At 40.8% G+C, this 144179-nt stretch overlaps 2 protein-coding genes and 1 non-coding gene across 26 annotated transcripts; 1 reads left to right on the top strand and 2 right to left on the bottom strand.

Moving 5' to 3' along the window:
* The first annotated feature begins 5470 nt into the window (after positions 1-5470).
* LOC127697364 (inteferon-activable protein 208-like) lies at positions 5471-32831 on the top strand. Of its 17 annotated transcripts, none has more exons than XM_052200452.1 (10): positions 5473-5727; positions 9602-9886; positions 10855-10961; positions 14059-14891; positions 15018-15066; positions 15319-15550; positions 15677-15933; positions 27748-28164; positions 30260-30448; positions 32525-32831. In XM_052200452.1, the coding sequence occupies exons 2-10, from the start codon at positions 9622-9624 to the stop codon at positions 32603-32605; spliced, it is 2430 nt and encodes an 809-aa protein (XP_052056412.1). In that variant the 5' UTR covers positions 5473-5727; positions 9602-9621; the 3' UTR covers positions 32606-32831. The 17 variants fall into 17 exon arrangements, with proteins under 17 accessions (XP_052056411.1, XP_052056412.1, XP_052056409.1 ...); XM_052200449.1 differs by having other exon boundaries at positions 15018-15172; positions 15299-15550; XM_052200448.1 differs by having other exon boundaries at positions 15018-15192.
* Positions 32832-38954: 6123 nt separating this feature from the next.
* Aim2 (absent in melanoma 2) lies at positions 38955-98672 on the bottom strand. Of its 8 annotated transcripts, none has more exons than XM_052200473.1 (9): positions 98257-98672; positions 97266-97363; positions 80769-80966; positions 54303-54426; positions 51551-51832; positions 46621-46772; positions 43910-44332; positions 42551-42739; positions 38955-41654 (listed from the first exon to the last, which is right to left on the bottom strand). In XM_052200473.1, exons 5-9 carry the CDS (start codon positions 51810-51812, stop codon positions 41559-41561), a joined length of 1122 nt encoding a protein of 373 aa, XP_052056433.1. In that variant the 5' UTR covers positions 51813-51832; positions 54303-54426; positions 80769-80966; positions 97266-97363; positions 98257-98672; the 3' UTR covers positions 38955-41558. The 8 variants fall into 8 exon arrangements, with proteins under 8 accessions (XP_052056433.1, XP_052056432.1, XP_052056430.1 ...); XM_052200472.1 differs by lacking the exon at positions 80769-80966 and adding an exon at positions 57257-57332; XM_052200470.1 differs by lacking the exon at positions 80769-80966.
* Positions 98673-127237: 28565 nt separating this feature from the next.
* Trnar-ucu (transfer RNA arginine (anticodon UCU)) lies at positions 127238-127311 on the bottom strand. The gene has a single exon. It is a non-coding gene; the product is annotated as a tRNA-Arg (tRNA).
* Positions 127312-144179: the final 16868 nt, after the last annotated feature.

Here is a 144179-nt window from a genome sequence, read left to right as displayed (position 1 = left end):
GGTTTTTTTCTTTGAGTTTGTTTATGTAGTGGATAGCATTTATGAATTTCCTTATATTGAACCATTCCTGCATCCCTGGGATGAAGCCTACTTGATCATGGTGGATGATCGTTTTGATGTGTTCTTGGATTCGGTGGGCAAGAATTTTACTTAGTATTTTTGCATCGATATTCATAAGGGAAATTGGCCTGAAATTCTCTTTCTTAGTTGGGTCTTTGTGTGGTTTTGGTATCAGCGTAATAGTGGCTTCGAAGAAGGAGTTGGGTAGTGTTCCTTCTGTTTTTATTTGGTGGAAGAGTTTGAAGAGTATTGTTGTTAAGTCTTCTTTGAAGGTCTGATAGAATTCTGCACTGAAACCATCTGGTCCTGTGCTTTTTTTGGTTGGAAGCCTATCTATGACCCCCTTCTATTTCTTTAGGGGTTATCGGTCTGTTTACATGGTCTAATTGATCCTGGTTTAATTATAGTAATTGGTATCTGTCTAAGAAAATGTCCATTTCCTCCAGATTCTCCAGTTGTATTGAGTACAGGTTTTTGTAGTAGGATCTGATGATTTTTTGAATTTCCTCGGTTTCTGTTGTGATATCTCCGTTTTCATTCCTAATTTTGTTAATTTGGATACTTTCTCTGTGTCCTTTGGTTAGTCTGGCTAAGGGTTTATCTATCTTGTTGATTTTTTCAAAGAACCAGCTTTTGGTCTTGTTGATTCTTTGTATGGTTCTCTTGGTTTCTACTTGATTGATTTCAGCCCTGAGTTTGATGATTTCCTGTCTTCTCCTCCTCCTGGGTGAATTAGCTTCTTCTTGTTCCAGGGTTTTCAGTTGTTCCTTTAATCTTCTAGTGTAAGCTCTCTCGAATTTCTTTTTGAAGGCACTCAAAGCTATGAGTTTTCCTCTTAGCACTGCTTTCAATGTGTCCCATAGATTTGTGTATGTTGTGCCTTCATTTTCATTAAATTCTAAGAAATCTTTGATTTCTTTCTTCATTTCTTCCTTGACCAAGGTATCATTGAGTAGAGTATTATTCAGTTTCCATGTGTATGTGGGCTTTCTGTTGTTTTTACTGTTACTAAAGACCACTTTTACTCCGTAGTGATCTGATAGGAGGCATGGGATTATTTCAATCTTCTTATATTTGTTGAGGTCTGTCTTGTGACCAACTATATGATCTATTTTGGAGAAGGTACCATGAGGCACTGAGAAAAAGGTATATTCTTTTGCTTTGGGATAAAAAGTTCTATATATATCTGTTAACTCCAATTGGTTCAAAGCTTCAATTAGTTTCATTGTCTCCCTGTTTAGTTTCTGTTTTCCTGATCGGTCCATTGGTGAAAGTGGAGTGTTGAAGTCACCCACAATTATTGTGTTAGATGCAATGTGTACTTTGAGCTTTAGTAAAGTTTCTTTTATGAATGAGGGCGCCCTTGTATTTGGGGCATAGATGTTAAGGATTGAGAGTTCTTCTTGTTGGATTTTTCCTTTGACCAGCAAGTAGTGACCTTCCATGTCTCTTTTGATGACTTTAGGTTGAAAGTCAATTTTATCTGAAATTAGAATGGCAACTCCGCTTGTTTCCTGGGACCATTTGCTTGTAGAATTGTCTTCTAGCCTTTTACTCTAAGGTAGTTTTTGTCTTTGACATTGAGGTGTGTTTCCTGTAAGCAGCAAAATGTAGGGTCCTGTTTACGTAACCAGTCTGTTAGTCTATGTCTTTTTATTGGGGAATTGAGTCCATTGATGTTAAGAGAGATCAATGAGTAGTGGTTATTGCTTCCTAACATTTTTTATTTTAATTTTATATGTGTGTGGTTATCCTCTTTGGGTTTGATGAGAGAAGGTTAATATCCTGCTCTTGCCAGGGTATAATTTCCCTCATTGTACTGGTGCTTTTCCCCTATTAACCTTTGTAGGGCTGGGTTTGTAGAAAGATATTGTGTAAATTTGGTTTTGTCGTGGAATATCTTGGTTTCTCCATCTATACTAATTGAGAGTTTCGCTGGGTATAGTAGTCTCAGCTGGCATTTGTGTTCTCTTAGAGTCTGCATGAGTTCTGCCCAGGATCTTCTAGCTTTCATTGTCTCTGGTGAGAAATCTGGTGTAATTCTGATAGGTCTTCCTTTATATGTTACTTGCCCTTTTTCTCTTACTGCCCTAAGTATTCTTTCGTTGTTTAGTACATTTGGGGTTTTGATTATTATGTGACGGGAGGTATTTCTGTTCTGGTCCAGTCTGTTTGGAGTTCTGTAGGCTTCTTGTATATTCATGGGCATCTCTCTCTTTAGGTTAGGGAAGTTTTCTTCCATAATTTTATTGAAGATATTTGCTGGCCCTTTAAGTTGTAAATCTTTACTCTCATCAATACCTATGATCCTTAGATTTGGCTTTCTCATTGTGGCCTGGATTTCCTGGATATTTTGGGTTACAAGCTTTTTGCATTTTGCATTTTCTTTAACTGTTGAGTCCGTGGTTTCTATGGTATCTTCGGCATCTGAGATTCTTTCTTCTATCTCTTGTATTCTGTTGTTGATATTTGCATCTATGGTCCCTGATTTCTTCCCAAGGTTTTCTATCTCCAAAGTTGTCTCCCTTTGTGCTTTCTTAGTTGTTTCTACTTCTGTTTTTAGATCCTGAAAATTTTTGCTCAGTTCTGTCATTTGCTTGTTTGTGCTTTCCTCTAATTCTTTAAGCGATTTTTGTGTTTCCTCTTTAATGACTTCTGCCTGTTGATCAAGGTTCTCCTGTATTTCTTTAAGTGATTTTTGCGTTTCCTCCTTATTGGTTTTTGTATTCTCCTGAATTTCTTTCAATGATTTTTGTGTTTCCCTTGTAAGGGCTTCTAATTTTTGATCCATTTTCTCCTGAATTTCTTTAAGTATGTCCTTCATGTGTTCCTGTACTAGCATCATGACCAGTGATTTTAAATCCAAATCTTGTTTTTCTGGTGTGTTGGGGTATCCAGGACTTGCTAATGTTGGAGAATTGGGTTCAGATGCTGCCATAATGCCTTGGTTTCTGTTAGTAATGTTCCTACATTTGCCTTTAGTCATCTGGTTCTCCCAGGAGTTAGATGGTCTTATTGTCACTGGCTGGAGCTTCAACCTACTGTGGATCTTTAAGGTTATTTCTGCAACACTGGATGGCTGGGTTTCTTCTGGCACAGATTATTGATATGCTGGCTTCCTCTTTTGTGCCTTTGTAGCCCTTCTCAATCTTGCCTCAAGCAATGCTATACTTAGGTTGTCAAGGTCAACCAGGTGTTCTCTGTCTGCTCTATTATGAAGGGAAGAAGTTGTGGTGGGGGTCACTCCCTCTGTTGATTCTCACATAGAACACAGGTCCTATGAAGGACTGGCTTGCAGATGAACCGCCTATGTGCTCAGTTCCTGAGTGCAGGCAGACCCCTGGTGGTTTGCACCACCAGAAATCTAAAGCTCAGGGTGTTACAGTACCTAGAGATCCTTTTGTGTCACTGCAGACAGTGAGTTTGGCGGCTGGGCTTCTCTCCTTCTACAGCTTCCTGGGCAGGACACAGGCCCTGAGCCCAGTGGGCTGGCAGACAAAAGCCGCCTAGGTGCTCAGTTCCTGAGTGCAGGCAGACCCCTGGCGGTTTGCACCACCAGAAATCTAAGGCTCAGGGTGTTACAGTACCTAGTGATCCTTTTGTGTCCCTGCAGACAGCAAATATGGCTGCGGGGCTTCTCTCCTTCCGCAGCTTCCTTTTTTTGTCTTTTAACTAAGTTTCTTTCTTTCTTTCTTTCTTTCTTTATTTATTTATTTATTTATATTAGATATATTCTTTTCTATTCGATATATTTTTACTTATATTTCAAATGATTTCCCATTTTTTAGACCCCCACTCCCCAAAAGTCCCATCAGCCCCCTTCCCTCCCCCTGTTTTCCCACCCAACCCTTCCCACTTCCCTGTTCTGGTTTTGCCCTATTACTGCTTCACTGAGTCTTTCCAGAACAAGGGACCACTCCTCCGTTCTTCTTGTACTTCATTTGATGTGTGGATTATGTTTTGGGTATTTCAGTTTTCTAGGTTAATATCTACTTATTAGTGAGTGCATACCATGATTCACCTTTTGAGTCTGGGTTACCTCACTTAGTATGATGTTCTCCAGCTCCATCCATTTGCCTAAGAATTTCATGAATTCATTGTTTCTAATGGCTGAATAGTACTCCATTGTGTAGATATACCACATTTTTGCATCCACTCTTCTGTTGAGGGATACCTGGGTTCTTTCCAGCTTCTGGGAATTATAAATAGGGCTGCTATAAACATAGTGGAACATGTATCCTTATTACATGCTGGGGGATCTTCTGGGTATATGCCCAGGAGTGGTATAGGAGTATCTTCTGGAAGTGAGGTGGCCAGTTTTTGGAGGAACCGCCAGACTGATTTCCAGAGTGGTTGTACCAATTTGCAACCCCACCAGCAGTGGAGGAGTGTTCCTCTTTCTCCACACCCTCTCCAACACCTGCTATCTCCTGAATTTTTAATCTTAGCCATTCTGACTGGTGTAAGGTGAAATCTCAGGGTTGTTCTGATTTGCATTTCCCTAATGACTAATGAAGTTGAGCATTTTTTAAGATGTCCATCATTTTCATCCAGGTGTATCAGCTGACCCTGAGAGTAGACTGGTTACCTAGCTATGACTATCCTGTTTTGTAGACCAGCTGGCAGGCTCACACACCATCATCTGCTGCCTGATGACATTTGTTCCATCTTTCAGGATTACAACAATCCTTAATCCTTGAATTCTCCTTCCCAGAAAAATGCAGCAGGACAAGCATTGTTTCAGTCCATAATATCAATCAAATCTCAGAGATTTCCCACTGTTTCCAAGGCTCCAGGGTACCCTGTGAATGTAAAGACACTGGGGAAGCAACAACTTCACCACTGAAGGAGGAAAGCTTAATTCTACAATCAAGAGGAGGAGGAGGAGGAGGATAATGCCAAATGCCTTTCTATTTATTTGAGGTTGGGGCTTAGAGTTGTGTGTTTGTAACATTATGTTCTGGCAAGTCAGGTCTTGGGAACTACTAACAGATGCATAGATGCTACAGGAATGGCTTAACCCAGAAGTTTTTTCATCTCAGATTCTCCTTAAAACCTATTCACATGCAGCTGGCAACTGACACAGCCAAGATCTCCTGATGCTGCCTCTATCCTGAGCAGGAAAGAAAGAAGTGGTTGGATGACTTGACTCCTTTGGTCTATGTGTTTACATTCACTCAAAGGAATGAATTCAAAGGAATTTCTAGGGACCCTTTTGTAAGCTTGTAGGACATGATGATTTTAAATTTGATTCGTGCTCCTATAAAAAATCCTGAGTGTAATTAGCTCTCTTTGACTTTTTTTTTTTTTTTTTTTTTTGTAATTGTTTACAGGAAGAAAACCCTTGAGTTTCAGTATCTGAAGAAATCGAAAGCTATGCATATTATTGAAAGAGATCTCACGTTTTATCACTCCACCCCACAAAATAGTACAGGATGAGATACCCAGTACCTCTCAGTCTGAGTAGTCTGCAGTGACTCAGTCTCAGCTTCTCCCTCTGTAAACACTTCATTTTCTCAGAATTTTAGGAGAAATTCTAAAAGAATTCTAAATTCACTTTCTAAAAGATTTACTAACACACACACACACACACACACTCACACACAAAATCAGACACTGCTTCCGACCCTGCAAAAGCTGGATACCACTGAAGAAATTTCTGAAGAGGTGAGTCCTACTTCTGCTTTCTGTGAAAAGTAGATGCTCTGTGAATACACAAGACTGCAGGAGAAATCCTTATTGATCTGTTGGTTGAGAGAGAAGGAAGCCAAGCTGGTGGCTGTTACACTGAGCAGTGAATCTGCAGAATCTGGATTCAGGTCCTTGGCCCATGAAGACAGCAGGCACCCTTATTCCTCCTCCAATAAGACTGAGCTGAAAAGGGGCTTATTTCAGATTATAAAATATGCTTTTTAGAGGTAAGTCGGGATAAGTGAGTAAGGAGACCAGGGCTTTAGTTTTCTTGGCTGGAGAGTGCTTAGAACCTGGTGGTTGTGGTGAGTGGCTGGGCAAAGGACAAATTTGTGACAGGCAAAATTGCCATGAAGTGATATTTGGTGAAAAATGCATCTAGATAGCAAGCTGCATTATCTAGTATTGCAACAGCCTAAGGACCAGTGGGCTCATGTGGTCAAAAGTGTCCCAGATTCACAGTGATTGTAAACATGGAGTTTAATGACGTCAGAAGCACATTAAATGGTCTTCATTCACTTCTTCATCAAGTGGATAAGGTGGTATTGAAGACATCGTGAGACTGTATCATCCTGAAAGTTAATTGCTCTGGATTTTTGTCATTTTAGGTTCTTTTTGATTTTGTTTTCTGGTGGTAAGATGTAGAAAAGCGTTGGAGAGTTAATTAGATATACATGTATACTTCAAACTTTTAGACTATTCTGAAGACCCTCTGTACACTGTGGCGGCTCTATTACCTAGGTTTATTAATTATGCTGCTCAGACTTTCTAGGATTTTACAAAAGTTACAACTTTGTTCATTTAGAAATTAAGATAAATCAAGCATAAAAATTTGGATTTTAAGTTATTGTTAGACAATTATTAAAACTGTGATCTATTTCTAGGAGGTAAACTATTGTCATTTTGTTGGTTTTCTGATAAGAATTTTTATTTTTAGTTCTAATTAAGACAATGCTAATATAGAAAAATTGGCTCTTATTAGTTACTATAAAAAGGATTTATTTTAAAATTTCTACCTTTAGTGCATATCTTAATGGTAACATTTAGCTACATGTGTTAAAGAAAACTTGACAAAGGATGTTAATTAACCGGTTATGCTGGTCCTGTAGGGTAAACTGAGGACACATTTTTCTGGCTTCTATTATGGGACATCTATATTCCCTTTCATGCCTTCTCTTTATAACTAGTGGCTGACAACCAAAGACAAAAAAGCATTACTGCAGTTAAGTTGTTTTTCCCCTCAGGGGCTCTGTTGAAGTCCTTCCTGTCTCTCCTCTCTCTGAGGAGAGTTTCACTTCTGCAGCAGAGGCTCCCCCCCCCCCACACACACACACACACAGGCAATGTCAGTTTTCACCTTGCTTAGGTTTTACTCTGAGGAGCTCCCAACTGTACATACCATTTTCTTATCACACTTCCAAGAGCTCTTCCCTGAGCATTAGCTCATCTGAAACAGCTGAGGTGCTGATGCCAGAGAACACTGTTGAGACTTTCTTCTCTGGGTGTGAATTGGGCTCCATTCAAACACTCATTCTCAGCTTTTGTTGTAGGTAGGCTCAGTGGAGGGTACCTCTTTGCACCATTGGGGATGACTATACTTTGATATCTTAGATTTGCTGACTGAAGATGGGTTTTAATGTAAATACCTAAAATACTATACTACTGAATATTGTTGAGATCTGGATCATTATTACAATATTTAAAAATTAATAATATTTCAACAGCAAAGCATGAGCATTTACATGTAAACAGAGTATATCAAATGTATCAAGATCTCCTATCATTTCTCATCCGTTTATACTTTGACATAGACTTATTGTCAAAAATCATAAAATAAATGCAACCTTCATATTTTTTAAACTCTTATGGTTTGTAGTATCTTAGGCCATTGTAATAGAAAAATCATCCCACTATTTTGCTGAAAGCAGATTGCTCTAGAGAATATGGTCTTTCACATGATCTGATCTTTAGTGTTCTTCACTGTCGATGTTGTTTTACTTTGTAGACTTGCCTTTCGTCCTCTGAACCTTGTCTGCCTGACAATGCTGTTCAAACAAGTTAATAGTCCAAAAACATTTAACACTCTGCTTAGAATATTACACACACACACACACACACACACACACACATACACACTGGAGACAGACAGACAGAGAGACAGACAAAATAACCCATAACTAAAATGACTTAAATTTAATCAAATATCAGACTTAATCCACCCTTGAGAGTTATCAAGGATATACAGAAACTCCTAATCATATGTAAAAGAGGAAGCTTGGTCTAGTGTGGGAATTTTGGGAGTTTCCAGAAGGCAAAAATCCCAGTTGACTCCTAAAGGTTATCATTAGATGGCACACAGAGCAAACAATGCAATAGTGATGAAAAGGACACCATCTACTTCACAGAGCACAGTAAGGGAAGGAATGCTGGATATTCCAAAGTACCTCATACATGGATATAAAAGAACCATATGTAAAAGAGGCAGATTATCCAAGGACTTCCAAAGTATTTTAAAAAGTAAGAATTTTTTTAAAAGAAACTGGTCAGCTATTAACTTATTTTAGCAGCATTTAAACACAGCCGATACGGAGAAAACTGGCAGTACCAGCAAAGAAAACCAACTTAAAACGTCAAGCCTAAAAGGAGAAAAAGTAAGTAAGTATTGAAATAATTCCCTCCAGTGAATCCTGCCATCTGGCACTAGAAAGTACTTAGCAAAATGGCAGTACTGTGGACACAGAAAGCAAGGTCTAACACCTGGTGAGATGGGATGCTAAGGGAAACTGCTTAACAAAGAGCCAAGTGGACTAGAGTCAGTGCCCTGAAAAGGTTCTTTTATATCCATGTATGAGGCACTTTGGAATACCCAGCATTCCTTCCCTTGCTGTACTCTGTGAAGTAGATGGTGTCCTTTCATCACTATTGCATTGTTTGCTCTGTCTGCCATCTAATGATAACCTTTAGGAGTCAACTGAAATTTTTGCCTTCTGGAAACTCCCAAAATTCCCATTGTAGCCAACAACCATTCCTGTACATTGAGCGAGCACGCAGACCATTTACAGATAAGCCACTTGAGCATGGGCAAGTCAGGAACTTACAAGGGGACATCTACAGGCAGGTTCTAGTACCAATAAAGACCGTGTCAACTAACCTGGACCCCTGGGAGCTCCCAGAGACTGAGCCACCAAACAAAGAGGCTGGTCCAAGGCCCCTGACACATATGTAGCAGAGGGTTGCCACTGGCCTTAGTGGGAGAGGATGTGCCTAATCCTGCTGAAACTTGATGCACCAGGATGGTGTGGATACCAGTGTGGGGACGGGGAGGTTGCCTTCTCAGAGGCTAAAGGGAAGGAGGATAGAGGAATGAACTCTGTGAGGGGGAACTAGAATGGGGGACAACATTTGGGATGTAGATAGATAAATAGATAGATAGATGGATAGATGATAGTTAGATAGATAGATAAAACAATAAAGAATTGTTAAAGGAGGGAAAAAAAGAATGGGGAGAACCAAGGTCCAGGATCAATATGCAATTGGGAAAAAAAGACCTGGGATTTCAACCTTCACAGCCCATACTCTATACACTGTAACTAACGGTGATTTCCATGCTTTCCCATAACCACCTTCACTGACCTCACTCAGCCATCATCATCAATAGGGAAGAGTTTCTTGGACATTTTTAGTAACCAAGCAGTTCTGCACTCATTGTTTCCCACAGTGGTGCAGTTAATAACCAATGCTCTTTTTCTTCACATGCACATGTCATGGGTCATTTGCTCACCTAGACATAGCCTGTATTTTAAATTATCCCTTTGTGTGTGTAATTCAGTCTACTGTTATTCTCTTGTAGGCTTATCCATTACTTGAGAGATGGTGAATCACTACAAGAAAATTGTTCTTCTGCACGGATTAGAATATATGAATGACTATAACTTTAGAGTACTTAAGTCCTTGCTGATCCAGGACTTAAAACTGACTAAGAAAATGCAAGATGATTATGACAGAGTTAAGATTGCTGACTTAATGGATGAAAAGTTCCCAGAGGATGCTGGATTGAGCAAACTGATAGAAGTATGTGAATGTATTCCTGAACTAGGAGATCGTGTTGATATACTTAGAAAAGAGATGGAGAAAGGTAATGGAGAAGCAGTCTGGATACCCACTTTATCTCTACCCTCCCTAACCTTGCTAGATCCTTGCAGTGATCACAGCTAATATGCCTCTTCCCCAGTGTGTGTATCAGGACCTATAGAGTGGCATCACTTAGGGAACTCCTTTCCTACAAAGAACTGTAATGGGTTTGGAGGTAAATGTCTTTGGGGTGGGAGAAGGAAAGAAGACAATAAAAACAAAAGCTGCTTGTAGACACAATAGCTTCCAATATAGTGGAGTGGGTAGAGAATTACAAAATAAAAATTTAATGCCACATGTAAAATTCCCCACAATTCCAAATTAAGAAACACCATCATTAATATGTCTTCCGGCAACAGGTGTGAGCTGACATTTAAGTAGAATCCTGAATCTAAGAGATGTGAAGTCCTCTTTTATAAAGTTACTGAGTCCAAAATAAATGGAAACAAACATGGGCATATTTCCTCACAACTGAAAATCGTAGCACTCAGTTGACTTGGACAGAGAGATCTCCAGTTTAAGACTAGCCTGGGGTTCGTGGTGAGATCCTGTCTCAAGAAAATAAAGAGCCCAAAAGTTCACTGTTAAGCCTCTGTCACATGCCAGAACTGGTTACATCTTATTCCTCTGTTTCTCTAATTTGGGGTGACCTATAGAAGATAATCTGTCATATCATTATGCAACTTTTATGTTCTTAAAAGCAAACTATAGGATAAAAGAGCTGGTGTGGGGCTTGGTTGGAATGCATAGAAGTCCCCAAGTAGGAAGAGTGTCACATCAGGTGCTCTTGAGCAGAGTTCCTGTGTCTGTATTGTTGGTGGCAGGGGCAGGAAATATATTGAGACAGAAGCAGGAAGCAAAGACATGAAATGGACTTCAGCTTCCAACAGGACATAAAATGTCTTCCAACAGGACATGAAATGTCTTCCAACAGAGCTTCAGATATTCATTGTCTTTTCTTTACTTCATCAGTTGAAAGTGAAACCAAAATAAAATCTGAATCCAGTACTCTCCCACTTACCTCCGACATGATGAAAGTTTGGGAAGTAGCACCAGATATGACGACATCTTCATCAGAGGTACACTGTCTCAGATCTCATTGAAAAAGCATCCACTAAGCTTGTTCTCCCCAAAACCTTTCTCTGAGTACTTAGTCTAAGCCCCTCATGTGTGCCAAAGTCCTAGCTGAAACAAATTGAGAGGTGAAGATATTCATAATTTCTGGTCACTCATTTTGTTTTAAAACTGAAGGATTATTGTGTACTTTATTATAATTTTGCACTATGTAACAAATACATAAAATCATTACTTGCTTTATGAGTATGTATATGTGTTTTACATACATGTGTGTGCATGATATTGTTGATGTCAAAGGAGGATTTCAAATACGTTGCTTAATCACTATCTGCCTAACTCCTTTGAGATAGAGTCTCTTTCCGAACCTGGAGCTATTCTGGTAGGTAGCCAGACTCAGAGACCATCCTGTCTATGCCTTTCAGAGTGCTGGGGTCACATCCGGAAAGCCCAGATTTTTATGTGGGTGCTAGGATCCGATCTTAGGTCCTCATGTATGTGCAAGTATTCTTGTCCCGTAAGTCACCTCTCCAACCCCTCACTCTTCCTTTTGAAAGCATTTGCAAAAGTAGCAATCAGTTTAAGGATATGACCTTCCAAAGCCTATTAAAGGACATTAAACTCAACTTGTACTTTCAAAATCTAGGAGTTCTCCTGCCAAAGAATGTGCATAGAGTAGTGATGTGCGTGAAGTATTTCTGTTCCTGTACCAATTGATCCTATGCTCTTCTCTGGCCATTTGTTCAGAAAGTGCAGTTCCCACAGAATCAATAGATGCAGAATCCAGTAACATGGACTTAATTATCTAGGTATTAAAATCATTGTTCTTCATACAATTTTAAAACACATGGCAGGGACTGAGGACAAAACTCTGTAATAGAACCTAGCTTGGTTCCATTGGACATATTTCCTTTGGACAAAAAGGGGGAAATAAACTACAGAAAACATGAGGCCTCCCTAATTGTATCATATGACTAAATCAATCATACACTATCAAATGCATCTATTAAGACCTCAGGGAGAACCTTTGGCTCTTGACAAGGTATACGTTGTTAAGAAATAATGATCTTAACAGGCGATATATATGGTAGTTTCATTTAGCCAGGGTTATCAGATAATTTGGTCATTTAAAACACTTTATCGTTACATATTTTTATAAGAGATATGATGGGGCAAGCATTCCACCTACTGGTGAACTAACTACAGCATGACTGACAGAAATATTAACTCTATGGTCCATTCAGTCAAGAGACTCCAGACTTCACAATGATAAAAATCTTGAAGGAGCTTAGCATCCAATCTCCCACTTAGCTTATTTATTCAATGTAACCATCCGTTCTTTTAATGCACCCTCACGAAACCCTGACTACCATTTACAAATGGTTACTTTATTCAATTCTATCATGCCAACAATCTCTAGATGACCAGTGTTTTGTCATTTTAATTATTAGAGTTGCATTACTTGGAATGTAAAATCAATACGCACATCTAATTATCTGTCTTCATTAAGTAATGATAATATGATTAAAACATATCTAAGCCTGAAGAAAAGGTCATAAATAATCAGTTTTGTTTGGATGACATCAACTATTTTATTTAATTCTTTTTTCTTTGTTTTTGTTTGTTTGCTTGAGCAAAGACTTTTTAATGACTATATTTTACAAATACACTGGCGAATCATGCATTGGAAGTGATTCTGGGCAGCAAATCCACACACTCCTTTGCAAGTTTATATAAGTATATTTAAGGCCCTAAACATATGTATTGCCTTATGTATACATGCTTCTTATATGCGTGATTATATTTATGTATGTAGCAGTTTCATTTAACCAAATATAAAAGATCCTGTTCTCAGCCTGGCAGACTCTCTGACACAGAGATCCCCGGAAATCTCTCCGCCCAGTTCACTAAAGTCCCATGGCAAGTCGCTGTCTCTGGCCCCAAGCTTCCAAATTCCTGCAGGCTGGGGTGGCCCCTCCCCATCCCCCGTAGCCCCCCCCACACACACACACACACACATACTGTACTTTTTCTCTGGAACCCAGCTGAGTTGCCTCGTGGAGGAAAACACCACACAAACTTAGTTTAGAATCAACAGGTAACACAATCCAGCCGTTGGGCGCAGCAGCTAGCATCCTAATTTGTAAGCCATTCTTTTGGTTTTTTATTCTTTTTTTTTTTAATTTTTTTTATTCAATATAATTTATTTACATTTCAAATGATTTCCCCTTTTCTAGCCCCCTACTCCCCGAAAGTCCCGTAAGCCCCCTTCTCTTCCCCTGTCCTCCCACCTACCCCTTCCCACTTCCCTGTTCTGGTTTTGCCCTATACTGCTTCACTGAGTCTTTCCAGAACCAGGGGCCACTCCTCCTTTCTTCTTGTACCTCATTTGATGTGTGGATTATGTTTTGGGTATTCCAGTTTTCTAGGTTAATATCCACTTATTAGTGAGTGCATACCATGATTCACCTTTTGAGTCTGGGTTACCTCACTTAGTATGATGTTCTCTAGAATTGTTAACCTAAGCAGATATTTAAATGAGCCTAGACAAATAATCAGCTGAGCTCCACTCGATCTCCAGAAAATTTAACTCTGTGGTCCAATATTTCAGGGAACCTGTTACACAGTTATAATCAGATCACCTGAAAGGTTGGTGAAGGGGATTCTTGTGTCCCCAAAAAGAGACAATTTGAAGTGGTTTCGTTGGGAAGCTGAGGGGAGAAAAATCCACAAACGGGAGCCAGTTTTGCTGTACTACGGCTTGAGTCCCATGCAATAACTCTAAGTCTAATAATACCAGGCTACCTTTTCTCAGTTTTATAAGATATGCAGAGTCAGTATTCCGAGACAGACCAGTGAAATTTAGTGCCCACGTTTCTAACATACATTCTGATTAGCAAGAGAAGGGGCTAGGTTTATGAAGCACCTACATGCAATCTAAAAATGCCTTGTGCAGCCCATCTGGGGTGTGGTAGGGACAATGGAGCACTGGCAGAGGCAGAAGTATTTTTAAAGGGGAAAAAGACAAAGATGTGTTTGATCTGATTTTTTGAAAACTGTTTATTAGGATACAAAAAACTTTTAAAAACTATTTCCTTTCAGGAAAGCATGACAGACACTATCCCTGAATCATGTGACACCATAACACAGTTTTTGGAGGAAGAGCCTAACTTTCCAGAACTTTCAGCAACCAGCATGTGCCCATCTGAGCGTGAACCCGTGACTCCTCAGAAGTTTCCAACAGCAACCTCCAACAGGCTCCAGTCACCCTTGGAACCTCCAGAAATATCATCCACCATATTGGCAACAAAGGGAACCCCAACACTTTCTTTTGGTCACCAAGCTACTCTGGAGTTTCCCAAAACAGAGCCCAGCAATGTCCGGGCCTTTCAGATGACTCGAGCAATAATGACGAATGATCATAATAGTCCTCAGGTGCCTGCAGCGGAGGCAGTATTCAGCAGTTTCAGTAAATCTCATGTGACCCCAGCAACAGTGCCCAGCAGTGCCCAGACCTCACGAATGACTCCAGCAGCAAAGACCAGTGGTTGTAATAGTTCACAGGTGTCTGCAGCAACAGGATCAAACAGTTACAGTACCCCTCGGGTTACACAGGCAACAGTGCCCAGCAGTGTCCAGTCCCTTTTGATCCCTCGAGCAGCATTGCCCAACAGTGCCAAGACCTTTCGACTGACCTCAGCAGCAATGACCAGTGGTTGTAATAGTCCTCGGGCATCTGGAGCAAGAGTACCTGTCCATTACAGTAACCCTGGGGTGACTCCAGCAACAGTGCCCAGTGGTGCCCAGACCTTGCGACTGAACCCAACAGCAATGACCAGTGGTTGTAATAGTCCTCAAGTGTCTGCAACAACAGTATCCAGCAGTTACAGTAACACTCGGGTGACTCCAGCAACAGTGTCCAGCAGTGCGCAGACCTTGCAACTGACTGCAGCAGCAATGACCAGTGATTGCAATAGTTCTCGGGCATCTGGAGCAAGAGTACCTGTCCATTACAGAAACCCTCGGGTGGTTTCAGCAACAGTGCCCAGCAGTGCGCAGACCTTGCAAATGACCCCAGCAGCAAAGACCAGTGGTTTTAAAAGTCCTCAGGTGTCTGCAGCAACAGGATCCAGCAGTTACAGTAACCCTCGGGTGATTCCAGCAACCGTGCCCAGTGGTGCCCAGATCTTGCGACTGACCCCAGCAGCAATGACCAGTGGTTGTAATAGTCCTCAAGTGTCTGCAACAACAGGATCCAGCAGTTACAGTAACACTGGGGTGACTCCAACAACAGTATCCAGCAGTGCCCAGACCTTTCGAATGGCCCCAGCAGCGATGACAGGTAGTTTTAATAGTCCTCAGGTGTCTGCAGCAACAGGATCCAGCAGTTACAGTAACCCTCGGGTGACTCCAACAACAGTATCCAGCAGTGCCCAGACCTTTCGAATGACCCCAGCAGCAATGACAGGTAGTTTTAATAGTCCTCAGGTGTCTGCAGCAACAGGATCCAGCAGTTACAGTAACCCTCGGGTGATTCCAGCAACCGTGCCCAGTGGTGCCCAGATCTTGCGACTGACCCCAGCAGCAATGACCAGTGGTTGTAATAGTCCTCAAGTGTCTGCAACAACAGGATCCAGCAGTTACAGTAACACTGGGGTGACTCCAACAACAGTATCCAGCAGTGCCCAGACCTTTCGAATGGCCCCAGCAGCGATGACAGGTAGTTTTAATAGTCCTCAGGTGTCTGCAGCAACAGGATCCAGCAGTTACAGTAACCCTCAGGTGACTCCAACAACAGTATCCAGCAGTGCCCAGACCTTTCGAATGACCCCAGCAGCAATGACAGGTAGTTTTAATAGTCCTCAGGTGTCTGCAGCAACAGGATCCAGCAGTTACAGTAATTCCCCTCAGGTGTCTTCTGCAACAGTGCCCAGGAGTTTTCCTGCTATGCCCATGTCTCCAGCAACACCACTCAAGGTAATGATTGGCAATTCTCATAATGTAATGATGACAAAATTTAACATAATCTTAAAAGACCTTTCCTTTAGCCCTCTCTTGTTGAAATAAGTCACTTGTCTATTTTAAACATGTGATTTGAGGTCCTTCCCTAAATTCGTTTTATACTCCTCTTATGCTCTGCTGCTTTCATCTTTATTCATTTATTTTTTACCATAAGTGTGGTATTTCAGTGAAAAATGTGATGTAGTGATATACAATGTGTGCTCAATGATTTCCCTTTTTAATTTTTAATTAAACCAATGTCATCTTAGAAAACTTAGGAAAGTAGGTAAAAAAAAATAAGTTTTAAATGATCTAGAATCTCTTTATAAAATGCCACATTTCTCCATCTAGTTTTGTCTTTTGTTACATATTTGCAGAATATCCTTCACATACCAGACTTATGTCACAATTCACACAATTTTCTGTAGTGTATGTTTTTAAAATTTATTTAAGTGGGCTTGGGGAATGGCTCAGTGGGTGAAAACACTTGCCACCAAAGTCTTACAGCCTGAATTGGGGTCACCAGAACCCATGCAAAAGCTGGCTACAGGAACATCTATGTGTATAATCCCAGTGTGCACCAAAGCAGAGACTGGAGGCACTGACAGAGGAACTGCAGAACCTCACAGACCAGCTTGTGAGGCAAGCGCAGTGGGGAACCAGAGAGACCCTATCTCAGATAAAGTAAAAGGTGAGAGCTAACATTTAATGCTGTCCTATGATCACAGACAGACACACACACACACACACAGAGAGAGAGAGAGAGAGAGAGAGAGAGAGAGAGAGAACATACAGAAAGACAGACAAACACAGAGACAGACAGACAGATACACACACACACACACACACACACATACACACACACATTCTCCCCAAGCATACCTGGTACACAAAATATTTTTAAAAATACTTAACATGTCTTTAACTTCCATTCATCAACCAATACAAATTTAAATAAATTTATCATCTGAAACATTGCAATAGTTCATACATTGTAAAAAATAATCGTGTGTGGTTTGGCTTTAGGCTCTCTCCAGTATTTTCTATTCCTACAAACACCAAGAACCTCTGTCCTTTCTAAAGAAGTATATAGCATCTGCTCCTGAATTCCTATGCGCTTTTTGGCAGGTGTTTCTAGCACTATTCTGAGGTGCTACCTAAGTCACATTGGGAATATATTTCCTAAAGTTAGAAAACATTGGACCACATTGACAAAAAGTCACAGTTAAGCCCCACCATTCAGGGGTTTCCAAACCCGGTCACAGCAAGTGCTATTGGTTTATAGCTACCTCCCTACATCGGTCTCTAGGTTTCCTGGGATTGTCACCATTCTTCTCCATTTCAGTGTGTGCTCCTGAATTCAGAAATGATACAGAGTAGCTAGAGGTGGTGGCACACACCTATATTTCCAAAGGAAAAAAAAAAAAGACTGGTGGACCTCAGTGAGTTCAAGGCCAGACATGCTGATCATGCCCAGGAATACATATGGAGACCTTGTCTCAAGGAGAAAAAGAAAGAGCTGGGGAAAGAAAGAAAGAGAGGGAGAGGGGGGAAGGAAAGGATGAAGAAAGGAAGAAAGGAAGGAAGGAAGGAAGGAAGGAAGGAAGGAAGGAAGGAAGGAAGGAAGGAAGGAAGGGAGGGAGGAAGGAAGGGAGGAAGAGAGAGAGAGAGAAAGGGAGAGCGGAGGGAGGGAAGAAAGGAAGGAGGGAGGGAGAAAAGGAGGGAGGGAAGGATGGATAGATGAAGGGAGGGAGAGTTGCAGGGAGGGAGGAAGAGAGAGGGCTATGAAGTCTGTGGAATACTGTGGGGACAAACAAGTGGTCAAATAATACTTTCTTTTTTATTTTAATTTGTTTTTTACTTATTGAGAAGGGATGTAAAGGAAAGTAAAAAACATTTTATGATAAAATTAAAGATTTACATGGAAATATTTCAGATAAACACGTTAAAATTGACAATTTTCATGAAAAATTAAAGAATAAAGTGGTAGACATGTAAAACATTGCTAAATAAATTGAAATATGGGATAGAAACATTTTATGATAGAATTGAAGATTTACATGGAAAATATTTCTGATAAAATTGTAGAAAAATGTAGAAAAACATGTTAGAATTGAAGATTATCATGGAAAATTTTAAATAGATATAATGGTAGGCATAAAAGTATTCGTAAGTTGATTAAAAGTGGAATTAAAAACACTTTCTGAACACCGAGATCGGCGGCGGCGGCGGCAGCAGCGGCAGCAGTGGCTGCTCCAGCTGAAGGGCCATCAGCAGTGGAACCAAGGCGTCACAGGGACCAGTTAGGCCCTGCGCCCACGACCACTGACCTTCGCTGACCAGCCGGACAGCAAGCAGCTGCAGTTGTGCGGCGCCTTTCCTGCACGGAGGCCACTTCAGAACTCGGCCTCCCACCAGTCAGGAGAGGAGGATCCATCTTGGTTCCGTACTCCAGGAATCGGACAGACTGAGATCAGTCTGGGCGGCAGCATTACATCTCCAAGTCCTGCAAGTGGCTAGCTGGGCTTCCGGGCGGCCAGCTGGGAGAAGTCAGTGTGCTCCAGTGAATCCAGCGGGCCCCAGCGGGAGCCTTCGGGTGCCTGCTTTGGGATCTGAACAGCCTGGGCAGCAGCACACTGTCTACAAGCAGTGCAGGAGGTAAGCTGTGCACCAGAGGCCAACTGGGAAGGGGCAGCTTGCACTGGTGAGTCCAGCACTGACAAGATAAACTAACACCAGTGAGATCTAGATGGCAAAAGGCAAACGCAGGAACGTCACTAACAGAAATCAAGGCAATATGGCAACATCTGAACCCAATTCTCCTCTACCAACATGTCCTGGATACCCCATCACACCAGTAAAACAAGATTTGGATTTAAAATCACTGGTCATGATGCTGGTACAGGAACACATGAAGGTCATACATAAAGAAATTCAGGAGACAATGGATCAAAAGGTAGAAGCCCTTGCAAGGGAAACACAAAAATCATTGAAAGAAATCCAGGAGAATACAAAAGCCAACAAGGAGGAAATGCAAAAAACACTTAAAGAAATACAGGAGAACTTTGCTCAACAGGCTGAGGTCATGAAAGACGAAACACAAAAATCTCTTAAAGAAATACAGGAGAACTTTGGTCAACAGGCTGAGCTCATGAAAGAGAAAACACAAAAATCTCTTAAAGAATTACAGGAAAACACAAACATGCAAGTGAAGGAGCTAAGCAAAACCATCCAGGATCTAAAATCAGAAGTAGAAAGAACTAAGAAAACTCAAAGGGAGACAACTTTGGAGATAGAAAGCCTTGGGAAGAAATCAGGGGACAGAGATACAAATATCAACAACAGAATACAAGAGATAGAAGAAAGAATCTCAGATGCTGAAGATTCCATAGAAACCATGGACTCAACAGTTAAAGAAAATGCAAAATGCAAAAAGCTTGTAACCCAAAATATCCAGGAAATCCAGGACACAATGAGAAGACCAAACCTAAGGATTATAGGCATAGAGGAGAGTGAAGATTTACAACTTAAAGGGCCAGCAAATATCTTCAATAAAATTATGGAAGAAAACTTCCCTAACCTAAAGAGAGAGATGCCCATGAATATACAAGAAGCCTACAGAACTCCAAACAGACTGGACCAGAACAGAAATACTTCCCGTCACATAATAATCAAAACACCAAATGTTCTAAACAAAGAAAGAATACTAAAGGCAGTAAGAGAAAAAGGCCAAGTAACATATAAAGGAAGACCTATCAGAATCACAGCAGACTTTTCACCTGAGACTATGAAGGCTAGAAGGTCCTGGGCAGATCTCATGCAGACTCTAAGAGAACACAAATGCCAACCAAAACTACTATATCCAGCAAAACTCTCAATCACCATAGATGGAGAAACTAAGATATTTCATGACAAAACCAAGTTTACCCAATATCTATCCACAAACCCGGCCCTAAAAAGGATAATAGGAGGACAACACCAATACAAGGAGGGAAACTTCACCCTGGAAAAAGCAAGATAGTAACCTTTCATCAAACCCAAAAGAAGTTAAGCATTCAAATTTAAAAAATAACGTCAAAAATGATAGGAAGTAACAATCACTATTCCTTAATATCTCTTAACATCAATGGACTTAATGCCCCAATAAAAAGACACAGACTAACTGAATGGATACGTAAACAGGACCCTACATTTTGCTGCTTACAGGAAACACACCTCAGGGTCAAAGACAAACACTACCTTAGAGTAAAAGGCTGGAAGACAATTCTACAAGCAAATGGTCTCAGGAAACAAGCTGGAGTAGCCATTTTAATATCAGATAAAATTGACTTTCAACCCAAAGTCATCAAAAGAGACCCTGAGGGACACTTCTTGCTGGTCAAAGGAAAAATACAAAAAGAAGAACTGACAATCCTGAACATCTATGCCCCAAATGTAAGGGCACCCTCTTTTGTAAAAGAAACTTTATTAAAACTAAAAGCACACATTGCACCTAACACAATAATTGTGGGTGACTTCAACACTGCACTTTCCTCAATGGACCGATCAGGAAAACAGAAACTAAACAGGGACACAATGAAACTAATTGAAGCTTTGGACCAATTAGATTTAACAGATATATATAGAACATTCTATCCTAAAACAAAAGAATATACCTTTTTCTCAGCACCTCATGGTACCTTCTCCAAAATCGACCATATAATTGGTCACAAGACAGACCTCAACAAATATAAGAAGATCGAACTAATCCCATGCCTCCTATCTGATCACTATGGAGTAAAAGTGGTCTTCAATAGCAACAGAAACAACAGAAAGCCCACATACACGTGGAAACTGAACAATACTCTACTCAATGATACCTTGGTCAAGGAAGAAATAAAGAAAGAAATTAAAGACTTTTTAGAACACAATGAAAATGAAAACACAACATACCCAAATCTATGGGACACAATGAAAGCAGTGCTAAGAGGAAAACTCATAGCCCTGAGTGCCTCCAAAAAGAAAATGGAGAGAGCATACACTACCAGCTTAATGACACACCTGAAAGCCCTGGAACAAAAAGAAGCTATTTCGCCCAGGAGGAGTAGAAGGCAGGAAATCATCAAACTCAGGGCCGAAATCAATCAAGTAGAAACAAAGAGAACCATACAAAAAATCAACAAAACCAGGAGCTGGTTCTTTGAGAAAATCAACAAGATAGATAAACCCTTAGCCAGAATGACCAAAGGGCACAGAGAAAGTATCCAAATTAACAAACTTAGAAATGAAAAGGGAGATATAACAACGGAAACTGAGGAAATCCAAAAAATCATCAGATCCTACTACAAGAGCCTATACTCAACACAACTGGAGAATCTGGAGGAAATGGACAATTTCCTTGACAGATACCAAATACCAAAATTAAATCAGGACCAACTAGACCATCTAAACAGTCCCATAATGCCTAAAGAAATAGAAGGAGTCATAGAAAGTCTTCCAACCAAAAAAAGCACAGGACCAGATGGCTTCAGTGCAGAATTCTACCAGACCTTCAAAGAAGAGTTAACACCAATACTCTTCAAACTATTCCACAAAATAGAAACAGAAGGAACACTACCCAATTCCTTCTACGAAGCCACAATTACGCTGATACCAAAGCCACACAAAGATCCAACAAAGAAAGAGAACTTCAGACCAATTTCCCTTATGAACATCGATGCAAAAATACTCAATAAAATTCTTGCCAACCGAATCCAAGAACACATCAAAACGATCATCCACCATGATCAAGTAGGCTTTATCCCAGGAATGCAGGGTTGGTTCAATATACGGAAATCCATCAATACAATCCACTACATAAACAAACTCAAAGAACAAAACCACATGGTCATTTCATTGGATGCTGAAAAAGCATTTGAAAAAATTCAGCATCCCTTCATGCTTAAAGTCTTGGAGAGAACAGGAATTCAAGGCCCATACCTAAACATAGTAAAAGCAATATACAGCAAACCGGTAGCCAGCATCAAACTAAATGGAGAGAAACTTGAAGCAATCCCACTGAAATCAGGGACCAGACAAGGCTGCCCCCTTTCTCCTTATCTTTTCAATATTGTACTTGAGGTACTAGCTCGGGCAATTCGACAACATAAGGAGGTCAAAGGGATACAAATTGGAAAAGAAGAAGTCAAACTATCATTATTTGCAGACGACATGATCGTCTACCTAAGTGACCCAAAGAACTCCACTAGAGAGCTCCTACAGCTGATAAACAACTTCAGCAAAGTGGCAGGTTATAAAGTCAACTCAAGCAAATCAGTGGCCTTCCTATACTCAAAGGATAAGCAGGCTGAGAAAGAAATTAGGGAAATGACCCCCTTCACAATAGCCACAAACAGTATAAAGTATCTTGGGGTGACTCTTACCAAACATGTGAAAGATCTGTATGACAAGAACTTCAAGACTCTGAAGAAGGAAATGGAAGAAGACCTCAAAAAATGGGAAAACCTCCCATGCTCATGGATCGGCAGAATCAATATAGTTAAAATGGCCATTTTGCCTAAAGCACTATACAGATTCAATGCAATACCCATCAAAATCCCAACTCAAGTCTTCACAGAGCTAGAAAGAGCAATTATCAAATTCATCTGGAACAACAAAAAACCCAGGATAGCTAAAACTATTCTCAGCAACAAAAGGAAATCTGGGGGAATCAGTATCCCTGACCTCAAGCAATACTACAGAGCAATAGTGTTAAAAACTGCATGGTATTGGTACAGTGACAGACAGGAGGATCAATGGAACAGGATTGAAGATCCAGAAATGAACCCACACACCTATGGCCACTTGATCCTCGACAAAGAGGCTGAAAACATCCAATGGAAAAAAGATAGCCTTTTCAACAAATGGTGCTGGTTCAACTGGAGGTCAGCATGCAGAAGAATGCGAATTGATCCATCCTTGTCTCCTTGTACTAAGCTCAAATCCAAATGGATCAAGGACCTCCACATAAAGCCAGACACTCTGAAGCTAATAGAAAAAAAACTGGGGAAGACCCTTGAGGACATCGGTACAGGGAGAAAGTTTCTGAACAGAACACCAATAGCGTATGCTCTAAGAGCAAGAATTGACAAATGGGACCTCATAAAATTACAAAGTTTCTGTAAGGCAAAGGACACCATCAAGAGGACAAATCGGCAACCAACAAATTGGGAAAAGATCTTCACCAATCCTACATCAGATAGAGGGCTAATATCCAATATATATAAAGAACTCAAGAAGTTAGACTCCAGAAAACCAAACAACCCTATTAAAAAATGGGGTACAGAGTTAAACAAAGAATTCTCACCTGAAGAACTTCGGATGGCGGAGAAGCATCTTAAAAAATGTTCAACTTCATTAGTCATTAGGGAAATGCAAATCAAAACAACCCTAAGATTTCATCTTACACCAGTCAGAATGGCTAAGATTAAAAATTCAGGAGACAGCAGGTGTTGGAGAGGGTGTGGAGAAAGAGGAACACTCCTCCACTGCTGGTGGGGTTGCAAATTGGTACAACCACTCTGGAAATCAGTCTGGCGGTTCCTCCGAAAACTGGGCACCTTACTTCCAGAAGATCCTGCTATACCACTCCTGGGCATATACCCAGAAGACTCCCCACCATGTAATAAGGATACATGTTCTACTATGTTCATAGCAGCCCTATTTGTAATTGCCAGATGCTGGAAAGAACCCAGGTATCCCTCAACAGAAGAGTGGATGCAAAAAATGTGGTATATCTACACAATGGAGTACTATTCAGCCATTAGAAACAATGAATTCATGAAATTCTTAGGCAAATGGATGGAGCTAGAGAATATCATACTAAGTGAGGTAACCCAGACTCAAAAGGTGAATCATGGTATGCACTCACTAATAAGTGGATATTAACCTAGAAAACTGGAATACCCAAAACATAATCCACACATCAAATGAGGTACAAGAAGAAAGGAGGAGTGGCCCCTGGTTCTGGAAAGACTCAGTGAAACAGTATTCGGCAAAACCAGAACGGGGAAGTGGGAAGGGGTGGGTGGGAGGACAGGGGAAGAGAAGGGGGCTTGCGGGACTTTCGGGGAGTGGGGGGGCTAGAAAAGGGGAAATCATTTGAAATGTAAATAAATTATATCGAATAATAAAAAAAAAATAATTTATAACACCAGTAAAATTACTGGTATGAATATGCAAAAAAAAAAAAAAAAAAAAAAAAAAAAAAACCACTTTCTGATAAACTTGAAGATTTACATGGATAAAATTGTAGAAATATATAGAAAAACATGTTAAAATTAGAGATAATCGTGGAAATTATATAGATAAAATGATAGGCATAAAGATAAACCTAAGTTGATTGAAGGTGTAATTATAAACATTTTCAGATAACATTGAAGATTTACATGGAAATATTTCTGGTAAAATTCAAGAAATAAATAGACAAACATGTTAAAATTAACTATTTCATGGAAAATTTTACATAAAGTATAGTTGATGTATAAACTCTTTCTAAATTAATTTAAGGTGGAATTAGAAACATTTGTGATAAAATCAAAGATTTACATTGAAAACATTCTGATAAAATAGAGGAAATATATAGAAAGACATTAAAATTGAAGACATTAAAATTATCATGAAAAATAATGCAGATAAAATGATGGACATAAATGAAATTACTAAATTAATTAAAAGGGGGATTGCAAGCATTTTCTGGTAAAATTGAAGATTTACATGAGAGATATTATGTTAGTCTGTGTCTTTTTATTGGTGAGTTGAGTCCATTGTTGTTAAGAGATATTAGGGAATAGTGATTGTTGCTTCCTGTTATTTTGGATGTTATTTTTATGTTTGTATTGGTATCTTCTTTTGGGTTTGTTGGAAGAAGATTACTTTCTTGCTTTTTCTAGGGTATAGTTTCCCTCCTTGTGTTGGCATTTTCCATCAATTTTCCTTTGTAGGGCTGGATTTGTGGACAGATATTGTGCAAATTTGGTTTTATCATGGAATATCTTGGTTTCTCCATCTATGATGATTGAGAGTTTAGCTGGATATAGTAGTCTGGGCTGGCATTTGTGTTCTCTTAGGGTCTGTATAAGGTCTGCCCAGGATCTTCTAGCTTTCATCATCTCTGGTGAGAAGTCTGGTGTGATTCTGATAGGTCTGCCTTTATAAGTTACTTGACCTTTTTCCCTTACTGCTTTTAATATTCTTTCTTTGTTTAGTGAATTTGGTGTTTTGATTATTATGTGCCAGGAGGATTTTTTGTTCTTGTCCAGTCTGTTTGGAGTTCTGAAGGCTTCTTGTATGTTCATAGGCATGTCTTCCTCTAGGTTAGGGAAGTTTTCTTCTACAATTTTGTTGAAGATATTTACTGGGCCTTTAAGATGTAAATCCTCACTCTCTTCTATACCTATAATCCTTAGGTTTGGTCTTTTCATTGTGTCCTGAAGTTCCTGGATGTTTTGAGTTACCAGTTTTATGCATTTTGCATTTTCTTTGAATTTGAGCCAATGTTTTCTATGGTATCTTCAGCACCTGAGGTTCTTTCTTCTCTCTCTTATATTCTGTTGTTGATGCTTGCATCTATGACTCCTGAATTCTTTCCAAGGTTTTCTATCTTGAGAGATTTCTCACTTTGTGATTTCTTTATTGTTTCTACTTCCACTTTTAGATCCTGGATGGTTTTGTTCAGTTCCTTCACTTGATTGTTTGTGTTTTCCTGTAACTCCTTAAGGGTTTTTTGTTTCTTCTTTAAGGGCTTCTTCCAGTTGACCCATGATCTCCTGTATTTTTAAAGGGATTTTGTGTTTCCTATTTAAGGGCTTTAACCTGTTGACTGATGTTCTCCTGTATTTTTTTAAGGGTGTTATTTAAGTCTTTCTTGAAGCCCTCTATCAGCATCATGAGATACGATTTTAAATCCAACTCTTGCTTTTCCAGTGTGTTGGAGTATCCGGGACTTGCTGTGGTGGGAGAACTTGGTTCTGATGTTGCCATGTGGCCTTGGTTTCTGTTAGTAGGGTTCTGGTGCTTGCCTTTTGCCCTCTGGTGCTAGTTGGTATTCTTGTCTCTGGCTGGAGTTTGTTCCTCCTGTGGGCCTGTAAGCCTGTGTCCTTACTCCTCTGAGTTCAAAAGTGAAAGCACTGCTGGGAGATCTCTCTCTCTCTCTCTCTCTCTCTCTCTCTCTCTCTCTCTCTCTCTCTCTCTCTCTCTCTCTCTCTCTCCTTGTGGGCTATGCACAGAAGACTGTGGAGTTTCCAGGCTCCCCGGTGCAAGGGCTGGAAGACTTCTGTCCCAGCTGCTCCACTGATCTTGGGCCCTGTGTTGCTCCTAGCTGGGTCCCCTCTAGAGAGAAATAACACTTTCTATTCCAAATCCAGGATTCTTCTCCAGGCCTGATCTTATGCAAGTAGAAGAACTTTTTATATATATATATTTTTTTTATTCGATATATTTTTTATTTACATTTCAAATGATTTCCCCTTTTCTAGCCCCCCACTCCCCGAAAGTCCCGTAAGCCCCCTTCTCTCCCCCTGTCCTCCCACCCACCCCCTTCCCACTTCCCCATTCTGGTTTTGCCAAATACTGCTTCACTGAGTCTTTCCAGAACAAGGGGCCACTCCTCCTTTCTTCTTGTACCTCATTTGATGTGTGGATTATGTTTTGGGTATTCCAGTTTTCTAGGTTAGTATGCACTTATTAGTGAGTGCATACCATGATTCATCTTTTGAGTCTGGGTTACCTCACTTAGTATGATGTTCTCTAGCTCCATCCATTTGCCTAAGAATTTCATGAATTCATTGTTTCTAATGGCTGAATAGTACTCCATTGTGTAGATATACCACATTTTTTGCATCCACTCTTCTGTTGAGGATACCTGGGTTCTTTCCAGCATCTGGCAATTATAAATAGGGCTGCTATGAACATAGTAGAGCATGTATCCTTATTACATGGTGGGGAATCCTCTGGGTATATGCCCAGGAGTGGTATAGCAGGAACTTCTGGAAGTGAGGTGCCCAGTTTTCGGAGGAACCGCCAGACTGATTTCTAGAGTGGTTGTACCAATTTGCAACCCCACCAGCAGTGGAGGAGTGTTCCTCTTTCTCCACACCCTCTCCAACACCTGCTGTCTCCTGAATTTTTAATCTTAGCCATTCTGACTGGTGTAAGGTGAAATCTCAGGGTTGTTTTGATTTGCATTTCCCTAATGACTAATGAAGTTGAGCATTTTTTAAGATGCTTCTCCGCCATCCGAAGTTCTTCAGGTGAGAAGTCTTTGTTTAACTCTGTACCCCATTTTTTAATAGGGTTGTTTGGTTTTCTGGAGTCTAACTTCTTGAGTTCTTTATATATATTCGATATGTAGAAGAACTTCTAATCTGAATTATTCAAATCAGCAGAACCCTTGGGTTGCTTCCAGTGGCTGCCTATCTAAGTGTTTCACAAGATGGTACTGATTTTGTGTGTTTGTGTGTGAATAATCTGTAATCTAAGTTTTTAAAATGTGCTTTTATGCTCATTAGACTTGGAGGTGAAGCTTATAGGGAGTCAACTTGTCTAGCATTCACAAGGCCTTGAGTGTATGCTCAAATACCACCAAAGTATTAATGCAACCTACTACCTACTGTAAGTAATTATGACATGCTTGCATTACTGCTCAGATTTCCATGCATTTCCCATCTTGTCAGCATATTAAGCATTGCTTAGATTTCTCCACTCTGCCTAACAGTGCTATTCCTTAGTGTTCGTATGAACTGTGCCTGGTTTTCCTGTGTGCATTCTATGCAGAAACCAAGACTGAAGAATATACCTAGACAACCTTCTGAAGAAGATGGTCACCAGCAAGGTTCCAAACAAGTGGTGGTGTTGAAAGTAACAGAGCCATTCACATATGACATGAGAGAAGACAAAAGGATGTTCCATGCCACCGTGGCTACTGAGATTGAGTTCTTCAGAGTGAAGGTGTTTGACACAGCCCTTAAGGAAAAGTTCATCCCCAATAAAGTCATTGTCATCTCGGATTATATCGGTTACAATGGGTTTCTAGAGATATACAGAGCTTCCTGTGTATCAGAAGTGAACGATGGCAATGTGATGAATATTCCATCTTCCCTGAGAAAAAGAGCCAATGAAACACCTAAAATTAGTACTATTTGTACCCAAAGAGGAGGAACATTTGTGAATGGAACATTTACAGTGTATATGGTAAGCTGTTAAATTATTTTGTAAAATTTCATTTGCAACCTCAGATTTCAAGTCTTAGCTTGGTTCCTGGAATATGGTCAGATTTCTGCACACAGGAAAACAAGGCCTCCCTGATCAGGGAGCAGAAAGTAGAGCTGCCCATTTTAAGGTGTGGGATGGTTGTTTCTCATTCTTTTCAAGGTATTAGCATGAAAATGTTTTAGCAAGAGACTCTACATAAAACCTAGCACAGCCTGGTGTTTTTCCGTGATAATCAATTTATAGTATTTTGTATCAATACACAATGCTGTTTCTTTGCATTCTTCCCTACCCTTATCAGTAGCAATTTAATTATCAACACTGGTAGAAGTCTTTGCACAGATTCTTTGTCATAGGACCTTTCTCAGTCAATAGAAACCATCTTTATGGGAGATGTCATATGTACTTTACAAATGGAGCACAGGTGGTTAAGAGCCTGGTGGCCTCTGAGTTATAGGACCAGGCCAAACCTGACTCCCTCAGACTTTTAAATTTTTTTCAGTCATTCTCCATAACCCTTATCTTAAGCATTGTTTTTCAGCCAATAGAACTCATTTTCATGAAGGAGGTTATATATACCTGGCAAAGAGGTTCAATATAAACATGTCTTAAGCTTTCTTTTACACATAGGATTGAGTTAATTATCATCAGGAAACTTTTTTCCAAAATTGTACTGTAATTAAATATTCCTAAAATAAACTGCCAGTGTCAGACTCTAGAAGTTTAAGACAATACCAGCTTCTGAGTAGGGCTGAACCAAACTCCCTTTCTGCCTCCTGTGGATTGACACTCTGCTAGCCATGATTTTTGTGGAGACCCTTCACATATTTGTCAATCCATGAAACTTTCAAATCCTGAAACTTTCATTTTTTTATGGCTAAATGGTGTTCTATTTTATATATGCATCATATTTTATTTATCCATTCATCAGCTGGAGGACATTTAGATTGTCATTGCCTCCCAGCTGTTGTAAATAAATAGCAATGGACATGGCTAAACAGAGGTTTATGGAGAAGACTGTCAATTCTTTTGGGCATATGGGAAGCAATGGTCATATGGAAGATAAATTGTATCTTTTAGGGCATTCTCCACACTGATTTCTAGAGTGCCTTACCCATTTGCAATGTCATGAACAGTGAACTGGGGTTACCCTTCCTCGCAGTCATATCAGCATTTGCTGTCCAGTGTGTTCATGATCTTAGCCATTCTGATTTGGTTTAGATTTATCAAGTGATTGTTGAGGAAGTAATCTCTCCTTGAAATCTTAAGAGAAGCAAGTATAACAGACTAAAGAAATGCAGGTAGCTTTTTGTTTTGGTTTTGTTTTGTTTTGTTTTGTTTTTAAATCTCATGTTAAGTCAGAGGATAAAAACGTAAAGTGGATTGAGGAATTCTTAGACTTGAGGTGTATTTTTCAGTACCAATTCCCCTGCAAATATCATGCTTAGAAGACCCAACCACTGTTTAAAGTACGGTCATATATTGTGTTGTACATATTGACCAGTGGACTCTTTCTTTTATCCATGGCGTTTCTGTGTAGTACATTTAAGTGACTATGCAAACACACCTTATCAAAGCAAACCAATACAAGTGAAGAAAGCAGAACAGGGTGGTGCAGATTTAATGTTTGAAGTACTTTCAATACAACAAATACATATAAGCATTAAAAAAACACCATATATTTAATGGAGACTTGAACAGTCTCAGACTTACAATGAACCACAAATCACCCTTCTTAGTTCTAGTGGCATTACCGAAGGCACCCACAATGACAATCAGATTTATTCTGATTTTTCTCTACTTGGGCTGCTTAAGAACTCTAATCTCTACCCATGTGGTAGAAGGAAATGTTTTCTAGAATAATCCTGCAGATAAAGACCTTAAATAAGAAACTCTTGAGAGACATTTCCTAAGACAGGTTTTATGAACCAAAGTGTCTGAAGCTGTCTTGTTCCCATAATTCTAAACCTAGGACTGCATTTGCCATATCAGAGACAAGCTTATACTATTTATATCTCTTAGATGTCTCAACCCCTGGCACATTTCTCAAAAGATGAGTGTTATTTTTCTTTTTCAGAAAACAGTGAAGAGTGAATTCATTTACTATGGAATAGAAGATCGCACGGGAAGGATGGAAGTGGTGGTCTACGGACAATTTGCCAATATGTACTGTGAGCCTGGGGATAAACTTAGACTCTTCTGCTTTGAATTGAGCTCGAGTTTGGATAAGTGGCAGCTGAGGTCTGTGAGGCACAGTTATATGCAGGTGTGTGCTCTAAAGCATCACAGTACTTCCTAACGCTTTACATACTGTGGTAAGACCTGGTTGGAACAGAAAGGAAATTAAGTTTTAAGCATTAATATATGTGAACATTTTCTTACCATAGTTTTAAAAATAGGGCTATTTTTCTTTGTTTTGTTTATGTTTGCTTTTAGTTTTTAAATAATTTTTCCATAAAATATATTCTTATCACAGTTTCTCCTCCCATATCTCCTCCCAGATCCTCCCACCTCTACCATCTATCTATCCAACTCTATTCCTCCTTTATCTCTCTATCTTTAGAGGAAAAAAACAGGCAAAAATATCAGAATTTTAAAAAAAGTAAGCGTGCGCACGCGCACACACACACACACACATGCACACACACACACACACACACACACACAACTCACCCCATAGAAACAAGAAATCAGAAACCATAATGTACAAGCAAAAAAAAAACCAGCAGGGTAAAAAATTAAAACATGCAAAGCATTATGTAACAATAACAGCAATATTCAAATAGCCGTTGAATTTATTCTGCTATCTACATTTAAGTGTGGTTTATATGTCCAATGAGATCCCATTGGAGAAAACCAATTTTTCCTTTGCATGCAGTTGTCTACAGGAAATAGCTTCTTGCCTAGCGATGGGTGTTTATACCCACTGCCCCAGCAGTACTGCATTTGTGCATCCCCTGTGCATTCTTCCTCTGTCATCAGTTCATATGTGTGTTGTTCCTGCTGTGGTTAGAAAGTCTTGTTTCCTTCTTCTTCCATACTTCTCCTCTAGAGTTTTCTGACTTCTTGTCCACATAATTCCCTGAGCTCTGAGGGAAGTTGATATCGATTTGATGAAGTTTGTCATTGATATTGATGAAGATATCCCATTTAGAACTGAACGTTCCAAGGTCTCTCACAATCTGCATATTGTCTGAATTTGGGTCTGTGTTTTATTTTCACCTACTGGAGGAAGGAACTTTTCTAGTGATGGCTGAGTGAGACACTGGATCTATAGGTATAAGCAGAATTTCATTAGGAGTCATTCTGTCTCTACATTCTTTAATAGAACAATAGATTTGATTTTCTGCAGGTCTCTGACTTATCCAGTAAGTGGTTAATCATGATGAAAAATAAGATATTCAGAAAGAATTTTTTTTTGTTGTTTTTTGGATTTGGTTTTTTTTCGAGACAGGTTTCCCAGTATAGCCCTGGCTGTCCTGGAGCTCACTCTGTAGATCAGGCTGGCCTCAAACTCAGAAATCCACCTGCCTCTGCCTCCCAGAGTGCTGGGATTACAGGCGTGCACCACCACAACCCGGCCAGAAGAATCTTAAACTATTATTCCCTAAGTTAAATAATAAAATTGATACATTTAACAAAATAATAATTATCTTATAGGAATTGGGGTCTGATGTATTTAAAACTCTGGCTCTGATATTTTTAAGTTGACTGAAGACCCTGAAGCTCAGGAGTTTCTATGAATTAATATTCATCACAGAGGACCATGAACAGAATGCACAACATACATCATATGCATCACAGGATGTTTTAAAAAATCAGCAGAAGGTACCAAGATTCATGTACTTGTCACACACTGAGATTCTCTGTACACTACTAAAGATCAATACTAATGCATAGATAAAAAGTAGGGGCTGACCTATTCAGTCGAATAGAAATGCTTCCAGATTTCCATTATTCTCAGGACGACAAGTCTAACATTCTGAGTCCATATTCCCATTCCCCAGCAGCTGCACCAGGCATGCCTTCTGTATTGTCCTTTCAACCATCTGTCCAATGTCATCCTCTACTCAGCAACTGCCTTTGGTACTGCCCTTTCTCTCTCCCCACCATTGCTTCATGATATCTCCTGCTCTTCTATCTGTGCCCAGACCTAGTGGGTGTAAGTAGCTCATTTTATGCTCTCAAGAAGTGGAAGTGAAGCTTCTTCCAAAGACAGAGATTGAGTAAACGAGTTAGTGAAGGGTAAGGAAGGGAGGTGACTCATAGAGACAATGTGAGTAAAGACGTGTGTGGCAAGCTCCAACTCAACTGACCTGACTGTCTCTTTTTCTTCTTAAAGGTCATCCAGGTGAGGAAGAGAGAGCATGAACTTCCCAATCTTCATGCAATTATTGAAACAGCTCAAAACCCCTACTCATGAATCCTTGAACCATGGTAATAAGGTTGTGCTGATAAGCTCCAAGTGCAGAAGAAAAAAAAGTTTATATGGCATATAGTGAAATAAAATGCATGTAAAATCTAGCTCTTGACCCTAGGAAATGTGTTCTTTTAATTTGTTCCTTATGAATTTCAGATTCTCTATATTCCATATTTTCATCTGTATGTGTCAAAATATGAAAGAAAGAGTAATAAACGTTTTATCTAAATATGTGCTTCCTCGGGGGGGGGTCTCTTTTATCCATGTATAAGTCATTATAAAATAGTCTGTGCTTTACAGATCACGGTGAAACACATAGGGCTCAAGAAATATGCCAGAGTGTACTATGGGTGTGAGAGTGAAGGACAAAGCCCTTTTCCTGAAGGACCAGGCTCTGGTCCAATCAGAGAAATCAAGTTAAAAGGAAGGTAGGGTCTGGAGTCCAGTATGATTTGCCGATATCAAGACTTATATTCCAGGGAGGGTTTCATTGGCTGAGAAAAAAGGGGGTGAGGGCATGCCTTTTCAAAGGTCATCCCTGGACAGGGTATGAGTGATTATTTTACTGAATGAGGGTTCTCTGGTAGTTCCTTGAAGTCCTTAATCTGCTAGAACATTGAGCCCTGTGATGTGGGTCATCTGAATCCACTCATTTACTCACAGGTCAGGATTCCTCAGGAATCCTCCCAATGCAGTTCCTGGCTTTCAGTTTTATCTGTCTAGAGCTACGGGATGTTATTCCAGGCAAAGACTTATATGAGACAGATATTGAAGGTAATTAGTTTGCTTTTGAGTAGAAAGACAGAGAACAGGAATGGGCAGACTAGGGGTAAGAGGGTGGAGACCCTGAAGGACAAAAGAGAGTGCTTACTATTCTAAATTCAAAGGTTTTTTTTTTTTATTTCCAACCAATGTATGGCAAAGAGACATTAAAGTTCTACCATTATGCATTACATCTGAACATACAAGATTCACAATCTATTGTTTCATTTTCAATTATTTCACTGATTATGTGCCTTATTATAGTATATAATAATATACAGTTTAATATCTAAATCTTGATATTATACATATATATATATAAATATATATCCATGCCTAATATTATGCTAATATTATACACAGGTCTGTATATATTTATATTTACATGCAGACATGCACTTATTTACATATGTACAAAAATATAGTTATATGACTGCCTACATATGTGTATCTTCATATAGTTACTTCTTTATAGAAAAATAGTTTAGTCATTATATACCTTCATCACAAAATCTGATTTTCTTTATTACAGTAGGAGATCCAATAAAGTGGTTAAGATTATAACATTATTCTGCTGACTAGGAACACATTTCAGGAGACATAAAGGACAATATGTTCTAATCAAGCAAACAACAAATTAATCAACAAGACATTGAATACCAACCATCTATGCACCAAACTCTTGTTCACCCAATTTCATAAAAAGCTTACCACTGCACTTCAAGAAACAGATTAACTCCACCTCAGTAATAACAGGTGATTTCACCATACTGCTTTCCCTAAGAGGCCATTGGGACACAAAAGTAGAGAAAATCAGAGTTAAGTGGCCTTATTCATCAAATAGACCTAGCATATATCTACACAATATTCCACCTGAACACCGAACAAGACACATTCTACTCTGCAGCCCATGGAAGCTTGTTTTTAAAAAAGCAAACACCACCACTAAAAGCAACAAATGGGCTACCATCCAACCTCAACAACTTTAGAAAAATTGAAGTCACTATTCTATCTTATGTGACCACAATGCAATGAAGTTTAAACTTGACAGCAAATTGCTTGTATAGACTGTGTGTATTTTAGTGTCAATGGGTGTCAAATTTTACCTAAGTACAAGTTATAAAGTATTCGGTATTTAATATGATATTTTAAAGCTTGAGATTTTTATAGCTAGGCCAATTATATATGTTGTTTAACTTTGTGAGTTATGGACAGGGCCCATTATTTTTAACATGGATACTTAATTGATCTAATAATATTTGTAGAAAATATCCTTTTTATATTTGGGTTTATAGTCTTATTGAAAAGTCAGTATATTGTAGACATGAGGGATGTCACCTTCTTGTGCTTTATAGGTCTATTTTGCTCCTAACATCAAAATGTCATTGTACTATTTATAAATCTTTAAAATATTTTAATTATTCCACTATGGCTCACAATATCTATCTTTAGCTACACAGAATACACTTCAAAAATATCCTTACACAATTTCTCGCTCTCATATTTTATATGTGTTGCCATATATTTTCCTTTTAAATATTCTACAAATATATCTAGTACCTTTGCTTAAGATCAGAAGTTGTTTTTATATAGCATGGCAGCTTTTTAATAGACAATAAGCTGAAAGTATTTTTATAAGTTTTAGATGTTCAATGTGGAGTAGAAAAAAATACATGAATTTCAAGTTTCCATGTCTATATATAAAATGATATTAGAAGGGGCCCTACCTGCTCAGAGAAGGGGAGAGGGGATGAGAGAGTGATTGTGGGAGGAGGTGACCAGGAGGTAGGTAGTGAGTGGGATGTGAAGTGAGTAAGTAAAATAATAATAAAAGATTTTAAAAATTAAAATTATATTAGTATACAGACAGATTCACTTACTTGTACTTTTTATGGGTGATGCCAGTGAGGAGCTAACTAGATGTCACAGAGGCCATTAGGTCAATAGTTTAGTATATATGTATGACTAGTAAGCCAAGCTATGACTTTTACAACCTTTACAACCCCTTGGGTTCAAGAGTTGATGTATCCCTTGGGGCTAGGTTCCATAACTCTGCATTTTGATTGGTTGTGATTTTCTACAATGATAGGCACTTTGCTGGTTTAGTAAAGTGGTGGTTGTAGGTTCTCTTCTAAAATCCATGACTTCACTAGCCCTAGGTTCCTAGTACCAGGAATGACTTCATTCTTGTTGAGTAGATTTCAAATACAATCAGAGAACTGGTGGTTGCCACCAAGGTATTCCTGATACTACTTTACCCTTAGGGTTACTGTGCCACGCTGGTCAATTTTATGGTTCACAGGCATCAGAGCTGGTTGTACTGATGGATGCCTCCCTCTTTTGTAAGCTTCTATGGACCTTCTGGTACCATGAAAGATAATCCTTGGGTAGAAAACTATGTCAGTTCCAGCCAATGGGCCCCTGGACTCTGTCTGAAGTGCCTGGTGTCTTCTGCAATAGGGACTCACCCTCACCTGATGGCGGGGAGGGGCACCAAGGGCAATAGTAATAGCCTGTGGTATTCTGGAAGTCTCTGGGACAATCTTAACTGACTACTCATAAGAAAGTTTCTCAAGCCTGGTGTTGAGGTTTTTGTTAAATATTTTTTGCTATGCAACTGACAAAGGATTAATTTCTAGAATATATAAGGAACTCAAAATGGTGGAAATTTGGGGTGGTGTCAACTCAAGGCCTTGAGTCTGGGTCTGGGTGGTGGCTGAGCTGGTCCACCAGTACTCCCTTATCCACACTACTCCACACTCTCCAACACTGCTCTGACTAAGCCACCCCATGCCACCATCAGCAGGAGGTAGGGCAGCAGTCCCATTCTCATCCATTCTGAGCTGACTCATCTGAATCCACACCTCCAGAACCAGCTCCACTGGGCTACCCAGTTGAGGCTGGGAAGCAACAATGGTGTGGGCCAGCTCTCCTTACCCCCTTGGTCTGGCTCACTTGTGCCTTTTCCATCAGGGCCAGCCCCACTTTGTTGCCCATGCAAGGAACAGGGCTAGATCTCTGACCAGGGAGGGGCAGGGACAGCTCTCCTGCTCTCAAGTGCCTGGGTTCAGCACTCTCAACTGCCTCAAGTGGCAAGGGACAAAGGGACAGAGGTCAGCTCCACACTCAGGCCACCTAACAGCAGAGGAGTGAGTGACAGGGCCAACTCTTACACACTCACGGCCAGAAATCTGCTGGGGCACACGAAAGGGCTGCTCCTGCTGATCCAAAGCTGAAGGATCTCCATGACACAGGGCAGCAAGAAGATAACCAGGAGGACTCCTGATGTAGGCCCAATATTGATGGTGTGACAGAAGCCAAGACCTCAGACCAGACCAATGACTCATTGGAATAAACATCTGCAAGTGGAGCTATGTAAACAGAGGGGTACACTGTGTGACAGACTGTGAGACACTACAGTTTTATGACAGATTTTTTATGGTTTGTTTTGCTTTGTTTGTGTCTGGTTTGTTTTTTGTTTTTAGTTTTTTTGTTTTTTGTTTTTTTCATTTTGAGGGGAGGTCGCAAGGGCAGAGGGTAGATACAGGAGGATGGGGAGATGAGGAGAACAGGGGTGCATGATGTGAATGAAACTCACAATGAATCAATTCAAATGAGAGAGAGAGAGAGAGAGAGAGAGAGAGAGAGAGAGAGAGAGAGAGGGGAGATGGGACTGGGGCTTGAATAGAATGTTATCAAAATGTTTGTCATCTCTAACAATTAAAAAAATAAAAATAAAAATATCTTGGGATTTTATCTTATCCCAGCCATAATGGACAAAGAGCAGCAAAAACACCAACAACAAATCCTAGAGGGGATACAAAGAACAGCAAAAAAACATTCATTCATTGTTAGTGGGAATCCAAATCGATCCAGCTGGAAGTCAGTGTGGAGAATACACAAGAGGCTAAAATCATTCTCCCGTATGGTCCAGCTACTCTACTCCTCACATATGCCCAAAGGACCTAACTCCACAGATAGCTGCTCAGCCATGTTCTTTGCTGCCCTATACAAAATAGCTAGGAAATGAAAAGAAGATAAATGTCTTCCAACCAATGAATGGATGATAAAGACATGGACTATATAAACTATGGAATGCTATTCAGCTGTAAGGAAAATAAAATCATGATATTTGCAAGTACAATTCCTGGAATAACTGCAGAAACTAGGTAAGTTAAAAGAAGGACCATGGGGTTAGGGGTTAAGGCAAGCAATAGAGGATAATACCAGAGTATAAGTGATCTGATGGAGGAAAAATGGGAGGGCTCTAACTAAGGAGAAGGGAAATATGTGTGTGTATATATACACACATACATACATACATATATATGGAAAGAAGAGAATCAAATACACTAAAAATGTCAGAAAAGTCTTAAGGACTATCTACTATAACATTTATAATATGCATACATCTGTGTATAAATATACAAATATAATTTAAGTGACATTTTCTTATCTGTGCTGACAATGAACAATTTTGACCCCACTGATTTCATTCTCTGCTAGGTCAAATCTACTGGTGATCCTGCTGATGGCATTTCTACCTCATTGTAAATATCCCACTCATTTCTAGTATTTCCACTTCATTCTCAGTCTCCATTTTGAATGTGAAATTGACCATCTGATGCTATCCACTATCCTGTCTATTTTGAGTACTCCATTAGACTCAGAGATCCTTCACAATGGTGCAGGCTAATCTCAGGGCCTGCATTATGATAGGTATGAAGTATACGAATGAGCTAGGCCCTGAGCCCAATATGCATAGTCTTGGCTGTGCAAGGAACAATGAAGTTGGCTTATCCTAGCATGCCTTGAGTGGCATGTATTGTAGGTTTTTCAGATTGGAGTTCATGGCTCCTGGGGCTCAATGTGCCTTCCAGTTCTTGTGAGACTGATGCAGTCCCTCAGTCAGTGAAGTGTTCAGGCATTTTGTATTTCTCTGTAGGTTTCCTTAGTAGTGAAGGAAGTGTGGAAACTGGGCAAAACAATTGTTCATAGACATTAAGTTTTTGTCCCCTGCATAGCTTTGTAAGCATCATTGCATCCTGGAAACTACTACTGTACTAATCCTGGCAATTGGCATCATGTTCTCTTTTTGATAAAGATAAAAGGCCTAATTCCCCTCAATAAAATTGCCACAGCCTCAGTTGTGCTGTGGTCCCTCCAACCTGGCCTGACTTAATTCTTTGCTGCCATATCGGGTGACCTTGACCTGGAAAGTAAGTGCAGGCAATTACATGGCTGTTTCCTAGAAGCTGTCTGCTGTTAGCTGCTAGCTGGTGGTTGTTCAGCATCGCCATTAAAAAAAAAATGTAGAGTGACCAGAGCATACTCTATTCATCTGTTCAGCTGACAACAGATCTATTTTTTATTGTCTTTGGCAAATACTGAGTCATGTGTTCTAAGTATGAAGGAGTTTCATCTTTAATTCTACACTATACCACATGTTGAAGATTCTTAGTATTCCAGACCAAGAACCTACTCCTTATTTTGCTCCAGAAGCAGAACATTTTTTTCTTCCCTTTGTTTCAAAGGGTCCTGTCTTAGTTAGGGTTTTACTGCTGTGAACAGACACCATGAACAATGCAAGTCTTATAAGAACAACTTTTAATTGGGGATGGCTTACAGGTTCAGAGGTTCAGTCCATTATTATCAAGGTGGGAGCTTGTCAGCATCCAGGCAGGTATGGTGCAGGAGGAGCTGAAGGCTACTAGCAGAATACTGGCTTCCAGGCATCTAGGATGAGTGTCTTAAAGCCCACACCCACAGTGATGCTCCAACAAGGCCACATCTTCTAATAGTGCCACTCCCTGGGCTAAGCATATACAAACCATAAAAGGTCTCTATGCCATGAAGAAGAGTAAAGTGTTGTTTCTTCTCCCCTAGATTGTAAGTGTAGTAGGTAATAATTAAGAAAGAGTACTGCCCCCCAGGCCTCTGCACCAAGTCCCTGTGGATCTCACTCTGGATGGCTCTCACTGTTGCTGCTGCGACTATCTCTTCTAGCTAGCTCTCACAGCATCCCAGCTGTGTTTCCTCTCTGCCATAGACACTGTAAACGGTGGGAGTCTCACGCTTCTGCCCAGCACCCACTCCTTCCAAGTATCCCGTGAAGCATGACTCTTAAACTTGAATAGTTAACCAAATATATATATGTGTAAGAAACTCCCAGTTTCATAATGCCAATTTACAATGATAAAGTCTTATCCCAATATTTCTAACCTCTCCAAAACACCAGAAATACGTCTGAAGCCATCTGGATCTCCGCATCTTCCTCTCTGCTCAGCTCCTGGGGTCCACTGAGACTCTCCCTCCTTCGCTCCCCCTCCTTTTTCCCCTCCAATCACTGGCCTCTCACTGCCTCAGTGTGAATGGATAGGAAATATCTTGCAACATGTAAGAGTAACGTTTATTCACAAGATGGAATTGTCATGTTGGAGGCTTATTGCCTCTGTCTACTAACCTAGGCCTAGTCCTAGAAGCCTCCATACTGAAAACTCCTCTCCACTCTGATTCAATACGGCTTCTCTCAGCTTCTCCTTAATTTCTCTACTTGGGCTCAGATTAACTCTGGCAATATGTTCTAAACTTCTGACAATTTCTCATTCTCTTGTTCTGTCTGTCTTCATTTGTGTCTAGCTTGTTTCTGTACAACTGACCTGTTAAAACTGCCCTCCCCCACCCCACCTCTCTGTACTGCTCCTCAAGTGCCGCCCCTTTCCTCTCTCTTCTCATGAGACCTGGGCAATCATATTCTGTCAAATCTTTTTCTGATTTGTCCCTTTGTCTGCCACTCAGTTAGACATCTTTCAAACATGGGTGCTTCCTTCTACAAATTAACTTTACCTTCATTGTTTGGGATTAAAGTTGTATACAAAGTGCATATCTGTATTCCAGTCAGAAGGATTTAGGTGAGTGCTAAGATTGAGCCACACAACTAGTAACAGATTTTTCCAGTAAACAACACAATTGTGGGGTTCACTGTCTGATCAAATATCCTGCAACACTAGAGGAATTTCCTCGTATATGAGAAGATCAAGGGAGACCTTCAAGCCTTTCCCACAGTAGCTCATCTTTGCCATGACTATGCCTAGACTTTCTCATGCCCACCAAGGATAGTGTCTGGAAGTGGGTATAAGCTCTCCTTATGACTGTGCTTCTCTGAGGATCTCATGCTCAGGGCACTAAGCTCAACCTTCGGTAATTTGTTAGCATTTTAACTTAATCATAATTTGTGGGTTGTCTAGTATGCACTACCTGCCCCAGGTAGAAAATGTTTCCATCTCCTCACTCTCTGAAGATGTTTGTCTTTCCTTAGGTTTTACTCATGTGTTTGTACTGCAACATCAGCTCTCTGGATTGAATCTAAAAAAATGATGTGATCTTTGCAAATGATCTAACATTTCTTTTATTGGAAGAACTGCTATCCTGGGAAAGAGCACACCAATTAGTTATTAAATAGCAAATGATTATTCCTGAAAATATACATACAAGCAACATTGTATAGATTGAACCAATTGTATTTGTGTATGTATGAAGATATGCATATATGCTTATAGCAATGATTAATGAAAAAGAAAGCCATGCACTTGAAAGAAAGCAAGGAATGGTGCATGGCAGGGTTTAGAGGGAAGAAAGGAAAGAGGGAAATAGTATTGTTATCTTATAATATCAAAAATAGAATACGTAATAAAAATAGAACAGCCACAAACTTTTTGCAACTTTTTGAATCCTGAGTAAAATCATATTTGTTTGTTTGTTTGTTTGTTTGTTTATTTTTCAACCATCTTTCTTTTTTAAAAAAGCATAATTCTTTTATTGAGTCTTTGGGAATGTCACATAATGTACTCCAATCTCTTAGTACTCCCTAGCCACCCTCCCACCCTTGTAACCTCCTCCCCAAAAGAAAATTTAAAAAATTATATTAAAAAAAATATATCACCAACCTTCTTCTCTCTCAACAGCAGGCTTCTCTCCTACCAGACACATCTGTCATAACTCTAATCCTGCTGTATTCATACCTTCAACTACTATGCAGAGAACAAATATACCAACCCTTAGACAAAGCAATAATTTAATTAATAATAAGTTTACATACATTTTTCCAGTTGTTTTTTGAGTGTTTGTTCTTTCCTAGCTAATATAATCAGAAGATAAGGCTGTAAACTATCATCCTCAGGTAACTCAGTCTGGTTCAAGAAGCAGCATTAGGTTTCTTCAGGAAAACACTTTTTATATGAGTTGACTTCACACTCTTCATCTCAGTTTTTGGCTTTGCAGCCTTAATAACCTGGGTAGGAAAGAAAGATGAAGACTGAAATGTTGTTGATTAATTAATTAACTCTCTTCTATTTCCAGTTACAGTGTTCTCCTGAAAGGTGCCTTTCTTCTCATCAAATCTCCTGCCCACCTCCCATGTCCCCTCTTAATTCTTTCACTGTTGCACGACTCTCCTGAACTATAGCTGTTTTGAACACATACACGCCTACCTAAGAAGGATGTATATGAAAATTTCTCAGGTCCCCATCTAATGACAGAATATATAAACAGAGCTGAGTGTCGAGGAGGAGAGGAAAGCACTATCAATGGGGTCGTCAGCATGGGCATGTGATAGCTGACTTAACTGCCTTGAACTTTGACAGATGCAAAGATGGTTATCCTGGCTCACACACTGTTGCCAGGGTATTTATAATCTTGAGTTGATTTTTAACTGTATTTGCCAGAATGACGTGTGCAACTTTGAGCAAGCTGCCTTCATTAGATTTAGACTGTATTCAAGGAACTCATTGTGGAGTTTTTTGAGAGGAGAGAGGGAGAGAGAGGGGGGAGAGAGAGAAGAGAGAGAGAGAGAGAGAGAGAGAGAGAGAGAGAGAGAGAGAGAGAGAGAGGCAGAGAGACAGAGAGACACAGAGGGAGACACGCACAGACTGACTGTGCATGTGTGTGTGTTTGTTTGTGTTTGTGTGTGTGTGTGTGTGTGTGTGTATGTGAGTGTGTATGTGCACATGTGTCTTCCTTGGGATGTCCATGGCTTTGTAACTGAGTATCTGTATTTTCTAAAGACAGGCTTCTCAGGTCTGTGAGCTGCAAAGGCACTGCATTATCAGACTCCTTTCTGTCATATCCTGTTTGCTGGCTTTCTGACAGAAACCACAAAACAATACCCTCTTTTGAGAATGTTCATACCTTAAAGAAGCTACAAGGTCCAGATTTCAACTGAATTTTCTCTCCACTTTTTGACACCTCAAAGAATGTGAGTCTAATCTTGTCTCCTTCCTCGCATTTCTTTTTGCTCTGGTTTCCAAGCACCAACACCTCCATGGTCCCTGTTCCATCATGGATGCCATATAGTACTCTATCTTCTTGCTCTGTTATCTGTGAAAGGAAAATACGAGTAAAGCCCTGCTGAGATGATTAGGGGAGCGCAGCGTATGCTCAGAACTCAGGAGGGGAAATGGGTTTTTTATGCTTTAGTTTTCCAAGGAGGACAATTTCCTCCTGCCTCATTTTCTGACAAGCCTAGAGAGGTCATCCTGCTACTAGGTGCAGTAATCAACAGGTTTCCTGTGGTTCTTCAGGATCTGTCTTAGTCCAGAAAACTGTTCATACAAGACTAGTTTTGCTTTTTTCCTGATTCCTGGTTTGAATGAAAATGGTCCCCACAGTGTCATAGGGTGTAGCAGTGTTGAAGGAAATGTGTCACTGGGGCAGGTGGGCCTTGATGTTTCAGAAGCCCAAGACAGACTCTCTCTCTCTCTCTCTCTCTCTCTCTCTCTCTCTCTCTCTCTCTCTGTCTTTCTCTCTCTCTCTGTCTCTCTCTCTTTCTCTCTCTCTCTTTCTCTCTTCTTCTCTCTCTCTCTCTCTCTCTCTGTCTTTCTCTCTTTCTCTCTCTCTCTTTCTCTCTCTCTCTCTCTCTCTCTCTCTCTCTCTCTCTCTCTCTCTCTCTCTGTGTGTGTGTGTGTCTCTGTGTGTGTGCATCTTCAAACCATGCCTGCACACACATCCTCTGCAGAGTGCTCAAAACAAAAGTGACTTTGAATACAACTAATACATAAGTGCATAAAAGCAACACCGAGGGGAAAATGCTCCTGCCTATATTTCAGAAGCTACAAAGATAAAAAGAAGTAAAAGCAATTTAAAAATCAGACTTTCAGAATCAGACTTTTGTTGTGCGTGGTAGCATGCAATTGGATCCCAGCACTCAAGACCTAGAGGCAGGGACTCTCAGTGCATGACAGACAAGACAAAACTACGCAGTAAGACCATGTCTCAAAAAGCAAAACAATCAAAAACACAAAATAAAATTTTGTGAGCTTTGTACACCAGCTCTGGCAAATTGCCATCCTACAAATACTTAACTTTGTAAAATTATTTTTTTAATTTTTAAAATTATTTCAAACCAATTTCTAAATTTAATTCTTTCAGATTTTATATAAAGTGAAAAACTCTGAAACTTACGTTCTAAAGTTCCATTAAAGCTTACAATAGGTGTCATATGTTATATTATTCTTACTGATCAATATAAAACTGAGTATGGGAACTTACCTTCTGGACTTTAAACAGCCCATTCACAATTGTTCCACATGGCTGAATTTTCAGTTTATTAATCTTGGGAGTTTTTCCAGCTCTCTTAATAATGTTATTTGGGACACGGACTTCATGGTTAGATTCAGCATCAACCACAACTGAGGAGCTGGTGACCTCCATGAAGTTACTGCGCCAAAGGTAGTTTGATATTTTAATTGTTCTCTTTGGGATAAATTTATCTTTAAACTGTGCATTTAAAACTTTGACAAAGAAAAAGTCTGTCTTTGTGGCCACCGTTGCATGGAATATCTCTTGTCTTCCTTCCTGGGTCTCACACTCAAAGGGATTTATAGCTTTCAGCACCATGACTGCAAGTGGCTCCCTCTGCAAATCTTCTCCGATGGCTTCCTGTTCTGCCACCACCATCTGTTTCGTCTGAGGCTGTGAGAGAGAGAAAAGACTGTGGGTCCACACCCCCTCAGGCATTCGTTAGCTGTGGGTCCACACCCCCTCAGGCAGCTGTGGGTCCACACCCCCTCAGGCATTCTCTATTCACAGTAAATCCCCAGGAAGAAGCTGTGTTGAGGGGAGAATGTTGTAGGAAGAGATTGAAGACTTGGAATTATCTAGATTGAAAGAACAATACAGGAAATTTTTTGTGTTCTATATTTGTATGGGGCAGTTTTACTGACTCTGAAGACAAAATTCCTGAATCAGAATCCTCCTTTGCTATAAAAACAGTGTGTCAGAAACCTAAATCATTGCTAGGGGCTTCATCTGGTTCTGTCTGCCTGTGATTCTATTACAGCATATTTTTCCTCCAACACTGAGCATTTATTTGACTCTTGTACAAGGGTGGGGAAGCTCAGTGATATGCATTTCAGGAATATTCTCCTACACATTTCCAGGAATATTCCCAGCCATAAGAAAAATACGGATCATTAAATGTAAGCAAAGAAAGAGATCCTACAAAGGAATTTGAATGAGATTAAAAATTAGAATCTTGGGAGGACAGGGGAAGAGAAGGGGGCTTACGGGACTTTCGGGGAGTGGGGGGGCTAGAAAAGGGGAAATCATTTGAAATGTAAATAAATTATATCGAATAAAAAAAAACATCTAGGCTCATGAGAAAAAAAAATTAGAATCAACTCTACCTATGTAAGTTTACTCTTAGAAGAGTGAATTATTCTTGGAATGAATAAATTCTCATCTTGCTCTTTTGTTCTTCCAAATTAAAAAATTAACAGCAATAGAAGACAGTGTTTATGTGCACAGGAATGTACATGTGTGTGTGTTCATCCATGCATGTGTATGTTTTAGAAGCATATATATTAAGGCTTACATAAAAATTACATCTTATTATTTATAGTTACAAATCATCAAAATCATTTAAATACCTAAAAAGGGTTTTTGTCAAATGAAGTATAATAACAAAACATACAAAAATTAAATGTCTTATAGGAATAACATAACAAATCATTTTAATTGATTTAATAAAGGATAAAGTATAATGTACACTTTATTGGATAAATGCAAAATAACCCACATAAACACACTACTTGGATATTGCCATTGATAAATTAGCTTTTCTCTACACACAATGATTGTGGTAATTTTATTCTCTACTTATTTTTTGTTCTCCAAAATTATTAAGAGCCAGAAGAGACCATTTATGTGTACATGCCTGTGTGTGACTGTGTGTTTGTTCACACATGTGTATGTATTAGAGGCAATACTGTTTTAAAAGCAATTAACAATCCATAACCAAATGAAGTCCCTGAGAGAAAGTGGTTCAGAAGAGTGTGTTTTGAGTTGGCTCACGGGGAGACCCTCGGAGGTGAGCCCATGAGTCCATCTGATGAACAGCAGCCCTCTCTCAATTTGATCCAAAGCAGGAAAGTGTCAAGTTCACTGAGAACTATTTCAGAAGTTGTCTTCAGTCCTAAGCATTTTATTGGATATTTCAGAGACTGTACAATATCTATTTTTATGTCTGCTTGCTAAAATGTAACATTTAAACTTGGGTATTGTTTCCTTGACAATTCTGGACATTTCTGAGCCAAACACAGAGAAAATGGGTGTGCTCTAGATAGAATGGTGTACACACCCTAAGCTGACTCCTCTATAAAGTTACATGACTCTTTCTTTACAGAAAAAGAAATTGGGAAGCTTGGTGGATATTGTGGTGGATCCTTACATGCTGCCTTGCCAGGACTAGGGGACAGGGATTCTCTTCCAGTTTTATTCCCTCTGCTACAAAGAGCCATTTCACCACAATAAGAGCAGGAGCATAGTGACTAAAAGGACTGTCTTTTCCAACCTTATCGCAACAATCGTGAAGGGCATTCTTGGGACTACCATGGGACAGGTTGAACTCTTTGCTGCTATTCCATTAAACAAGAAACTCTCCCCATTCCCTCTCATCATAAACCTTCTCACAAGAACTAATGCTGAGAGCACCCTGAAATATACTCACTGAAAAAGGTTCCTGTCAGAGGTTAATATAGCAACATGTTATTATGTCCAGCGCATGGCAGAAATGAGAAGCTTCCTGGGCATGGACACTGATGAATCTGAGTGACTTTTATGTTTGTAATGCAGATGTATCTCTCCTAATATAGTCTTGTTTTCTTGATTTGTATGCTCTGAGACAAAGCGCAGAAGGCTTCCTGTGCTGCATGAGGGGGTAGTGGTAACAAGATGCTCTGATAAGAGCAGCACTAGCCTACCTTAGCTTGAGGACAGACTCCTGTAGCAGAAGGTTCCTTGAAGTCTTTGTCATTGCAGGTGGCAGAGGCAACAGAACATTTTTCAGCTTTACTTCTGTTTTCTACTTTCTGTGGTCCTCTCTTCTTTGCATTTGTCATGTATTTACTTTCAGCTGGAGGAAAGGAGGATGAGAAGAAGGGAAGAGGAAGAGAAAGAAGGAGAAGGAGGAGGAGAAGGAGAAGAAGGAGAAGAAGGAAGAAGAAGGAAGAAGAAACAGACACATTAAAATCCTGAGTAAGCATGGCTGAGAATGGGAGTTCTCATTAGAATTCTAATTTTAATTAGAATATCAATAAGATAACATTAACTCTCAAGAAGAAAATTAGAAGGGAGACATCAGCAGGGTTATGGATTAGGAGTTTCCCATCTTCAGATCCTCACAAGAATACAATACATGACTATCCACATATAAGGCACATTGGGGAAAATCTCTAAATACTACAGGAGTGCCATCTAGGACATTAAGACTGAGAAAAAATCTCCTCTAGAGCTTGAGGAATGTTTTCATTTTAACCATGTTATCTCCCTTCCAAAATGGGACAGTACTGTGTAAAGAGAATCCCAGGGCCCTACACCTCCTGTGGTGAGGGGGAAGGGCAGGGAGTGTGCCTGTGGCACCCCAGAGTGTGTAGGCATTGTCTGTCGATGCCTCACTCTCACCTCATCCCATGAGAAATTTTGAGTACATTGGCAAGACCAGACTAACAGGGGGTCAATTAGGAATAAACAAAACTGAGTCTTACTGTGACCAATATGTGGTCTGCCATACAGAGTCACCCGGTTAAAGAGAATATCCAATAGCTCCTTTAAGAGGCTCACCCAACAGATCTGTTGGCTTTGAATCATGGTCAACTTTCTACTTGTCTTACTCCTCTGTAAAAGGCTTGATACTTGCTGGGTGAGGCTATACACATATGTACATGTGTGGAGCACAGCATCCAAATCAGCCTGACCTCCACTGTGGAATGCTGACCCCACCCAGCCTCAGAGCAATGCATCAGGCTTTCTGAAGATTATAGGTAATCTCCTGCATGCAAATGTCTTTGAAAGGAACACCTGGCCTTACTAGCCACAGCCTATTGAGAAAATCACCCCACTCAGCCCCAGTGTTTGAAAAAAAAAAGGCTTCTTGTGTCCAATATTTCTTTAGAGTAGAGCACCTGGTGACTTAGTGACCAAGTGACCTAGTGACCAAGTGACCTAGTGACCAAGAAGCCAAGTGACTGGGATAAGTTTTGAGCTTAGCCTATGGTTCAGCGTGAGCCCAAACTGGGGGGAAAGTCTGCGATTTTATTTTATATATGGGTGTATGCATATGGTGTGTGTGTATGATGTGTGCATTTGTGCACGTGTTATATGTGTGCAGTATGTGTGTTTGTGTGTATGCTGTGTGTGTGTGTGTATGTGTGTGTGTGTGCGCGCGCGTGTGGTATATGTTTGTCTGGTGTGTGCATGTGAGCATGTGGTGTATGTGTGTATGTGTTGTATGTGGTATATGTATGTGTGTGTGTGTGGTATGAGCATGTATGCATGTGGTGTGCATGGTGTGAGCATGTGGTGTGTGTGTAGTGTGTGTGTGGTGTGTGCATGTGGTGTATGTGTAGTGTGGTTTATGTGTGTGTAATCTCAGGCCATGCCCATCCCAAGTGTCCCAGGAGCAGCATCCTTCCCATCCTCAGAACCAATCTGTGGCCATGCACAAATACAGACTCTAAGTAGCAATGGTACCCATTCAGCACCTATATCCTGCAAACTTACTTAATTAGAGACAATCAAAGACTCTAGCCAGCAGCTCGACTGACCTGCTAAGCCCAGTTAGTGACCGTACTAAACCATGCAAAGTACATAATGTTTTTATTTGACCACAGAGCACAAGCAGCAGCTTGGTCCAATCAGAACCTGAGGACAAGGTGTCTCCTTGGAATTGATACCAACTGAGGCGTGCATAGCACAACCTGGATTAAAGAAGAGGGAGTGAAGGAGTAGAACAAAAAAAAAGTTACTGCTTTCTCTTCCTCAAATGTGCAGACACCGATCCTTTATTTTATTCTGAAAAGGAAACTTCTTGTTCTGATTTCTAAGCGATCATCTGTTAATCACTATTGGTCAGTGTTCAATGACTAAGAGCACTTATAGGTAAAGATGTGATAAAAACCTATCATTCAGATTCTCACAGAATCTGAACCATTTGAGGATGTTCATGAATTTAATTTTGTTAAAAATTAAATCACTTAATGTATATGACTAACAGTCAATCGTCACATAATAAGTATTTTGTCACTCTATTTCAGACAACAGAAAGAGCCGAGTCTTGGTCAGGAATTCTATAGGGACCTTTATTCTTGTAGGCATGCCTAATTTATAGTCTGTGAATCACATGTGCCAAGGACAGCTCTGAATGAAGCCCAATGCAAAACTATAAACTTCCTTGATCTTTTTTGTCACATTTTAACTCCATTATGCTATTATGGTGTATAAACTTTGGAAATGACGGTGGCCTAATACCAAAATGACTAAATATGCTTGCAAGAACTTCAACTGGTCTTCCAATAATTAGTTCTGTGAAATTTTTCTTTATTTTTTTTTTATAAACGTGCACATAAGAACTTCCAGTCTGAATTGACGGGACAGGAGAGGAGAAGGGAGAGATAAGGCCCAGGGGTGTAAACATGTCGCTCTAGTCCATCCTATCAATCACATTGACCTTTTTACAAAATATCATTCACAGTGTTGTGTGGAAACATTTGGAAAAGTCAGCTTTCCACTAGATACCGCTCTCGTTTCATTTAATAATTCAATGCTTACTTTTCATCTACCCACTTAGAGAATTTGCTTAGTTTTGCTTGGCTTTGTCATACTTATTTGCCCTCATAATTCTTCGCCTGTTCTCTTGTTCAAGCCTCAACTAAGGTCGGGACCCTGGTATTATTCTTTAATGACATTTAATTTGTCTAGATATCCCCCACTTTCCGTGAGGCAAGGTCATGACACGATGCACATTTACCAGAATAAATATGAGGTGAAACTTCTGGGAAACAACCCAGAGATCGATGTTCTACCGTAGCATCCACTGGCACCACTGACATAGCTGTGGTTGAGGCAGGCTCGAAGATGACTTCAAGTAGCACTTCCAAGCTGCAAAGCAACTAAACTGACTTCTAGATCAGCAGTCACTCCTGAGTTTTCAACCAGGTCTCTCGAAGTAGATCTTTTGAGCTAATCAAGCTGATAAAAACTCACCATTATTACAACAGTAAAATGGAGGGAAAAATGTCTATGTAAGGGAATTTTATATCATCTTATCCAGGAAGAAAAACAAATTTTGAATCATGAATAGAATTTAATTTCGGGGGGGAAAAACTAAAAGATGCTATCAGACTTACTCAGTTGGGTTGCCAGTAGATGAGCAGTAGTGATGGAGCAATGATGTGTTCTTACTGCCACCGTGTGGTCAAATGTAAGAACTACACTTTCCGTCTAGTGTCAGCCACCCTTAAAGTAAACATGATCAGGCCTTGCTCCAAGTTCCTCAAAGTCACATGACATCTTATATCTGTGTGTAATTTTACCCTTACTTTGTCACTTAAACGGGGTAGAAATAATCCTTGGGAGCCAAGCCCCTCCTGCTGCACCACACACATCTCCTCTGCAAGCAGTTAACAGTTTGCATCTTCTGTATTACAGTGTCCCCAAACTACTGCCTTTGAGAACGCTCGTTTTAGGAATTCCCTTGAATATTCTTTTGTTGGTTCTAATTAGTCATTTGAACACCAAGGATACGTCACTTGTTCTTAGGGAGCAATTGTGAACTTAACAACATGCATATAATTTGGTGGAGAGTGAGAGGTAGTTTATTGAATGCAAACACGTGCTTTGTATCCTGGAAATGCATAATGTCTTCTATAGTGGAGAGAAATAAAGGAGTGGAAACTACATGGAGTAGAAGCACAAGGGCTTCCTAAAGAAAGACCAACTGGGACCGTGGCAGGATAGCTCAGTGCAGAGGTAGACAGTCCATGGCAAAGTTAAACAGTTCTCTGGGTTTTCTGTTCAAGGTTATGCTTTCTTTCTTTCCTTCCTTCCTTCTTTCCTTCCTTCCTTCCTTCCTTCCTTCCTTCCTTCCTTCCTTCCTTCCTTCTTTCCCTCCTTCCTTCCCTCCTTCCTGCCTTCCTTCTCCCCCCCCTCTCTCTCCCTCTCTCTCTCTCTCCCTTTCTTTCTTTCTTGGATATTGTCTTTATTTACATTTCAAATATTGTCCTCTTTCCCAGTCCCCCCCCAAACCCCCAATCCCTTCCCCTCCCCCTGCTTCCATGAAGGTGTTCCTCCATCCATCCCACTCCCACTTCCCCAGCCTCGATTCCCCTACACTGCAGCATCTATTGAGCCTTCATAGGATCAAGGGCCTCTCCTCCCATTAATTCCTGACAAGACTGTACTCTGCTACATATGCAGCTGGAGCCATGTGTACTCCTTGGTTGGTGACTTAGTCCCTGGGAGCTCTAGGGGGTCTGGTTGGTTGATACTGTTACTCTTCCTATGAGGTTGCAAACCCCTTCAGCCCCTTCAATGCCTTCTCTAACTCCTCCACTGGGGACCCCAAGACTGTGCCTTCTTAATGTTATAGCCAGGCCTTCAGCCAACTGTGAAAACCTTAAGTAGTGCATAATGGGACCTTGGACATTAACAAGGACATGCCATTTCTGCAGTTTCTGCAAACAGACTGGAGACAGAGTCTGGTGAAGAAAGAAGCAATGGTGGCAGTGCTGACTACTGGCATCAGACATGGCTAAGGAATTTGTAAAATGCTGTTTAGTGATCCCCTACAATGCAATGTAGAAGGGCTCCGTTTCCCTCTTGTCGTTAAAGGGGTGGGGGGACACTTCTACGCACCTTCTTTCTTTTTCTCTTCAAGAGCATTTGCAATATGTATATAATTCAACTTCTGGAAAATACTAATGGCCTTCGTCACCGCAGATGCTGCACCAGCACTCTGAATCAGCTGGTCAGCTAACTCTGTCCTGTCTGCAGTGTTGAGTGTGCTCCTGGAAATCTTAAACTCAGTCAAGGCAAAGTACTTGAACCGTTTCAGTTCCTCGTCTGTGATGTGGTCCAGGCCGGTCAACAACAGCATCTCTCTATAATCACTCTCCATCTCACAGACCCAGGATCAGCCTGAAAAGAAGCCTCAACTGTAAGATCACAACCCTCTGCGCAAGTCTGCATTCAGGATATACAGGGTGAGTGGTTAACAGGAAATACCCAAAATGACAGCCAGAAGAGAACATTAGGTGACACGTGAAAAATGAATCACTACGCAAGATGGTCAGTCGTGTCAAAAAAGGACATTTTCCAAGGGCATGTGATGACCTAGGGATTCTTAGGGTCTACGCTCCTGACCTCCTAAGGCATAGGAGATGGCACAGTATGCATACTTCAGGGACATCATTTAAAACTTTAACATACATATACATAAAATATATTTACCAATTCATTCACTTGAGGACCACATTTTGGTGTCCCATCTTTTCAAATTCAAGATCAGAAGATTTTTCTCCTGTGTTCTTCTCTAGAGATTTTAAAGGCTTAACTTGCATATCTATGACCTATTCCGGATTCTTTTGTATGTGGCATACAATTATATGAAGATCCTTCTGCTCACATGGCAAGAATTGTTCCGTGATTGTATGGAGAAAACCCTGTCTTCTTCATTCACCAAAAATTCACTTTCACATATATGAGTTGGTCTATTTAAGGATTCTTTCCCCCCTTTTTTAGTTTATCTCTCTATTAATTTAGGATGTATGTGATATTCTGAAGGGGAACATTCAATAAAATGAAGATGTCAATTTGTCAATTAATACACAAACTACATGCAAAATATCAGAGAAATCTTCTAAGGGTCATTCTAAAATCTGCATGAAAGGATAAGGACAAAAATATACAAAACAAGTTAAAATATTTGCCAAGAAACACTATGCTTACTACCCACAAATAACTTTTATAAAGACTTAATAATTAAGAAAATCAGATGGCTAAGTAGAGAAATGTCAGCATAAAATCAGCACCACATATACAAAGAAACATGGCACAAAAACAATATGAATAAATCTCAAAGAAAGAACGACCAGCAAAGGAAAGTATTCAGAAAAATATGTGGGGAATGATAATAATCGATATTTATCTTTTTTATTGAATATAATCTTCATTTACATTTTAAATGGTAAAACTTTTCCTGGTTTGATCTTTAACTTATTTCACAGAAAAATAAATACTCACCTAGATAAAATACCTAAATAGGAATAGCAATACAGTTGAGAAACACTGGATTTTTTTTTTTTTTTTACTTCACACTGAGAAAAAGGAAAACTCCCTAAACAATGTACATAAAGGACATGCTAGGGCGGCAAGATTTATTAAATTTCAAATGCATATTCTCAATTTCTTCATAAAAATACAAACAATGCAAACATCACCTAAAACATCCAAACTGGGACTATACCACCTTGAGTGTCCATAATGAATAAACGTGTTGTTTTCAGATTATATGAGAAGCCACCTCTCCGTGAGAAATTATCAACTGTCTAGGTGAAAAGCAGTGAAAAGAAATGAACAAGGACTGTGCGTCAGGATGTGATGATGATGTCACATAATATCGTCGACATTGCTAGCAATCTCTTACTCTGGAGAGAGCAAGGTAGAAGAAATATGACCAAGAGAAGGGGGGTTCATGAGAGGCAAACAACTGGCCAAAGACCCCGAGGTCTCCCACCAGTACATACAGTGTCAATGAACTCTCTAAAGTACAGTTAATGAGACCTTCCCACTGTTCTGGTAAAAACTGGGCAGGTAAGGAAGAGATCAGAGTGTCTCAGCGTACATGGGCATGCTCATACTCAAAGCTCAAAACTACCATAAGCATCCTTTCCAACTTAAGAAAAACACCCAAAATAGCCGCAGTGATACACCTGTACCAGTGTACTAGGCTCTTCCCTAATAGGAAGGGGGGGGGGGAATCTCTTCTGGCTTAGTATGTGCAGTATGCTAATCACCTCAGCATGCGTTCTGCTGGTCTGTGTGAAATTTTAATCTTCCTACACCCCTCTTCAATAAAAACATAATCACAGTTAATCACATTTTATATGAAAAATTAAGACACTGGTTTCTCTGAAGGTTGTTTATCTTATTTACATACAATTTTTCATTTTACTACAGAATAAGTCCACTTAAAAAGTTATAAAGCACTTGTTGAGACCAAAATGAATCTCAGCAGTAGAGCCCTTGACTCCTGTGCAGGAGGCTCTGGGTTCAAGCGAAAGCACCACGAAACACAACCAGTGAGGGGTTGGTTAGAGGGTGGATTATCCGAGAAGGAAATGCACTCCAATCTGATTGGCAGTCTCATGGCCAGCAAGAGTCACAGCTGCAGTCTGAGGGTACAGTACTATGCCATGCAGAATGTATACTCAAAGCATTCACACAGGGAGCCCGAGAGATGGAAAGGGGGAAAAGATGCATACGATAGACTGACTTCTTTCTAAACAGTGTTACCACTACACAAAAGTGCCCTGTATGGCATACCTGCAAAACACCAGCTCCACAGCAATTGTAGCTTAAATTTGGTATTCAAGGCAGAATGACTTACCTGATGTTACACAGCTTATAAAAAGGATGATTAGATGGCCTGACCTCAAGTCTTCTGAATCCAAGTCCTCTGCTCTGTCTTTTACCAGCTGCCTTTGTATTATTCATAGAATGTGCGATAATACCTTTAAATTAAAAACAAAACAAACAAAAAAATTCTAATATTACTGGCTGTTACTGGAAGACAGTCATTCCTTAAATACTCATATGTAAGTCTCTCAAAAGTCTCAAAATTATTATAATGATATAATAATTGCCAACTTTTTTCCCTTGACAAAACCATTTATGTCTCTTCAGAGTGTGTTGGAATAGCTAAAACCTGCCCTCTCTGAAGATTTCTGCTCAACCTTCCCTGCATATATTTTATAAAACTAGAACTGATTCCTTTCTGTTAGCACAAACTGCTTCCTTTTTCTCTCTACTTGTCTACTTAGCAATCCAGTAACTTTCGTTTGTGTTTTTGTTCACATTCTGTGCTGGAATAAAAGTGACCTGTGGGCAAGGACTCTGTTGTTCATGTCTGCAGCCCTTTTAGGAGCCTCAAATAGCATCTACAATAAAATATTCAACAAACATTCATTGACTGAGTAGGTGAGTATTTTCTAAGTAAAAACACAGTTCTAGGTATCTTCCAGGTTGTATTCAGGGTAGTTTTTGTTACACTGAAAAACCCAGTTGAAAAATCACAGAACAAGATGGCAGCGAAATAAGAACCCCTAACAACCATCTTCCCACAGGCACACAAAGTTGATTAGCTCTATAGAGCCCAGTTCACCCTCCTAATACCTAAAGAAGCTACATGAGCAACCATCATGTCTTGGTTTCATTTGATAGTAAGAAAAGACACAATGAAGAGATAGGGGAGAGAGATTAGTCCATGTCGACAGTCCTCCAAGTTCACAAAGTATAGAGAAAGACAGAGAGAAGGAATTCGCCCAGGCCTTAGTCTTTAAACTCAGTACCAGGCTATCATAGTGAAGTATCACTGCCTGGGAGAATTCTGTAACCCCTTCCTCAGACTAGACTGAGCATCCGGAACTGTATATGTCAGTCACTCTAGCACTCCCCCTTAGATCTGGGTAGGACAGAAGGATGAGCAGACAGGTCTCCACCCATAGGCAACATGGCCCAAATCTAGCCCAGAAGTCTGCCTACTGTAGAGAAAAGTAGCAACGAACAGAAAGTAAAGCCTTTTAGATGCAGGCCACATCTCACAGATGAAGCCTCTTAACGTACACTAGAATTAAACCACTGCCTACATGCCAGTGGGACAGACTCAAGCTTGACTAGATTGTTACCAGCCTGGAAGTAGGCGAGGAGCACCCACCCTACTCAGACCACATTTTCTCATCGAGACTCAGGCGTGACCTAGGTCAGTGTCGCCCCTGGTGGACCCTAGGCTTGGGCATTAGCTATCTTCAAGTTAGTGTTACCAGGCGGATCATCAAGCACAAGTTAACAAGATCATTTGACTTGGCTTACCACCAAGCAGGGACTTGCGCCATACTGGAATGCCATATTTTGGCCTGTGTATCTACTGGTATGGCATAGACCTGGGTGCACTCAGCATGAGTGAATTCACCAGAAGAAATGGATAGAGAGAAACAAGAAGGCAACGCTAACTCACTAGCCACTACCAACAGCAGACCTAGCATCTGCTTCAGGAAGTGGCTGTTGAGGGATTGTATCAAAGGAGAACATATATTTCAGAAGCTAAGAAAAGATCATTCTTAAAGTTTTTTTAAAAAAATTAATAATAATCAACTGTGTCTCTTGTTTGTTCTGTTGTAATGCTACCTAGGGTGAGGGCTACACATGTGCCATGGGGTTAGCCATGCAGGGTTACTGGTAACAAGAAGAGCGACACGAAGGGGGGATGGATATTCAACCCGACTCTTGCAGTAAAAGTGCCAGAGAAATGAGATAGAAGACAGGGTAAGAGGTCGGGTAGGAAACGAAGGAAGTAAGTTATGATTGCTTACTTGCTCTCTTTTCTAACCTGGGAGGAATCTGACTTGTTTCATGCTGATGAGAATGATCTAGAAGGGGGGGAGCTGTGGCATAGAAAAACAAAAGGAAAATTGCTACTGGGAATGAGCTTGAGGATGACTCCTCTGGAGCACACCTTCTGAAACAATGGAAGCCCACTCTCCCTTTCCTGCATCTGACATCTGCTGTGAGGGACAGACGCCCACCTTCCTCATTCCAAGATTTCTCAATTCTTCAAGGATTTCCAACAGTGTTCACTTGCTGCCTACGGATGACAGCTAGACAGCTAGACAGACACAGACTCAAATCCTGGCTCTGCCATTTATTGGCTGTGTAACATCTGGTAAATTACAACCTACTAAAGTATCCACATCCTCAAGGGTAATGGGGGAGAGGTGAATATCTCCGTTAAATGACTACTGTTATAAAGCTATGCTACTGAATCAAGGACTTGTAACAGAACCATGTGAGAGTAATCATTGAGTTAGCCAGCTATTAATAGAAAAGTGAGAAACAGGATTCAGGGTAGTGACATTGTACAAGGGATGGCAGCTTAGCCTGGGATGGGAGGTGAGGGCTTATGTTAGGAACTGGGAAAAGAAGGTGGATGGGTATTTTTCCAAAACTATGTTTTAAAAAGACAGAAGATGAAAAATATGAGGGAAAATGGAGGTTCAGGCTTGAGAGCTTACAGGCTGGCCAATTGTCTGAGCTAAATCCAAGGGTTTGGGGACAGACTTATCAGATGGGAGATTCCCAGTGCTGGATGAGAGTTTAGGTCATAAAACTACTGGGCTACTGCCATAGAGGTACCTCAGGGACCTTGCATGAGGAACTGTAGAAAATGTCAGTCTCCTAAAAAGGCTGGCAGGAAATCTTTAAGAATGATTGAAGCTCAAGAGAATTGAGTCCAACCAAGAGACTCCAAGGGACAGAGCTGGAGTGACCGTAAAGAAAAATGTCTACTTTCAGAGCTGATGTCATGTTCATGTTCAAGCTCTCGGAGGATGAACAGCATGGCTGGTGCCCCCAGTCTTCTCTCCTGTGGAAAAAGCATAAAATCACCCTGATCCAATGCTCTGCTTTGCTTCTCATCCCTTGTGGCCCAACAAGCAGGAGCTGCCTACATCTGGTGAATGGAGCTGTTACAGCACTGCTGGTAAGCACCGCCCTTTGTTCCAAAGCACCACAGAGACTCCCATGCTCATGGCTGATAGGATCAAGCTAAATCAGCTGAGATAGTCTTCCTTTCATAGCCATGGAAAATAAATTCTTATAGATGCTTCCTGTTGATCCATCTCAAAGTTACAGTGATACAAAGAAAGAAATGGTCAAGACGTGATAACAAATGAGTTGCTGATACTTGTATAACAAACAGACCTAAGGTACCACCTGAGCTGTCATCATTAGGACCTTGCACAGTGCTTAGAGGGCAAAGGTAAGAATAAATACTCAGGCCATGCTGATCTGCACAAGTTTGACCCTAAGGTCATTTCCAAAAACCAAACCCAACAAAATCAAAACCAAAACCAAACTGAACTGAAAGATTTGCTCATCTCAAACAAAATGCATATAAAATCCTCCATCTTGAACTCAAGACTCCTAAGACCAAATTCAGAGTTGTTGATGTGAAGATCCCATTTCTAATACAAGACATAAACAACAATGATATGCATGCTTACTGTGATGGATCAAATGTGAGAAGGTTCTATGTGTTGTTGAGTTGCTGCCTGAAGTCATGAAAGTAGAGAATCGAATAAGAATATACAGTCACAAGTTATGAGAACAGTTCTTTTTTTCATCATTTTATTATTTTTTTAATATTTTTATTTTCTATATTCTTTGTTTACATTCCAAATGATTCCCCCTTTCCCAGATCCCCCCTCCCCATATGTCCCATAAACCTTCTTCTCTCCATCGATTTTCCAATCACCTCCCTCCTTTTTCTCTGTCCTTATATTCCTCTCCAATGCTAGATTAATCCTTTCCAGGATCAGGACACTCTCCATACTTCTTCATGGGAGTCATTTGTTATGCAATTTGTGCCTTGGGTATTCAGAGCTTCTGGGCTAATTAATATCCACTTATCAGAGATTGCATTCCTTGTGTATTCTTTTGTGATTGGGTTACCTCACTTAGGATATTTTCCAGATCAAACCATTTGCCTAAAAATTATGTGAATTCATTGTTTCTAATTGCTGAGTAGTATTGCATTGTGTAAATATACCACATTTTCTGTATCCATTCCTCCTTTGAGGGAAATCTGGGTACTTTCCAGCTTCTGGCTATTATAAATGAGGCTGCTGAGTGGCTGGTCCAGCTGAAGGGCCATCAGCAGTGGAACCAAGGCGACACAGGGTCCAGTTAGGCCCTGCGCCTACGACCACTGACCTTCGATGACCAGCCGGGCGGCAAGCAGCTGCGGTTGTGCGGTGCCTTTCCTGCACGGAAGCCACTTCAGAACTCGGCCTCCCACCAGTCAGGAGAGGTGCATCCATCTTGGTTTCGGACTCCAGGGATCGGACAGACTGAGGTACACAAACATAATCCGAGGCCAACACCGCAGTGGTCTGAGCCCAACGGGCGTTGGCCTGCACCCAGGCCCTGGGCTGGTCGGGGGCCATCGGGGTGCCAACCCAGCCAGGAGGTTTTTTGCCCAGGCCTGCGCGCGCGCCACCATTTTGCCTGCAGGACGACAGAGAGCTCTGGCGGGCAGACCTGTAACAGGCATAGCCTGAGGCTAACAAAGCGGGGGTCTAGGCCCCAAAAGGCACAGGACTGACCCCAAGAACTGAGCGGCTTGGTGGGCCATCTGTGAGTCAGCCCCCAGGAGGTTGTTAGCACAGCAGACTCTCCCGGCGCTTTCAGGGAGCGCGGGCGCGCACGCCCACCATCCTAGTCACCTGGCGGACCCAATTAACAGTCATAGCCCTAGGGGAACTTTGCTAGGACCTTGGCCTCCCAGGCTTTTGCCTGGACTCAGGGCCTGGGGGACCAGGCTAACTTTGTGTGCGCCAGCCCGGTTGGGGGATCGGCTGCCCAGCGGAGTGAGCAGAACACAGGGGAGGTCACAGCAGCATACACCATCGGCACTCCCTGGGGGTGCACACAGGCTCCATCTGGTCCACAGACACAATCTGGGGCAAGGCCTCAGGCGGAAGCCCTCAGCTCAACTCTCTCCGCTTCCAGATCCAGATCAGCCTGGGCGGCCGCACCACATCTCCAGGTCCTGCAAGAGGCTAGCTGGGCTTCTGGGCGGCCAGCTGGGAGAAGTCAGTGTGCTCCAGTGAATCCAGCGGGCCACAGCAGGAGCCTTCGGGTGCCTGCTTTGGGATCTGAACAGCCTGGGCAGCAGCACCCTGTCTACAAGCAGTGCAGGAGGTAAGCTGTGCACCAGAGGCCAACTGGGAAGGGGCAGCTTGCACTGGTGAGTCCAGCACTGACAAGACAAACTAACACCAGTGAGAACTAGATGGCAAAAGGCAAACGCAGGAACGTCACTAACAGAAATCAAGGCAATATGGCAACATCTGAACCCAATTCTCCTCTACCAACATGTCCTGGATACCCCATCACACCAGTAAAACAAGATTTGGATTTAAAAATCACTGGTCATGATGCTGGTACAGGAACACATGAAGGACATACTTAAAGAAATTCAGGAGAAAATGGATCAAAAGTTAGAAGCCCTTGCAAGGGAAACACAAAAATCATTGAAAGAAATCCAGAAGAATACAAAAGCCAACAAGGAGGAAATGCAAGAAACACTTAAAGAAATACAGGAGAACTTTGGTCAACAGGCTGAGGTCATGAAAGAGGAAACACAAAAATCTCTTAAAGAAATACAGGAGAACTTTGGTCAACAGGCTGAGGTCATGAAAGAGGAAACACAAAAATCTCTTAAAGAATTACAGGAAAGCACAAACAAGCAAGTGAAGGAGCTAAGCAAAACCATCCAGGATCTAAAATCAGAAGTAGAAACAACTAAGAAAACTCAAAGGGAGACAACTTTGGAGATAGAAAGCCTTGGGAAGAAATCAGGGGACAGAGATGCAAATATCAACAAGAGAATACAAGAGAAATAAGAAAGAATCTCAGATGCTGAAGATTCCATAGAAACCATGGACTCAACAGTTAAAGAAAATGCAAAATGCAAAAAGCTTGTAACCCAAAATATCCAGGAAATCCAGGACACAATGAGAAGACCAAACCTAAGGATTATAGGCATAGATGAGAGTGAAGATTTACAACTTAAAGGGCCAGCAAATATCTTCAATAAAATTATGGAAGAAAACTTCCCTAACCTAAAGAGAGAGATGCCCATGAATATACAAGAAGCCTACAGAACTCCAAACAGACTGGACCAGAACAGAAATACTTCCCGTCACATAATAATCAAAACACCAAATGTTCTAAACAAAGAAAGAATACTAAAGGCAGTAAGAGAAAAAGGCCAAGTAACATATAAAGGAAGACCTATCAGAATCACAGCAGACTTTTCACCTGAGACTATGAAGGCTAGAAGGTCCTGGGCAGATCTCATGCAGACTCTAAGAGAACACAAATGCCAACCAAAACTACTATATCCAGCAAAACTCTCAATCACCATAGATGGAGAAACTAAGATATTTCATGACAAAACCAAGTTTACCCAATATCTATCCACAAACCCAGCCCTAAAAAGGATAATAGGAGGACAACACCAATACAAGGAGGGAAACTTCACCCTGGAAAAAGCAAGATAGTAACCTTTCATCAAACCCAAAAGAAGTTAAGCATTCAAATTTAAAAAATAACGTCAAAAATGATAGGAAGTAACAATCACTATTCCTTAATATCTCTTAACATCAATGGACTTAATGCCCCAATAAAAAGACACAGACTAACTGAATGGATACGTAAACAGGACCCTACATTTTGCTGCTTACAGGAAACACACCTCAGGGTCAAAGACAAACACTACCTTAGAGTAAAAGGCTGGAAGACAATTTTACAAGCAAATGGTCTCAGGAAACAAGCTGGAGTAGCCATTTTAATATCAGATAAAATTGACTTTCAACACAAAGTCATCAAAAGAGACCCTGAGGGACACTTCTTGCTGGTCAAAGGAAAAATACAAAAAGAAGAACTGTCAATCCTGAACATCTATGCCCCAAATGCAAGGGCACCCTCTTTCGTAAAAGAAACTTTATTAAAACTAAAAGCACACATTGCACCTAACACAATAATTGTGGGTGACTTCAACACTGCACTTTCCTCAATGGACCGATCAGGAAAACAGAAACTAAACAGGGACACAATGAAACTAATTGAAGCTTTGGACCAATTAGATTTAATAGATATATATAGAACATTCTATCATAAAACAAAAGAATATACCTTTTTCTCAGCACCTCATGGTACCTTCTCCAAAATCGACCATATAATTGGTCACAAGACAGACCTCAACAAATATAAGAAGATAGAACTAATCCCATGCCTCCTATCTGATCACTATGGAGTAAAAGTGGTCTTCAATAGCAACAGAAACAACAGAAAACCCACATACACGTGGAAACTGAACAATACTCTACTCAATGATACCTTGGTCAAGGAAAAAATAAAGAAAGAAATTAAAGACTTTTTAGAACACAATGAAAATGAAAACACAACATACCCAAATCTATGGGACACAATGAAAGCAGTGCTAAGAGGAAAACTCATAGCCCTGAGTGCCTCCAAAAAGAAAATGGAGAGAGCATACATTACCAGCTTAATGACACACCTGAAAGCCCTAGAACAAAAAGAAGCTATTTCGCCCAGGAGGAGTAGAAGGCAGGAAATCATCAAACTCAGGGCCGAAATCAATCAAGTAGAAACAAAGAGAACCATACAAAAAATCAACAAAACCAGGAGCTGGTTCTTTGAGAAAATCAACAAAATAGATAAACCCTTAGCCAGACTGACCAAAGGGCACAGAGAAAGTATCCAAATTAACAAACTTAGAAATGAAAAGGGAGATATAACAACGGAAACTGAGGAAATCCAAAAAATCATCAGATCCTACTACAAGAGCCTGTACTCAACACAACTGGAGAATCTGGAGGAAATGGACAATTTCCTTGACATATACCAAATACCAAAATTAAATCAGGACCAGCTAGACCATCTAAACAGTCCCATAATGCCTAAAGAAATAGAAGGAGTCATAGAAAGTCTTCCAACCAAAAAAAGCACAGGACCAGCTGGCTTCAGTGCAGAATTCTACCAGACCTTCAAAGAAGAGTTAACACCAATACTCTTCAAACTATTCCACAAAATAGAAACAGAAGGAACACTACCCAATTCCTTCTACGAAGCCACAATTACGCTGATACCAAAGCCACACAAAGATCCAACAAAGAAAGAGAACTTCAGACCAATTTCCCTTATGAACATCGATGCAAAAATACTCAATAAAATTCTTGCCAACCGAATCCAAGAACACATCAAAACGATCATCCACCATGATCAAGTAGGCTTTATCCCGGGAATGCAGGGTTGGTTCAATATACGGAAATCCATCAATACAATCCACTACATAAACAAACTCAAAGAACAAAACCACATGGTCATTTCATTGGATGCTGAAAAAGCATTTGACAAAATTCAGCATCCTTTCATGCTTAAAGTCTTGGAGAGAACAGGCATTCAAGGCCCATACCTAAACATAGTAAAAGCAATATACAGCAAACCGGTAGCCAGCATCAAACTAAATGGAGAGAAACTTGAAGCAATCCCACTGAAATCAGGGACCAGAAAAGGCTGCCCCCTTTCTCCTTATCTTTTCAATATTGTACTTGAGGTACTAGCTCGGGCAATTCGACAACATAAGGAGGTCAAAGGGATACAAATTGGAAAGGAAGAAGTCAAACTATCATTATTTGCAGACGACATGATCGTCTACCTAAGTGACCCAAAGGACTCCACTAGAGAGCTCCTACAGCTGATAAACAACTTCAGCAAAGTGGCAGGTTATAAAATCAACTCAAGCAAATCAGTGGCCTTCCTATACTCAAAGGATAAGCAGGCTGAGAAAGAAATTAGGGAAATTATCCCCTTCACAATAGCCACAAACAGTATAAAGTATCTTGGGGTGACTCTTACCAAACATGTGAAAGATCTGTATGACAAGAACTTCAAGACTCTGAAGAAGGAAATGGAAGAAGACCTCAAAAAATGGGAAAACCTCCCATGCTCATGGATCGGTAGAATCAATATAGTTAAAATGGCCATTTTGCCTAAAGCACTATACAGATTTAATGCAATACCCATCAAAATCCCAACTCAATTCTTCACAGAGTTAGAAAGAGCAATTATCAAATTCATCTGGAACAACAAAAAACCCAGGATAGCTAAAACTATTCTCAGCAACAAAAGAAAATCTGGGGGAATCAGTATCCCTGACCTCAAGCAATACTACAGAGCAATAGTGTTAAAAACTGCATGGTATTGGTACAGTGACAGGCAGGAGGATCAATGGAACAGGATTGAAGATCCAGATATGAACCCACACACCTATGGCCACTTGATCCTCGACAAAGAGGCTGAAAACATCCAATGGAAAAAAGATAGCCTTTTCAACAAATGGTGCTGGTTCAACTGGAGGTCAGCATGCAGAAGAATGCGAATTGATCCATCCTTATCTCCTTGTACTAAGCTCAAATCCAAATGGATCAAGGACCTCCACATAAAGCCACACACTCTGAAGCTAATAGAAAAGAAACTGGGGAAGACCCTTGAGGACATCAGTACAGGGAGAAAGTTTCTGAACAGAACACCAATAGCGTATGCTCTAAGAGCAAGAATTGACAAATGGGACCTCATAAAATTACAAAGTTTCTGTAAGGCAAAGGACACCATCAAGAGGACAAATCGGCAACCAACAAATTGGGAAAAGATCTTCACCAATCCTACATCAGATAGAGGGCTAATATCCAATATATATAAAGAACTCAAGAAGTTAGACTCCAGAAAACCGAACAACCCTATTAAAAAATGGGGTACAGAGTTAAACAAAGAATTCTCACCTGAAGAACTTCGGATGGTGGAGAAGCATCTTAAAAAATGCTCAACTTCATTAGTCATTAGGGAAATGCAAATCAAAACAACCCTAAGATTTCATCTTGCACCAGTCAGAATGACTAAGATTAAAAATTCAGGAGACAGCAGGTGTTGGAGAGGGTGTGGAGAAAGAGGAACACTCCTCCACTCCTGGTGGGGTTGCAAATTGGTACAACCACTCTGGAAATCAGTCTGGTGGTTCCTCTGAAAACTGGGCACCTCACTTCCAGAAGATCCTGCTATACCACTCCTGGGCATATACCCAGAAGACTCCCCACTATGTAATAAGGATACATGCTCTACTATGTTCATAGCAGCCCTATTTATAATTGCCAGATGCTGGAAAGAACCCAGGTATCCCTCAACAGAAGAGTGGATGCAAAAAATGTGGTATATCTACACAATGGAGTACTATTCAGCCATTAGAAACAATGAATTCATGAAATTCTTAGGCAAATGGATGGAGCTAGAGAATATCATACTAGGTGAGGTAACCCAGACTCAAAAGGTGAATCATGGTATGCACTCACTAATAAGTGGATATTAACCTAGAAAACTGGAATACCCAAAACATAATCCACACATCAAATGAGGTACAAGAAGAAAGGAGGAGAGGCCCCTGGTTCTGGAAAGACTCAGTGAAACAGTATTCGGCAAAACCAGATCGGGGAAGTGGGAAGGGGTGGGTGGGAGGACAGGGGAAGAGAAGGGGGCTTACGGGACTTTCGGGGAGTGGGGGAGCTAGAAAATGGAAATCATTTGAAATGTAAATAAATTATATCGAATAAAAAAATTAAAAAAATAAATAAATAAATGAGGCTGCTATGAACATAATAGAGCATGTGTCTTTATTACATGCCGGGGAATCATTTGGGTATATGCCCAGAAGAGGTATAGCAGGGTCCTCCGGAAGTGTCATGTCCAGTTTTCTGAGGAACCGCCAGACTGATTTCCAAAGTGCTTGTACCATCTTACAGCCCTACCAGCAGTGGAGGAGTGTTCCTCTTTCTCCACATCCTCACCAACACCTGCTATCTCCTGAGTTTTTGGCCTTAGCCATTCTGACTGGTGTGAGGTGAAATCTCAGGGTTGTTTTGATTTGCATTTCCCTAATGACTAATGATGTTGAGCACTTCTTAAGGTGCCTCTCAGCCATCCGAATTTCTTCAGGTGAAAGTTCTTTGTTTAGGTCAGTACCCCATTTTTTAATAGGGTTATTTGGTTCCCTGGAGTTTAACTTCTTGAGTTCTTTGTATATATTGGATATTAGCCCTCTATCAGATGTGGGGTTGGTGAATAACCTTTCCCAATTTGATTGTTGTCGTTTTTGTCCTTTTAACAATGTCCTTTGCCTTACAGAAACTTTGTAATTTTATGAGGTCCCATTTGTCAATTCTTGATCTTAGAGCATAAGCTATTGGTGTTCTGTTCAGGAACTTTTCCCCTGTGCCCATGTCCTCAAGGGTCTTCCCCAGTTTCTTTTCTATTAGTTTCAGTGTGTCTGGTTTTACATGGAGGTCTTTGAAGTTTAGTACATGGAGATAAGAATGGATCAATTCGCATGCTGACCTCCAATTGAACCAGCACCATTTGTTGAAAAGGCTATCTTTTTCCCACTGGATGTTTTTAGCTCCTTTGTTGAAGATCAAGTGACCATAGGTGTGTGGATTCATTTCTGGATCTTCAATTCTATTCCATTGGTCCACTTGTCTGTCACTGTGCCAATACCATGCAGTTTTTAACACTATCACTCTGTAGTATTGCTTGAAGTCAGGGATACTGATTCTCCCAGAATTTCTTTTGTTGTTGAGAATAGTTTTAGCTATCTTGGGGTTTTTGTTATTCCAGGTGAATTTGGGAATTTCTTTTTCTAACTCTGTGAAGAACTGAGTTGGGATTTTGATGGGGATTGCGTTGAATCTGTAGATTGCTTTTGGCAAGATGGCCATTTTAACTATATTAATCCTGCCAATCCATGAGCATGGCAGATTTTTCTATTTTCTGAGGTCATCTTCGATTTCCTTCTTCAGAGACCTGAAGTTCTTGTCGTATAGATCTTTCACTTGTTTGGTTAGAGTCACACCAAGATACTTTATATTATTTGTGGCTATTGTGAAGGGTGTCATTTCCCTAACTTCTTTCTCAGCCTGCTTCTCCTTTGAGTATAGGAAGGCAACTGATTTGCTTGAGTTGATTTTATAACCAGCCACTTTGCTGAAGTTGTTTATCAGCTGTAGGAGTACTCTGGTGGAGGTTTTCGGATCACTTAAGTAGACTATCATGTCATCTTCAAATAGTGATAATTTGACTTCTTCCTTTCCAATTTGTATCCCCTTGACTTCCTTAGGTTGTCTAATTGCTCTAGCTAGAGCTTCAAGTACTATATTGAAAAGATATGGAGAGAGAGGACAGCCTTGTCTAGTACCTGATTTTAGTGGGATTGCTTCAAGTTTCTCTCCATTTAGTTTGATGTTGCTTTATATATTTATTTATATATGTATATTGCTTTAACTATGTTTAGGTATGGGCCTTGAATTCCTGTTCTTTCCAAGACTTTTAGCATGAAAGGATGCTGAATTGTGTCAAATGCTTTTTCTGCATCTAATGAGATGATCATGTGGTTTTCTTCTTTGAGTCTGTTTATGTAGTGGATAGCATTGATGGATTTCCTTCTATTGAACCATCCCTGCATCCCTGGGATGAAGCCTACTTGATCATGGTGGATGATCGTTTTGATGTGTTCTTGGATTCGGTTGGTAAAAATTTTATTAAGTATTTTTGCATCAATGTTCATAAGGGAAATTGGCCTGAAGTTCTCTTTCTTTGTTGGATCTTTGTGTGGTTTTGGTATCAGCATAATTGTGGCTTCATAAAATGAGTTGGGTAGAGTTCCTTCTGTTTCTATTTTGTGGAATAGTTTGAAGAGTATTGTTGTTAGGTCTTCTATGAAGGTCTGATAGAATTCTGCACTGAAGCCATCTCGTCCCGTGCTTTTTTTGGTTGGGAGACTTTCTATGACCCTTTTTATTTCTTCAGGTGTTATGGGACTGTTTAGGTGATCTATTTGATCCTGATTTAGTTTTGGTGTCGGATATCTGTCTAGGAAACTGTCCTTTTTCTCCAGATTCTCCAGTTGTGCTGAGTGTAGGCTTTTGTAGTAGGATCTAATGATTTTTTGAATTTCCTCAGTTTCTGTCGTTATATCTCCCTTTTCATTTCTAAGTTTGTTAATCTGGATACTGTCTCTGTGCCCTTTGGTTAGTCTGGCTAAGGGTTTATCTATCTTGTTGATTTTCTCAAAGAACCAGCTCCTGGTTTTATTGATTCTTTGTAAGGTTCTCTTTGTTTCTACTTGATTGATTTCAGCCCTGAGTTTTATGATTTCCTACCTTCTACTCCTCCTGGGTGAAATAGTTTCTTTTTGTTCCAGGGCTTTCAGGTGTGTCATTAAGCTGTTATAGTGTATGTGCTCTCCATTTTCTTTTTTGAGGCACTCAGGGCTATGAGTTTTCCTCGTAACACAGCTTTCATTGTGTCCAATAGATTTGGGTATGTTGTATCTTCATTTTCCTTAAGTTCTAAAAAGTCTTTAATTTCTTTCTTTATTTCTTCCTTGACCAAGGTATCATTGAATAGAATGTTGTTCAGTTTCCATGTATATGTAGGTTTTCTGTGGTTTTTGTTGCTATTGAAGACCACTTTTACTCCATAGTGATCCAATAGGAGGCATGGGATTAGTTCGATCTTCTTATATTTGTTGAGGTCTGTCTTGTGACCAATTATATGGTCGATTTTGGAGAAGGTACCATGAGGTGCTGAGAAAAAGGTATATTCTTTTGCTTTAGGATAAAATGTTCTATATATATCTGTTAAATCTAATTGGTCCAAAGCTTCAATTAGTTTCACACTATCCCTGTTCAGTTTCTGTTTTGCTGATCGGTCCATTGAGGAAAGTGCAGTGTTGAAGTCACCCACAATTACTGTGTTAGGTGCAATGTGTGCTTTGAGCTTTAATAAAGTTTCTTTTATGAATGAGGGTGCCCTTGCATTTTGAGCACAGATGTTCAGGACTGAGAGTTCTTCTTGTTGTATTTTTCCTTTGACCAGCAAGAAGTGTCCCTCAGAGTCTCTTTTGATGACTTTGGGTTGAAAATCAATATTATCTGATATTAGAATGGCTACTCCAGCTTGTTTCCTGAGACCATTTGCTTGTAAAATTGTCTTCCAGCCTTTTACTCTAAGGTAGTGTTTGTCTTTGACACTGAGGTGTGTTTCCTGTATGCAGCAAAATGTAGGGTCATATTTACATATCCAGTCGGTTAGTCTATGTCTTTTTGTTGGGGCATTGAGCCCATTGATGTTAAGAGATATTAAGTAATAGTGATTATTACTTCCTGTCATTTTTGATGTTATTTTTTATATTTGAGTGGTTTTCTTCTTTTGGGTTTGATGAAAGAAGGTTACTATCTTGCTTTTTCCAGGGTGAAGTTTCTCTCCTTGTATTGGTGTTTTCCTCCTACTATCCTTTGTAGGGCTGGGTTTGTGGATAGATATTGGGTAAACTTGGTTTTGTCATGGAATATCTTAGTTTCTCCATCTATGGTGATTGAGAGTTTTGCTGGGTATAGTAGTTTTGGTTGGCATTTGTGTTCTCTTAGAGTCTGCATGAGATCTGCCGAGGATCTTCTAGCTTTCATAGTCTCAGGTGAGAAGTCTGGTGTGATTCTGAAAAGTCATCCTTTATATGTTACTTGGCCTTTTTCTCTTACTGCCTTTAATATTCTTTCTTTGTTTAGTACATTTGGTGTTTTGATTATTATGTAACAGGAGGTATTTCTGTTCTGGTCCAGTCTGTTTGGAGTTTTGTAGGCTTCTTGTATATTCATGGGCATCTCTCTTTAGGTTAGGGAAGTTTTCTTCCATAATTTTGTTGAAGATATTTGCTGGCCCTTTAAGTTGTAAATCTTCACTCTCATCTATGCCTATAATCCTTAGGTTTGGTCTTCTCATTGTGTCCTGGATTTCCTGGATGTTTTGGGTTACAGGCTTTTTGCATTTTGTATTTTTTTTTAACTGTTGAGTCCATGGTATCTTCAGCATCTGAGATTCTTTCTTATATCTCTTGTATTCTGTTGTTGATATTTGCATCTATGTCCCCTGATTTCTTCCCAAGGTTTTCTATCTTCAAAGTTGTCTCCCTTTGAGTTTTCTTAGTTGTTTCTACTTCTGATTTTAGATCCTGGATGGTTTTGCTTAGCTCCTTCACTTGCTTGTTTGTGCTTTCCTGTAATTCTTTAAGAGATCTTTGTGTTTTCTCTTTCATGACCTCAGCCTGTTGACCAAAGTTCTCCTGTAGTTCTTTAAGTGATTTTTTGCGTTTCCTCCTTATTGGCTTTTGTATTCTCCCGAATTTCTTTCAATGATTTTTGTCTTTCCCTTGTAAGGGTTTCTAACTTTTGATCCATTTTCTCCTGAATTTCTTTAAGTATGTCCTTTATGTGTTCCTGTACCAGCATCATGACCAGTGATTTTAAATCCAAATCTTGTTTTTCTGGTGTGATGGGGTATCCAGGACATGCTGTTAAAGGAGAATTGGGTTCAGATGCTGCCATATTGCCTTGATTTTTGTTAGTGACGTTCCTGCATTTTCCTTTTGCCATCTAGTTTCCACTGGTGTTAGTTGGTCTTGTTGTCAATGCTGGACTCACCAGTGCAAGCTGCCTCTTCCCAGCTGGCCTCTGGTGCACAGCTGACCTCCTGCACTGCCTGGAGACAGGGTGCTGTAGCCCAGGCTGTTCAGATCCAGAAGCAGACACCTGAAGGCTCCTACCCAGGGCCTGCTGGACTCACCAGAGCACATCTACTCCTCCCAGCTGGCCTCCAGGGTGCCCCTCTGGCCTCTTGCAGGTCCTGGAGATGTGGTGTTGTAGCCCAGGTTGTCCTGGATCCCGAAAGGGAGATCTGAAGGCTCCCGCCAGAGGCCTCAGGACTGGAACCTAAGCTCTGTGGGGCCGGACCCACCAGAGCAAGCTGTGTCCTCCCCATGAGAACAATTCTAACAGAAACAAGGTTCAGAATCCATGAGGGCAGATGAAGAACCTCTAACTGTGCACACATGGTCAGGCACTGACATTGACATGGGCCCTTGAACTCTCACTACAAGACTCATCCCTATACATCCACAGATGTAACCTCAAAGAGGACCGTATCAGTGAGTCACCCATGTTCATCACATTCTGTACTCTTCTGTGCAGGACTTTCCCCACATTTGAAATGTATGTATTTAATGTGTAAGTAAGATATTTAAGAACTGAGAGTACTCAGATGGTTAATCTTCATGAAATCTAGAACTGTTGTGGATAGCCCTGGGGCTATTTGTAATTTGATGCTAACTCAGTTCTCCTGGGAGGGGCTGTGAACAAGGAATGAATCAGCACTTAGGTGATTTCCTGTAAACTTTCTTCCCATCTTAATTTGTAAAATAAAGGCTAGAGCCAGTGATTAGGCAGATGAAGGGAAGGTGGAGCTAAAAGTGGGTAGCGAGAAGGAGAGGAGGAAGAAAGATGACAAAGAAGGAGGTAGAAGGAAGGTAGAGCAGAGGCACGTGGTCAGGAGAAACCACAAGTTATAAGTGGTCTCACAGATGGGGAAGATGGTATTGTAGAGGTAGATCTGCCCAATCAAGGCGCACAGCTTGTATTCATAGTAATTGAGTTGTGTTTTCATTGCTGGGGCATATTTGGGCTGGAGATGTACAGCAACATAGAACCACAGGGATCTGGGCATCTCAGCCTGCCTGTGGGAGGTTATTTTGATTAAGTTAACTAAGGTGGGATGATCAGACCCCATGCCCTGGGCTGGGATCCCGAATGTGGACACAATGTGAACAACTGAATCTCCCCACACTGTGACTCTCCTGGATCTCCTGATGTGATGGACTGTAGCTTCAAACTGTGAGCCCGAATTAACCCTTTGTCCCCTAAAGTGATTTCATTGGGGAAATTTCAGTACAGCAAATGTGAAACAGAAACAGTACTACGAAGAAAAAGATAAGGCAAAGGGTAAAGGAAAAATAGTCAACAAGACATTTAGACAGAAGTTACAACAATGAAGCAATACTGACAAATGTGATACTGAACAGGTTAACAAAAGTATTTTTTGAAACAGTTTGTGAATGCCATAAGCGAAATCCTTTTAAAGTTAATGGGGTGGTAAAGAGTGCAGCTGAAGAACACTTTGTATAAGTGTAAATGGAAGACAATGGGATGGAGAGAAGAAAAAAATAAGAAATATGGTCTGTGTACTAGAATAAAAAATGACTATCTGATACAGATTCACACAAGAGTGAGCAGAGAAAGCAGGAGAAACAGAGAAATACTGTCTAGGGTCAAAGATAAAGCTCAACAGAAGAGCTCTAGCCCAGCAGGGCAGTGCCTAGAGACGATCGCCAGTCCTTCCTAACAAATAAAATATAGTCTATTTGGATGAACCAGGGAACGACCAAGGCACATTGATTTTGTTTTTTTTTTTTAGATTTTTTTTTAACAGACTTTACAAAGCAGCTTCAGGTTCACAGCCAGAGAGAGCTAAAGGTATATCAACCCCTATGCCCTCACTTGCTTCATATACAGTTCCACTATTACCAGAATTCCCAAGTAGAACCTTTGCTAAGATTGAGAGACATACACTGACACAAGTTTATTATTCAAAGTCTTCAGTTCCTATCGGGCTTTGGTCCTGGAATCAAATATGTCTATATGTATGAGGGAAACGTGTAATGATGGACAGCCACAAGGTCAGAGGGGTTTCACCAATCTTAAGCACACATCAATCTCTGCCTAATCATGATAACCTACCACTAACTGGCAACCAGCCCACATCTTTCACCATCTCCTTGGTCAGAAGTTACCAGGCATGAAGAATCATATACTACTCAGCCTTTTATAATCGGTCTCTGTTTCTTGCTGTCTGTCTCTCTGTCTCCGTCTCTGTCCCTGTCTCTCTCTCTGTCTCTCTCTTAATATGTATTTAAGCTTCCTTTGTAGGTTTTTGTTGCTGTTGGTATTTTGGTTTGTTTTCACAATTGACACATTGCTTATTTTTGGTGTTGAATAATATTCTGTTGTCTGGATAAACCAGCCTTTGAAAATTCACTTTTCCTACTGGATAACATTTTGGTTACTCCTAGGTCTAGACAACCATCACTAACACTACTGTAAATATCCATGCACGGGTTCCTGCATATTTCAGTTCTGTGTATTAGCAAGGAGTGTGATGCTGTGATGTATAGTTGAAGCAGAAGTGGCTTTATTAGAACCCACCAACACTGTTACACTTTGCATTTCCTCTAGCAGTGAGCTAGCATTCCTGTTGGCTCATGACCTTGCTAGTACATGGTACTATCAGAGCTCTGGATCGCAGCCAGATGGGAGAGGAGGGTGTGACGTCCTTGCTTATGCTTTATGCCTTTGCTAATGGAACATGAGACAAAGCATCCTTTTGCTTACTTTTCTGACATGTGTCTAATCCCTTTGGTAAGGTGCCTGTTAAGATAGTTAATCCATTTATTAATAGACTTCTGGGTGTTTCCACAACTGAAATGAGTTCTTTTTGTATTTTTTTATATTTTTTTGTATTTTTTAACATAAAAAATGAATCAGACATGACTTTGGCAAATATTTTTAAATTATTCTCTTGCAAGTCTTTGGAATAGCAGAAAGTTTTAATTTCACTGACATTTTCACTTCTTTCAGAGGTTGTGGTCTTTGGAGTACTATTTAAAGCCTTCACCCTATGTGAAGGTTGTTTATAGTTTTCACCTATACTATCTTCTAAGAATTCTTTAAATGTTTTAGATTAATTAAATTATTTATCTAGAGAGAAAAAAATTGAGAGCTAGAAAACAAGGGTGAAAGCAAGAAAGAGCAAGAGAAAGAGCAAGAGTGATTGAGTGAGAGAGAGAGAGAGAGAGGGAGGGAGGGAGAGAGAGGGGGGAGGTAAGGGGGATAGAGAGAGAGGGAGGGAGAGGGAGAGAGGAAGAGCAAGAGGGAGAGGTTGGGAGAGAGGGAGGAGAAGGGAAGAGGGAGGGGAAAAGGAGAGAAAGAGAGAGAGGGAAAGAGAGGGGGGGAGGGAGAGAGGAAGAGTGAGGGGGAGGGGAGGGACAAAGAGAGATGGGGAAGGAGAGGGAGAGAGGGAAGGAGGAAAGGGGGAGAGAGGGGGGAAGGGGAGAGGAGAATGAGGAGAGAGAGGGACTAGGAGAGAGCAGAAGGGAATGGGAGGGGACGGGAGATGCAGGGGGAAGGAGAGAGGGATGGGGAGTGGAGGGGAGAGGGAAGGGAAGAGGGAAAGAGAGAGGGAAAGAGGGAGGGAGACGGAGGGCGGAGAGAGGGAGGGGGAGGGGAGAAAGCATATTTGCACTCATGCCACAGTGTCCATGTGGAAGTCAACAGATAACTTGCAGGGATCAGTTCCCTCCTTCCACTAAGTGGGATCCTAAGATTAGGCTCAGGTTGCCAGGATCAGCAGCAATCACCTTTACCTACTGAATCATCATTTCCCAACCCTCTTCAAGAATCTTCACAGTTGTGCATTTTACATTTCTGTCTGCATTGGTGACCAGCTGCCTGGAATCATTTGCTAAAAAGAGCACCTTTTGCCATTATCAGAGAAACTTTCTTCTGAAGCAGATGGAATATAACTTAGATACAAATATACAAAAATGGAAACCTACCATCGGACATTATGAAGGAAGTAAGAGACCTTGGAACTCTGAGTTCTAAATGTGATGTCTCCATCAAATCCCTCCATGCAAGGCTCAGAAAAGCCCACAGAAGAGGAGATAGAAAGAAGGGAAGAGTCAGAGGGATGGAGAAAACCAAAAAACAAGAACCAGTGCATGATCAAAACTCATACGAACTCCACAGAGACTGAAGCAGTATGCACAGAGCCTGCTGTGTGTGTGTGTGTGTGTGTGTGTGTGTGTGTGTGTGTGTGTGTGTGTGTATTCAGTTTAGTGTTTTTATGTGATTGTGTGTGTGTGTGTGTGTGTGTGTGTGTGTGTGTATGAATTCAGTTTAGTGTTTTTATGTGATTCCATAGTGTGAGAGTGAGTAGGTCTCTGATTCTTGTGCCTTCTCTTGGGCTCCTTTCCTTCAGTTTGTTTGTGCTGTCCAATTACTATGTGGTAGTCTATTACATTACATTACAGTCCCTTAGAAGCCTGTTTATTTTCTAATGAAAGAAACATATGGGAGAAGGGGGTGGAACTGAGAGGACTAGAGGGAAGATAATTTGTAGTAAGAAATTATTATGTGAAAAAAAATCTATTTTTACTAAAAGGGAATAAAGGGAGTACCTTTAGTCATTTTATTACTTTTTCTACTTCATCAAAAACCAATTGGTTAACTATGCTTATTTGGGTCTACTTTTAGGTTTTGTACTCTGACCCATTGGTTGTATATATATTTTTAATTTTTTTTAATTCTATATATGTGAGACTGTGTGTTTATGTGTAGCTCATGTACTCAGGAACGCTGTGGGAACCAGAAGAGGGCACTGGATACCTTGGAACCAGAGTCACAGATGTGAGCTGCCCTATGTGGGTGCTGGGCACACAGCCGGGTCCTCTGCTAGAGCAGTGCATATGCTCAGCTTCATCAGCGTGTATTCTCCCACCACGGTCACGCTGTCTTAGTTTCTGCAGCCCCATTGTTAGTCTTGAAGCTGGGTAACCTCCAGGTCCTCCAAACTCCTTATCCTTCAGGATCGCATAAATGATTTGAGGTCTTTTACTTTTCATTTAAAATCTAATTTTAAGTATCCATGAAGCCATTTGTTGGAATTTTGCTTGCACCAAATGTATACTGAATTCTCTTCTCCGTGAATATGGGACATGACTACACTTTTTTCTTCAGTTTGTTTTTTCCATTTTGTCATTTTCTTTTATATGTATAGCATACATATTTATTTAGATAGATGCCAAGGTACTTTATTTCTCAAGAGACAACGTTGGGTCTTCAGTTGAAACTTCTATTTGTTTATTATTTCATATACTTAAAAAAGTAAATGAATTCACTGTTTGTTTTGTTTTGAGTTATGACTGTTTGGATTTTTTGATTGTTTGCTTTGTTTTTAATATTGTCAAGGCTTCTACCTTAACAGAATTCCTGTTTGCTGAGACCCTGACCCTGAGCCAGGCACTGCAGTGCCTGGGGTGCACATCTTTAATTCTAGCACCTGGAAATGTGACCCAGGTGGATCACCAGGTCAGGGCAAATTTGGGATACAGAGGGGGATGTAAAATACTAAGTGTCTGTGCATTTTAGTCAGAAATTGTGAAATGATGCACTTGGATTCATCTGTACATGTGAGATGTGGGGACTCTCAAAATTGTAGGAAAAGAGAGGTGTGAGGAAACTAAATTTTCAGCATCAGTTTCAGGAAATTGAAGGTAGAGTATGGCATAGTTGAAACTCGGAGATTAAGAGGGTATTATCATGAGAAAAGGCTGAACGTGGCGAGGCACTGTGGTACATACCTGACCAAGTCACGTGGTACACACCTGGCATTTCATCACCTAAGAAATGGTAGGGATAGAAAGGCCTCAGGTTGGCCTACATGGTAAGTTCTGGGCCAGCCAGGGCTTCACAGAGAGACCCATCTCAAAACATAGAACTAAAACCCAAAGACTAGAATAGTGGCTGCTTGCGAATGGGATTTGAAGTAGGAACCCATGAGGCAGAGAGTCACTATTTTTTATTTTTGTTACCGGTGCAAGGGGACTAAACTGAGGACATTGTGCATGTTAGGCCAGCACTCCATCACTGAACAGAGTATCCCCATCCCCAAAGGAGCCGCTCTTCCAATGCATATAGTCCTATTTGAATTTGAAGTCAGAGCAGTATATTGATTTGATAAAAATAAGGATTAAGCCTAAAATATAAGGGACTCTGCTAATTTTCCCAAAAGTGCTTTACCATCCTCCCCCCACCACCCCCAGGAATCATGCACAATAACGCTAATACCAAATATGATCCATGATAAATTAAATAACATTTTAGAAATAGAATTAATTACTTCCAGACAAATTGGTTTAGAAAGGATTCATTAGGGGAAAAGGCGCTTGGACTCATCCTGTTCAGAGTCAATTAGTTTTTCATTTTATTTACAATTTCCATTCTGTATCCCAAACTTCCCCTGACCTGGTGATTCTCCTGGGTCACACCTCCAGGTGCTAGAAATAAAGATGTGCACTCTATGTGCTACAGTGCCCGACTCAGGGTCAGGGTCTCAGTAAACAGGAATTCTGTGAAGTAGAAGCCTACTTTAGTGAAATGGAAGTTATTCATAATACTTTATATGTGTGTGTTATATATAATATGTTATATAATATATATTATATGTAACCTATAACACATAATATATATGTATGTATATGTATGTGTGTGTGTGTGTATATATATATATATATATATATATATATATATTTCTGCACATATAGTGCACAATTGCCTCAGACACAGTGTTAAAACTTTATTACTCAGCCACTAAGGGCTAACCTTTCTCCAGGTTGCCTCACAGAACACTATATTGGGTCTGAGTCAGAGCTTAAGCTACTGGACCCGGAAGGAAATGAAGACTCGGAGTCAGTTGCTCAGGCACACACCTGTCACTTCTGGTTGCATCTACTGTTTTCTGCTGAGATGCCCATTTTCTTGCCTTTTTAGAACATCTGGGAATAATTCCATACCCAAGATATAAAACCACTTTTAGGAATACAGACAGATTCCTAAACCCTAGATGGTAGGCCCTACAATTCTCCAACCCAACGGTACCTATTTCTTGTTCATCCCATCCTTCCCTGAACCTGTCACACAGCTCAAAATACAGCTAAATTTCCTTCCACAGAAGGATCAATAACCTCAAATTGCTCAAGATTCTCGCTGCAAACAACAGAATTGACTCCAGCTAGTTTAATAAAGTCTGCTTTCTTAAAAAAAATAATAACCTCAGAGATCAGTAAAGGATGAAGGAACAAAGTCTGGTCTAAACTCACAGGAAAAGGGCCTCCACCTCTTCCCCCACCCACACATCAAACCGCACTGTAGAACTGTTCTGAAGGAGGAAGCTTACTGCTGCTGTCACCTGCAGAATGTCAAGATCTGGCCCCACAGCAACCACTAAAACTTCAGCACCAATGCTGCCTCTGTGTCAGCAATCCTATTGCAATTCCAGTTGGTGCCTGAAAGCTAAACACCCCTAAAGGAGCCATATTGGCAAGGTCGATGCCCTCCATGTTTCTGGTTCTTATACCAAAGATGTCAGACTCAAACCTCATCTGGAAAGCACGCGTTAGGGCAAGCCCTTGTCAGCCCCAACCATCTGCACTGCAAAGGAAACTGAAAGTTGGACATACTTCTGGTCTGGGGAGGAAGGAATATTACATGTGAAGTATTTGTAAGATGCTAGAAAGCCCCGAATGTGACATGTGCCTGGTTAAAAAAGGAAAAAAAGAAAAAGAAAGAAAGAAAAAGAAAAGAAACCTATTCGAAAGAGGTAGAGATTTGAAGGCTAACCCAAAATGCTGGGTCAGGAAAGCATGCAAAAAAATAACAGGAAGAGGAGGAGAAGGGCAGGGCAGGTGATAAGAATGTGGGTTGTGTGCAGGAAGTGTTGAATTTGGGCACTCATGAGGTATGTAAATAGGGAGATTTAATTGAATATATGAGCCTGGAGCTTAGATGAAAGGTCAGAACTCTGGATAATGCAAACGGCATCAGAATGCAGATGGTAACCGATGCTGTGGAGAGGATGTGGCTGAGGAGGGAGGTGAGATGGAAGCACGCCCTAGAGACTCAGAAAGCTCAGACAGCATGACACTGGGCAGGGGAAGAGCAAGGGAGGGAGACTGAGAAGGAAAGGTCAGAGCACTAGAGAACAGAAGCAGAAGCTTGGGGGAACCAGCGGGCAGGATAAGGGAGGAGCGTGGGGATCAAGGGTGTAGCGTACATCTGAAACTTGTAAAAATAAAATAGATCTCAAAGGTTCTCACTACACCCAAGGTGAAAGGATATCTGTGTAGACAAACACACACACACACACACACACACACACACACACATACCACCACCACCACTACCACCACACCACATACACAGAGACAGAGAGAGAGGGACAGAGACAGAGAGAGAGAGAGAGAGAGAGAGACAAAGATTAGTTTTGTTCTATGATAAATCATTTCACAAGATATATGTACACATGAAGATACTACATTATGTCCTGTAAACGCATACCCATTATCTAGGCCAATTATAGTTCAGTAAAGCCAGAGAGTGGAAAGTTTCAGATCTCTAAGTTTCTACACAGAATTGGGAAACACAGTTGGCGATTTCCTGAATCTTCTGTGATATTTCCTATGATTTTCACCCTTCATTTCCTGACTTCTAGTCTAGGTGGCTTGGCGTATGCTGGGCCATACTGTGCAGAGACAGAGATGAACAGAGACAGGAACAAAGCCTTTGAGAAAGCGCTCAGCTTTGGAAGCTGCAGGATCATACAGCTTTGCTACCAGGTAAAATATTCGCCTTATCTTCTGCCTGCATCCAGGCCTTGTTTCCGGTGTGAGCTGTCTCTGTTCTCATGCAGGGACATTTGCCTAGTAGTCTCAGGACAGGGGTCAGGCCTTCCTCCACATCCCTCAATCCCCTACACCAAATCCTGCTGCTTGAAAAAAATCCTGACATTCTTTTCACCCCCCTCCAGTTCATCAGTTCCTTATCATAGCCAGGTCTGTCTTTCCAGTTCACTTCTTCCAAAACCATCCTCAAATCCTCCAAGCCCAAAGCCAGGATTCCCTGATTGTGTGATTATGGTCACACAAGACACAGAAGTTTGTGATATCCACTACCCTACCAGACAAATGAAAATACACATCAGCATGGGTGACCTTAAGTCTTATGACCTTCTGAAGCACTACTCCATGAGAGTCCCTGAGTGTACCTATGGGGGGTCATGATGAACATCAAAAGATGGTTATATAGTTAAAATACTAAGAAAGGTTAACTGAAAAATATAAAACATTATATGCATAGCAAACGCTGTGTGTTATTACTAGTATTGTGAATTTCTTTTGAGTTTCTGCTATTTTCATAAAACGGCAAGCTATAGGAGCATACAACATATTCAAATATTGTTTATAAACAATGTAAAAATCAAGCCAGCCATGGTGCTGCCATTAAGGGACTGAGGTGGCAAGATCATTTCAAAGCCACCTTTGGTCACAAAAGAACTTCAAGGACAACTTGGGCTACATAAGTCCATGTTTTAAAAATAACAATGAGCAAAGGGAATGTAATATACTGAGACCTCAACCCACAACTGTGAAGTACATGAGTTTTACTAATATCCATAAAACCATTCCACATCCAACTTACCAGAACTGCTTACCATGGCCACCTAGTGTGACTCATACTCAGGACACCAATGAAAAGATAAGTCAGAGGTGACATAGGGACAAGATGGACAGTAAGGGGACTCCGCTGACTTCTGATTGTACAGTTAAAGTCTATACGTAAGGACCATGCCTAGGCTGAACTTCAGGATACATGGGGATAAGAACAGGTTTTCTTTTCTGGTTTACAGTCCAACATTTATAATAATCATTTGCTAATGAGATTTTAATGATAAAAATCCATCACACCATTTCTGTATATAAAAGACAGGGCTTTCTGCTGCAGTTTCCTTCACAACTGATAACTTTCTATTTATGCTTGACGATTCCTTGTCTCTCACCCACCATGTCAGATGGGATAAATATTACAAAATTATGGGAAAGGTAATGTAGCTGGTGATAAAACAGCGGACTGACAGTTACAGAGGCTTTGGATGAACAGAAGGGCAGGACAGAGAGACACAAGGACAAACACAGAGACACTGGAATATATTCAGGCCCTGACAAGCACAGCAACATGGTATGAACATGTGTGTGCATACACATGTGTATATGTGTGTACATGTACATGTGCATATGTGTCTACATGTGCACATGTGCATGTTTGTATGTGTGTGTATGTATCCTATATCCTCCTGTGAATTGGCCAGGATGCTTTATTAATCATGTGACATACCTGAATATCACAAATATGAAGGTATGTAACACACTAGGATTCCCATAAGCCAATGCAGTCTATCATTTATTGATTCCTGAGATCAAGAGCATCAGACTGATTCTCTAACTAGATTCTAAAATATGCTCTTCTGCAGATTGGTATCCAATACCTCACTCTTTTGTCAATAAAGTTGTGATGTCCAGTACCGTCTCTTTTCTGTATTGACAGCTAAAATGCATACTTACATACATACAGACAGACAGACACATACATGTGTATCTGTTTCTTACATTTGATTTTGTGTCATCATCCTTGCTTTGTCTTTTATTCAAAGATGGCATAAAATTCTTCCTTAAAAGCCTGGTTGAGAGTTCTTCCACAGGACATGATATGTGATTTCCATGGTCTGGGTGACTTTCACTGTCTCTGAAGCTCTCACTTCCATGGTTACAATCATTATTTCAAGTGATCAATAACTCCTAACAATCCTGCAGAGTTAGATCATATTCATTTTAAGAATAGGTAAATAGAGGTTTAGGTTTGTAATGTATATGACCTAAGGTCATATGATTAACACATTATACAAAAAAATATCCTGAACTTGAGCCAGCAGAAGCCACAGCTTAAACTCTGACACCTTACCACATCACCCCATGCCACTTCCTGGTAGTAAAGTGAATGGAATCAGCTCTAGACAAGGATAGAAACAGAAACACAGAGGTGAGAAGTGGCTGCCTTATTAAAAGACTCCTCTGGGAGGTGGGGGGGTGGCGCACGCCTGTAATCCCAACACTCTAGGAGGCAGAGGCAGGCGGATTTCGAAGCCAGCCTGGTCTACAGAGTGAGTTCCAGGACAGCCAGGGCTATACAGAGAAGTCCTGTCTTGGAAAAAAAAACAAAAACAAACAAACAAACAAACAAAAAAGACTCCTCTAAGCTACCATACTTTTACAACCTCCCTGCTCAGTTTCAGTATTTCCCAAGTTATCCATCCTTGCTACAGTTTCATTATTTTCTTCTCTGGATAACACAAAGCTCTTTAAGGTATATACCAATCCATATAAAAATTGGGCACTCCAGGACATGTCTCCTGAATACATAAAACACATGATCACAAGAGCATACTCCACTAGTTTGCTACCATGTCTTCTAGAATGTCCACAAACCACTTTCCATTCACCCCTGCCTTACTTATTCTATGTGGTTGTGGTTCGGGAACTGTTTATTATAACTGCCCTGGAAATTGTCACTACCCAGATCTTCCAATTCCATAACCCATTGCTCTTCCTGCCAACTAAGACAGCTGAGTTTTGTAACAGAATCATCTTCTGCAAAGGGAGCCACCTTGCCCAAGGTCACATTGCTGCCTGTACTCAGCTCGGAGGCAACTGTTAACTTACGGAAAGCTTGCCCTAACTGTGGACAACTGGAAGCCATCCAAGCCTGAGGGGACCTGAGAGAGCTTCTGCAGCTGCCACTAAGAATGCATAAGTTTAGCCTCTCCCTCTGTCCAATGCAATTTACCTCTCTCACTTACAATTGCTCCTGTGACTCCCTCAGGCAAATCTCAGCATCTGTGTCTTGGAAACTCAACCTACTACTTTACTTGACTCTTAGCTTCTGTCATATCCACAAATAGTGTCACTTTAACTAAAGAGTAAGACTGTAGTGTAGAGACATACCAGAAGGCACACGGATATATGTCCAGAAGCATATGAAAGAGTAAACAGTGTGTAAATTAAAATCTAGGAGTCATTTCTTCTTGCATGCTCTTTGAAGCATTTGCTTCATAATGTATAGCTTTACCATTGTAATATTTTAATGTATACTGACACTTAGACATCCTGCCTTTCAAACTTACATTTCCTTGTTTTTAGGCTCTATATGAAGAGGTTTAGATACGGTCTAGGATTTACCTCACATCTTCACCATGAAAACTCTTTCTATCTTAGTGTATGTTCCTACATATATGTTGGTATATACATGTTTGTGCATGTCTGTGGTTTGTGTGTACATATATAATGGTGTGTGTGTACATATATATGCATGAATGTGTGTCCACATGAATGTTTGTCTATGTAATAGTTACATATAGATGTGCTTGTGGATATGAAGGGGCTTGTGTCTATATATATAGCTGTATCTATGTGGGGTGTACATGCATACATGTGGACATATGCTATGTGTGTTTGTGCACATGCATGTAGCTGTGGGATGCATATATATGTGTGTGTGTGTGTGCGCGCGCGCGCATATATGTGCATTTATGTGTGGGTATGTTATATTCTATATTTATAGGTATATGTATGTAGGTATAAATATGTATGCATATTTGTATGTGAGTGTGTTGGTAGGTGGGTCTGAGTGTATGGGGGTCTATTGTATATGTGTGTATGTGTGTGTGTATGTGTGTGTAAAATATATGTGTATGTGCATGTAGTTGAGTTCCTCCTTGCCAGAGGACAATATTGGGTTTCTTCCTCAATCTCTTTCCAACCTTGTATTTTGAGACAGAATTGTTCATTGATCCTGGAATTCAGTTCAGTTTCAGTGGATGTCCGACAAGCCCCAGGGACCTGATCCACCTAAGTCTGCTCCTCAAGCACCAAGGTTAAATGTGTGCATTATCTTTATAGCTTTTTGTGGGTTCTGGAGTTCTAATCTCAGGTCCTCATATTACACAGTAAGCAATTTTTACCCACTGAAACATTTCTCCAACCCTTAAATATCATCTAAATCATACTGCTGGGGGACACAGATATGTAATTCATTTGAAACAAATGTGAAAGCATTAAATTTTAAATTATACATATTCCAACGCAACATTCCTGGTCCTAGTTGGAGCTTTCAGTTATGCTGATTGTTAGCACCCACAAAAGGGAGAAGAAAGATAGGAGGGAGAGAAGGGGAAGGGAGGGTAGAAAGAGAAAGGAGGGACTGTCATATCTGCAGAGAGTGCTGTATGATACAGACAGAAGTGAGCCACAAAGAACATGAATGACAAGGAAATATCTGCCAACTGAATAATTCATAACATATATATGTATATATATACATATATGTATATGATTGCATTTTAAAAGTATAAGTGGCCCTTCTTCTTCGTCCCCTTTATTCTCCTTTCTTCTCTTCCCCACTTCCCCCAATAAACCTCTTCTCATGGAAAAAAAAGTATTAAGTGTATGAAAGTAACATCTTGTTTAATAATACAGAGTGACACAAACCCACGGTACTCAATATGTATTTCAGGAAGGCAGAAAGTAGATGAGAGTGGGTGTCAATGCGGGAGTTTTAGAAGTCTATACTGATCTGTTCCAGAACTGAGTGCTGGATCCATAGTTACCTCCTCTGTTCTTGCATCATTATACCTTTAAACAAGTGCTCACCACCATTATATGTATTTTTGTGCATAGTCAATTATTTTAAGAAACATTCTCAGTGTGGGAATTGTTTTCAAATCATTGGTAACTTGACAGCTGAACAGCCCCCACTCCCTGCCACCTATTTTTTTTTTTTAGTTACTTATAAAAGTTTACATTTTTCAAATCAATTTTCCAAAGTTAAGGATTGTTTTTAACTGTCTGCTTTGTACCTATAATTTATTTTCAGTAGATTATTCTCTGTTGCTTAGGGTAGCAAAAAAAAAAAAGAAATGGAAAGTAGAAATTCTCAAAAAAGCATACAATTTTCCTGTGTTTTACCATTTATTTTATTAAGCTTGCTTGTTCTTACCTTTGTTCATGTGACAAAAGCAATTTAAATCATTGCTTCAAAAATCAGAAGACAAACAAACATAGGATAAAAACCACTCAGAGTCCCACTGTTGAGCTTGTGACAGTTCTGCCAAGTGATTTTCATTCCTTGGTATGAATTAATATAATTATGGAAAAATTGGCTACTTTGGCATAAATGTCCCTCAATTTACCATGATTCATTTAGTTAATCTAGAGTCAAAGAAAAAGAGACTTTCAGATCTGCCCCCTATTTTCCTCTTATCCTAAAGAATTTGTAGGCTATTGCCAAGGTAGGGAATATAAGGAGCCTGGATGGAAAATGCTTTCTGAGTGTCGACTGCAGCCAAATCAAGCTTCGGTTCCTGGTGCCAACACCCACACTTTGTATTCTACCATGGAGTGAATTGTGTCTTACACCTGCCACTTGGGATCTCAGGGCCTCTGTTTGTAAATGAGTTCCTCCTCTGAGTTATTCACTGCTGTACATCTTAAAATACCCTCCACTCTACCTTGCACCTTTTTGTTTTATTTTATTTTATTTTATTTTATTTTATTTTATTTTATTTTATTTTATTTTTTGGTCTTTCTACTTTGCAGCTTGTGAAAAGCACCTAGATTACCCTCAACCTAAATCATCATTCCCAACACAGACCGTGTGATCTGAACCCTTTAAAATCCCATGCTTGCTTTGCAATAGAAAACCCTACCCATAAAATAGCATGATGAAGGATAGGCAATCTGGAATGGCAAGAAGCTGAAGATACAATTAGCATATCAAATGATTCCCATGAAGAAGGAAGAAGAGGGCCCTAATTCTGAAAAGGCTTGATCCAGCATTGTAGGGGAGTATCAGGACAGAGAAAAGGGAGGGGGAAAGATAGGAGACTGGATGGAGAGAAGAGGACTTATGGGACATACGATGGGGGGAACTGGGAAAGGGGAAAGCTTTTAGAATGTAAACAAAGAATATAGAAAATTAATGAAAAAATAAAAAAGAAGGATTTGAACTTTTAATCACCTAATTAGAAGTATTCTAGTTTGTGTACTACTAAGAATTCCCAAAGGAGGCAAGACCATTGGGGGTGGGATCATAAAAACCTCAGTTTAAGACCTCAGGCAGATGATAGCTATGGTGCTATGGTTATTATGTTGATGGCAGAAGGGACCAAGCTGAGAAGAAACTATGGTATAGAAGATGGTCTGGGTGTCATATATACATACATACATGTATACATACATGCATGCATGTGTGTGAGTCACAATAAATTTTGAAACATCTCATCACACATGTTCATTTTTATGGATATTGTCAAGTGTCTGAGTCAAGTGTAGGTCTGGACTCTGAAAAGGCTGCTACCAAAAGGAAGGGTGTTGTTCCCTGAAACAGTATTGGCTTTGTTTTGATCCTCATTCATGACTGATTCTATCTATCCTTGACACTACCAAATGTCAAAATGATCCTTCTTGAATCCCATGTCCAAGCCCACCCATCTGTGATTCAGAGAAAGTACCACTATAGTAAGAAGAGCAGGAAGTTGAGCACATGTGTGCACTTGTCCATGCATGTGTTCATGCATGCTTGTATGAGTGCATGCCTGTGTGCACGAATATGAGTCTTCAAATCCTGGTCCTTACATTTACTGGTCTTGGGCATGTTACGTGCCTCCCCAACTCTTGTCTATAAAGTAAACACAAAGAGATTATTTAGCAGGAATATTTTAAAGAGAAATGGGATAATGTTGGAATATCAATTCCCATAATGGCCAGCTCATGCACTAAGATTAGTAAAGGTCTGATGGCAATGTATGCCGGGGGATAGCAATCAAGGACTTAAATGAAATGTTATTAATTTCTATCTCAACGTTTTTGTGGCTTTTGTTGCTATTTTTTTCCCACAGTCTCGTTTTCCAGCTGTAACAGACATTATAAATTTGTTTCTTCATAAGATTGCCTCTCTAAACCTTTCCTAACTCCTCTGGCCCATTAACACTTCTACAGTGTCTTAGTCAGGGTTTCTATTCCTGCACAAATATCATGACCAAGAAGCAAGTTGTAGAGGAAAGGGTTTATTCAGCTTACACTTCCATATTGCTGTTCACCAAAGCAAGTCAGGACTGGAACTCAAGCGGGTCAGGAAGCAGGAGCTGATGCAGAAGCCATGGAGGGATGTTCCTTACTGGCTTGCTTCCCATGGTTTGCTCAGCCTGCTCTCTTATAGAACCCAAGACTACCAGCCCAGGGATGGCACCACCCACAATGGGCCCTGCCCCCCTTGATCACTAATTGAGGAAATGCCTTACAGCTGGATCTCATGGAGGCATTTCCTCAACTGAAGCTCCTTTCTCTATAACTCCAGCTTATATCAAAACCAGTTAGTTTTCCTGGCATTGCAAATGTATGAGCTGGGGTGTTTCCAGTCCATGGAGAAAAGAATCTGCTGCCATGGGTTGGATATAAGGAAGCTACTCAAAGATTCAATAGAGCTTTTGCAACAAAATAAAACAACCACAAAAGAGCCAAAAAAATAAAAAAAATTAAACTCCACAGGATGCACAAAACCACACCCTAAACCAGTTGGTCTTCATCCTTAAATCTTGTACATGCTGGTGATCTCAGGGACGTCCTAAACAATGGGTATCTCTGGATGAAAAAACTTCAAAACTCAGGAAGCAGAAGCCCCTGAGCTTATTTTTCAGCTTATTAGAAAACAATCTTTGAAGCACAGTGGACAGAAAGTCAGAATTTCTGTCAACCTTAGGCAAACCACTACATTGAGCAGTTGCAGTCCTGCCAGACAGCACCCAGCCCTGCTTGGAAGGAGATCCTCCCTCTACACACTGTATGTGATTTATTTAAAAAGTGAAGTGAGGGAGGTGGAGGTGCTTCAGCCTGCTCTCTATTCATCCCATTCTCCTCCTTTTCCAGGAGCTTCAGCCTGCTCTGAGAGCAGCAGCAGCAGGACAGCCTCCCCACACACCAACCCACAATGGCACAGCCACAGCAAGCCACTGTAGACTTAGAAGGGCAGGGAGAGCGAGCAAGCGAGTGAGTGTGAGGCGTGAGAGTGGACGTTGGAATCAGAGTGCCCCTGGCTCAAGCGTCATTATCTCTCCACTTATGAGAGTTAGCAGGATAGCCATCCCAACTCACTTGTCCTCCATCTAAATCCACCACCATCAGATGGAGAAGTTACAGCAGTACTGACCTCATAGAGATGGTGACAGAATCACATACGTTAACCTGTGTAGAGCACTTTGATACATTTACTACTTGGCACAAACTATGGTTGTGAACACACATCAGAAATTTGGCGACTGGATTTTCTAACCCAAAAATTGTAGAGACTAACTACTCAGACACAAGAAAAACTAAAGAGATGCCCATTCCATAACAAAGTATCTTTTATCCCAGGAGGGAAGATCCTTCATTTTTTCTTACTTTCAAATATTTGATTTATGAATATACAATTTTTAAAAAAAAAAACTCTATGGTATTCCTCAGAGTTGAAGTAGAACTTTTATATAACACATCCAGCTGCTGTAAGTGGATCAGCTATTGCTAGCTCACGCTTAAGATCTTTCATATCCAATAACAATAATTCAAATCTCTTAAGCTTATCAGCAAAGATATCCTAATTCTTCCAAAACAGTATTTCCTTACATTCAATCTTTATATCATCAAAAAAATATTAAGAGACATACAACTTGCAGATATATTCAGGTCTTTTTGAAATTCTTAGATTTATTTTTCATACTGACCAGAGTTTCCCCTCCCTCCTTTCCTAGTCCCTCTCCCTCACCTCCCCTCTTCCCATCCCCCATCTATGCCTCAATGGATATCAACCAACCATAACATATCAAGTTACAGTAAGAGCAGGCACCATCTTCTGTTAAAGCTAGGCAATCCAATAAGGGGAAAATGTCCCAAAGGCAGGCAACAGAGACAACCCCTCCTCCCACTGTTAGGAGTCCAACAAGAAGACCAAGCTTCACAACTGTAACATATATGCAAAGGGAGTAGGTCAGTCCCATACAGGGTCCCTGGTTGGTGGTTCAATCTCTGTGAGTCTCTATGGGCTCAGGTTAGTTGATTCTGTGGGTTTTCTTGTGGTGTCCTTAACCTCTCTGATCTTCCTCCCCCTCTTCCAGGGAATTCCCCAAGCTCTGCCTAATGTTTGGCTGTGGGTCTCTATGTGCAGACTTTTAAATCATATATCAGGCACAGTATTGGCCCTGAGAAAAAGATCAGAGAACTTAACATCTATAATTGTGTATGCCAGTTCATTTCCTACCACCTTAACATGTCTTAAATATAAAATTTATTAGAATAAAAATAAAATTTTCCCTTAGTCACAAATTTTTCCTTTGATGCTCATATGTTCTCAGGAGATGCTGTATCTGGACAGTGTGCATTAAAAATCAGCTTAATTAAATAGGCAAAAAGAAGGTAGTGTTTGTGTTAGGTAGTGTCCTGCTATTGTAACAAACGCTGGATATAATCAAGCTCCAAAAAAGAAATTGTATTTGTCCTCACAGTTTTGGATGTTTCAGATCATGACAAACTGGCCCCATTGCTGAGGTGGTGGTGGCACGGTCTGCCATTGTGGGAGCATATGAAAAAAGCTGTCATTTACCTCATGTTCGTAGAAAGTGAAAGAATGAAATGGAAAGAGGAACCATGTGCTCAATGTCCGCTTTGGGAAAAAACCCACATTGAGCCTCCTCCCACGTGGCCACATCTCTTAAAGGCTCTACAACCTGTACGAGAGCTGCAGGCCTCTGGCCCATGGGCCTTTGCAACGGAGGGGAGATGCTGTGATGGAGAAGCACAGAATGCTCCCAGGGAGACTGCTACCTTGGACCTGACAACAGCCCTAGAGAAATGGGCTCTAGATGATACGGACACGTTTCTCATCACCAGACACTGTGCAAATGGTTTCAAGACACAGTTATGGAATTCTAGAACCTGATCTTAAGACCTTCAAAGCACAGTAACATTCAGATTCTCCAAAAGGAGGAGCTAAGGAGCAGAGCAGAGCTCTGAGGACACAGATTGCTTAAAGGGGTAATGTTGACACTACAGACCAAACAGGAATTAGGCATGGGTTCCTCTTATACCAGCATACTAGGTGGAGACTATTCAAGCATGACTTTTGCCTACTGCTAACCAGCTCTCTGTTTCTCCTTCATCTGGCTACATGAACTCCTTTTTTGCCAGCTGGGTGGGGAGGCAGACCTAAGTATAACTCCTGTCATCTCTTCATTACAGTTCCAATAATGTTTATTTAAAAGAAATACCATAACAACTTCTATGTGCACCAGGGAGGGAGCACTCACTCACTACCAGTAGTCTAAGCTGAGACTTAGTTGTAGATCAGCGGCTGAGCCCAGATTAAATAACACAGACCATGAGCAATGTATTAGATAGAACAGCTATAATATAAAATAGGGTTCCCGTCATAAAGCCTCATCAGAGGTACGTGATAAACAAGTGTGTTCCTATGCTAACTTAAATTACAATGAGTGGTGTGGAGGTAACAGGCAGGTGACAAGAATCACCTGCCTTACTTTACTCAAAGTCCAGACCCAGTAGAGTCTGGGAGATGCTGACATACAATGGCATGAGCTGCAGATGTCAGTAGCTTTTCCAGTCACTCTGAGGAAGGTTTCAAACAGGAAAATCAGTGGGGTCTTGATGGTCTAACCCAAGGATAAGAGGCATAGTGGACAAGCTGTTAATGTCCTCAACTGTAAATCCAAAAGAAGTAGAAAAAGCAATGGAGGTAGATGAGGCTAACACACATTGAGATGGTATAGTTCAAAAGCTGCAAGGCATTGAGAAGGGGGTGAAGGATGAGAAGTAAGGTATCTGTATGCTAGCAAGGTAGAAGGGAGTCTGTGGGTGGGTGAAATGGGGCAGCAAGGGAATATAATGAAGCCCAGTGTTCTGTATGCCGACCACAATGTTAATTAAAAAGAAAAGGAAATAGCAACTGTAGATGTGGATGAGGCTAAAGAAGACACAGGTAAAGACAACTAGGCAATGGAATCTGAAGGAGACTTGGAGGCAGGAAGGATTTCAATCAGAGAATAATATGTTCAAATGTTATTGTTCTGAGAAAACAGATTTCTAGGAATGGTCATAGGACCAGGTGGCTAAAATGTTGTATCTGGGAAAGGTAGGGCGGTGACAATATCTATGACTTGAGGCCAGGGCGGCCCCTGCAATGCACAACTCAGGGTGCCCCTATAATGCACAGCTCAGGACTCATCCTACAAGTTGCCATAGGTCTTCATTGTTTTTCTCCTAAGCATTACCAGACCTATCATACCAATTCTGAGCCTGATTTAGAAACACACTTTAAGTTACCTAGCAACTCAACCCTACTCAGTGTATGTCACAGTAAGAAAACTACCAAGTAGAGGCTGCCCTTGATCCTTGCACAATGGAGGCCAAAGATACCCACTCAGTATGGTGGGCCGTGCTCACATTAAACTCCAGTTAAACAAAACCATTGCAAACTCCTTCATCTACCTTCATTCATAACACTCTCTCCTCTGTGACTCCAATCTTGTTTCTTCTTAAAACTTCATTTTTAAAATCAACCTGACATCCTAAAGAGGTTTTTTATTTGTTTTATTTGACTCAAAGAATGACATTTTATTCACATTTCTTTTCCTAATATTGACCATAATCCTAATATTGCTGGGAACACGCAAAAAAAAAATGTATTCTAAGTACTACCATTTCATTTTCCAAAACAAAACTCAAGGTCCCAGGCCCTAGGTGAGCCGAGGACTTCCCTATAGCAGAACATCTTCTATTGTAAACAGTGTTCTGAGTACAGACATCTCAGGGACAACTTGTAAGGAAGCAGGTGTCTGAGTCCAACCATCTCAAGGACAGCTTCTCGATCTTGCTTTCGAGGTTAAATTTCCAGACCTAGGAATAAACACCTATCCACTTTCTCCAGATAGTTTCTTAATTGTCTATTATCTGGTAAAGAATATACAGATTGTTGTTAACTAAACCAAGGTACATAAGTTATAAAAATATATAACCATGCAGGCTTAAATTTTTCATACCCTACTTTAATATGGGCTTTTAAACACTTTAACCTCCCTTCTAGCCCACCACCCACCAGGGATAGTGGAAAAGAAAGGTTAATAGGAAACAAGGGCAGCTAACCTATTTAGAAATTGTTTTTTGAAGCAACTTCCATCTGCATTGTTAGGAAATCAGCAGTTCAGTTCACAGGAATCCTCAGTGGCAGCTCAATCCACTCATAAGCACTTCATGAATAAACCAGCAGTCCAGTTCAGTGGTGTCTGGGTAGCAAACACAAATCAGTAGCAGTGGCACAAACTAGCAGAGACAGCCAGGCCTTGGCCGAATTGGCAGCTGAGTCAACTGGAGGAACCAGGACCACGAGGCGCTCCAGGAGATGTTTTGGGCTGTGCCTATCTCAGTGAAGTAGAGATCAAGAAGGGTTGCAATGCTAGTTATGCAAGCAAACCAAGCCATGTCACTCTCTGTTGAGTCCTATTTATATACCCTCCAAACACTCAGCAGAGTGATGTCAGCTAATATGACTCACATGTCCTCCAGAGTATTACCTCGTCACGTGAGTCATATTAGCTGACATCACTCTGCCAAGTAGCCTGAATACGACGAGGAAGTGGCATGAAATCCACAGGAACCTCTGGAGAAGTTTTTGGTGCCTTTTCCTCTATGGAGTCACAGCAAACAGAGCTCAACACTACAATGTAAGGCGGTGGACCGACACATGTGTGTCGGTAGCAAGGAATCCTTCATCACGAGTCCTTTCACGTGCTTACTTTAGCAGAATATCCTTTTACCTATGTCTGCTTTAGCATAACGTTCCTTCATAAATCCGCTTTAGCAACACATCCTTTCATTTGTGTCTGCTTCAGGAAAACACTCTCTCCTATGTTTGCCCCAGCAAAATACCATCCGACATAACTGACTTTCCAAAGAACCCTTACATTTCTGCTTCATAACCAATTGCTTGATATGCGCTAATTAACCACATGCCACCTACCAGTCACTCCTTTGTCTCCTTATCACTCTGAGCTCTGGACCAAACATCTAGAAGAATGAGCTAAGGACCTGGGTGCCCTGGATATAGCCCAGTCTCCAGCGTCCACTCCCTTGCTTAACCCATAATGTCAAAAAACACTGCAGCTCCTCCTGGCTCCCCGGCCACCACCACCACCCCAAACCCCCCACCCCACCCCCACCCCGCTTTGTGTTCTCATCTTTTAAAAATGTAATATGGCTTCCCCTTGGGAGAGGTTCCGATCCCAAACTGGCCACTCCCCTGAGCTCTCAGAAAATAAAGATTTCACTTTTAAGCTTCCATCTCTGAAGTGAGTTTTCTTGGCTTCCACCCCAAACCCAGCAGTATACACAATGCACTTAGTGAATGTCTGAGGAAAGTGTGGGACAGAGAGACGGGAAAAAAGAAGAAATATGTGGGATCAGACCAGGGGGCAGGATAGAAGTAGAAGAACAAAAATACATGGACACTGTATAGTAAGTGTCACTGTGAAAAGAGGAAGAGGCTGGGATAAATAAAACATGATTATGAAATCCATCTGTATCTGAGGCCTAGAAAGGCTCTAGACTCTTGGAAGGCTCCTCTCCAACAGTGAATCTGGTTGTGTGTGTTCTTTGCCACACAAATTACCTTACAGCCCTCAATTTGATATTAGGAAGATGGCTCATCAGGTAAAATGCTTGCCGTGAAAAGGTGGAAGGAAAGACCTGATTCCACGATAGTAAATGAATAAATAAATAAATAAATGTTTAAAAATTGAAAAAGAAGCTGGGTCTGTGTAGAAGGTGCTGAGATGGAAGATGAGATGTGTTCGAGGCTCTACGCCTCGCTAGCCCTGAGTACTGAGATTTGTGTGGGTTCAGGTAGAACACTCAGCCCATTAGAGATAACAAAAGTGAAAATCTTTGCCAACCAAACGGTGCCACACCAGGGCATGATTACTGTCATTGGATTTATCTTTTCTTGGCTTTGCCCAGCCTGAAGACTATTCTGCCACTCTTGGCTGTCTCCTCTCCATACAAAGCAAGGACAAGGCCTTGCTTTATGCAGAGAAGTTGAATGAGTTCATACACAGTCAGGATTTTCACAGTTTTACTGGCTTTGCCCCTGGTCTGCTATGTCAGTATGTGTTCACAATAATCATCCTCTAAGAGTTCATCTCATAAAGTGTAACAGAAAGTCTCGTTCCTGGGATCCAGGTCAGGTTGCAGAGAGCCAGCTCCTCCACCCATTCACTAAGGTCAGACATAGAACACAGAAAGAAGGAAGATGCCTATTACTTTTAGTTCCCAACACGGCATGCATACAGGAATAAAATGACCAAAATAATCTTTGCCTCTATTTTTAAATTAGTGCTCAGCTCTGACCAGAATGCAAGAGAGTCAAGACTCACAATTGATTCCTTTTCTTAACATTACCCAGCAGGTTTTGCCTACATTCTATTTTTTTTCTTCAGTATCCTCCCCAAGGGACAATTTCAAGCATTAAAAGAAATTCTAAGTGTTTTTTTTTCCCTCTGTCCTTCCAATTTGTTTCACTTTCACTATATCACCCATACCTCCAAAAAAGGATGTGAGAGGATTTCAAAAATAACTTCACAAGCTAGTTTGGAACCTCGTTACTCCCAGGGTTCTGGTACACAATCTGTTCTGGCTACAATTTTCTTCTGGGATGGCTAATCTATAGCTCTCTGGCTGCTTGGTCTCACCTTGACTATTCTTATCTATAGTTTGTCTTTATTTTCTTTTGCAAAGCTTTTTGCCTTTCTCCAAGCACATGTTAGGATCTGCACAGGGTCAGACAGTTTCATGTTACAGTAGAATGTGAGGAGACAGCGTTGATATTATGGGATGAAAGTCAGAGAATCTGGAAAGCCCTTGAGGAGAGGATGGAAAGAGGCTGACTATTCCAGGATTGGGTGGTTGGGGCAGAGCCACAGAGACAAGAGTACTTCTATTCTGCAACTGAAGCTGTATGTGAATTTGAGTCATCTAAGGAGATGACTTAGTCAGGAAACTGTCCAGCAGAGAAAGTCTGAAGACACGAGTTTGGATTCCCAATACCTATGTTAAAATCTGGGCATGAAGGACACACTATGATTCCAGAACTGGGAAGACAGAGATGGGTAGATCCCTACAATTCTCTGGCCTGGCAACTCAACCAAATCATTGAGCTACAGATTCAGAAGAGAAGACCCTGCTTCAAAAAATAAAATGGAGTGAAAATCAAGGAAGATATCTAACCCTGACCTCTGGTGCACAGACAGACAGACAGACACACACACACACACACACACACACACACCACAAACAACATACACATGTCATATACACACATGAACACCAAAAACCAATTAATCAATTAATTAATAAATAGAAACCAGGCTTGAATTCCAGAGCAACCTGCTTACAACAACTAGACATGATTCTCAATCATTTTATGTGTGCAGCTGAGAGGACTGAATTTTATATTGCATTTAATTTTAATTAAAAACATAAACTAAATTTGGTTTCTAGAAAATCAGTGTGATTAAAATTACTTGATTATATAAACCTACATTTTCAACTGTAAATTTTGTGAATTTTAAATATATATAAATATAAATGTAAATATAGATGAAAATTTATCATCAGAATTTATGTTCACTGAAAACAAAATATATGCCCAAGTTTTGAAGACTGAGTACATATTTTGGATACTTAGACTTTAATCAAACATACTGGGTTGCTGTTATTGGATTTTGTTTTTTTCTTGATGTAGCTACCAGAAAATTTAAGTGTGTGTATTTATTTACATTATATTTCTATTGGTGATATTTTCCTGGTACGAAGGCTACATGCATTAGAATTACATGTTTTCACTTTCTAGCTCTACAATAAGATCAGAGATCTTTTCTAGTACTTTGATGAAGAACTACCTGATAGTCCCTAGTGCATAGACTCCATGTGAGATGTGACTGAGTTACTTAAACACTCAATTCATGAGGTATCCCTGACACCTGGTGTGCTCAACATATGTTATTATTATAGTTTGAAGTTTATATTTATCATGCTGTGGGGAGAGAAAGAAACTGGAAGAGACTTTAAAATGTCAGAGACTATTTTTTTCCTTCTTAGAAAAGTCTAATAACAAACATCCATTCCATCAGACTCTGGACAACAGATGCCTAAGGCCTTGTTCTCATGGTGAGCAGCTATATATTAGGTCACTACTTGATGCTGATTGAATGCCTTCTTACAAATCTCCACACACCACAACTAACAGATGGGTGTCCAGATTTAACTTAGAAAAATACCCTAGTTAAAGATGTTATCAAGCCAGAAGTGCATCAGACTCTGGTCTCAGCTTGTACTTATCTGGTAGGATTGATTCCCCATCAGTTAAATACACACAGTAGAAGATGGTACTGTGGGGATTTAATATTCAGTGTGGCAGAGAGATCTCTACAAACCACTCAGCACCATGCCAGTACCAACATGCCTTCCCTTGAGAATGACTGACTGCCAAAGGTTGGGCTGCGCCGCTCGCACCCCCCCCCCCATGGATTACGCAGCTGCATCATGGGAGCAAAAGACCTGCACTTTGCTCTACACTCCCTATAAACTTGTCTGTGACTAAACAGCTAGCCCTAGTGATATAAACACTTCCAAAACTCCTTTCAAAAATAAAAATGCAAAAGATATGCACTTGAGGGATAAACTAGTAAATCAACAGCAGTTGTTCACAAATCAGCTTGTTTTGTCCAGTCAGACATCTTGCAAGTTGCAAGAGGAAATGAGTCACGAATCAGGCAAGATTTCTTCACTATTTCCTCAACAAGTACAAGTATGTACAGTACATCGTATTCAATAACGTGGGCTGAGGCTGTGTGGTGTAACTCAAGTTGGTAGTCAGACTATGTCTCTTTGAGGAAGTAACATTTAAACAATTATGGAGATAAATAGAAATAGTATTCTCATATGTTGTAGCTAGATTCATAGGAAGGAATACAACCTTGTCTATGTACTAAATCACACTGGATCATTCACTTTAGAGTGGCTAGCTGTATGCTAGTTTACCTCACTGAAGCAGTAAATTCAATGTTAAACGATTTCTCCAAAAACTACATCAGAAGGCATTATTCTGGGATAGTGACAAATGACGTGTCCCCATAAGATGTATGTATGGGACTTTTGAAAACATGATTAACATAATATGCATCATTCTAGATACAGAATAATCTTAAGTGTATTTTTAAAAACAAGAAAACAACATGGAAAGGAAATATCATATGAAGCAAGATAAGTTGGTTACACAAGATTAAAATATTTCAACTGACAGAACACACATGAATTAGACTCATGGGTTTAAAAAGAATGCTAGACTGGATTAAAACCCACTGTGGTTCCCATGGTGTTTACAAAAGGCACATTGAGGAAACTGAAGTGCTGTTTCAGTTTCAACTGCAAAGCAAAAAAACGTGAACATATGTATCAGGCACTAAGCACAAAAAACTCTAGTTAGAACAGCTCTATTAATATTAGTCAGAGAAGACTATAAGACAAATAGTGCCATTAAGGACAGAGTTGCTATAAAATGATTAAATGTTAAAGTCACCAAGGCAGTATAACCAACAATTCTAAACAGTATGTGCCTCATTGAATAAAGTCAACAGTTGTAAACAAAATTTGACAGTTCTCCATGAACAACTGGCAAATAAACCATGATGGTCAGAAATTACAAAACATTCCCTTTAACAAGTAAAGTTTTAAATAGCCAAGAATAAAATAATATGAAAAGCAAAATAGTAGAAAAGTTGAACCATATAATTAACAACTATGTTCTAATAAATAGAAATATTTATCACACTTTTCGTAAGGTTATCAGTGAATTTTCAGAGTAGCTACTGTATTAGTTTGTTTTTTTTTTCTGCTTTGATAAAATGTCATGAACATCAGCAATGTAGGGGAGAAGTAGGTTTTATTTTTACTTACAGGTCCATGAGGGTAGATTTCATCACCACAGGGAAGATGTAGCCGCTGGTCAGGAAAGCATGGCGGCTAGCAGGACCGGAAGCCGGCGGATTGTGACTCTTGCTCATACAGAAAACAGAGTTACAAGTGAGACAGCCTATCACCTCTCACAGCCCACCCTCAGGGCCTACTTCCTCCATACGATTTCTCCAGGAAGTTCCTCCTTGTGAAAGTCCCCCAAACCTTCCAGAGCCACCAGCGGGTATATAATCAAACCTCAACAGATATCATTGGAATAATTATTTCCCCCAAATTCTAGGAATTTAACTATGGAAACGGGAAAGTGGGATCCAAGTGGAAGTGGACTAGAATAAATTTTCTAATACCAAATAAAGTAAAGGAAATAGAGATTAAAAGCATACATAATTTTTTAAAAGATTCTGTGCCACTTGAACATCTGGGATTATGGAGTAACATTATCTGCTTGACATTTCTTAGGTGGTAAGGATACTTATAATAGAGTTTTGAGCTCTGATGCTTTCAAGCAAATGTTACATCATAGGCTTTCTGTCATGCCATTATTCTTACCTTTTATCAAGAAATAGCTCGCTAGCCCTTATGTTTCTTCCCCCTTCAGCTAGAAATCAAAAGCCCTTTTTCTAAATATAAATTCATGTCAATAAAACACCTACAGACCAACACACCCAGAAAATCAGAGTTCCTTTTAGGGCTCAGTCTGGGTCAACCCTCTGAACAATATATTCTAATTCCAGCCACAGCCAAATGCACTTTCTTTTGTAAAGGTCTCAGTTGTGGTGCAATAAAAGATAACTTCTGTTCCTCAGTCAACTGAAGGTTTAGAACCAGGCTTCCTGCAGCTTTATTCTTTTCTGGAATATAGTCAATACTAATCCTTCTTTCTAACCTCAGAAGCCCATGACTCCTCTATCCTCCTAATTTACTGATTAGCAAAATGGTTCTAAAGTTTTTTTCTAGAAAACTTCCAACATACCTTGCTTACCTCAGTGGATTTTCTCTCCACAGCAGCCTAAGTCCTCAATTCAGAGACTGTCGTATGTCCTGATAGTTCAAACCATCTACCTCACAAAGATTTTTCATCGTTAGTGATAGGACATGAAAATCATGAAAATCAGGTCTTGGGAGACAGGAAGCTGAAAGTACTGATTGCCTCCTTTCGCTTTGAAACTTGGCTAGTCCTGACCCTGTCGCTGAGTCCCAAGTCCTGATGCTGGGGCAAAATAATTATACAGTAAGGCTCCGCCCAAGCAAATACTAGTTTTCAGTTTCCTTTTTCTGACAAGCCTCAGCAGAGCTTCTCCAACAGCTGTGAGGTCTCAGCCAGAGGTATTTTAGATACAGGAAATTCCATGAAAGTTATTTCCTGTATGGCCAGGGAGTTCGTAGCCTAAGGAACAAACCTAGCCAAGTGCACACTGGCCAACCTGCTTACTGGTGGTTTTCTGTGATTTCAACATCAAAACAAGAAAAAGGGTGGGCTCTGCATAATCAGATCTCTTGATAGAAAGACTGCCCTCACACAAAACGTTGTCCTAGTGGCTGCAGTACACATTGCATTTGTAAACTGGCACAGACTGTTTCCTCAGTGAGAGCCTGGTTCCTGTTACCTCAGAGCATATCTACAGTGTCCTCCAGGGCTTCTGGTCTGGGGATGTCTAGTTTTCCATCTCTATTACAGGGAGGACAAAACAGCTCAAGAAGAAAAAAATATTATGTTCTTAAAAACGTGGCTAATTATTTCCACCATTTTTTTAACCATGATGTATAAAGGCCTACCGCCGTGGAGAGAAAGTTAACTGCCTACCATAAATTCCTGGTTTGGTTTCTGCTGGGTGTTGTAAGCATCCAGTTTAATGCTGTTTTTTCTTCTTTTTAATTTATTTTTATTTATTTTATTTTTTATTAGATATTTGCTTTATTTACATTTCAAATGGTATCCCCTTTCCTTGTTACCCCTCTAAAAATCCTCTATCCCACCCTCATCCCCCTGCTTACCAACCCTCCCACACACACACATACACTTTCCTGACCTGGCATTCCCCTACACTGGGGCATGGAGTTTTCATAGGACCAACGACCTCTCCTCTTATTGATGTCTGAAATGGCCATCCTCTGCTACATATGTAGCTGGAGCTTTTGTCCCTGAGAACTCTGGGAGTACTGGTTGGTACACATTATTGTTCCTCCTATGGGGATGCAAACCCCTTCAGCTCCTTGGGCCTTTTCTCTGGCTGCTCCATTGTGGACCCTATGATGCTCCATTTTCTAACTATAGGTATTTTTTCTTCTAGTTGGAAATCTCACCCTCATTCTTCTCTGCCCAGGACTCTCTCTATTGGAAACTTCAAAGGACTACCCCAAAGGGGCTTCCCCAGCCAATCTCCACTCTCATTTGATGATGCTTTGTGCCTTTACTATTGTTTTGTTTGTTATGTCGACTTGCTGGATAATAAACTTACTCATTCAAAACCGAAGATTTATTCATCACCAATCATTCCCTGGGCCTAGCAGTTGTCTGTGTCACTGCTGGTTGCATTGTTTGTGTTGCTGTACTTTAGTATTAGTCGTTGTTGGAAGCTTCTTACTACACTAAGTGTAAATTATACTTTACCTCACTGGTTGTGGGAATGGGATAAAATGCAATTCACTTGTTTTGCATGATTTCAAACATCTACTGAGCATCTATTGGAATGTGTGATGAATCTAAGAGAATCTAAGAGAATGGAAGGAATTCAAGAAAACATCCCAAGTAGGTGGCCAGTGTGAGGAACTGAATTGATAAGGATGGCAGACAAGACAGAGAAGACAGAAAATCATATCACACGAAAGATTAAATACGGATGAGGAAAACCGAGCCTGCCAAAGGCCAGAGCCTATATTAATAGAACCACTGCAGCCTCAAGACCTGCAGTAAAAGGTCCAGTACAGCTAATAAACCATGGCTGGGAACATGGCAGAGGGCTGGCAGACATAGTACTGGAAAAGTAGCTGAGAGTTCTACAACCAAATCTGCAACAATGGGTAGAGAAAGTCACTGGGCCTCACTTGGGCTTTTGCAACGTCAGATCTCATCCTCTCAGCAACACACTTCCTCCCCAAGGCTCCCTAATCCTTCTCAAGTAGTAGCACTGGGTGATAACTAAATATTCATATATATGAGTCTATGGAGGCCACTCTTATTCTCCCCATGACAGGGGAGTCCTGGATATGTCTTTGAAAAGTTGCAGATGAGAGAAAGATAGATGAACAAAACAAATGGAAAACGAGACTCAGCTAACAAGTTGCTTTATTGTGACCTTAGTGAGAGTCACTTCACAAATGAATGGAAACAATGAATGAGTGCCTGGGAAATGGTCCTGGCTTATAGAGCCTGTAGTTAATGGAAACAGACTTCAGGGTCAGGGTGTAAGGGTCCATGATTTGCTGATGAATGATATCCTGGACTCAAATAGTATGTAAATGCAAAGAGTGTTTTATTCTGCAAAAGGCTAGCATGCTGGGGTCTCCCATTACCAAGCTAGAGAGAAAATCAAGTGAGCTAACAGGCCTGATTTAAAGCATATTAATGGATTCCATGGGTAGGTGACTTTTATCTTGCTCTATCATTAGAAACATTCTATTGCTGGGGTGTGGGGGCTGGAAACGTGCTGAGAAAGTCTAGAAACTGCAGCTGACCCATTGTCCTTTCCTCAGGCCAGGTGGTAGAGCAGTTTCTGAGGCCTGAACTTGCCAGTTTTGAGAAATAGAGACTTAGACCTCTTCTCTTCAACTGCTGATTTGAAGCCTGTTATGGAGTCAGCCTAGACTTCTCAAGGGGAAGAACAGAAGCAGGTCAACACATCTTGGGCACTGAATAGGTAGCAGACTAGGAAGTTATATTTTATTTTATATGATGGTGTCAGGTGTGCGTGTGTGCATGTGTGTGTGTGTGCACGCGTGCGTGTGTGCACATGTGTGTGTGCATCTTAGACAGACTGTATGTGTACTAATTTGAAAGCTAAAAAGTCAAAAAAAACTAAAGCAAACTAAAGCCCAGAGATCAGAGCAAGGTCTCAGAGGCATTAAGAAAGGATAAAATAGAGTAAGGATGAAAATCACCTCAGGGAAGAAGAGAAATCCATTCACTTAAGACAAAAGGTATAGGAGTATAGAAAAAATGATAACACACCAAGATCAACAAATATATTTATTATAGATGTTTTTCTCTACAATTGAGAAGTGACTTTATCCAACAAGGAACATTTTCTCCAGGTGGGCAACAAGTCAAGTAAAGTGCAGGTATTGATTGTTTTCTCTAAATCAATGGTGGTTCTCGGAACAATGAGAGCGGCCAAAGGTCAAGAGCACCATTCAGACTCAGAAGAGGGGAACGCCAGCAGAATGAAATCATGTCTACCTCACCAGACTCCTGGATTAGGAAGACAAGGAAACACGGGTTCGAGCTTTATAGATCCACTGTCCCACCACCCCACAAAATGCCTTACTTCATTCTCTTTCCAACATTTCATTTTCCTATGGAAAAAATTTCAAACTTAAATGTGAAATAACAAAACAGTGAACATTCATATACCTATCACATAGACAAAAGAGGTGTTCATGCTTTCCTTACGTGACGATATTATTTTAAAGCCTAGGCCTCTGTGTAAATTTATGTTCCATGACAAAAATTGGGTTTTAGCAATAATCTGTCAGAATATTTCTTTAACTAAGAATGATTCCTGATATGATTAAATACATGATCACACCCAGAAATACTAAAACAATAAAAAACAGTCTGAGATCACCCAAAACCCAAGACATATTTACCAGGTGGAACATCAAGTGCTTTTCTGGTTAGCTTTTAAAAACTACAATCCAATCAATGCTCATGGCTTGCACCTTATTTATTTATTTATTTATTTATCACCATTTATTTATTTATTTAGGTGTGGATATTGCTGTACACGTCTACACATACACATGTTTATACATATATGTACCCCTCTGTATATGCATGTAGAAGCCACAGGTCAGAGATGAGAAATTTCATTAGTTATTCTCCTTCTTATTCTTTAATGAAAGAATTCAACTCTCATTGAACCTGGAGTTCACTGGGTCAGTAAGATTAATTAGCCAGAGAGTTTCTTGGATCCACTTATCTCAAGGATCCACACCCTGAGTGCCAAGGCTATAGACATGTGCTGCTGTGCAGCATTTTTGTTTGTTTGTTTGCTTGTTTGTTGTGGTAGGTTAGTTGGTTTTTTGGTGGGGATGGGCGGCAGGTTGCTGGAGATCTGAGTGCAGTTCGTTATGCTTGTGCAGCTAGGACTGATTTCCCCAACCCCTACATGCACTGCAGTTTTTCATCCTTTGTTAATTTTAAACTAGAACAGTACAAACCACATACTGCTCTTTCAACTCCACAACAGGGGCATTGTAAAGTCTTGAACAGCAGCCTTATAAAATTAGCACATTCCCTCTTGTTTTCTTATGGCGTTTATTAACACTGCCTGTACCTCAGATTTACAGATGCATGAAATGGTCGGGATTAAAGACAGTTGAAACATTTCAAATAAAGTACTTTCCGGGTATGTATCAAATTTCAAATGACCAAACTGTACTCCATAAATACATACAAATAGTGTATCAATTAAAAAGTCTTAAAGGAATTAAAAACAATAAGTTAGTCCTTTGACTCATTTGTCATCAGTCTGTTGTGTTTTCTTTCTGAATGTTTAATGGATGCAACAATAGTCAGCATTTGCTTCTGTTTGGTTTTTATTGTTGTTGTTCTTGTTTTTTGGATTTGGTTGTTTTTTTTCTAGACAGGGTTTCTCTGTGTATCCCTGGCTGTCCTGGAGCTCACTCTGTAGACCAGGCTGGCCATGAACTCAGAAATCCACCTGCCTCTGTTTCCCAGAGTGCTGGGATTACAGGCATGGACCACAAGCAAGCCTAAACCTTATCACATTATCGTCTTAGGGCAGCAAACATGCCTTGCTCACAGGTTTGTGATTTCGTTTACTCTGCTGGATTCTGGGAGAGGCCTCTTGATGTCTCTAGCTAGAACGCTGAATACAGAAGAAATAGCTCTTGAGAGAGTCTTTCCTTTACTGGGGATCGGTAAGGCAAGGGAAAAGGCAAAGAAAGCTTGAGAGCCTCAGCTTGCAGCCAGGGGTCTTTATTTCCACCCACACTGCATCAGGCAAAGGAAATCACAGACTGGTGGACGGAGGAAGTAAACGATGCCCTTGGGGAAGAGCAGAGAAGAAAATGCTGTCTTAAATTCAGGCATGACCATATAACTCACGCAGACCAACGAAACAAGAACCTTTATATGAATGCTCCCTAGTACTTCTATTTCCACTGCCAGAGGGAGCAGCAGACTTCTAGATTCATCTCTGTCACTTTGCATGCCTAAATGAAAATGGACCCCGCAGCTAGAGACGCAGAGTGCAAGCCTTAAATGAGCGCTCATCCTCTGTAGCTTTGAGGCTGTTGCTGCAACAGAGGTTACCCAGCAACAAACATGGAAGACGTTACTGTTTTAATTTAATCACTATTTTTAAAGTATGGGTATGCTCACAACTGCTATTGTGCCCACATTGCCACTCTGCCTTTTTCTTTTACCCAAGAAAAGAAAATGTCCTCTCCTATTACAGAATAGAGTTGACTGTGGAAAGGGCCGATCATGTTAATAGCTTTATACAAATTTAATAGTATTCTCTCCATCCTAATTCATGAACCAAACTAAAAGATTAGACCAATATACTATGTGCTGCTGTAGTGGGGGAAGTGTGTGATTTCAAGAACAGTAGAAGAGTCCAGAAAGAGAAGATGAAGGGAGAGAGCAATTCTAGTACCTGCCTGGATCCTGGCTGGGGCTGTGGTTAGGAGAATGCTGGCAATAAACATCAAAGTGTTGTGAAGATTCAGAGAAGGCAGGAACTCTCATTGGGACCATAAGTATAAGTAGGTACCCCGAAGGCATGATTCTTACCCAATGGCTTCTTACTCAGCTGTCACTGCATGATGATTTGCTTCTTTGTTTTGATGAGTTCTTAAGTTAGCCTACAAAGTCCTAGCTTTCAACATGCCAATTTTATACATACTTTCTCTTACTGATTCTCTATCCTTACTCCGTTCCCTTACCATTCCCTTCTCTTCTCCCAATACCTCCTCTTCTGCTTACATATAACATGCATTATGCTATCCTGTTTGTACTCCTGTCTCTTAATAACATCACTTCTTACCTTCCCATAGTCCCCCTTCTGGCTCCATGATATCCCCAACCCCAGAATTCTCATGTACTTATGCATAAATTAAAAACCAGGATCCACATAGAAGAGAAAATAATCTGTAGTATCTATATTTATGAGTCTGGCTTATTTAGCTTAATATAATGCTTCCCAGTTCAATTCCTCTTCTTGTAAATGCCTTGATTCCAGTTTTTCTTTAGAGTTGAATAAAGTCCCATGTGTGTATGACCACATTTTTCTTTAATAACTATATCTAGTAATGAACATCTAGGCTGATTTCTTTTTGTAGATCTCGTAAATAACACAGCAATAAATAAGGATGTGAAACTTAGCCACTATGAACATGCAAACATAAACTGTTTTGAGACTCCACCTCACTTCAGTAAGAATGACTAACATCAAGCAAACAAAGAACCACTGATAGCAAAGAGGCAGAAAAAGAGGAACCTCTCTCCTTGCTTAGGGGCTGGTGTGGATGTTATGCAAATTAGTATGGTGGAGACTCACCCAACTAAAAATAGAATACTACTACAAACAGCCATCTCACTCCCGAATGTTTATCTATGGGTTTACTTCTATCTGTTCATTTATGTGGCAACCATAATGATGGCCCTGTGGTTATTCTCATTTTACCAATGAAGAGATGGAAAGAAGTCATACTCAAAGTCTAAGAGACAGGATTAACAGAGATTCAACCACAGAGATTTGCAGCTTTGAATTGGGCTCCTCACTGAAGTCCCATCCTTCAGAAGCCAGAGGATTTGGGCCCAGAGAGTTAGATTATTCTAGACATTTGAGATTCTGGACTGCCTCTCTAAACTAGCTGGTGACATATGCTGCAGAGGGAGTCTGCAGGTCTTCCAATTTCAGTGGAGCCACAAAAGCCTATACAACTGTGGAAGACTTTCTTATTTAGAAATTGTCTTATCCAACACTATATTCAGATGACACGCAGTGTCAACTCATTTATGTGTGAACTCTACATGATCACACATCAAACAAACTGGAAAAATTCTAACAAAATAGAAAAATTAGAGAACTCAGTTTAATGGATTTTTGTTTTTATTTTGTGATTATTCGTAATTTGTAATTATTCATAATTATTTATTTGCTTTGTATACAACTTTGCAACACCCAACCCTCCCAACACCAAGTCTCTCAGATTTCTTCCTACCTGGACATCTAAACCTGGAATCTGGGCACAGATCTTGGAATTAGGGAGAAACAACACTCTGGGCCTCCTGCGCCAAGTTTACAAACCAGGTAATGACTGCAGGGTGCTCCACTAACAACTCCCACATTCCAAGGGCACTCTGCCAATGCCAAAGCAAGAAATGAAAAGGAAACCAATTTCGTGGAAGTAAAGTAGTGTGAAAGCTCTCTTCTTCTTGGCTCTCAATTTAAAACCATGTCATTAAAACTTAGGGCCTCTATGATTATACCTTTTCCACATCCAGCCTGGGAATTGCAGCCAAGTGCCTACAAACACCTGTCTTGGATTCCTACCAAAAATGAGCTACTCTTGTGCAGCCAAATTAAGCAGGAAGAATGAATTAATAAAATACCCACCCTTTCTCTAGCCTCTTTGTTCTCCGCTCATTTTATGATCTGCTTAAAGATGTGACTCAAAGCAGGATAGAAAGAATGTAGAGAAAGAAGGTAAGGATCAGCGTAATAACTCAAAGAAAGGAGCTAGGGGATCTTGGATGTAAGGAACAGGGTCACTCAGGAGAGATTCTGCAAACACCAGACTCTTCATACTATTCCAGATAACATGCAGACCCCCACTCCACCCTCCCACACCACACACTGGACTTCTGATAGCATTCCTAATGAGTAATAAGTGCTAGTGCTTTAGGTCTGTTTGCTCATATCTAAACAGTGGCTCGATTTCTTCCACTTGTGTACATGTTCCGTTTTCAAGACTCCTTTTCTGGAATTCTCCTTGACCCCAATACACAGGAATCTGACAAAGAAATAAACAAACAAAGTAACAGATACAGGAGAAATCGCATCTCTTGGTTGCTTAGTAATGTCCTTGACCGTTAAAAGCGTCTCATCTCTTTCACCCGGGCCAATAGCATCCAGTCCCAACCACAGCCCAAGAGACTGAACTAAGTAGTCCCTGGAAGAGGGGTGCTTTGCTGGTGCATCATTAGCTTTCCACCCCATAATAGTTCTAAGAGATTTGGTCAGGACACTATCTCCAAAGCCACTTGTTTAGGGAGAAGGGGTAACACTGGAAAGAAATTTTAACAATCAAACCCCCCACAGACTGTCATCTCTCAAAACCCTTAGACCTGTACTGTTGTGATTATAAAAAGATAAAAGGAAATAAGATATGTTCTATGGGGATGTGGTGAGGTATAGGGAAAAGGGGTGCCTCAGCAGGCCCATGTGGAGGCATCTCTTCCCCCTTAGGGACCGGCCACACAATGGTACAACACAGAATAGAAGTTATTTAGGGCATGGGGAGGGGAGTTGAGAGAGTAGTAGAGGCGGAGAAAGGCAGAGAGAAGGAGAGAGTAGAGAAGTAGAGGCCGGCCATGACCACATGGGAAGAGGGAGGGAGGGAACGGGAAGAGAAGGGGAGCAAGAAGGCAAAAGGCAAGAAAGAGAGGCAAAAGTAAGAGAGCGAAAGGGGCAAGAAGCCCCCTTTATAGTGGACCAGGCCTACCTGGCTGTTGCCAGGTAACTGTGGGGCGGAGCTTAGACAGAATCCTAGCATGTACAATATATCCCACCCAGAATCAGAATTGTTAAGCTATGGCCAGGATTTTAGTGCTGTCATGGTGACCTCCTGGTCCATGGGCCCCTACATTTAATGTTTGTTTTGCTGCTTTTTTTCCAAGCTTCCTAGGTGGCCAGCTAGTCAACAACTGAGATGCCCACCACTGGACCGAGGCTTGGTTTCAATAGCATCTGTACCTTCTAAGTCTTCAATTAACCTGAAGACTTTAAGGACTTTAAGCCTCATAAGAATGATTTAATCACATCGTTAGAGTCTAATTTCGGTAGGAAACTTATACTTTGGAAACCTATCCAATCCCAGTACACAGGGGACTGTGGGGCTGTGTGTGCCCAAGCAAACTCAATCCACCAAGGAAATGAAGCCTGCCTTTATTTAACCGTTTGCAGCCCTTTAAAATATCCTTCCCAATAAAACCTCAACTGTGAAACAGGAAAAGCACATTGTTCTCATTCTCCTGATTAGAAAACAACGACTTGAACAAACTAGACATTTCCCTTGGTGCCAGAAGGCTAAAGTCTGAAGCCAAGACACTCTGCTAAAGCAGTGTCCTAACACTTAAGGAAAAATTTAGCCCTTCCTTGTGATGTCTGCCATTTTCAAAGATATTTTTTAAAGCTTCTGGTTTTCAAATATATTTAAGAAAAACGAAAGAAATCTGTCATCTTCATCTGTCTTCCAACCTGGTCTTACAGTGGAGATTCTTTTCTCTCTTTCCTTTTTTTGAGATTTAGGATCACTCAGTCCATCTCGGGATTTCATTCGCTTTTGACCTCACATGTTTCTGATGGCTGTTTATCTTAGAAAAGAACACTTAGTTTTGATTAAAGCTGCATGGCTTGTGTGGCTATGTGTGTTTCCCGACACCAGAGATGCTTGCCACGGCTCCTGCTATGTGCGGCTCTTATCTTCCTCTCTTTCCAGTTTGCATTGCTGGTTCATCACTCTTTCCCTGTGAAAATAGAGCAAGCATCCTTGTGATAGGGGTGCAGAGGAGGGCCTGCAGCAGGCATGCAGTTCCTGTGCTTAGGAGGTGACTTAGAATCCACAGGTTGAGAACAACTCAACACACCAGAAGGGCTGGTGTGTATGAGCCACTAATTCTGCTTTGGAGATAACCTGATTGTTTATTCCATTTTACCACTTTCTCTACTTAGTTCAGGACCATTTCTATCCCTGCCTCTCCATACGACAGTTCCTTTCAACATTTTTTAATGATCTCTGACCTCTCTTCCTTTGCTTAGCTCATGTTGTCTTCTAGAAATTTTCTAATTATTGAAGCCTTCATAATAATTCTCAAATTCCCCAAACTCACCAAATAAATATTTTGAAGGTTTTTTTTCCCTATGATCCCTTGTTCTTCTAAAAGTGAGAAGGAGATTATGAAAATAGAGTTGGCACACCGTAAGTCAAATCCAGCCTGTGGCCTAGTTCTCTGAGAATTCAGCCTGTGGCCTAGCTAGCTCTTTAAGGATCCAAGCTGAAAATGGTTTTTACATCTTTAAAAGAACTGAGAAATAAAACAAAGAATGTCAGGATGCAGAGGTAGAGTAGAGAAGAAAACCTTTAAGGGAAGAATTTGCCAGAACCTCTTCTAGACTGTAGCTCTTCCTTTAGTCCAGCTTTGTTGACAGTAGCTTCAGTAATATCCATTCTTTTAAACTTTCTCCCTAGTTTGCCAGAATTGGCAATCTACCATTCCTGGGAAATGAACTGCAAACACAAACTGAACCCTAAAGGTTATAATGACATGATGTGACCAGAGAATCTGAGAATTTCCTCATGAACTCATTTGCTCCCCACCTCCTCAGTGCCCCCTCTCCACTCTCCCTCCGTTGTCTATCTCTTCCTATCTGTGCTCCTGTGTATTTGTTTGCACACGTGCATGCATGCCTACATGCAGGTATGTGTGTACATGTACATGCATGTACACGAAGGAGCATGTATAGTATTGGGGGTCACAGAGAACAACTCTTCAAACCACAGCCTTTACATTCCCACCACATTTGTCCATTCGAAATTCAGGATATCTCTTTTTCCAGTGCACATCAGGAGACAAGGCAGGCAGGTAGAGTAAGTGGGAAACTGCAGCAGAAACATGCAGGAAAAGAGGTCTGAGAATATGTCTGCCAAAGAGGCTGTTCCAGGTAGAGACAATGGGTCCTCTTCGTGTAGTCATCCTGCCTTAAGAGAAGCTATTCTATTTGCTTGCTTGTTTGCTTGCTTGCTTGCTTGTTGCTGACAGGGGTTCTCTTGTAGCCCTAGCTGTGCTGGAACTCAATCTGTAGACCAGGATGGCCTTGAACTCATGAAGACCCACCTGCTTCTGCCTCCTGAGTACTGGGAATAAAAGTGTATGCCAGCACTGTCCAGTTGAAGGAAGTTATTCTAAAAGAAGACAACTCTGTCCCTGTTTTTGACTATGAGATTATTACTGAAGAGGTCACCTATGAAACTTTGAAAATTCCACCAGACCCCTCCCCTCCTGAAAGAAAAAGGTCATAAAAAACATAGGCACCCCTGCCCTTAAGGGACTAATTACATTCCTCAAACCACAGGAAGGAGGAACTGACCACAAGCCTCATGTGGGTCAGGGAGGCCCAGATCTCATAGACACATTCCTCCACCTACCTCATTCCCTAAAGACCAATCAGTTTAAAAGTCACACTGTTCTGCCAATCACATTGTGCCTAGTGGCTGCTGCCTTGAGAACTATATAAAGGCTTGCTGGATGGGCTGAAGGGTCGGTCATTCTTTCTCTTTCTCCATGTGCAGGGTGACCCCGCCCCCCCATGTTGGAACAATAAATTCCTCTTACTTTTTGTATCAATTCCCAACTCCAAACTGTTCACTCAGGAGGTCCTCTGTAAGTTAAGGCTCGCTAGAGTCTTATAACAGTAGATCTCAAGGAATTAAAATTTTCCTAGGAATCTTAGGCTGAGGAAAAGAAAAGACTGGTGCTCACCAAGGGAGAAACTTGCCTGTACAGAGCCATACTGGGACAGTCTTGGTAGGAGTTTGACATTGGTCAAGGACAATCCCTGGCTTCGGGCAGGAATCTGCCTTTAGGACATAATAGGGAAGTAGGTTAAAGCAGGAATTTTTATCCTTGGGTGGAGTGCTAAGAGTGTACTTGACTACCAGGAAGGCTAACTTCTCCCAGATAGCCAGGATCCTGCTCCACCTAGGGTGGAGTGCTTGAAGTAAAGGTTAAGTTCATTGTTCCTCCAGGTCTAGGAATTCCTGAATTAAGCAGGTGACCCACCCAGCTGCCAGAGCAGTCAAGAGGAGGACCTCCAAGAAAAGCTAGACAACTTCCACCGGAACTCAGCCCAGAGTCTAGGGGGAAGGGTTTGCCCAAACTGTTAAAAGGTCTGGCACCATTAAAGTTTCCGGCTTTGATCAGTGAATATTGTCTTGGCCCTTCTTCTTTTCGCCCCTTCCCTACCCATCCCTCAGCTTCTGTTCCAGCAACCCACTTCATAATAGCTGCAGGCAGCTATGGAATCCAACACTTGCCTCTTAGAAAGAGGTTTTCACACACATATGACAATTCACATAGACCACCCTGCAGAACAGATTAGGGATTAGACAACAATGAGTGAATGACAGGCAGGACCACACTTTGACTAGAACTGCTACCCTTTCTATACCTCTTGCTCTCTATTTAAACCTAACCCCCACTGTCAGTATGGCAAAGACAAACTTGAGAGTTGCTGGACTCCCACTGTTTACATTCCCAAAATGGCCTTGTTGAATAAATCTCCTTTCTCTGATTCCTGCTACAACTTGTATCTTTAACTACTGTATATACGAAACATGGCTGATTCTTGATTGTTAAAGCCCAGGCTTTGATTCTGAAATGTTCAGCAATGTAAGTCCACATTGTACTAGAAACTGGTTTATTGTTCACACACACACACACACACACATTTGAGAAAAGGCCTTTCTATGTTGTCCAGGTTCACCTTGAAATCATGGGGGCTCCTCCTTTTGTGGCTTCCTGAGTCCTGGTATCACAGACATGAGGTACCATGCCCCGATGATTCTGTTGCATTTGAACAATGCCTCTTCTCTTTTTGTAAGTCCCCTGTTAGCAGAGTGAGGTGTGACTGGAGAAGTAAAGAGCCTGGGAGGCGGTGGCAGCGGCCCCCAGGGAGCAGAGCATTGGCATGCTGGCTGTGCATTCATGCCTGACTGTTTCTCCCAGAGGAATCACAAAACCTGAGTATGTTGTGAGCTGGTAACAGCACATCTTGTGAAAGCTTCCACTGAAAATCCTGACCATGATGGGAATAAATATGCAGCATGCCGGCAAAGCTGGATAAAAGGAAACTGACAGATAGACTACACACCTGAGTAAGCTTTATAGCCCATACCTACCCAACTGCAGGCATCTACTGCTTATATAGTAAGTGAAACTTGTGCTCAACCAGAGAGAGTAGATTTAGGGGACACATATAAAAGAAACAATATCAATTATAGTGTCAAGGGAAAAAAGATCCTTGCCAGCCCACAACATTCTTCCTATCAAAATGGAAGAAGTCCGTGTAGCAATCTTTATTGCTTACTAAATGTTTACTATTGTTTCTAATGTAAAGCTCAGATAGGATGAAACGTTTGTTCCTGGTACCATGATTACAAATGACAGAATAAGAATAGATAGTCTGGGAGAGACCGAGGGAACAAACACAGATGGCACCAGACAGATCTGCATCCTAGAAGCTCTCTAATTTGCATCAACATGATCTCTGAGCTTCAGTTTGTTCATTGCTAACATTGGGACAATGTTCCTGGGCTCTTGTGAAGATGGGAGGCTCATATCTGACCTCTAGAAGGAAGGAGTGGGGAATGGAAGATAGAGATAGCTACCAGGTATTCACTCTGTAGGAAATGGGGGCAAAGTCTCTGCCTGAATGCCAGGACAAATAACAATAGATGAATAATATTCACATATCTATATCCAAATAGATTATGGAAAAAAATGAAAGAAAATAAAACAGGTGGTTCTTTCAGCTGGCCCTACCATGGATGTAGGAATTCCAGGCTACCAGGAACTTCAATTCTAGGGCTAGGAATTCTAAGCAAAAGGTTTTCAAAACAATTCCCTCCCATCCACTGTTCCATGAATACCAAAACCCCTCAAAGCTTAGAAACATCCCCTTCCTTGCTGCTTCTGACTTTGACTCCCTTAAAAGAAATATTTTCCTCTTTCCTAAAGTTTATGAACATATTCTACTGCTAAGAAATATTTCCAGTCTGAAAATGGAAGTCACAGATAGTGGGGGTGAGGGGTGAGGGGGTAGGGGGTGGGGAGGAAGTAGGGGAATGCATGCCAACATTTCTCTAGCCTGACCATCTCCATGCTTTTCCTGCACTGGGGCCATCTCAGCAGGAGGTTACCAGATGACAGCAATGTCTGCACTTCCCAGAGTCCCAGTATTGTCAGTAATGAAGATAGAATCTACAGTTGGCAGAATCACTCTGAAAAGCAATAAAGAATCTACTGACAAGAGCTAGGCAGTAATATAACCTATGACTTAGTAATCCTATGCCCCAGATTTGAATTATTTATAGTCTGAAATAACCTGATCTAGGAGAAGCAAGTATATTCCAGCAACATTATTTATAATGAAACAACAAAAACAAACAACTGTCTGTAAATAAGTGGCTTGCCTATCAAGGGCATGATGTGTTAATGTGGGAACTAGAGAGATGATTTCATAGCTAAGAGCACATAAGTCTCTAGCAGAAGGTGTAAATTCAGTTCCCAGTGCCCATATAGGTGATTCACAACTGACTGTAGAATTGGACACCTTTTCCTTCTACTCTATAATACTCATGTGCACAAACACACAGGCACACATCTATACATAAACACATGCACTCATGCACATGTGCACACACACAAATACACACACAACTTAAAAATAAAATAAATCTTTAAAAGGAATTCATAAATGTTATGTCATATTCATAACACAGAGTATTATGCACCAATGAAGATAAATTGAAGGGCATCCAAGATTATGAAGACCATGAGTGGATCTCAAAAAATGTAATAGTGAAAGAAACAAAAGAACCTTAGAGAAGAAGATGTTTCCTTTGCATAAAATTAATATGCAAAATGAGGCAGAATATCAAGTGGGAAGAACTGTATAAAGATAAAACTGTAAGGAGTGCTATGAAAATGGCTGGTTACCCTGGGGACCAAGGCAGATATGATATTTGAGCCCAAAAACTTCAAAAGAAACTGGAAATATTCTCATTTTAGGCTGACTGGTAGAATCAGAAGTATTTATATATGTAATTACACTTTTAAATTGTTTTTATGCCCTCACCAACGTGGCTCTCTGTATATACTAATTAAATTTTATTACTGCTATGCCTGTATAATGCGTATGGGCATGGAAGCACAGATACCAGGAAACCTGTGGTGGTTAGAGGACAACTTTTAGGAGTCTGGTCACTCCATCTACCACAGGTTTCAAAGTTTGAACACAATTCATCACACTTGATGGCAAGTCATTGAGCTATCATGTTAGCTTGTTTCTGAATATTTTGTTCCACAACTTAAAAAATATATATAACTTAAAGACATGTGCGGTCCCTTGGGTAACCCCTGTTCTAAGAGTCTGAATGTGTGTCTCACCCTGTAATTCATATGTTCAAATCCTAACCCTCTGGGAGGGAAAGTTTTTGGTATTTCCAGTAAAGAAAATATAAAGTCGACAGAATAGCTTTAAAGGAACAAGGCATAATTCTGTGGAGCTGAACAGTGTAGCTTGTGGCTCAGCGATTCTGGTTCCCCCAGGATCCCTAATGGGATCAGAGTGCATAAGAAAGAGGCGAGGGGACTTGCTCACTTTCCACTGGTTCTGAAGACCCAGCAATACTCCCAAAAGCAAGACCCTGCTAGACACTAAATCACTGGCTTTGAACTTCCCAGCCCCCAGGACTATGAGAAAGAGATTTCTGCTTTCCATAAGCAACTCAGCCCACAGTATTATGTTATAGTAGCTTGAATGGACCAAGACAATGAAAACCGTAAATTTTATGAAACGATTTTAGAACATGGAAATGAGCACTATACATCAAAACACACAACAAAATGTAAGCTCTGGTTCTCCACCCTGCCGCTTTATAAGTTGCTTTTCAAGCCCCCTTCTTGCACATATATGTCTTTCCAATCCCTCTTAAAAGTCTTTTCTGTAAACTGCAAATCAATTTTTCTCACCTTACAGAATCAACTGTTCTTACCAGCTCTTTGTCCTGAAAACAGTGTGTGTGTGTGTGTGTGTGTGTGTGTGTATGTGGGTGTGTGTGTGTAATTTTGATTCTCATCAACAACTATTGATTTCCACAAAATACTTTCAGAGAGGAAAAGGTACTGTGGAGTAGAAATCTAAGTGCAGCCAACAGGAAGAGAGATGCAATAGAAACTGACAGGGAAGACCTGCCTGTCTTAGGAATGGAGAAAATGAGTTTCACTGTCACAGGAAGATTGAATAACCTGTACACTCACTCTAGGCTGGCGACTTTCCCCTTGTTCAAGGGGAAAACGGGACACCTCAAGTTGGGGAGCCTATACCCTACCTGTCAGCTAATCTACTGGTAGGGGTTCAACTGCTTCTCCTTTCTGTTCCAAGAAGGAAAAGAAAACTCCCCCCACCAGTTCTCGACTCCCCACTTCTTACATTACAGAAGACCTGACACTCACATGGCCCCCTCTTTTCTTCCAAGCCTCTAATGTCTGCTCTCATGGATGGAGCTGTCTCCCAGGACCTGCCAGCTCTGCTTCCTGGGCTCTGGCAGCAGCCCTTCTAGTTTCCCCAGCATCTCCAGCCAGTGTCATCTCCTGACTTCTGTTTAGACAGTTTTTAAAATGAGGCATTCCTTGGTCTCCTTCTGAGACATTCTTCCTTCCTCATCCTTCATATTTCTGACTATTTTTAAAACATCAATCTGCTCTCAGCCAGTTGACTGTTTCTACCAGTATCTCTGGCTTAGATTTCCCTTTAGAGTTCCAGCCCCAGTTACCCAGATGATTTCCAGCTATGTCTGCTTGCACTTCTCAGACACCTCAGATTCAGCGTGTCTTTGATGGGAGTGGTCTTTTTCACTGAACACCACGAGGAAGCCCCCTTTCTCACAGAATTCCTTACTTCTCATTCGCCCAAGTCAAGAAGCTAGAAATCTTGCCACACAGGCTTTCCTCCTCCCACGGTCTATTTCAACCAGTCTTATCCAATCAACATCTGGGATACCTCTCAGACTCGCTTCTTCTCTGCCCTGCCCAACTCCATATCTCATAATACATATCTTTAAAATGATCCTCCAAACCTGTCTTCCCTTCAGCCACTCTCCACAATCCAGCCTGAGGAATCGTTCTAAACTATAAATCTGAGCATGGTCACCCTCCCTACTGCATGTGAATGTACATGCACACAGAAACATGGAGACATAGAGACAGGGAGGAAGACAGCTACACACCCATATGCATGCATGCATGCATGCATGTGCACGCGTGCTCGAGCACACATATGCACACATATGCACACACATACACACACACACACACCATGTACCCATACACACACACACACACACACACACACCATGTACCCATACACACATATGCACACACACACCATGCACCTATGCACACATATGCATATACACATACACACCATGCACCTATGCACACATATGCACACACACATACACACACACACATTGCACCTATGCACACATATGCACACACACATACACACACACACACACCCCATGTACCCATACACACATATGCACACACACACACACACACACACACACACACACCATGTACCCATACACACATATGCACACACACACACACCATGCACCTATGCAAACATATGCACACACACACACACACACACACCATATACCCATAAACACATATGCACACACACATACACACACACACACACACACACACACACACACTTTCACTCAGTCTGGGTTTAAAACAAATTCATTGAAAAAGCTTGTCAGCCCTTGTCCCACCCCAATCTTTCACCATTAAGCCTCTGTCCTCAGTCTCTGGCCCTTGTTCTAACTTCATGTCACTTCTTCTAGAAAGTTCTCTCACACTTCCAGTATGATATATTCCCCATTATGCACTGGGGTGGCTAAGTGATACTTGTCTTCCAGACTAGTCAGGTCCAGGATCATGTTTGTCTTATGCCGACCTTACCCTAGTGCCTCTCAGACTCTGACCCAACTCAGACACCTCACAAACACTGGTTAAGTAAATGAATGGCTATGCTTTTCCCTTATAAGATGATTCAGGATATTTTGTACTGACAATACTCTAAATACTGCAAGAATTTGCCTGAATTTGTATATTTTCAATGATCATAAGAGTCATTGGCTGAACTACAGGAAATAATTAGAATAAGCTATGTCCGATTTCTCACTGGCTAAAAAAAATTGAATGAGTGATTTAATGAAAATTAGAAATTGAAAACACTTCAGTTGCATGACCTAAAGATGTGAAAGAAAGATTTTTAACAGTGGACTCAGGTCAAGATAGAGTTTCTAGGGTGAATGCCTTGTGAGATTTCCCAATCCCATGTTAGTGAGTCTATTAGTGATGGCGTTCAGGTCTATTTAGGCAGCCATGTTGGTGAAATGAGCCAATGTGTCTGACATTTCTAGGAGACGGTCTTACAAGGCAAACATCCTAAGGCCTCAAACCTAGATAAAAATATATTATATTATATATTATATGTTATTATGTATATTATATATTATAATATATAATATTATATATACATATAATGTGTACACAGACACGCACATACACCAATGTATATATTTTTTGGACTAAGCAGTTTTTTACATATATAAAATATTTCACTGTGTTGTAATATGTTTTAAAGAAAAAGAGGCCATAAATTTAAATTTGAGGGAGAACAAAGGAAATCCTTGTGAGGGGTCACAGGGAGAAAAGGAAGGGGAAAATGATGCAATTATATTTGAATTTCAAAAATGAAAAATGTATAGACACCTGAAATAAAATGTTTTTTAATTATATAGCAAGTATAGTGTCACATGACTATAATCCCAGCAATCAGAAAGCTGAGGTAGGAGAATTTCCATGAGTTCAAAGCAAGATCATTCTACACAGAAAAGCCCTGTCTCCATAAAACAAAATAATATATAACAGGCTAGTTTATTAAACTATCAACTTTGACAGAAGATTTACAAATGTACATTTAGTGTGCTTAGAGGAGATGAATTTGTGGCGGAAACCGGCACTCAAAAACATATACATTCAAGAAAATGTTAAATGACATCAGTTAATATTTACAAAGGCTGATTTTGCATTATCTGTGACTTATAAAGATTTTAGCCAACAATATCCTTCCTAACTCTCCATTTAGGATTTTTTTTCTATTTTATCCTCTCCTTTTCAAAGCAAAACAGGTTTATAGACAAGCAATGCTTTTGAACAAGATACAATTTTTGCCCAAAAGACAAGTAACAAGTCAGAAAAGAATAAATTTAATGCTACTGCTTGGATCCACAAATACAAAAACATAAAAATATATCTAAAAGAAACTGAAAGTCAGAATCTACAGAAGAAAGTGCTATAGGCAACAACATTGACTTTTCCAAGAATATAGATTTCCGATTTTTGTTTAGGAGGGCAAACACTACCAATGAATCCAGCAGGTGGCGCTCTGAACCAATTAATGAAGAACTGGGCTCAGACACACTGTCTTAAGGAATAAAATCAGTTCTTTGGTGACATGTGTATTGTGATGACAAACTCTTGAAATGTGGAGTCTACACCCTCTGTAACACACCACACACAGACACACACACGCGCGCCTCTGCAACAAAAATTCAAGTAATAGCACTAAGTTAGGTAGAGAAACAAGCTGGACATGACAATATAAGACGCACAGGTGTGCAAACTGAATGTGTTTCTAAGAGCCAATCTATCTTCTAATGGGCCCTTAACACTGCCTAGCGTAAGCATTCTACTACTCGGTTGTATTAATCCTGCACTCCAAATAACAGATTAAATTTCTGTGCTTTCTTCAAGCATTGGAAATGTATAACTTTCCCACTTCCTGTGAATAGAGAAAACAGGAGGCATAGGAGCTACGGCAGCACCACAGCCACCATTAGATGAAGTCTTCTCATCTTCTTGTGCAAATCGACATGGCCCCCTTCTCCTCCCAGCAAGAGCCCACAGAGCTCGCCCTTCAGGGTCCTGAAGTCCTGCTTTTACTTGTACTCCTCTGAGGGATGCTCCTCCTCCTCCTCCCTTCTCAGAACCCTGGGCTACCATATGCTATCTAATAGCACACTCTTGAATATTCAAACTCTCCATCTCAATGATTTTCATTATGATGCTTATGATATATGATGCATTCACACACACACACACACACACACACACACACACACACACACCACTAAACCACAAATGAAATAGGTGAGCCTGTACCCGTAACAAGTTCGGCCATGAACATACCATTGCTGAAATTCATCACAGATAAGCTGCAGTTGGGTTTCAAGGTGAGAGTGCTTGCCTGGCGTACTGGGCCTGGGTTCCAACTCCAGCACAGGAACGGTACATAAATAGATTCAGGTAAATCAACTGAGGTAGAGTGATATTTCATAATACTTTTCCAGCTAATTTTCTTCATTAAGGACAACGTTGCACGATACACAGTGAAAAACAAGCCTTCTCAGACTCCCCTCCTTCTTCCAGCTCAATGCTTCCAACTTCTATGAGTCTGACTTTCAAGAGCTTACAGCATGCTTGCCTGGGCTCAATCCCTTCCCCTCCGCTTCCTCTGATCTCGCTTCAAATCTCATGTTTACCTCCTGCTCCACGGCATCTTAATATTGCTCACCACGGACTTCCAAGTCACTTTGACGGACGTGTTTTCATGACCATTCGGTTGACTTCTCAGAAGCATGAGACACTCAGCCAGATCGCGCTGTGAACATTCCCTCGGCTGCTTCCGGAACTGTGATATTCTGTTTCCGCATTGTTTCTTTCCCTTCCCAGTCTTGCTCTAACTCCCCTCCATCCCATCATTCCACGCTGCAGCTCCTTGGTTCACGCTTAAGTTCTTTCTCCTCTGAGCAGAAATGCGACATGTCCCCCTTAACTATCTCAAAAAATGCCTCAGAAGCTAAAGCTTTGAATTAAACGCATCATTTTCCCTCCGATCTCCTCATTCCCTTGTTTATTAGATTATAAAGTGGAACACAGATTATAAAACTGGGGCCCTTCTTGTCAACTCTGCCCCTCTCTACCATTTCCGAAGCATTAACGACTCCTACAATCCCTCTTCAAAAATGCTCTTGCATCTCTTCGTTAGTTAACCTAATCCAATTGAACGTTGCTTTGGCAGCTTCAGATGAGATCATATACTCGGTTCCGGCATCTCTCTTCATAGCCTTTTGCCCTGTTCTTTCAGCAGCAGCTGGGGAATTAGTTCCGAAACATGAAGCTGTTCCTGCTATTCTCTATCTTCAGTCTCTGCAGTCCCCCCGCCCCTGCCCCCACACACGTTTTTAAAGATCAAATGCAAAATGTCTTCTAGGGCATTAGAAAGACCCTCCAGGACCAACCAGCTTCATATCAAATTTCCATCTCTCTTATGCCTGATAGTCAAATAAAGCTGTTTTTCAGTGTTTTACACCTGACATTTTCTCTCCTACCACAGGACCTTAGCATGTGCTATTTCTCTGCCTAGAAATGTCATTTCTTTGTTGTTAGCCTGGTTACTTCCTGCTTATCCCTTAGATTCATGCCATTCCAGAAAAAGCAAAGCCTCTGAAAAAAAACCACTTCCCCCCACCACAATCTCTCCATAGAGACCTATATTCACAGTGCAAAATTATACCAGGATAACCTCATCCGGCTCATCATTGTATCTGACTTGGCGACTTGCACATACTGCATACTGAATTAATATTTGTTAAATGGTTAAGTGAACTGATATTTGTTTGTGGGGATTTGTAGGCTTCTGGTCACCTAACCTGTATCTAGGCTCCTTCCCTTTTATCTCTAAATGGGTGCTCGAAAACTCCAAACTCATTTTAATATTAATATAATTGTGTTTTTATAAGTCATGTATTTCAGGAAGTGGTAGGAAGCATGCCAGGTATCTCTTCTACGCCAAGATCTGAGATCAAATAAATAGTAGCTGTTGTACCTCAAAAGGACAGTTAAAAATCAAGGAGAACTCAAATCTCTACTAAATTATCACAAAAAGTCTAGGACTTCAGAGAAATGTGCTTGACACAAGTCCCTTCAGGACCTGCTGCCTGATAGCTGTGAGTGAGCAATAGCTCTTTCTTTCCACTAGGCGTACATGCACATTTAAGTAAAAAATTAAAAAGCTCTGTTAGAAGTTTGTACATAGCTGGAAAAGGGGGAAAAAAGCCTTTCATGTTTGCTCAAAATAAATGTAACTGGTTCTAAATTGTCTGCTATTTTAGGTGGTACATTTCCTGAAAAGTGGTCTGGAGAGACAGCCAAAGGAAGACAAGATTATTAGGGGTTGTTAGTGGCTCCCAGCAGATATGCTACCGAGAGTCAGGCTGAGCTGAATCCACGGCAGGGGATTCTCCAGAAAGGTGCTTGGCCAGTAATGCAGCAACCAACTCCCCATGCATTTGCTTTTAGCCTAATTCTATCTCTCAAGATTCCCTATTTACCTCTGGTTCACAGACATACCTGTCCTCCTCCACCACATCGACACCCTGTGATGAAGGTCATACAAAGCCTAGGAAACCCAGCCTCCAGAGCCAGCACAAAGACTGCTGAATGGATTGTGCTCCTGGTCACCCCACACACTTGGAGAGAAATTCAGGGATTCCACAGTGATTATCAGGGGGAGAAAAATGCCCTTGGAACAGAATCTCTGCTTAAAATATGTTGAATACTTCTTTGTGTCTACCTGGACTCCACTAAGCAAAAGCATTTTCAAGAACCAGACTCTTGATCCTGGTTAAATCCCACAAATCCTCAATACAAGCAATCTGATGACTGGTTCAAAGAACCGCCTGTAAACAAAAGAAAAATGGCTCCACGCGGGACTTTACAGTGTAACCAAGTGTCTAGAAACACAATGTACCTTACTTACCTCTGTCTTTTGCATTGCTCATGGTATTTTAGGCGAGCAAATGGAAGCTCAGAGAGATCTAGTAGGTGTCCCCAGGAAAACAGCAAATCTTCAGATTCAGACCCAGCTCTGGGCTGCTTTTACTGCACTCACAGTTTTCAATTTACCTGATCCTAACCCGCCACGTGCTGTCATTTATACCCTCAAAAGATTCATCACAGAAAAATGTCTTCACCACAGGAAGAAACTTGTTTGCTTTGCTGTTTTATAGCTTAAACAACCTCTAAGGATAGCATATTTAAAAGTATCCTATCCCTTTGCTGTTTCAGGATTACTGGGGGGTGGGGTTGGCACATCAACACAACATTTAGAAAGAGGAATCTCTTTGCCAATAAAAGCAAAACTGAACAATTTTTTTTCTAGTAAGTGACATCTATTGGAAGCCACAGTGCCTTTGCAGACCTGTAGACCTGCCTGCACATCCATCTATGTCTCTCCACTTTCAACAGCCCAAATTAACCTTTCAACCTCCCAACCTGTTCCTTGGTTGAAACTTACCAATGTATCCCGCCCATTGTCGCCAGTCCACAGGAAAGCCCAACCAACAAGCTGTTTGTCGCTATTTATCTGCGAGCCCAGAAGTGCTCCTCAAATGTGGTTGGAACATTCGGCAGAGTACTTTCTATTGTTGTAAGGAAAGGGGGAGATCACTGCTAACCATAGAGATGAAGGGAACAGAGTCACTGCTAACCATAGAGATGAAGGGAACCTGGGAATTTTGCTTCTTGCCAGGGTCAGGAGCATCTCACACAAAGCCTCTCCCTTGCCATGGACTTCTCTTGAGTGACCTATTAAAAGCTTTTTGGTTCATATCTAAGCCTAGAGCCTAACGTATTTTTATACGAAAAGACCTTATTTTCTCTATGGTTTCAGGCATGTCCAACCCACAGCCCATGTAGCTATATGTACCGCAGGATACCTATGAATACAGCTCAATGCAAAAACAAAAGCTTACTTCAATTATTAAGAAAGGGCTTTTATTTATTTTTATTTTTAAACTTTCTGTTTGTTCTGTAACTCAGCCATATAGTTCTAAAGATGAATGCTGTAGATGACAACATCATCATCTACACGCTTGGAAACTTCTTAAATTTTCCAAGAATTCATCGTTGTGTGCTATTAATTTTGAAAAGAAAAATGTGCTTTGTTTTGGTAAAGGGCAATAAAAAAAGTCTTTTCTTGGCTTGGCGAATCACCACAGTGCTTATGTCTCCCTAGGTGGCTTTGTGGCGCAATGGAGAGCGCACTGGACTTCTAGTGACGAAACAAGATTATGTCTCCCTGTGTCTACGTCAGCCATTGAAGGGCGTGGCAGCATTAGTGTGGCTGTGTGGTGTGCCTGCTGCAATCCAGGAGATGCTGCGTGGTAAAAGAGACTACAGCCGTGGTCCTCACTGTCAGAAACAATGTGACAGATGAATTCCATAGTTATTTCTTATGCATCAATTATTAGGACATCCCATGTATTTGTTTCAGCTACCTGAGTAGGAAGGGTATTATTACCACTAAATTGTATTTTAACTACATAAATGGGAAGGCTCTATTACTGGCGAACTGTATTTTGGGATAGAAAAGAGGACATGAGAAAATACCAGATTTAACTAAGTAGAGTCCATTTGGCATCATTCAGTGATATTCCCTCTCTGAATTCATCTCTCCATCCCACCACATTGACCTTCAGACTTTCTGCTCAAGCTGCACCCTGCCTAAGGTGTCTTGGTCCTGAAATCTGACTCTGGCTAATTTGTTGTCATTTAGACACTAACTCAGACATCACGCCAAAACCACCGCTCTGCACGCCATTCTCCACCTGACACATCCCTAAAACTCCTTCCTTCATAGCACCTATCTGTGCCTCAGGTTCCATGGTAGTGTTTACCTGTCATTTGGCACATCATAATAATATGCATCCCATAAGGGAGGTGGGGGCTGCTATGTTGGATGCAATTGCCTAGGAAATGGCACAAAGTGAGTATTTGATAAATGCTGTAAAGAGAATGAATTAATGCATGAAGATATTGCCCAGGTTCCTGCTCCACGGGAATTAAGAAGAATCACTTTCTTGTTCCCATCTTCATAATTCATAGCCAGTCTAAATCAGCATTAATTCTTTCAAATATATCCATCAACTGCCCAACATATTTCAAGCACTGAGAATACAGTAATAAATAAGACAGATCTATCCACATACTTTGCAATTAATAATCAGCTCCGGCAACTCTAAAGCATTTGAGCCCTAAAGTGTACTGACTTTATAGAAAATCTGAAGTGGAAACGTCTAGTTTCTTTGGAAAGTCGGTTATGTCAAATGATATTTTGCTGGGGCACATGGGTGAAAGGATGTTTTGATGGAGCAGACATGGGAAAGAATGTTTTCCTGAAGCAGACACGGGTGAAAGGATGTTTTGATATAGCAAACACATGAAAGGACCTGTGAGGAAGGAGTATAAATATGATCCCACAGACAATGGGGGTCAAGCACTGAGCATTGGTTTGGTTTGCTCTGCCTCACTGTTCTTCACTAATGACATGCATATATTGGTTGGCCTTACACAGCATTGCTGATCTCCACTGGTGGTAATGCTGCCATTGAGAGAAACGCCCCAAAGAACTGTTCATGGGGTGCTTGTGGCAGTTTGCCCCTTCTTTGGCCTCACCTCAGCTGGTTGATGAACCTTGCCATTTCTTCAGAATTGAACTACAGCTGCTGGCTTGCATGTGTGGTGTCTGCCTGCTGAGAGGACTGTACTGTACCTGCTGGTTCCTGTGTGGTGCCTGCCTGCCTAGAAGACTGGTCTGCGGCTGCTAAGTTGTATTTGGTGTTTGCTACGGGACTCAACTGCTGGCAAAGAAGATCGAGCTCACTTCCAAAGAACTACACCTCCCTCACATGATAATAACTTTTCTCTTCCACTGACTGGTGGGTGGTGGGCTAGATGAAAGGTCAAATGCTTATTAAAAGTTGCAAAAATATATGCCTTCAAAAATCTGTTACTATATTGTTTTGCATATCTTTGAAACATAATAGTTTTAATATTCATAAATTTGAAACTATTCCTCATGTAATAAGAGGAAATTTGTTAACATGTACAGATGATTTTTTTTAAAGATTCGTTTATTTATTATATGTAAGTACACTGTAGCTGTCTTCAAACACTCCAGAAGAGGTCACCAGATCTCATTACAGATGGTTGTGAGTCACCATGTGGTTGCTGCGATTTGAACTCAGGACCTTTGAAAGAGCAGTCAGTGCTCTTAACTGCTGAGCCATCTCTCCAGCCCTACAGATGAATTTTTAACCAATATAGAAAAACTTAATATCTTTCAAGTTCTCAAGACATTGCTCCTCAAGATGGACACATAAAGCCAAAATCTAAGTGAGGTTTAACTATATAGAAACTTTTAGATCCTTTCAACTAAGTGGGTAGGAAATGCCTCTACCTATCTAGCTGAGAAGAAACGTCCTCTTATGTGAGGCACAGAAGGACCATTGTCTTCAGATCAACCCTCCCAGCTAGGAACATCCTGTTAGCTCTCTTTCCTAGGTATTCCAAGTTAGCACCAGTGTTGTGTGACAGCATACAGAGCGACGACTCAGAATCTCACACTGGAGACTCTGAGATTCACTCAATGGCCAGACACCTTTCCCACAAGGAAAGAGGTGGGGGTGACTTGTAAACAGAGCCTTCACATTTGTACAGAGACACACAATGGACTTTATCACTAATTTTCATAGTTCTAGGAAAGATCACATAACCATTTCTATAAGGAAGCAAAATAAAGTTCAGAAGGTAGCTACACCTTATGCCAAGGATCTCTGATTCCAAGTTAGCCATCATTAAGGAAGGCTCATAGGAGGCTTGGGGCGCAGAACTTGACATACGGAGAGGAGCTCGCCATATCACGTCATGACTGAGCATGAGCAAACCCCAAAGAAAAGCCCACTTGAGTGCACACACCTCCCTGCCTTCATTCTTAGCCTGAATCCTGATGGTTGCATGGCATACGGTTACTACCATGGCATGGGGGTCACTGACCTTGTGAACTTTTGAGACACAAGAAGCTCAGCATGACCCCAGGTCCTTGCTCTGACATTTGCCGGTGCACCTAGAAACAACTCCCTTCCAACGTTTACTGCTGCTAGCCAGTGATGTGAGATGAGGACCAGAAAAGGCACACGAGATGTGGAGATTGTGGTTGGGAAATGTGACCCATCCCTTGCTTATGCTCTGTCCACTTCCACCGTACACGCCAATATTTTCTCGAAGCTTGGAGTTCAAAGCCAATGAGAAAGAGTATGTCTATTTAACAACAAATAAAATGTCCCTTGAAAGGATTATTTTTGGAGGGGACTGGATTTCTGGACTCAAGCTTAGACTCCAAAGACCTGATAAGTTACATGGGACTGGCATCCTCTAAGATAACTCAGAAAGGTGGACTTTGTTTTGTTTTTGCTTCATTTTCTTTCTGTTTATTTTGGCTCTGATTACAAGAATCTTCAGTCCCTTTAAAACTCTTCTACTTTAAAATACGGGCAGAAGCTTCATCTTCTTGCAAATAAGCATATTTCAGATGGGGGAAAGAACTTTCCTCTACCCAGAGTATGATTCTGTTATCAATTGTGTTATCAATTCTCCAAGCCTAAACATGGTTTAGTGATGTCCCAGAACGTACCCTCCCTCTTCCTGCCCAAACTTCCTCAGAGTGCAAGTGACTGGTTGTGTCCTCTGGTCTCCTTCCCAAAACAGTCCCAGTGGGAGAGATGCTGACTGACTCCAGCAGGCAAGGGAAGGTGTCTTCTCAGATTTCTCAGGATCACCTGAGGTGGAGGTCAGTTCTTGCCAAGGGCAGCTTCTGCCGACGAACACATAGAGCAGCAGCAATGTGCAAGGGAGGGAGCCAGGCCAGCCCCAAATAGAAACCCCAGCTACAGGCCAGTGTGACCAGGCTCCCAAGCCGGCTGATGTAGCCCATCAGACGAGACCCTGGAAGGTGGCAGAAATTAATAAGGGTTGCAAGGGGGGTGGGAAAGGGGCTTGTTGAGCATTATAAAAATGACATTCACATCCATATAGGAGAAACAACAAAATTCGCCCTGGAGAGTATTTAGGGAAGGTCTTTAACTTCCTGGGGGTAAGCTCAGCCAACTTGCTTCTGGCATTAGCGGGTTGTTTTGTAGTTTATTCCACTGAGATAATGAGCAGAGCATGGTTGGGTTGCATTTCACTTTACAGATGCATATGTGAGTGATGGGACACAGCATCCAAAGTATGTAAAGAATAGCTGACAAAGACTGTGAGAAACTATCCTCTATATGAACCCCAGCTGTCCCCTGACCCCAAAAGGGAGCACTTTGGTCAAGGTGGGCATTATCTTAAAGAACAACTGGCCACTTCTCCTTTGCATGTGGGTCAGCCTGCCCCTAGGTTTTCTCAGAGAGAAAAAGGTAGGAACCAGAGTGGTTAAAATAACCTGGGATCAGACATCTTAATTATTTTGTGTCTGTCTATTATCCTATCACGAACCAAAAAGAGTATCAGTTGAGAAGAAACATGTATCCAGGCATCCACCAGAAAATCAAAATCAGCCAGTGAGAACGAGAGAAAAAAAAATGAAGATGGAGAGAAGCAAAGAGGAGAGAGCATTCAGGATTCCTGAAGAAAGAGCTTCTCTTTCTCTTCTCAGAGCCTCTAGGGATGAATAAATATAATTACCAGCCTAGCATGACAGCATTCAAAACAAAAGAGGCACGTGCCAGGTGATCATCTCTGCCGGGACTCGAACCCGGAACCTCTGGATTAGAAGTCCAGCGCGCTCGTCCATTGCGCCACAGAGACCTCACCACACACACAGCATCAGCACCAGAACTGAAAAAGCACATACCTTCTGCATCACCGAGCCATCTCAGCATCCTGCTCTCTGAGCGGTGGGGGGGACAGGGACAGCTGGAAAATCTGGAGTGGAGATCCACCAGCCGGCTCCATCAAAGGTTTTTGCAATATTGTGAGTCTTAGGTTCCTCGGAGGATTGGAAGAATGTGACAGTAGTCCTTTTCCAAGTCCCAGGATCCCTGCAAGAGCAGGACAGAGCAGCAGCCTTTGCTCTCTATTGCTCTCAGTCCCTAAGGGAGGATAACGGGAAAGTCTCTCCATTCTTATGCTAATGAAGCAGAGTACACCCAGCCTCGCGGAGAAGGCAGAAGCCATCTCTACTTCCACCCCCATTTCCTCACTGTGGTTTCATCCTGGTCCAGATATTCTCAGGCAAAAGGCTGGGGAAAGCTGAAGGGTTCAGGAAAACCCCCGATTACAGAAACAAAGAATCGGCTGCTATATAAAAACACAAAAAGCAAATCCCACCATGAGCAGCATTCAAGAAAGTCAGGGAAGCCAGGCAGGAGACTGGTTCCTTCCTTGCCCTCGGCTTTAAGAAGTGTGTCTGTCAAACCCAGCGAGGGTGTTCAGGAGTCTGATATGAGGTTACTTCAGGACCCTCATTAGAACTGAGGATGGGTGGAATCAGAGAAGTATATGTGTGTAAGAGTGTGTATCCTTATGTAGCTCTCTCTCTCTCTCTCTCTCTCTCTCTCTCTCTCTCTCCCCCCTCCTGTGTGTGTTTCTGTGTCTGTGTGTCTGTGAATGTGTCTCTCTGTGTGTGTCTGTGCGTCTATGTGTCCATGTATGCATAAACAGGGAAGGGTAAGGGGCGAAAGTGGCAGTTCTCTAATGAAATACAGGTGGCCTTCACACAGCCCTCTCTGAATACATTAATCCCTTCTCATACCTTCTCTGGCTGCAAGTATTTCCAGTCTTTTCTCCCTAATTTAAGCAGAGAGGATTTCTCAGCTGCCCAGGCTTGTTTGAGGTATCCTTGTATAATTAAATTGACCAGCCCTGGGTAACCATATGTAAAGACCCAACTCAGATCCAAGAAAATGTTTTCTATTTTAAAAAGCCTCCCGGAGAAGACAATTCCATCACCAGTGCTATTTATAATTCCTACTGGGCCAGTTCTTTTGAATGTCTAATCCAAGTCCTCTCTATATCATCTCCTGCTTATTTCCTCATACCCAGTTTTCAGGCACATTGAAGTGATAAGCCTCTGACTCCCAACGGCAATGCATTGACTCCACATTCATCATCTCACTTAACACTCAAAAGGGTACACTAAAATCAGAGCCCACTTAGAGCCTCCTGTTCTCCTGTACTGTGAGTTTTCATAACCCTGGCTCTCAGCACTGCCTGTGGACTCTAAACACATCCATAGATAACGCCAACCTCTGAGACCAGAGAATAAGGAAAGTTAAAGGATGACCAATTTGGGAGAACTTCAAGGGTTCCCTAATGATAACCTGCCTTGGTCTCATTGTTCAAGCCCATCCCTGAACCCTAAGGGTAGGCTGGAAGAGAAGACAGCCAGGATACTCAGCTGACCATCAGGTTAAACAAGCAACCCTTCCTCTACCCAAAAGCAGTATTCCACCAGCCACACCTGTCTTCCCTGTAGTATCTGTAGACAAGGCAATGGAGAGAAGCAAGAATCCTAGATATTTTCAAGGATCTGGCCCATAGAGCTGGATACTAGTCAGAGAGTATTTACTGTGAGTAGCTGCCCAGGTTTAAGGGAAGCCTAAACTTACAAGCCAGTGCCAGCCACTCTGAAGCAAAAGTGAGGCAGAGCAGCTCTCAGGATGCTGCCCGTCTCAGTAAAACACACACACACACACACACACACACACACACACACACACACACACACATCATGTACCCCCAAGACTGTCATGTCCCACTTTTACCCAATCCTTTGCTGGTACCTTTGATGACATGGTCTCTAACCTAGTGGTCGACCTCTCTCTAACCTTATTTACTGCCTACAATGTTCTCAACTGGTTCTGAGGATGCAGAGAAAAATATTCTGCTGGCAAAACCCAAAGGAGAAATGACGCTGAAAGATGTACAGGAGGGAAAGAGGAAGCAATCTATTACCCACCAAATAAGGCACCAAGTCTCCAAGTCCAAATAAAGAAGAACATAACCCTAGAAGTACAAAGATCCAGCTTCAGTAACCGGCGGTAATGCTTAGAGCCGCTGAGAAAATCAGCTAATGCCTCACAAGGCAACAACTCACGCTGCTGGTAAAGAGTAACTGAGGTCTCAGCTGCTGATCCTTCTGCCATTCTGATCATCACTGGGTCAGACTGCTCTCTTTGCAGACTTCCCTTCCACTTCCCCATGCTGCCCAGTGATCTCATTTCAGGAAAAGTGGGCACCTGCTGCCCGTACATCTTTGCAGCACTCCTCTGCATCAACATAAACATTCTGGACTTTGGATTTTTGTTTTGGACATCTATAATTTTGCCTTATCATCCGTAAATTGGTGGTGTGAGTAATGTCTCATAACTAGGTTTCAATTTTAAAATAAGAAGAGTCAAATAAAGCTGTAACTTTACAGAGAGCAGAAAGATGAAGGTAAGCCACTCAAATATTTTTTTCTTCTATCAAACCAGATAGATATCATCTGTGTTTATGTAAACCCTTAAGAAGATAAGTGCATTCCCTTTCCAATTAAAACAAAAGTGCACTGATTTAATTCTCCAAAGATCTATGACTCAAACAGTACTCATGCTTCTAATTAGGTGTCTCTCTGTGACCCTACAGACAAACTGGGGATGCTCACACATTACTTCATTCATAAAGTGTTGCTTGGATACACAGAATAAATGCCAAAAAAATACTCTTCCCTTTGATCCAAGAGTAAATCCCATATCCCACTGTGGTCATACAGCTTTGCTAAAGGTGCCTGTCTTTACCAGTCCATGATTTATATGCTAAGGGTATAAGTGGTGTATGCTTGTGGTATAAGTCAGTGGAGTAGCTATCTGGTTAGCAGAACCCTTGGCTGCTGCTATAATTTCCTCTCAGTTGCTATAACTACCCCATGCTATACTATTCACACTATTGTGGGAATATCATATAGAAATGGCTTCTGCCTGCCATCTTCTCGTGTCCCTAACCATTGACAATTCCTTTGTACTATCTTACCCTCAGGAGTCAGTCTACTTCATTTCTTCTGTGAGCATCTCCCTGGAAAACTTAAAAAAAAAAAAAAAAGACATTTTGCAGCATTAGGCCACTGGTACAAAACCTGTCCTGTAGAACTCAGAACACACTGGTGTTCAGTTTGTAACTCTTGGATACTTAAAAAGAAAGGTTGGCATAGGCAAACCTGTAATAGAACACCCCCCTTCTTTTCCACACATTTCCCCCTTGTAGAATTGTCCTGTCCTTACCTGTCTATTCCTCTTATGCATCTCTAATGCATTGCAACAAAGTGCCTGTGTCCTTGGGCTTACCTTGCCCCTTTTTCTTAACTTGGCTACCAATACGACAGGTGCCTTCTCCACCTTATCTATTCTTATCCTCTGGGATTAAATACAACATCCAGGTAAGAATTAAACTGGGAATCAAACCAGAGAAAGAGAAACGCAAAGCAAAATCCTCCTTTAATTGCTGTGTCCAGCTTTCAGAAGCCACTCCCGGCCTAACTCTGCCTAGTTGACTTGCAAAGGAGACATGTTTAGACTTTCTTCAGTGTAGCCCAAGAACCTATCTATCTTGAAACTGTACTGGATCTCACAAGACTGAAACTTGGATGCAAATGCACAAAGCGTAGCATGTTCCCCCAAATGTGTCTGCGGAAGCTGGATAGAGAATCTTCCTCTCTTGGGAGCTGTTCATCTCCACTCTGCCAGCTTTTTGCCAGGAAACTACCCAAAGACCATTCTAGATTATAACCCAAGCATATGAAGTTTGAGGAAACTGCCCATTCTTTAAAATTAGAAGGACAATGGTTGTCAAATCCACCAGATTTTTCTAGAAATTTAGAAGGAACCCTTCTGGTTCACCCAGATCCTCCATGAACTTAGTTAATTCCAGGTGCTCAGTCTTCACTTCAACCTCTTTTAAACAGTAGCTGGTCATCAAGGCGAGTACTTCAAACAAGCACACTACCACCACACCCTATAGTTTATCCTTAAAAGTATTTGCTCTTGAATTGAAGATAAGGACACAGACTAGCATTCTACTGAAGTAATCAACTCATTCCCACAGTCTCAGATTCTTTTTTTTTTTAAGAATATAAAAGCTCACCATTCAAGTCCCTTCTTCTTAACACCTGCATTATGACTCTAAGAGACAGTACAAATGATACTAATACCATTACATACCAATACAATAATAAAATTATTCCGAATGATTTGTCTTCATTTGACATCACAGCTGTCATAATTTGTGAGCATATTGTCATGACCCTTCTACAAAAGATGCATACTGTCAAAAGAAACAGTTAATGTGTGACATTAGCTCATACACTGGTAGCATTACAGGTAGCCATGGCAGTGCCTGACTTATATACACTCTGAAAGCTTTCAGGGTAGGAGTCTGGGGAGGCACTTGGCCTGGCCTCATGCTAATTTGCTCTGGAATAGGACAGTAGAACAGCAAAGATCTAGAATGGGCTCCAGATGAAATCCATGTGTGTAGTGTCTAGGGGTCAGAAGGATTAGCCTTGTGTAAATGAGCTTGGGCTTGTCACTACTCTAGTGAATGACCCCCTTCCCCATCACCTTTAAGTTAAAACACAGGAAGCAGATGACTGGGTGGATGCAGCCTCTTACGCACACACACACACACACACACACACACACACACACACACAATTAATCATTTGCATTCTTGCCCCCAGTATTAGGCTGCTGGACTCCTTTAACCTGGACTCATTTTATCAACAAACCTTTCCTGAATCCCCAAGATAGTTTCTACATGAAGAATGTGGGGAATGAGAGAGTGAAGAACAAATGTACCTAGGCTTAACTGATGACCCAGGGAAAAGAGAAGGAGTAGAAGGGCTCCCCCCCTCCCCCGGGATCACATAGGACACAAACATGGAGAAGGACTTTAAGATGTTCGAGTCTCTTTCAAACTTCATGCATCAGCTTACCTTTTGTCATGTGTTCTTATGACCTCTAGGAATTTTAGGAAAACCACTTCCTTTGAAGATAAAATTGAAAATGCAAAGTGGGTGAATATTTGTTCTTTATTTGCTGTGACTCTGTGGTCTATAATATTTGACACTCTCTCCATGTATAATTACACAGATTGGTAAACTCAGGTCCGCAGAAATTACATCACTTCTGATACTAGAAAAATAAAGCAACTGTTAGAGTGGAATTGGGAAACTAGAGACTCAGGCCAGTGTGCACCCCAAGTCTGTAGCGTCCTGGGTGATGTCTACTTAAACAGCCTTCTCTGACACTCGGATCACTGCTTCATCTTAAAAAGACACACAACTGATAATGGCTGCCCTAGAAGTCACTATAAAGGAAAGAAAAGACCGGTAAAATTCTTAGCAGGCTGGTGCCTGGCAGCCCTGGTTTCTACAATGAGCAGGTTTCCACAACAGTGTGTGCTGCCCACGCTCTCTCTCCCTCGTCCCTCCCCAATTGACTCCAAGCCAGCTACAGATAAAGCATCCTCGATAGAGTTACTAATGGCTTCCTAATTGTCAAATTCAATAGTCTCACTTCACCTTCTTGTAGCATTTCACACGTGTGACCACAGCTCCATTCTTAAAAATATCCCTCTGGCTTCAGTGACATAAGATCTTACTGGCTTCTCATTTCTCAGCCCTTTCTCTTCACTCTCCTTCACTAGCCCCCGGTTCCCTCTTAACTGTTGCTTTTCCAAAGAGCAGTGCTGTCAGACTGCAAGTCAGAATGTTAGTAGCAGTTTTATAACACCAAAGAAAGGACAGCATGAGACAGGCTGTGCCAGAGTAAGTAAAAGAAACTAGCAGAAACCATCAAAAATTGTTTAATGAAACGGTTTGTTTCATGTATATACACTGTCATCACTTTTTTGTCACTGTAATAAAATATCTGAGACAGTTAACTTAAAAATAGAAAAATAAAGGGTTTGTATAGGGTCACACTTTTAGATGTTCTGGTCCAAGGTCATGTGAATTTGTTGCTCTAGCCTCTGACTGGGGTGCTGGATTCACTGGCGAGGAGCTCATTGCAAACCCAAGTTGCTAACATGATGAGTTAAGAGGCAAAATGGGAAAGTGGGAGAAACTGGCATTTAGGTCCACTCTCCCCTTCAAGCACTGCCCACCCCCAATGACCCAAAGGCTTCCGTCCTAGGCATCGCCTCCCACAGCTGTGATTCTCAACCTTTCTAATGCTGCAATCCTTTGGCATAATTCCTCATGCTGTGCTGACCCTCAAACATAAAAGTATTCTGCTACTTCATAACTTCTGTCTTGCTACTGTTGAGAATCACTATGTAAACATCTAATATGCAGGATATCTGATATGTACAGGATATCTGATATGCAATCCCAATGGGAGTCAAAACCCACAGGTTGACAACCATTGTTCTAATGCTTTGCTGTCTTCTAATCCCTGAGGACCAAACCTTTAGCACCTGTTTCCCTGGGCACACCTTATATTTGAGTTTTATTCTTGTCCTAAGGCATAATAAAATAAGTTGACATTCAAGTGGCATGTGTATTTGGGGTATAATACAAGTGATAAGCAAAAATTTCTCCCTTAAAGTGTCTTGGTTCTCTTCTTTCATATTTTCTCCCTGGATGACCTCAAATAGCACAACAGCACACACTGTTGACTAAGAACTGGAAACCTCTACATTGATTTGAAAGCCAGACAGCTCCCATGAAATTCAGTCTGGTGACCAGACTGCCTTCAACTCGTAGATATCTCAACTGCAAACTATGTAAACCTGAACTCTGTGAATTTGCTTCTCACCGTCCACTTAGTTCATTCATTACCACCTAATAATTTATTTATTTGTTCTACAAATCCATAAATAACTTCTGTCTACCAAAAAACATGCTGGAATTTGAAGACAGAAGGATAATGGTGATATGTCATGTAGTTTTTTTTTAATTAAAATTATTCTCATATAATTTTGATACTCTTTCCTGGCCCCAAACTCCTTCTAAATCCTCCTCACACCATTACCTACTGTTACCCATTTTCCTTTTCTCTCTCTTCCCAAGTAAGGGAGGACCACAAAACTAAAATTTAAGCAGGCAAACAAAACAAACTTTGGAAGACTTGGAAACAGAAACTTTACCAGAATCACAAAAACGTTGTCTAACTCTACAGTTACATCCAATGATCTACAAAACCAAAATGGGCCAACTAATCATCAAGTCTGATGAGTCTGTAAGTTTTCTAGAGCTGCAGACCTAAGCTGATATTTTAAAATGAGAACAGTTTTTAACCAGTTCACAAAAAGAAGTTGGAGTTTTGAAAGCATGTGTGTGCATGTACCTGTGCCTGAGTGTGTGCATGTGTGTGAGCATGTGTGAATGTTTATATGTACCCGTGTCTGAATGTGTGCATGTTCATGTGTGTGAGCATGTGTGCATGTTTGTGTGTATGTGTACCTGTGTCTGAGTGTGTGCATGTATGTGTATGATCATGTGCATGTTGCTCTGTCCTGTGTGTGTGTGTGTGTGTGTGTGTGTGTGTGTGTATACACTCCTTGGGTGCAAACGAAGGGGCAACAGCACTCTGCAGTGACAGCAACAGCAACAGCAAAATTACAACCCAGTCCCATCTGTACAAGAAGCTACAACAAATGAGATATTGCCAAGTCCAGCAATAGGAAGTGACAGTGGTTGCCTGCAAAGACCAGGTGATGAGGTTCCTCCAGTGTCATGTTTCCAGACTCTAATCTCTCACCAGATTCAAGAACAAAAAAGGGTTTTCAGTACTGGAGAGCTGTGATAAAGTCTGCATTTCAGATATTTGGCTGCTGAGCAGAGATCATATCCAGAGGGCACAATCATGGTGTTTCTGTAGTAATCAGGGTAAGTTATAATGGAGAGTTAAACCCTATTAGTAGTACTACTGCAGGCTAATTGTGATTTCCCTTGAAGGTAAACTTAGTGCATCTTATTTCATAATTGCCTAGAGAAGAGCTAATGGTGAACTGATTTTTGTTCATTCTTTCAACTCCCTCTCTTTGAATTATGTACTATTAAAGTACTCAAGACTCAATAAAGGAGAAAAAGTAAAAATTAAAGGTTTCAGTTCCATACTAGTGTGCCTTGGTATATGGTGATATTTCCTTTCTAAAATGCCCTTCTCTTCTCCCCCATCCTACATCTGCCTGCAAAACTGCTCATCGTCCTTGACTCCGCTGAGTCACCTCACTTTCTGTAATATCTTCTCTGACACCCACCACAACCCAAAGCAGATTGGATCACACCCATTTTCACACCATCCCTGCACCCGGGGCATATGGCTATTGGAACCCCGAGTGCAGTATTGCAATTAATTTGTACATGTCTTTCTCCTACCAGATGATGAGCAACCTGAGTTCTTTCTACCCTTGACAGTCGGAGGAGGGCAGAGCACATGGGGTTGCTCAATATACGTTCACTAAGGGGAAGAAGTAGGGACAGACAAAATGTTGGCGTGGTTCTCTGACCCTTGTAGATAATTCCTCAGCATTCATGGTTTTTTAATGAAAGAAATATTATATAGACACTCTTGAAATGAGACCTGAGAATTCTAAACGCATATAATTAAGAAAATTATACTAAGTGGGATGGAGTGAATCTTTGTGATCCTACCCCAAATCATATGCTGATGGCTCAATATATGTGTGTATCCTTATAAAAAGATACAGAAGATCTCTTTTTTTCCCCCTCTTTGCTCTACAAGGTACACTAAGAAGGTATTCATCCTCCTAAAAGGCAGCAGACCAGACCCAGGCCAGTACTGTAATTTCAGGCCTCCAGCTTCCAAACCCATGAGAAATAAGTGTCTAATGTTTGGCTACTCACTCTTGGGTGTTCTGCTACAGCAGCCTGAACCAAGACACGTCTTCCTTCCCAAAATATTACAACCCACAAAAAGCTTCTCCTGACTCTGGTATTTCTTTCCATGCTTCAGCATTTTTCCAGACACTCAAACACCAGGGCAGAGAACTGTATCTCATTTCTTCTCCTTTCTTGCTTCTCAAATCACTACCCAACATTCTGACTCAGGGTCAAGTGCTGGGCTCCTTCAACTCATCCCCGGATGCTAGTAATCATCATTGAACTTAAACAAGTCTTCAAATTTAAAAACTTCAGTCTTTCAGTGTGCAAACACACAATCACTGAGCAAATAGTAAGCATGGGATATAAAGACTCCCTTTGTGCATTTCTTCTCACTTCTGCTAGCAAGCAGTATAAAAACTATTATTTTTTCAGGTTTAAAATATGTAGCTGAAGAGAAATACTAATCAAGTGCCTACTGTGTGTCAAGTACTAGGCCAAGTGGTATATTTACACAATGGAATACTACTCAGCAATTAAAAACAATGAATTCATGAAATTCTTAGGCAAATGGTTGGATCTGGAAAATATCATCCTAAGTGAGGTAACCCAGTCACAAAAGAACACACATGATAAGTGGATATTAGCCCAGAAGCTCTGAATATCCAAGGCACAATTCACATATCAAATGCTCCCCAAGAAGGAAGGAGAGGTCCCTGGTCCTGGAAAGGCTTGATCCAGCATTGTAGAGTAGTACTAGGGCAGAGAAGTAGGAGGGCGTTGATTGGAGAACAGGATGAGGGAAGAGGGCTTATAGGACTTATGGGGAGGGAGGGACTGGGAAAGGGAAAATCATTTGGAATGTAAACAAAGAATATAGAAAATAAAAAAGAATAATATACTAATACATCATACAATTCTTAAACATATTACAATGACTGTTTCTATTTTCTATATATGAAGAAACTGAAATGGTTGTGTGCCTTGCTTGACATCACAAAACTACTAAGTAGCTCTTCATGTGCTTAAATACCTATGTATACATACATAAAATCTGCATATACACATAAACATTTTTGATATTTCATTTATTTTCACAAAAGATAATAATGAGTGTGTGTGTGTGTTTTTTTTTTTTTTTACATTTTAACTGAACAGTACATTTTGAGTATTTTTCTATAATGGTTCACATAAATTTGCCTCATTCTTGTTAACTGCTATGTGTTATTACAAAGTATGACATTGGCTTATTTATTTTACCAATTCACTATTGATGGGTTTGGGGTTGTTTTCCATTTCTCATTTCTGGAAAATATGATGAGATGCACACCTTTGTACATGAATCATGGCGCTCAAGTGTGAATAAATCTATACACAATTTGTGGAAACAGCACCTCTGGTATTTCCATTTTTAATTTTGATGCATCCTGCCAAAATACCTTTCAGAAAGCTTTTCAGATTTACATTTTCACTCATAATATATGAAGGTGCCTATTTCCCTCAACACTTACCAACACTGTGTGTTATCCATCATTTTAATTTTTAACAGTCTGATGGCGTTCTTCGTGGCTCCTTATCAGCCTGTGGTCCCTTTGGTGCTTTAAGTTACATACTTCAAAATCCAAATGCACTTGATCATCTTTGCAGATGATTATTGGACAATTACCTTTTTTTCCTGGCAATTTCTATTTATAACTTTTGCCCAATTTTCTGTTGCTCATTTGCCTCTGTTTACAGGCTGAATATTTTCCTTATTGTCAAGTTGAACACTCTGGTATATGTGTTCAATCTTTTTCCTACTCTGCAAATTACTTTTGAATTTTGGCAACGGCATCTAAAAAGGCAAATCATGTCAGAAACACAGCTCAAGCCTGTCAGTCCTTTTCTTTGGGGATTGTATAGTATTATGTCTTAAGGGCTTCTTGACTTCCAAGAGTAAATGTATTTTTCCACAGTTTAAAATAAAATGAATGTGTGCCAGAAGTTGTGGCACACGCCTTTTCTCCCATCATTCTGGAGGCAGAGGCAGGTAGATATCCCAGTTTTAGATCAGTCAGCCTAAAGAGTGAGTTCCGGGGCAACCAGGGCCTCAAAGAGGAACTCTGTCTCAGAAAATAAAACAAAATTAATTTATTTTATACACTTTACCAACATATTCATTTGTTCTGGATATGGTATTAAAAACGTGGGTCTGTGGCCCACTGTAACTAACAGTTAGCCATTTATTCTAATGGCACTCTACAGTCCAGATACAGTTCAATCACTGAACTTGTATTTCATAAGGAAGACAGCACTTCTCTTCCAGCACTAAATTCTCATCTTAATCTGGAGCTGTGATGGGTCTTCTCCATGTTCAATGATTATAATTTTTAAGTAGCTTAAGATTAGGCAACAACCTGCTCCCCCTTTAACTTTAACATGTGTTTACCACGATTGTTCTTGAATTTCTTTGGCATAGGAATTCTGGAATCTACCTGTCAAGTTCCAGAAAGCCTCTTAGTGAGATTTAGCATAGTACTGTACTGAATTTACAAATTAAGATTTAACACATCTTCACCACCCTGAGAATACAGGATTAATACTATTAATACTTAAATAATAATTCAGCCACGTGACATCCTGCTGTAAAAATTATTTCAATCGATGTTGGACTAAAGATGAAACCCTTTGAGGGCTACAGATAGCGCTCAGTGGTATAGCACTTGCTTAACATGCGTGAGGCTCTGGGTTCATTCCCCAGCACGACATAAAAATGAAAGGCTCTTTGGTGTCTGGTTCTCAAATTTCACCTTCCTAGCTTCGCTTCAAAGCCACCTCTTCACACTGATTTTCCTATATTCTCATTCGCAAAATTTTTCAAACAAACTTGTATGCATATTCTATTCTAAATAATTCTTCAGTCTCTGGGATAAAAATAGAACACAATTAGAGAGAAAAAAAACAGATATAGCCTTTTTCCATATAACTCTGTCTGAAGCACCAACATTTTGTGTCTATACAAGATCTATTATTAACCCTTACCAAGGCAAGAATGAATATGGTTTCTTTACTAATTAGATGTGGTAGAAGCAGGTCAATCTATTATTAAATAATTTATGGTAATGATCTGTAATTTCAGAATTCCTAGGAGAAAGAACCCTGTATGGGATCTAAAACATCAAGAGACCTTGCTGTGTCCAAAGTCAGCATGCATCTGTGCTGCATATCTCTGACAGGTGAGGGTTATTGTAGAAAGGGACAAAGAATGCTAAAGTGACTGAGTTATTAATAATATCACCCTAAGAGAAGACAATCTTAAAGGGACTTCATGTCACATAAACGTTCAAAACTCAGAGGATTTGAGGCAAGTACTCCTAGATGCTAGTAATGTACTGCATTACAGCAGAGCCACCACACTGAGGGGGCAGAGGATCAGGAATAACCAGAGGTCAGGGTGGCCACATGAGGGTAGCAGAGAGCAGGCTACACTATGAACACATTGAAGTCGAAAAAAAAATGGAATTGCGAATCCAGATCCATGCAGTGCTTTATATTAAGACAATGAGTACAAGGCAAGTGTCTATGCAAGACAAACACAGAGATAGCCCTCAGGCATCTGCTCCAAGGTGAAGGGGTTAGAGAGGGGGACAGTAAGTGTTGCTCCCTTCATCCTAGCAGTGGTACATGAATGTTTTCATGTGGTAATCTTCATAGTGAAACTGTAAGACTGACAGTGATAGCACCTAATGTTCAATAAATGTAAAGTTCTGGTGACAGACAACAGTAGCACAACTTGAATGTTAGTCTTGGCTGACTTTACCCTCAAAGCTATGGCTTTCCCCACTAAGTACTATCTTCTCATCAGTTCTAATCTCATCAAGGCTGGAGCAACGACTCTCTGAGCTCTCTTGGGATAGGAGCATATTCTATTCTAGGTCTGCACAACACAAAAAACCTTCCCATGACTTCACATGGATTTAGCAGGAGCACTTTAAATACAACCCCCACTATCTCTGATTTTTCCCATGGGAGTCAGAAGAAAACCCTGAAACTAGAAAGTCTGATGGGAAACCTCAACTGGTTTCAGCTGGCAAAGGGATACTAGTCTACTGGTAGCAAGTTCTTGAACTTTAGGGTTTAATATGATGTTGATGCCAAAATGGACCACAAGCTGGCCATGCATTAGGAGAGGGGAAATGGTTTAAAAATAGGAAATAGCAAAAGCTGTGCCAAAAAAGCTGGAAGAGCATCTCATGCTTAACTCGTAATCATCAGCTGTGACCTTACTAACCTACAGTGGACTACTGAACCCAGTCATCAAAGAGAAAGGCATTAGACAAGAAGTTCTAAAGTGATAAAGGATCTGACAGAAGGTTATGAATTGGGACACTTCACCCGATGTATAAGAGGCTATGGGGCAATTTAATAACAGTTTAAACCCTCTAGAGGGACATTACACAGTGGTCAGAGAAAGAGTAAGATGTCTTCTCTCAGGAACGGTAGGGAAGAGCTTCAAATGGCAGGTAGAGGGTTGCTTTGGTCCCAAGACAAAGGTTCTTGAGCATAAAATCAAATGCCTCTTCTAATATGATTTATCTATTCAACCAGTGTATACTAGCATGTGGTAGCCATCGATGTTGCATGCAGCATCTTCTACATTTTTGGCAACACAACTCTAATCAAAATTGACATGATTTTTTTTTTATCCTTTAGAGCTTACACTTACTCTGAGAAAGAAGCTAGATGGTAAATAAACAGAAGAAAAATTCATGAAAATAATGAGTGATTGCAAGAAAATAAGATATCTTCAGTGAGGTGGTAACTAAAGTTGAGAAGAACATGCAAAATGAACAACTCACTACAGAGCAAAGGAGAAGCACTCCAGTTGGGAAGAAGGGTTTGGGATGGACATGAGCTTGGTGTCCGTTAGGAACAAAGGAATCTGGAGGGCACAACCACAGGGCTGCATGAAGCCAGAGAGGAAAGCAAGGACCACACTGCACACTTTTTACAAGATTTGCAGTCAGTGGAGAGGAAACACTGAGAAACTCAATTGTCGAAAGGCAGTGGTGTTTCTAACTGTGAAACATTCACACAACTGTTTTAATGAGGTATTTACATGGTTTCCCTGGGAATCAATGAACTTAGTCAGGGATGCAGCCTATACCGAGTAGTTTCTCTGGGTTGTCAGGGCTTAGGAATCACCCACGAGCAGTTGACACTAGAAATAGGAATTTTCATAATGAACTCATGGAACCAGTGTATCCTGGGCATCCATATTATCTGAGTAAGTAGTCCCAAGTCAGTCTTTTCTGATGAAGCAAAGAAAGATATGCTAGAATGACTAGAGGCATTCAAGACACTTACAATTCCTGGGGCTAAAGAGATAACTTAGTAGATAAGGGCTTGCCACAGTATCATGGACTGCACTGTCGGTCACTAACACTCAGGTATATGTCAGGTAGATGTGATGACCCTTGGCAGCCCCAGTGTGGGAGAGGAAGAGATGGGATTCCTGGAACAAGTTCATTAGCTAGACTAGCCAAATTGGTGAGCCAAGGTTCTAGTAAGAGATCCTGCCTTAATATATATGGTGGAGAGTAACTAACTGTAAAAGAACCCAGCATCAACCTCTGGACTCCACATGTATGTGTAACCACACACATGAATGTGAACATATATACACACACGTACCTCACTACTTAACATACGATTTATATGAAACTACAAAATTGCTTGAGTCACAAACGCCTCATCTATAAAAGGGGAATAATACTGCTTTCATGCCATAAGGTTGTACATAAATAATACATAAAGTAGAATGTGCAAAATGCCAGGCACACAGTAGGCGCTCTATGAATGCTGAATCAATATATATGTGTGAATAGATTAAAGTTGTATGTACGGGAATAAAAACTGTATGCATTAACTTCCCGCAGTGCTCCTTGTTTTGAGCCTGTAGCATTCATTACCATCACAGAGCGCCCACGATCCCAGAGAATGAGATTGGTATCCAGGATTAAGGGCCAAGCTCTCTCCTCTGTCTCCTACTTGGGTTTTCAACAACCTTTTCATAGGGTTGGTTCAGCTATCACTGCCACTGTCCCCTAAAACAGAAAATAATTCACTGGGTTTCTCTTGCCTCTCCCGCTTCCCTTTCACTTGATGTACAATCTGGGTTACCAAGTACAGACAAATTCTTCCAGGAACCAAAGAAGTGGCCAAGCTTCCCAGTTTTCACATCAAAGGTTCTGTCAAGCTGGAACAGTCAGTCACAAGGCTAATCCTACTGCACAAGATATGAGTTGCTGTGGATCCACATTCAGGTGCAGAAGACTTTTCTCCACGGTGCGTGGAGTCTAAGTCCTATAGTGGTGTCCTGACCATTTCTCTATTGTCCCCACAGGATCCAAGACAAGACCACACGCAGTGGGTCTTACTCAGTGTCGCAGTACTGGATTTGTGGTACCCAGGGGGTGGAGGTCAGGTTTTTGCTGCTCATATCCATCCATCCAGCACTGCCAGTATTATCGCTCTAAAATGCAAATCTGGCGCTGACATTTCTCTGCTTAAGCCCTTCAATGACTGCTTGTCTGCAGAATAAAGAACAATCTAGCATAAATTCCCTCACGGTCTAGCCACAACTCTGGAGTTGTCTACATCACCATTTATGCATACGCCAGTCCCTCCTTCATCTCTCTCATTCCTTTGACACCTGGCCAATTCCTTGTCTCAACAGTTTTTTTTTTTTTTTGTAAGTTTAATTTCCATCTCTTCCCTGCTCCCTCTGTGCCTCATATATACATTTTACCACACCATCTTGTGAATGTGTGTTTGCAAGCCTGTCTTCTCTATTGGACTATGAATTCCTCTAATGTGGTTTTCATGACTTCCCCATCTTTCTGTTTTGCTTTTACCAAACGGTGACATTTTATAACAGCATTTAAAAATTCACCCTCACTGAAGGATTTTAAAAAGCAGCCCGTTTCTCTTAGAATGCTCTTTGCTAGCAGTTATTGGTGTTCCCAAACTGTAACCTATCCTTGGCTCATATCCCTCACAGATAAGTACAGTTCAAACCTGGAGTGGGGCTTGGGAAGGGGGTGAGAAAAATCGATCTACTGAGCATTTCATTTTTTAATTAAAAAAAAAAAAAGATGGAGCTACCGTTACCTGCGTATAATCCTGGAACCTGTGAAATAGAAGCAGGGAAATCAGGAGTTCAGGGTTATTTATAGATACAGGGGGTGGGTTGGAGTTAGAGGCCAGTCTGGGCTGCTTGAGATGCAGTTTCAAAAACAAATAATTGTTAATATAATTTCTTAATAGGCTACCACAAAATGCCTAACCGTTTTCATCCAGTATTGTTCATCACATAGAAACTCCTCAACAGGCCATGAACCAAAGAAGGAATGATCAGAGAGTGGAGTTCAGACCTGGAGAGAACCTGTTATATTCTCACAGAACCTGGGAATGTTTGGTCACCAGGTGTGCTTATAAAGACTCTTGTTTTACTTCCTCTATATTTACAAATGCAAAAGAATTTAATTGTTCAGAAATGTCTTAGGACGTCTCTTTGGGAACTCCCTAAAGAAGCAACACATAAATCAGTCAATAAAGCCACTGACTATCATTTTCCAGCCAATTCTTAGTTCTTGTTGTGCTCAGAATAAACCTCCAATTTGTATACAAAGTGTGGATCCTTAATGATATTTGTCAAAATTACAAATGATGGATGCTTAAATGATGACTGTTTTCCACAACTACAGCAATACAAAAGCAAGTAACATGCAGATAGAGATGTAGCTATCTATCTATCTGGTAGTACGTCAGATTAGCAAACTTGGAAGACTCTGGGTTAGAACACCATCAA

The sequence above is a fragment of the Apodemus sylvaticus genome, chromosome 12, assembly GCF_947179515.1.
Source record: "Apodemus sylvaticus chromosome 12, mApoSyl1.1, whole genome shotgun sequence".
NCBI lineage: Eukaryota > Metazoa > Chordata > Mammalia > Rodentia > Muridae > Apodemus > Apodemus sylvaticus.
This window is presented reverse-complemented; position numbering and strand designations above follow the sequence as displayed.

Bases quoted from the DNA above. Each gene is read 5' to 3' on its own strand.
- LOC127697364 (XM_052200443.1), top strand. From the start codon at position 9,622: ATGGTGAATCACTACAAGAAAATTGTTCTTCTGCACGGATTAGAATAT. The intron at 15,551-15,676 runs GTGGTTGTAATA...CAGCGATGACAG, and splicing joins GACCCCAGCAGCAATGACCA to GTAGTTTTAATAGTCCTCAG. The intron at 28,165-30,259 runs GTAAGCTGTTAA...TTTCTTTTTCAG, and splicing joins GAACATTTACAGTGTATATG to AAAACAGTGAAGAGTGAATT.
- Aim2 (XM_052200473.1), bottom strand. From the start codon at position 51,812: ATGGAGAGTGATTATAGAGAGATGCTGTTGTTGACCGGCCTGGACCAC. The intron at 44,333-46,620 runs GTAGGCTAGTGC...TCTCTCTCACAG, and splicing joins GAGTCTGTCCTCAAGCTAAG to CCTCAGACGAAACAGATGGT. The intron at 42,740-43,909 runs GTAAGTTCCCAT...TTCCTTTCACAG, and splicing joins GGCTGTTTAAAGTCCAGAAG to ATAACAGAGCAAGAAGATAG.